General features: G+C 44.7%; 2 protein-coding genes across 2 annotated transcripts; both read left to right on the top strand.

Annotated features, from left to right (window-relative positions):
• Positions 1 to 7,350: 7,350 nt before the first annotated feature.
• Positions 7,351 to 75,276, top strand: col5a1 (procollagen, type V, alpha 1). The gene is made up of 66 exons (XM_084572765.1): positions 7,351 to 7,748; positions 22,166 to 22,333; positions 27,988 to 28,201; positions 28,554 to 28,716; positions 39,174 to 39,302; positions 40,030 to 40,128; positions 40,610 to 41,023; positions 41,477 to 42,019; positions 42,116 to 42,169; positions 43,567 to 43,608; positions 44,043 to 44,105; positions 44,214 to 44,288; positions 45,883 to 45,975; positions 46,297 to 46,353; positions 46,488 to 46,541; positions 46,698 to 46,751; positions 46,874 to 46,927; positions 47,015 to 47,068; positions 47,158 to 47,211; positions 47,633 to 47,677; positions 48,380 to 48,433; positions 48,922 to 48,966; positions 49,721 to 49,774; positions 49,864 to 49,908; positions 51,278 to 51,331; positions 52,463 to 52,507; positions 52,666 to 52,719; positions 53,250 to 53,294; positions 53,639 to 53,692; positions 55,323 to 55,430; positions 56,675 to 56,728; positions 57,057 to 57,110; positions 57,871 to 57,915; positions 58,118 to 58,171; positions 58,246 to 58,290; positions 58,395 to 58,448; positions 58,537 to 58,590; positions 58,686 to 58,739; positions 59,316 to 59,423; positions 59,526 to 59,615; positions 60,091 to 60,144; positions 60,305 to 60,412; positions 60,503 to 60,610; positions 61,651 to 61,704; positions 61,805 to 61,858; positions 61,947 to 62,054; positions 62,146 to 62,199; positions 62,285 to 62,392; positions 64,056 to 64,109; positions 64,200 to 64,307; positions 64,429 to 64,482; positions 64,592 to 64,645; positions 64,747 to 64,800; positions 64,931 to 64,984; positions 65,084 to 65,191; positions 65,317 to 65,370; positions 65,482 to 65,535; positions 65,686 to 65,793; positions 65,981 to 66,034; positions 66,121 to 66,156; positions 66,260 to 66,313; positions 66,418 to 66,685; positions 68,099 to 68,211; positions 69,760 to 69,828; positions 72,492 to 72,725; positions 72,883 to 75,276. Exons 1-66 carry the CDS (start codon positions 7,649 to 7,651, stop codon positions 73,027 to 73,029), a joined length of 6,024 nt encoding a protein of 2,007 aa, XP_084428891.1. The 5' UTR covers positions 7,351 to 7,648; the 3' UTR covers positions 73,030 to 75,276.
• Positions 75,277 to 126,918: 51,642 nt separating this feature from the next.
• olfm1b (olfactomedin 1b) lies at positions 126,919 to 140,902 on the top strand. The gene is made up of 6 exons (XM_084572523.1): positions 126,919 to 127,286; positions 128,414 to 128,563; positions 129,250 to 129,405; positions 131,393 to 131,612; positions 135,122 to 135,228; positions 139,205 to 140,902. Exons 1-6 carry the CDS (start codon positions 127,137 to 127,139, stop codon positions 139,877 to 139,879), a joined length of 1,458 nt encoding a protein of 485 aa, XP_084428649.1. The 5' UTR covers positions 126,919 to 127,136; the 3' UTR covers positions 139,880 to 140,902.
• Positions 140,903 to 144,179: the final 3,277 nt, after the last annotated feature.

A 144,179-nucleotide genomic window follows, 5' to 3' on the forward strand; every position in this document is an offset into this window, starting at 1 on the left:
GGAGAAGGAGACATGGTTAGTTAATTCCTCAGATGACAGGCGACAAGTTCGGCGCTTTTACACCCGCTGCTTTGGTCGAAAGGTTTTTATTTAAGGGAGGTTTCTTTACACGAGTGTGAATCCAAATCTGAGCAGAAAATGTGGGACACGGCGGTTCACGACAAGTGCCTCTGTAGTTGCGTTACACTGCCGTTTGTTATTCGGTAGAAACTTTGCACGTTATGCCGACGATGGCACGTTTTACATTCATGATGCAAGGCGGCTGAATGTGATTAACGTGCACATCAAAGCAAGCCTAATTTGTCCAGCTCTTCCCTTCAAACTTCAGAAGAAAGCACGTATAGACTTGTCGTTTGGCAGCTCTCTCGCCCCGCTTGTTTAAAGTCGTCAGGGTCTCCGCGAATCAGTGCTCGGGGCTCTATTCAGAAAGGATTCGGGATTTTGGCTTTTGCTGAACCATAAACATTAAACAAAACCTAGTGGAAAGTGAAACATCCTCTGCATATATAAGTAAAAAAATGTAAAGCTTAGTTCGAGGATATATTGACATTTTTGATTTTTAATCTGCAGTCTCTTTACCATGAAGTTATGTGCAATCTGAGCTCTGCTCCTGAGGAGGATCGTCTGCAGCGGAATGAGTTTCCACGTCAGATTCAGTCGGCAGATCACCCAGATTTCTGTCTTTTAAAAAGTACTCGATGGCCTTCCTCTCCCAAGAGTACTTACTTTTGTAAAGGCGTGTGCACACGGGAAGAGACTCGCGGCGACGTGGCGGCAAGAGGGCGTGGAATTTTAACGCCAGTTGTAGTGAAATGGGCAGGTGCCCGATTGAACTAATCTCAACTCTGAGACGATGCAACTGAGGCACCGACCAGTGGGAGTGACTGATGCAGCTGATCAACATGCGGGGGAAACGCTGTCCACGACTTAGGACCCAACTCTCCCAGCTGATAGACCTGATGTAACAGCGAAATGAATAAATATAAACTTCAGATATTCATTAATCATTCACTCAGACGTTCCAAGAAAGTTCCCTATCCGAGCGTCAAACATTGCTTGGAACAGAAATAATTATGAGTCTCTCCTTGAGAGAATACAGCTGCCAATAATATAATTTTTTTATTTTTTTATTTCTCTATCTGTGGCTTTCAGCCCGAGGCCTTTTGATCCTCACTGATCACATAAATCTTTAAAATCTTTGCCAATATATACACTTTAATATTTCTAATAAAAGACAAATTCTTCTAGACAGCTGGGCCTTGTAGCGCTTAGCGAACGTCACTCAAACTCAGGCATTTGCAGGGGGAACTATATTCAGCCCCAGATTTCACATGCTAATGAGCTTTCGCAGCGGCAGAACGGTGCGAGAATGCGGCGCGAGACCAGTTTTAAAACAACCACGGCCGTCACGTTCATTGTGCGGCCCAGCAATGTGGGCCATTGTTGCGTTTTAAAGGGCGGGCCTACCTCCGTTCGTTTCCTGGTTTTTAAAAACGCCCGCTCAGCTGTTTGCAAACAAGCGGCGATGTAGCTCTGGTGTGCCCTCTCATCCCTTCACGCAGGATTCGCTGACGTGGAGGGAGAGAGTGTTAGTTTGGAAGCCCGTTTACTAAAGACACTACCTTAGCACTGAGAAATTACTGGCTTAGCTCAGAATCGGCATGTTCTCTAACACTTTCGAAGAGTGTAAGCAGATGTTCCGCATTTCTTGAATAGCACAAGCTGGATTGCGCTCAGTATTAACAGGAAGGTTGCAGCCTTTCTGAGCTCAAGCATCACGGAGAACACAAGAGTTTGCCACATGGCAGCTAAACTCCATGTTGCCTCACAGATGAAGATGCTCCCGGAGCTTGTCTGTTTCACACTCCTTGGCATCCTGAGGCAGGTCGTACAAGGCCGCACATGCACCAGCGTCTTATCGTGCTTAATTCACCTAATGCCCTCTGATTGATTTATACTTGGCATCGCTAATTTTTGGCTTGCTCCTTTTATAAGAGGAAATCTCTACATGGAAATATTTTCCAGTACATTCTGTCAAAGGACGTGAGCAGCAGCTGGAAGTCTGAGCAGACAGGTGAGAATGACTCATTAAAACCGGTGTTTTTCTCCTCTGATGACAGACCGTTTTGTCATCATCATGTACGCTTAAGATTTATTTTTTCTCTTCTAGACTTCTAGATTCGCCCCTCCTCAGTGTGCTTGGGGAGGTTTGCCATGATAAAAATCTGGCGCGGGAACGAGTCATACATTGAGGAATGGAAAATATGGTCTCCTGCCATACTGCACCGAGCCAAACAGGCTTTAACTATGATAACAACAAGTGTGTGTATCTGTCCGGGAAACCAAAGGGGTCATTTTCTGTAAATAAACCTAGGGCGGTCTTCAAGTTAACTCATAAGTGATTTTTTTGCATAACTTTTTCTGAAACGTCAACTAAATAATGCAACACTGCAAACTGAGAACACATCTTTGAGTTGACCTGGAGACAAGCATTTGTGTTGCAGATTTAAAACGGCTAATTATAATTTGATTGTGACTTGAAAATGAAAAACTGATGTCTGAGTCACACTATTATTTCTGCTTGTACACTTGTCAGCCTTCTTAATCTCTGGGCTTGTATTTGCAAAACATTTAACTTCTCGATACGGAGTAAAACTTCTTACAGTCTGTAAAAAATCTAAGTTTGCAGCTGCCAGGAGCTCCTCTGTATCAGGATCCACCGCTTATCTGGTTTCCTGGCATGCCGTATTTGAATTTCCCCTTCTCTCTTGCTCCCATAGAAACTATGATTAAAGAGAAACCACAGAATCAACTCCGTTCTGTAATTCGTCTCCATCACAACACCGACGAGCAATGTTTTGATGCAGGGTCGGTGAGAAATTGCTGGTTTGCGACTGCAATGATTGAAAAGCTCTGAAGGGCAGGTTTGAATATGTGTAATTTAGCGTGTACAAAGTTTACAAGTCCTTGACGAATTAAATGCTGCGGTTTACAGGGAACTTGAAGAAGACGTGCAGATGCAAGCGTCTTTCACAGCTCATAAAAATTATACTCCTGAAACCCTCCATGTACTTTTAGATATCACCGTGAAGAAACACATTCATTTAAACAGTTGCAACAAATAAGAAGGCAAAAACTTTTTTCCCATTTAAATTATATAGTAAAACAGGATATTAGCAATGTTGAAAGTTATTAACTGCTGTTTGTAACTATTTGACAGATAGTTATACAGACAATGATCACTGGTTTACTTTTATACTGAAGTAAACTTGCGAGCATGATGATTTTTTTAGTTTAACAATTTTTTTGGTGTGGTTTCATTATGGCAAATATAAAAATATTTTCTGGGCTTCCATTTCACTGAGTTACGACAGTAACAGACTAATAAATAGGATTGAAGCTGGGGTCAGGCCTTGTAACAAAGAACTTGAACTTAAAGGACCCGTGTGTGTAATTGTGTGCCACCTAGTGGCGAGTTTGTATATTGCAACCAATTGAATGTCCCTCGTCAATCCGCCATTCATCAATATTTCTTGGGCATCTTTGGCAGCGCCTGATGACATTACACATGTCCACAAGAACACCAGTACAGACAAGAACCCATATTTGTTAACACCCATGTGCATAGGAGAACATAAGATTACTGACATGTCAAAACGGAAACTGCAGAGCCATTTTTTTTTCCATTCTGGGCTGCTGTAGAAACATGGTGGACACAGTGGAAGAGTACCTGCTCCATATATAGATATAAGGGATCATTGGTTGGGTTTATGCTACCCAGAGTCTGCACCATTGCCTACATGAGCAGCTTATGCCCGTGGAAGCCTTTATGTTTGACAGCTGAAATACATAGACTACATTTCTAGAAGTTGTGATTCAGTCAATGCCAACCTCCTAAGAGGAAGTACAGATAACAAGCAACATCCTGCAGCTAAGAATTTAAAGTACTGTGTAGAGTTTGAAGAACTTTGCTCTTTCCTAAGTTAACTTATGCTTATATTATCATAATATATATATCAAGCTACCTCTACTGTACTACTTTGAGTGGGTCATACATTAGCAAACTAGCTTGATCAGTTGGTTCAGCTTGCTATGCAACACTCCCAGCTGACACTCAATGTATTAATCTCAGTGTATGAACGGGTTTTGATTCATTAAAACTTAACTCTTCAGTACACTGAACGGCACAACTAGGCTAAGTTCTAACTTACGAACAGCAGGTGGTCTCTGCATATAGTATGTGTTTACTGGGGTAACTGTCAAGCAAGAGTTTGGAATTTCTCGTCTGGTTTCCGTAGTGGCCTCACCAACTCTGAATGTTGCTTTAACAGCGGAGGAGCATAAAAAAGATGGACAGTGAAAGGCTCCCTCATGTTTTTATGTCCAATCTGACAACAAATGAAGTGGAAAATACAAAAAAAAGAAGAAACGAACAGAAACACTTGAGCACTAAATCCAAACTTCCTGTGTATCTTATCTCCTGTCTCAAAGGGACTTACTTAGTAAAAACGGAAAGCCGGGTTTAAATGTAGCATAACCATCAGCACTCCAGCTTCAGATAAATCAACATGTTCTTGGTTAGGAGACAAATTAAGAGACCAAGTGAAGGCCTCGTACAGGAGTAATTTGTGAGCTTTGAGAATAGTATGGTGCAGACATAAAGCCACCCTAAATACAGGGCTCGGGCCATAATTTGACCCATACATCTGACCACGTAACTGTTATATGGCTAAGTGGTCAGTAGCTGGTGTGCTCTTGATGCTTCAACCCCCGTTGAAGACAAATTACATATAACTAAATAAAAAATGTCACATGTGGTATGAGAGGTTATTTGAGGTAAAACAGAAAATATTACAGTCTGTACACTAATGACATCTGAAAGAGAATTCCAGGTGTGCACTCTTTCTTACGGTCCGCAAAGGAAGTCCCTGTCTGAGTATTAGATAACACACATGCACATATGGACCATTTTACAGTTGTTGAACCTCCAAACTTGACATCTTTCAAATCTTCTATCCTTCAGGTATTAAAGCTGCTTCTCTTTACAACTGCACAGTCTGCAACATTGACGCCTACATGTCCATGTGCAGTCTATGCATCCACGCTCAGACTCATCCTTTACAATGCGACATGGTGTCAGCTGTAGCCACAACTTCGTCGCTGTTTGTTCACCGTGTTTAAAACCAACTTTTACTGGGCAATTAATAGAGCGGCCCCCCACTGGAGCAGCCATGTGACAGCTTATAAAAGACAGCTGCCATTTTTTGGGAAATCCTGCGACGACGGCGGCAAAAGATGGAGTCTGAAGCTCCCAGTAGATCAATGAAATGACATGACACTGATCATTATAACCACCTTCCTAATATTGTGTAGGTCTCCCTTGTGCCTCCAAAACAGTCGTGGCTCATCAGAGAATGGACATGGGCCTGCTGATGGCGTCCTGTGGTGTTGTTTATGGGTTGAGGTGAGGGGATCTGTGGATCAGTCTTGTTCCAGTGCATCCCACGTATACTCGATTGGTTTGGGATCTAGGGAATTTGGAGGCCAGGTCAACACCTTGTTCTGCTCTTGAGTTGTTCCTAAACCATTTTTGTGCCTGTGTCAGGCTGCATCCTGCTGGGGATGGCTGCTGCCATCAAGGAGTGTCATTGCTATGGGGTGGGGGTGTCTGGCCCGGTCTAGGTGGGTGGTACATGTCTAAGTGACATACACATGAATGAATGAATGCCAGGTCCAAAAGTTTCAGAACATTGTATTGACAATAGATGGTCAATGTTATTTACTTCTTCTGTCAGTGGTTTTAATGTTGTGGCTGATCGGATACTGTTTCAATTTATTCATGAAGTATTGTTATGGAAATCACCAAGATGTGAAGCTATTCTGAAACTTTATTGTGCTCATTTAAAGCCAAAAACTTTCTTCCAAAGTGCCTCTAATGGCCGCGTTGATGCACGATACAACTCCAGGCCCACTTACAGTGCTAAACTTTATTTTATTTTTTATTTTTTTCACAGAACTTTTAATTGCATCTCACAGTCATATGGGTGCAACAAAAAAATATATGAACTAACCTTGAGCCGACTATCAAAGTCAGGAATGTACTTTTTTGTGGTAATTTGAAAAAAAATGAGCAACCTTACTTGTGGGTTATGAGTTGTGCGCGCGCAATATAATTAAGATAATTGAGGTCGTAAAACAGATTATGACACTGTAAGCCCCCTCAGTACAAAGAATATGCTGAGTAACAGGCAGTGATCCTTTAAAGTGTGCATTACAAAGGAGGAAATTCAGAGGCAGATTACTCCAATAGACTTAAACTTTAATGTAGTTTGTAGTTAACTTAAAACACAACAGAAATAAACACTCATTTAATATTTGAAATTAAATGAACAGGCATAAAATTAGCGCTTGTGTTGACTGGGCCACGTTTGATCACTTAAACCCAGAGAGCGCAAATGTCACAGGTCTTGCCTTAGAAGAAAGTGCACATTCTCTAAACTAATTTGAAGTATGGACAAATTACACTGAACAGCCATAACATTATGACCACTTTCCTAATATTGTGTAGGTCTCCCTTTGTGCCTCCAAAACGGTTGTGACTCGTCAGAGAATGGACATGGGCCATTCTGAGGGTGTCCTGTGGTGTCTGCCAACAGAATGTGGTTGGTGGGGGGCACTTTGGGTCCTATGGGTTGAGGGGAGGGGCCAATTTACACAGTTTAATGAGCAGATAGCAGTTACAGGTCTATTATTTGAAAATGAACGGGCATAAAATGACCTCTTGTGTTGACTGAGCCACATTTCATCATTTGAGCCCGGAGTGCCCAGAGGTAACAGGTCTTGTCTTAGATGAAAGTGCACATTCTCTGAACTAATTTGCAATTAATCAAACACTAAAAAAAAATTGTCAGCAGATGTCTAATGTATGTTCACTATCTGCCATTAAATGGATAAATTAGTAGTGTGGTGCAGCACAGTCCTTGACTATTAGATCCAGCTTTGAGAATAAATAAAAAAAAACTTTTTCAGATTAAATTCCTTGTCTTTGTTCACGATTTGCCTCAAAAGCAGTTTGCTTTTCCCGCTCTGACCCTCTCCTCTGGAAATAGCGGACATGTAAAAGAATTCCGAGCGCAAGAATTGTAGGCGTGAAACTTTCCCCTCAACTTTTCCTCTCCCACCCCCGGCCAATAACAGGGCCGGCTCTAATGTGTGCGCTCCTCTGATTTGCCTGAGTCTCCTGTCCGCGGAGTGAGTGACAGCCCGGGGGGGTGGAAGAGTCTTTTCTTTTTTTTCTTTTTTTTTGTGCCTTGCCCCGTTGACTTGAAGGGGCTCTACGTGACGACTGGAAGAGGGGGCAACACTTGAGCTCGGAGGCGCAGTGGTGCAGGACAGTTCAGAAGCGCAGAGAGGAGAGGAGCAGTGCGGGAGAGACGGCGCCCATCCGTCAACCAGCTGGAGGAACCCCGCACTAACAAACTTATGGCTGCTTGAGAAATAACGATACACCCCCCCTCCCCCTTTTTTCTCTTTCTCTGGGACTTTTGGCTTTTTAGTTTTTCTTTGTTTTGCCCTGACCACAAGTTGTTGCGCGTCTAATTAGTTGCTCCAAGTTGAAATCCACTTGCCGTGGACGTCTCTGGCGGTCATGGATACGCATATAAGATGGAAAGTTAAATGGAGGATAAGGGACGCCCTAATCACTTTAGCGGTGATTCTGCTTTTTGTCACGTCGCAAGCAAGTTCAGGTAAGATGCGGCTGCGTGGATTTGTGGATAAACTGTGCAGGAGCGCAGCGCTGAAAAGTTTTCCCCCTCTTTGGTGCTTAGTGGATCACTGATGTCCGCCCCTCCTCTTTTATTGGTAATATATTCAGCTTGGTCTGAATACGGAGAACTTCTTGTCAGAGTGTTAAAAAGTACTTTTGAAAGTTTGTTTTGAGAAAGATTGCTAAAGAAAAAGGTCACTTATTCCATATGTGATGTGCGTATGGATGAACTGCAGTGAAGGTTTCTATATCTGCTAAATATTCTGCATTTATTTGCAGCCTTAATAACTTTGCATGAGAAGGAGTACAAAAAAAGTCCTCAGGAGTCCCTTTTTGAAAGTTTAAATACAGTTTTTCTTTTTTTTCCTCGAAGGGATGAGAAGGATGAGCATAATTTTCATAAGAGGGAGTGGCTGTAAGCTCCTCTGAAGTGGTAGGGTGGAGCCGCCTTAAGGACTCCAAAGGGCCCTGTCCTAAGGCTCAAATCGAACACACAGCCTATTTCGCTAATTGCATTCTGCAAATTCCCCTCATGCTTCTCGGCAACAGTCTGAAAATGTGAACGCGAAAGTCTCCCCGCTCGCTCTGCTTCTTAAACATCAGCTAAGGTTCGGGGGACACAGCAGTGACTGCACAGTGCCACCGTGTTGTCCCAGGGTGTTAAGAGGTCATGCAGCGGGGCTTGGGTCTGGCCCATATGTATTATTAGCGCTTTAAGATTGCCCGACATGGGTGGTGGTCTTCTGTCTGCTGTGGGGCTGTGACACGGGGCTTTGAGGTGAACAGGTGGCTTCTTCTGTCTTCTCGGGACACTTGGGACGCCTGCTCTTGGTGTGAATTTGTTGTGGTGCCTGATCAGTTTAAAGCCTACAACAGAAAGTGGGGTATAATTATTTAAAAAAAGCAGAAGAAGTTGTTTTTTAGAAGGCTCTTATATATGTGTACTTGTTTATGTTGCCTATAAATGCTGGTGGTTAAGTGAACACAGCTTAGGTCACTGTAATAGAAGCTGCATTCAGATCTGGGTCATTTCTGTTGATAGAGGTGGAGTCGAGTTTTCTTTTTTTCCTTTTTTTTTGCTTGGGTCTGAAGTCATTTTGATGCTGCGGGCTGGATTTAATCATCGCTCTCAAAACTGACAGAGAGGAACCACAGTCTTGTAAGGGATCCTCAAGGGTACTGGGACACTTCCTGAAACTTGACACTTGACACATGCCAAATGGGAAATACTTTCTGATTGAGCGCTAGCAGCGACATGCCAAGATTTGTGTAAACTAATTACCTTGTTTGTGAAATCAAGATTATTGTATTAAATTCTGTTTTTGCTATACAACGGCAGTGTTCTATGAATTAGAGGGGAACAAAATCAAAAATGCTCCCATGTATCTTCCCTATCAGGCAGACAAATGGCAATTACAGGCAATTAGAGAGTTTGTCGGCAGTAAAGGATTCATCTTGACCTGAACCTCGCGACCTCTTAGCCTTAGGGTGGACCTGAATGGAAAGTCAACTGAACACTTGTAGAGGCCTGCCCAGACACACCGTCACTGGTAATCTGGGACGTGTCAGCCCTATATGCTTGCACAACAATGCAGGTGTAACTGCACCTGGAAGACACATCATTAATAAACATAAAAAAAAAAAAAAAATCATCTTGATATTTTGCATTCATTCCATATCTGTGACATATTTGCGAATAAAACATCATTTTATATTTTTACACTGTAATTAAAGAGCAATTGAGAAAATACATGTACTGTAGTGATTGATGAATTAATGTAACATTCATATTTTGCAGCTAATCATTTAGATATGAATACTGTTCAGGTATTGTGCACTGAGTCCAGTACCTGCCTTACAAATGCCCTATTAAAATCAGAAAACCTACGTACAAACAGTATTAATACATGATTATGATAGCTGAACAGCTAAACAGTTTATGTATGCGATGTAAAATCAGTTTAGTTAGTGCTGAAATGTGCCACCACATGGGGGCAACACAACAAGCTGAAGACATAAGACTAGATTAGTAATAATTCATGTTTGTTGCCGGTTAACACAATGGCATACACATCCAGGTCTTTAGCTTGCTACCTGTGCTAACTAGCTAGTTGCTAACTGTATGACAGTTGGTGTATGGTACCTGCATCAACCAGATTGAACAGGTAGCTCAATCTGCTTGAAAGTTGATGGGAATAATCACAGTATAAAGAAGTTAGGGGAAAGTTGCTAACATGCATTGTTGCTAAGCTAACTTGCTGCAAGTCTCTTCCCATTTTGCAGCAGTTTGTTGTTATAAAAATATAGACTAGTGCAGTTTTAGGTTCTGTCCTGAATTTTAATACTAAAAAGTATAAGGCCAAATGTAGCTTAGCTGCTTAGCCTGCTAAACCAATAGCTTATTTGCCTATGATGTTGTCATGGAATAGCATTTTAGCTAACAAACTTAACGCTGCAGAAACACTGAAGTATACCAACAGGTTTTCAGGATTCTCTTCATATATCAGTTGAATATAAAGTATAGTACAAGCAACATCCGTTGAAATCTTTTTGCATACCCCCAAATTGTTTCACAAAAACCTGAGGTCGCCAGTGAGCAGCACATTAAATGTAAGGTGAGCTTTATTAGTAAGTCAGCCCCAGTCCACACATCTCTGGGGGAGTCGTCTCGTCTTTGGCGTTCATGAGGAAACCACACTTTAAAGCTGTGTGAGAAGTGGTAATAACAGAAGGCCCACAAGACATAAAGGTCAAGAATGAGAAGAGAGGTCAGAGTTGAAAGGTGAAGGTCAGGACTTTCAGATTGCCACCGCTGTCAGGTTTACAGTTTCACTGCCTGAAGAAAGGAATTCTTTCTGTTGTAGCTCCATTGGTCTTCTTTCCAGTCAACTCTTGGAGGGTGGGGAAAGAGAAAGACAAAGACTGTGTGTGCTATTTATGGAAAGAAGCTCTGGTTTGAACTCTTTTCCACATCAACTTTTACTCTGAGATGCATCATTTTAAGTCAGAATGCAGAACATTTCGCTCATTTCTAATTGTTTCAATCTGTGTTTCTGTAGAGCTGCAATTAACTCTTTTACCCAGAGTTAGAAAATCACTTTGGATTCTTTCGACTGGTTTGTTATCATTAATCACTCAAAGGTTTTATTGGACGGCCTTTGCCAGTAACAAACATTTACATTCACACAGGGGCAGAGCCTACTTGTACTCAAGTGTTTTAGTCATCAAAAATACTAAAATAACATTCTTTGAATACCTTTCGCAAATGAAAACAAGGATGGATTTTAGCCAAAGCCACCGATGGTGCTATGTGGCCGCGCTGAAAGGCCTAGCCGATATCAAGAAATGTATTCACGATTTAGGAATTACGCTACACATTAGGATTGTTGTTTGTTTAATCCTCATGTACGTTTTAAAGGGATAAACAGAAGAAGGCCGTGCTGTTTCGCTAAGCGCCTTCCCATCTGGATTTGATAAGTTCCATTGTGCTGTCTGCTAAGCCCTCCAGAAAGCCAGAAAAAATGTCTTCCAGATGTTTTCTTCCCATTCTTGGTGGAACAGGGGACCATGAAAAAAAAAATAAAAAAAAAGAAACGGCTGTATTTTTTTTTCCAAGAGAAAATACACCATTTCTTGCTGGTTTTAGAGAAACTTTCTAATCGAATAACATCTGCAGTCTTATGGCAGTTAGCGAAAGCAATAGCTGTTAGCCCTGCGTTTCAGCCAGGTTTACACCATAGACATCCAGGGTCATTAAAAGGTTCTTTTTTTGTTTAAGCAAGCCGACTTCATGACAGGGTTAAAGGTCGAATACAGCTGGTCCACAGCTGTTTTGCATTCGCAGTCTCTTTATGCCTGGACAGCACTTCTTCAAAGGGAATTTATATGGATAAGTCAATTTTGCTGTGTATAAAAGTCTTCACGGGGCCAATTAGAAAGGCTCATAGAAGTGATTGAATCCATACAGAACTGATCACACTGCATAACTTCCTGTGTGTGCTATTTGTGAATTTTACAAGATGCTAACAGCTGGTTGCCCTGAAGGATGCTATAGAACTAATGTCCGTTAATTTACAAGACTGCATGCAAGGGCAAAGATGCACTCAAATGTTTGTTTTTCATTTAGAAAAGTGGGTTTTAATGAGATACGCAAATGCAGCTCTGTGCAATCTGCAGAAACAGATCACCACTCGCTCCCCTTTGTAACGATTTTCCCCCGATGCAGGTAAAACAAATTTTTGCACGGGCTGTTTCTTGTTCACCTTCATGTGGCAACCCCCGAGGGCACGTCCAGCTCAATCAGATAAGTGTGGATGAGAAAAAGTGGCTTCTTGTGTGTGCCTATTGCCGTGGCGCTGGGGAAGGAATCCGAGTTAGCTGGGCTGTGGAGAGAGGCAGTGACCCTGCAAGTGCATGTGCCACTTCAGCCCGTAAATGCAGGCTTTGTGGAAAGGACTCTGTAAATCAGCCCTAATGCCTGATAATAACACGGAAGATAAAACAAAATATGCGGGACAAGTTTTTGACCCGGTGTCAGAGTTAAGGAGACTCTTTGTGCTGCACAAATAGCGCATTATTTGCCATATCCTGGACGGTATATCGTCTATCCCTTTCCAGACTAATTAAGGGTCAAATAATTGTTTTCAACTGCTCAATGGTGCTCTGTGCTCGTAACACAGTGTGCTTGATTTGAAGCCAGTTGCAGATTTTCTCTAAAGGTGATTCCAGCCCAGACCCTAGTGTCTGCTAAAAAAGGACAAAGATTTCTCTTCCACACTTAACAGCTGAAGGGAGACAATATGTTCTTTACTCCCCTAGAGACAAAAGAGAGCAAAATAGAGACTTTGAAATGTCAGCACGAACACATCAGTGATGTCAAAGTTGGATGTGCTACCCCGTGATGCAACTCCCACTCCTGTATTTGATATTTTCTTTTTTTTAGCAGTGTGATTTGTTGCAGCGTGTAGTGCACGGCAGAGTGAAAAAGTCTGGTCCAGGCTCACGAGCCGAGTGTTCACTTCAGCTGGGAAACAGTGCTTTTCTCTGTAATGGGGTATTATAATCATTGAGCATGGAAAGCAATGTATGACTCATCCTTTCCAACCCCAATCCCCCTTCCCCAGCCCGAGCTCAGCCACAGCCTGGGCAGCAGAAATACTGAGTGTAAGCATATTTTTTTTTTCCCCTACTAGTGGAAATACAATGGTTTCTGGTCACTCCAGAAACTTTACTGTAGTCAGATGTGTTCTATTTTCAATTTATTAGGTGACGCAATTAGTAAGAGTTGGAATGGAAAGGGCACGTTAAAGTCAAGTTGTTTTTTTTTTGCTTAATCCGCAGCAGTTTGTAATTAGAGTCGAGCTTTAATTAATTGGGTGTTGTTGCAACAATGCACCAAGTCCTTAGGTTCACCACAATCACTAGCATGTTCTGGGGCAAGCAGAAGGAGACATGGCGGACAAATGAAGAAACCGCTAAATGCCAGCAGAAGTAAGCAATGCGCTGTCCTAGAAAGTTAATTCATTGTCAATAATGTAATTTGTCTGGAACGTTGACACAAGGAGGAAACACTGTTCATTATTGTGTCTTCCAAGTGACAAAATGTTCATGCTGAATATTTAAGCTGTGTAGCAACGTTTCTTCTGCAGTATCCATGCTTGCAATAGAGTATGGAACCAATAAAAGCGAGACACCTTATGCTTGGAGATCAGACAATGTTAGAAATCAGCTGCAGCTGCTCAAACCAATCACCAAGCAGCTAACCTTTTGAAATACCTGGAAGTGGGGATATCTCTATGTTGCAACCCTCGATCCGAGTCATAACTTTAATGAGGGCCCATCAGAGACTAGAAACTGCAAAAACAAAGGTGTATTCTGATAATTTAACAAAAATCACCGGCAATAAAAGTACCAACTCCCTCTGGTCTTTTTGGCCATGGCCATCATCCACACCTTCAAAGGTGTGGCTGATTAAAGGTAGCTAAGCCCATGACCCCGCAAAAGACACTTGCACTGCTACCACAACACCAGATGGCCGTTTATGCACTCATAGTTTAGGCAACAGTTGTGATCTTGGGTACATATCTGTAAATTCAACTATTTCTTAAATCCCGAGACACTAGCACGCAACAAAAACCAAGATATTTGCTAAAACTAAGCCAAAAGACTTGTTGTTTTATAGCCCTGACCACACGAGGGACTTAGGATGCAGGCCGTGACCTTATTTGGTTTGCAGGGAAACATAATTCAAGAAGTCGCTAGGGTTCGTAAAAAAAAGCATGGAAGTGAAGATAGCTCGTAATTCTGTACGGTGGATTCGACTGGCCATCTACAAAATTTATCTCACCGGGGGATTATCTCACCGGGGGACTCAAAGTTCAGCAGCTGATTTGGATGATTTATAGCAGATGACTCAGGTTCCCCCCGTGGCTGAACTTATATTCACCCGTTCAGCGTCTGCACACCCACAGGGATGATGTTGCTCAAGTATGACACTGGTTGAAGTGTCAGTAGGAGATGAATTGATGGTTGACTTGGCTGTCGCTGTTATATGGCGCTGCAGGCTTTCCTTACCCCGGGTTTCGGTTACCGTGTGTGTTTTCACCGGTACAAGAACAATGATTGATAATATAAACATTACTATAGCTGGCTTTTCTTCTCCACCCTCTCGCTCTGATTTCCTTCATTGACGAGATTGCTTGTGCAGCTTGAAGCGACGCGGCTTTTGATGACATCCTCCTTCTCATACTGTCACTCGTCTAATGTCTCTTCTGGTGTATTTATTACCAGCTTTATGCTTTAAGCTGCACACAAACTAAGCTTGTAAATCATTTCACGAACGTTGCACCTGTGAGTGCATACTGTATATTTTACTGACTGTGTGCACTGGGGGAAAATATTTCTGGTTCATTGAGTTCACTAATGATTCCGAAACTCTTCTTTTGTGAGAAATCACTGCACGTTGGATTGATTCCCATCATTAGCCGAGAGGCACAGCACCTCAGTGAAGTGCCGGATAATATTCTCCTAAGCTTTCGATAGGCCTTGCTCGTTGGTGTCAGCGAGTGGATGGTCCTTAATAATGAGAAAAGCTTCATTATTGTGCAGGATTTTGGATTCTCCTATCAGTGTGTTGGTGGTGGGATAATGGTTATGTGCGGAGCTGTGTGAGAGGAAATGGTTCTGTAATGTCGGTGCTGCAGGCCCCTCCTTTATCATAAATTTCTCAGCAGTCGGCCATTAAAACCGTATCTGCTGTGGGAGAGACAGAATGAGGGAACGGCTTCATCGCTGGAAAAGATAAAATAGGCAGTGGGAAATAGGGCTGCCTCTTAATGGAGATTAAAAAATAAAACTGAATGAAGCTGGTGAGGAAGAAGAAAAACGCTGCGAAGTAGAAGAGATAAAAAAAGATAAGCGTGATCACACATGTGCCTCCAAAATTACTGTCCCTCTACGTTGTCGGTGTAAAGTGAGCATTCGGAGGTGCGCCGTGGAATCTCGACTCAGTTTTTCCATCTTAGTCTGTGGCGGACATTGATTTATCTTCACTGCTGCAAGCTGCAGCGTGGAGACAGTGAAGTAAACCATCTGGTATTCCCGCTGTTAAAGCAATAAGGGTCCAGCTGAAGCGGTGAGCCTCAGAGTACACAAGAGAAGCTATGGTCAGGAAAAACTCTCCCCTGTCTGGATCGTTTTTCAGGTGTGTGTGGTTGTGTCTGTGGTCGCAAGGGTTTTTTTCTCCTGGTGCTTGTCGTTTCTTGTCTGTCTTGACCCAGGGGGAATTGACGCATTCGGTGTATAAACAATAAGATCAAGTTCTAGTCAGTTCCTTCTCTGCTGGTCACTGTCTTCAGAACGTCTGGATGGAGGCTGGGCGATGCAGCGGAACACAGATAATAGCATGTAAAGCCATTTACAGACTATATACAGGTGTGAATAGGCCTCAGTTGGTCTATGTTGCTATATAGCCTACCTTCATTTGACTGGTATTAATATGTATTTAAACAATGCAGCTGACAACACGATGATTGCTGTTGCAAATGCTGTTAGCATAGCACATAGTACAGCCATGTAATGTTTGCGGTAAGCGTGGTTTATACCTCTGCGGGACATAGACAGCGTAACTTACGCACGTAGCCTAGCATAGCGTAGTTTGGCGCTAGTCGGTGCTGTGTCTTTTAGCGAAATTGTACCGAAATTTACGTCGTACAAATGTATGTTTGTATCTCTGAACCTCCTCAGTTAACCTTCCCTCCATGTGTTCCTTCTTTTTTGATCCAAAACAATCAATTTGCAGTACTGAGTTAGAAGTATACAAGTGTTTTTAAATTGATAAACTGAAGTTAGCTAACATTAGCTCACATTTGCTCATGCTAAGAGTAGTGGTAACACACTTAAAGTCAATCTCTTTTAACTGAAACTTAGGATATTCTCAGAAAGGCCTGATTGTATATGAATATTAGTATTTTAAAATCCCTTATTATTAGCGTCACCAAAAACATATTATTACTACAATTATATTTTTGGTCATGTCACTAAGCCTTTGGTAGAATTTTCCAGCCGTTTTCTTACTCAACTGTAACATTTACTTTTGCATGTGATATTCCCATTCATCTTTGTGCATGTGTCAGCATTATAAATTGTATTTGAGCCCCATCGCAGAGAAGTGTGCAGAGAAGCCGCGATTGCCAAGACGCCTGTCTGGCCGTGGTTAAGTAGTCATAGGGTTTAATTAAGCTGAGGTGCGGAGGTATGCGCGACTGCCCGCCACGCTGCGTGCTTATTAGCATCCCCTTCACGTTCGTGCTTGCATTAGTTTACTCACGTGTCTGCAGTAATGTCTATTCTTGCGGGGCAAGTAATGAGCTCGATCCGGCGTAAGCATAATGCCGGCGGTATGATTCTTATGTCACATGAAACCCAGAAGGATCAACGGAAGGTCAGAGCTGACGTGGGTGTCCAAAAGAAAGGCCACCTCTGCAAAGTTGATAAAGTGGAAAAGATCAGAGGCGCTTATTAATGCAAATACCGTGTGTTTAATCGATATTTGCATTGATTACCCCTCATGTCAGGACTGAAGCAGTTTCCATGAGCAATCGTCCAGATTTTTTACACTGTAAAACAACTCTCTGTAAATTTTTACTTAACATCTGCTAGTGTGGCCACAATAGCAAGTTTGAGATAATGCCAAATGAAGTGTAACAGTATGTTCTATCTTGCTAACATTAGCTAAGATTACCCAGCATGAGGCACTGGTCACACTAGACAAATATAAGGCTTTCATAAGCCCCTGAGTGTTTTGAATTGCATTTTATTGCCTGCAAATTCCACTCTTAATTTATAAGAGCAGGAATGTCTTACTTCCTCTTTCAAACGTTACGTAGTCTCGCTTTAAGTAATTAAAGTCGGCGCCTTAATTGCGACCTGCTGCACTCACAGTGAGGCTCCAGCTTCACAACAGTTGGCTCTAAGTTTTATAACAAAATCAGGTAAAAAAAAACAAAAAAAAACCTCCCTGTCTGTGATGCGCTCTAGGAGGGGGAAGTCTCTCATTGGGCATTCTTGTTTTTGGCTGCGCTGGTTTCCAAGTGAGGCTGGGTCCTCTTTATGGCTGCTAATTACTCCTTGTCCTCAGCGCCAGGTCAAGCATGTGCCTGGAGAGTCAGGCCTCACTTCGGGAAGGGCTGGAGGAGGAGGATAGGGGGCAGCGAAAGAGGGAAGAATGTTAATCCACCCCCACCGCCCCCCAATGAAAAAGTCCTAATTCACTGGTCCGGCACCCTTCCTCCTGTCAAATGAAATGGTGCCGTCTCGAGTGTTGTTACGGAGCATGTGTGTGCATGTATGTGTGCATCTGTGGAAATAAAGGGTAGATGGATATTTAGGGGAATGGGATCCACCACAGTCTTGGCGCCTTGCCGAGAGCAGGATTATGAATCAGGCACTCGAGCTACTGTTCACATAAAGAGAGAAAAAAGGCAGAAGGAACGAGCAGTTGGGTGGAGAGGGGGGAGACAGCGGTTCGTTGTAGCGTAATGCATCGCCACACCTTTTTAAAATAACTCACTCTCAAACTGTACTTTCGTGAATTCATTATCCTTTGCAGTGCTGCAACCTCATCCAAGCCGCGTCTGACAGACAAGACAGACCCATAAAAGGCTCAAACACAAAGTAATTGCCCCTCTTTTAGCACATTGCATCAAAGATGCTTGATTTCGCTGTGTAATTTACAATTTTTGTGGCTCAGAAAAAAAGGTCTGCAGGAGTAATGGCGAACACCGCATCCATTTAAAAGTTTATCCTCTAAACACTGGAGCTTCACTGCAAGAAACAAATTATGTGCAAGCTGTACTTTGCAGCTCAGGCGAGATGAATCAGTCCTGTGTGAATCCTGTTAGTCGTTAACTGCGTTTGCTCTTTAGGAACTCATGTGTCATGCGACGCAGTCTTAAATTATGCTGCAGGGTGCTGATGGAAGCAAATGCGTGGATGCGAAGAGAGAAAAAAATGTTTGTATTTACACAAGAAGAAGTTTCCAAATGATGTACTGCATTGCTTACTTGTCCCACTTCCATTAAAGCAGCAGCAGCAGCAGCAGCAGCAGCAGAAAGAGGCCAGACTGCCCACGAGCAAATGTACACAAGACCGTGTCGTGTAAACATTTTTTTGTGTATCTGCGGACAACCTGCCTCTTTAATGTGAAGGGCTGTGGTCAGTTATTTTTAGCATCCGCTGCGAGAAGGTGTTGGTCTCTCGAGGGAACTGCCATGCTTAAGTGGGTAAACATCTCAGCCTAACAAGATGGGATTGAGGCCCATACCTGCGGCTTAGGATGTGGTCAGAGCTGCTTCCGCTGGAAGGTCGAGCGCCGGTGACAGGAATCCATGAATGAAGGTGTTTGAGGATGTGTTTGGATGTGTGAGGTGGCGATGTTTGCACTTCGAACTCTCTGAAGTGCTTTGAGAAGAAAAAGCCTTTTATGCCTCTGTGCGCCGTGGGAATCATTTTTTAAAAAAGACATTTTCTGTTTCTCAGGTTGGGTTTTTGATAGGTGTTGTAGTAGGATATGCACACATACTCCTGTATTCTTGCAGGCACTTTTTGGCCCTCCCCACCTGGCTCACCTCCAGGCGACCTATCCCTTGTGGTTGCTTTTAGATCCGAGTGGATCTAAAACCTCAGATGGATTTCATATGTGGATAAAAGAAAACAGGAAGTGAGAAAGTTTGATAACGGACACACAGGTGGATATAAAAAGTGGCTAGCGGCTATGGAATGCGCGCTCCCCTGGCGACAGCTGTTTCCTTCCCGAAAAGCCTCTGATGATCTCTCCTGGGATTTCGATTGTGTCAGTGTGGATTAGCGCTCCTCGGCGGGGGTCAGTTAGCATCGACTGGATGCTCCTTACAAACCTCCCCCTCTTTTTTTTTTCCTTCCACTGTGGCACCGGGCTCGATGTTATTATGGTGTTGTTATGGTCATTTTGACAGCCGCATTGTTGTGATGCATTGTGAGCACAGAGGCTGTTGCAGCCCGAAGGTACTTGGATGAATCATTTATCAATACATGTGCACTCTTGTGATCTATAAGCTAATAATGTGGCTGCGGCTTGTTGGAAACATCTAATAAACAGAAGTAGTTTGCCTTCGGCTGCTGCTGCTGCTGCTGCTGTTTATGATGAGATACATGCAAAAATAGAGACCTTGCAAAGAAGAATAATGCACAAAGGTTGTCATGATGGCTTTGAAATGCTCTATGTGAGCGCTATAACGAGGTAGATATTGTTATTATCTATACGTGTGAGGTGAAGTATCTGCAGCAGTGTGTCCAAATAAGGAAATATGAGCACTGTGTGTGGTAGGAAGACACTGCATGGAGATGTATGAGGCTGAGATGGAAAAAGGGAGGCCCTTGCAGGAGGGTGGTTGTAACGGTCCGAGAGTCGAAGACGCCGCGCCACCGAGCGAACCTCCCGATCAGACTGTAATGTTGCCACTACGGCTTCAACCTGAGCCACAGTTAAGCTCCCATCATTTAGTCGGCGGTCGGTCACCGCGTTAACTGCAGGACACTTATTTCCATGCCTTTTATGGGCCGCCTCCGCTCGGGCCGCCGGTGATCGATTGATCCATCTCCCAAGGAGTAATGTGCTGTTGGATGTTGGCAGGTTAGAGAGAGTTACAGTCGCATCAGGGCAGACTGCCGGGGCTTTTTTACAGGGAACATTTGCGGCCGTCTGAGGAAAAAGGGGCAACAAAAAAAACAAAAAAACAACTGTGAGATTTTGCCCTTTGGTTAACCGTTAAATGAAAATGCGCCGTTTATTTTAGTGTTTCGCTTCGGTGGCTGGGTGCTTTTCATAGGGACTGAATGGATAAAGGAGGGTTTGGCTGGATTTGCGATAAAGAAGTGTGTCTGATATGCAGCAGACGCGACATTGATGCAGCCCACTTAGAAAACCTTGAACGTAGTATGCAGAAACTAATCGATTACTTCTCGTTCTGCACGTTCCAGAAAAATTAGAGGTTCACGCCAACCACATATCAAGAAGCGGCCAGTTCTTGAACTCTACGTTGCAGGCTCAAAGAAGTCACAATGCAGCAGAATATTTTGTTGCACTGGTGGAAAACAATTCGATTTGGTCTTTCCCGCCCGTGCATGTCATCTCTCATGACCTCTCAATTACGGCCCGACAAGTGATGACGGTGTAGAACATAGATGTGGGTTAATGAAGAAGTCCATTTCCCATCGGTTGACAGCGTGACACACGATTACTCTGCTGTAGAGCTCTGAGAGTCTTTTTCATTAAAGGCACCTCTGTCATCATGGTGAATGATGGACGCTTTCTGGCTGGCGGCGGGTGGTTGGGGGTGGGGGGTGGGTTCTGTCTCTCCCTTCATTGTGAGCCGATGACGGACGGAGCCCCTTCGCCTCCTTAGAGCCTCTGTCATCCTGCGATGTGGACTGACAGGGATACGCGTGCAGTTATCTTTTCCGAATGCTTAAAATTTACACGGTGTGGGCTCAGAAACATGAGGGCAGGGCGCTAATAGACTAAGTAATAGATGTTCATTCAGATGTGCCGCCACTGCCTAATATAACCCCCCCACCCCCACCCAAAGGCAATACGTCCCGAGTAAATTACCTCATCAGGCGTATTAGATGTTGGAGAGGTTATTTTGGTTCATATCATGTTTCATTTGTCGAGCCGCCTTAAGTCTGGTGTCTGAGGCAAAAATCTCGGCTTTCTTTAAAAAGATATTAGGAAACTGTAGGCAACATGCAGTCGGTTTAGTTTTCTTTGCAGACGGCACAGCTGTAGAGGAACACGTGCGGCCAAAGGGTTCTCAAATGGAAACCTCTGTTTAAGAATGTCGATTTTTCTTTTTTCTTTTTTTTTTTTTAATTGATCTGTGCCGCACGTGAGTCACTCGTAATGACATCCAGCTGGAGGTGGTTGCAGGCAGGCCTCGCTATTTCGATCTGCCCCTTTCCACCTTTCATGGCAGCCCTTTCGCTGTTAGATGGATGGGGCTACTGAAAGGTTTTTTTTTGTTGTTTTTTTTTTTTTTTCAACGCTGTGTGTGTGGTCTTTAAAGGCTGAACCAGGGACTGTTTCACCTGTGTGTGGGTGTGGGTGTGGGTGTGCGTGCATTACGCCTCCATTATTCACATGACAGCACGAAAAAATGCGTCCGGCAGGAACACCACAGCGCGCTCGCTTTTGTTTCATTCCTTAGCTGCCATAAAATCGTCTGTTTAGTTCCTCACTTTATTGTTTGCCCTCCTTTAAAACACCCCGACAGCCCGCAATCCTTAGCCGTTTATGTGACTGTCCCTATAGACATGACCTAGCGTCCTTTTCTGTGCTGATCTCTGCTAAATGGGTCGCTTCTTGTGTGTGCGTTCTTCTGGCTGCAGGAACAGCTGTTTGTCCTGGGTGGTTTTGGCATGTGGCGGTGCGGTCCAGGGTCAAACCCCGTGTCACATTGTTCTGACCCAGTGTACTTCTGTGGTGGCCTGGTTACAGCCGGGAAGACCGGACTGAGAGTGTGCTAATTGCACGGTTGTGGTCTAAGGGAGGCGGCGGTAGATTCTGCATTGCAGGGGGATGGATGGAAGGATGGCTTTTGGTGCAACTGTAACCCGTGATCATGGTGATCTATAAACGGGCACATCTCAGTTTAGCGCCTAAGTGGATCCTCTCTGAACCACAACAGTGGTGAATAACTGGTGCTTTTTGAGTCAGCAAAGACACAGCGCTAAAAGAATTTGTGATAATTAATCCAGATGTTTTGGTCCGTTTGCAAAAAAGCCAGTATCAATATTTGTGATGATGCACAACTGCAATCTAACATCCCTTTTTTCTTCCTGTGTCTCTTCTTGTCTCCGCAGCGGAACCAGCAGACCTCTTGAAGATTTTAGATTTTCACAGTTTACCCGAGGGTGTTACAAGAACAACGGGTTTCTGCTCACATAGGCGGTCGACACAAGGACCCGATGTGGCTTACAGAGTATCCAAAGACGCCCAGCTCAGCGCCCCCACCAAACAGCTGTACCCAGGTGAGTGCTTGACACGGACCAATACCAACCATCTATCTTCTCCCTTTTGATTCCTAACTTTAGACGCCGAGCAGGCGAGCTCAAACGCCGTATAAATCCCCCGAAAAATGTAGCGTCTGCGGTGACTCGCAGCCCTGCCACCTGGTTGGCTGTTTGACCTTTCACCCCGGCTCACAATAAACTGCATACATGATGCTTTAACATGGCTGGAGAGCAGTTTATATTTGCTCCCACCCAGCCGGCTCCTTTCTTGCCCTCCAGGTTGCAGTTTTATCTGCTCCTGTAACTCGATTATTTATGTCAACTTCACGATTTAAGGCTCTTCTGTAAACGTGTTTTCTAAAGGATGTGTGTACGTCTTTTACTCTGAGCCCCACTTAGATAATAATGCATGCGACTTGAAAGCACTCAGCAGATGCATGTGATCCAGCCCTGTAATAGCTGATGTTGTAGGAGGAGCTGGACGATGAATAAAAAAAGAAAAATCTGTGAAAATGGGGCTGGGAAGTCTGGGGTTCCACTTTAGCCGTGTTCTATTGTGCTGACGTGGCTTTGAGTTACAGCTACAGTACAGTGCGCTGCTTCAGTAGTACTTTCCTCTCTCTCTCTCTCCTCCCTCTGTTTTCCCTCAAGCGCCCTCGGTTTTCCCTCTATCATTTCACCGCGACTGCTGCCGCCCCGCAGTGTTTTTCTTTTGTTTGTGTTTCATCTAACTTCTGTCCGCCCGGGCCACGCTAAACTTCTTTCCTTTCTGTGCACGTACTTTGTTTTCAACGGTGTAGAAATTCGAAGCCGTAATTCGGTGACCCAGACGACCAGTTTCTGAAATTATCGCAATCGTTGCTTTTCCTGCTGCGGTCCAGTTTATAGAGAAGAGAGAGATATAATAACCCTTCCTGTGATCTACGCTTCCACAATGCTTAGATTGGATGACGGCCCCCGTACACGGTCCTCTCGGATGTTACGCTGGCCTTAGCGGACCTTTGATCCGTGGCATGGCTCTTCTTTGGGGTTTAAAAGTAGAGCCACAGGGCTCTTGTGGCCTGCAAGCCCTTACATGCTCGCCAATCAAACAAATACCGTTCACTTTGATGCTTTATGACAGCGTAGCCTCATGTGAGTCTACTGTTTAGACGCACATGCTATAATTACACACATGCTGCTCCGGATCATCCAAAATAACAGTCCACATTAAACAAACCAACTGGAGGAGCTGGTAACAGGCACCGCATAGTCTTAAGGTGCAAGCAGAGTAACTGGCCGCGTGAGGCTTTAAAGCAGCGTCTGTGTGCCTTGACGCTACGGGAACGTACAGCTAATATATTCCAGAAGGCCGCTAAACTTGTGAGATCATTTTATCCGCTTCTTATTTTCCCCCCTTTAACTAAGTTTGCTACTGAGTTATGGCTCTGGCCCGAAGCCCGGAGGCGCAATTTGCCCGAATTATCAGCCTCCAAAAGGTGAAAAAGACGCTCGCGTTCGGAAAACAACGCCATGTAAACACACTCATTTTGTTATGACTGTAATGTTGGTAATAAAGACCACAGTAGCTCTGATTGAGCACACTCTGGCCCGTGACCTCGTAACCACAGACTGTCTGTGATGATGTGTCGGAAAGGAGCGAGTGCAGACATGCACTCATTAGGCAAACATGTGGAAGGGATGATTCATTTGAAACTACAGAGGCACTGAACACAGAAGAGAGCTTTCTTACCTTTATGACACGAATTATAAGTGAAGAAACAGGCCAATGAAACTGTCGGCTCTTTTTTTTATTTTTACGTCACGCGCACTTTTAATGGTCTGTCCTCTTGTCGTGACTCTCTCTCTGCAGCCAGACAAGACTATGAGCCTCTACGGTATATTTAAGTCCAAGTCAACAACAGCGAAGTAAGAGAAAAGAAAAAAAAAAGAAGAATGATACTGCAGCTCTTACTTTCTCTTTCAGTGGGGTTAGCTGTAACTTGGCGTGTGCACTTGTGGTCTTAAGTGTTGTGGCCTAGATGGCACTGGCCGTTAACTTCTGCTTCTGCAGCAGCACACAGTGAAATTCAAATGGCCAAGCTGAGATCACACAATCTGTAAAAGCAATAGTAGTTCTGTTGTTTGCTAAAATAGCTCAGAGGTGACATATTGTATTTAGTATCTTGAAAAAAGCCCCATGCCTCATGCATAATTGAATTCTAGCAGAAAAAATATTGTAATAATTGTCATTAATACCCGTTAGAGAAAGACTTTGCAAATGCCCAACATGATTATCTCTGTTACAAAAGATCATTAAGCAGTGATTGAAACTGGTATTCAGCATGGCTCGGCTCAGCATTCATTATTGGTGTGGTCTTTATAGCTGATATGATGTCATTTGTTTACTCTCCATGTGTCTGTGGTATATTCTAAATCATAGACTGTATATAAATATGGACAATGCGTCCCAACTTCCTTGCATTGGCCATATTTATATACAGTCTATGATTTAGAGTAGACCACAGAGACATGGAGAGTAAACAAATGGCCAGTGCAAGGAAGTGGGGACGCATTGTCCATATTTCCCTGGGGATATGGACAGCGCCATCTTGCGAGTGTCACATCCTGTTTCTATAGCGTCAAATAACTGACGAAAACGAAACCTATCCAACAAATTGACACTACCTCAAATGACAGAAGCCATTCTTGAAAAAAAAAATATTTAGTGTTTTAGTTTGGCCCAAGTCCCATCCACTAACATGGAGGAGGTGGAGCTTATGACCTATACCGCAGCCAGCCACCAGGGGGAGCTCTACTTGCTTTGGCTTTGGCTAAATTAATTAATTAAGTGATTTTTAACTCTTATTTCCATCTTATGGGATCTTCACTTATCACATGCATGCCCCGACTTTATGTGCTAACTGGCTGTAGCCTTTGCACTTTGTTCAAATGCAGATTTTTGGTCCTATCGAGGCGAGGCAACGTCATAGCCAGCCTTTGTTTCAGCTAGTTCTTTAATGCAGATTTGGTGCGTCACTTCATTTGCTAACCTCCAGTTGCGAGCTATCTGGGCCACAAATATATATTCCTGTGTCTGACCTTTCCATTAGAGCCACTTATGCTCTCACACTTGTTGTCTCTGCTGCTATATGCAGTCCCACTGGAATGCAGCTTGCCTCATACAGATGGAGGGATTTAGACAGCGATGACTGAATGACCAATTACAGGACGCGGGACTTTCTACCCCATTTACCTGCCTGTACGCCCACTGACAGACGGCAGAGAGCGTCCGCCAAAGTGCTCGCATAACTCCCGCCCCTGCCCTGACTTTTGAGCTCTTCTTTGGGTTTGTGCATGAAGGAGAACAACTGAGGTGTAAATGTTAAATACCAATAGTGTGAAGTCAGTCAGAGGCAAGCCATGTTCTCTTTAACTTGTAAATACAAGACCTCAGACGTGGGCAGAGGCAAATAAAAAGCAACTTTATTTAGTCTGTACACTGATTGACTGGCTTTTTCTGTCTGCCCCAGACCATTTTTTCTGGCTTCGCCCCGGTGGTGATGCCACTGTATACTCCCAGGATGTCTGGCATCAAAGTCATCCCATTCCCATCATGTGTCGACACACACATGAAACACACTCGCAGACTGAATGAGGAATGAGGTATCTCTCATCTGCTGGTCTGAAGTAGCAGGTTCAGAGATGCATTCCAGAGCAACCAGAGCTCTTCTGAACGACCCCTCCTCGCTTCCCAATATGCTGCGAGGTCCTGATGAGAAAGTGAGGAGGATCTTTTTATTTTAATGCAGGTTGTCTTACGGCATTGGGTCCTAGTAGTGATGGCGGATAGAACTGCTCTTTTGAGACTCCTTGCTTTGTTAATGCTGCTTAAAACTCAGGGGCTGCTAATTCTTTCAGTCCTTCCACCCTGTTTCTCCCTAATGCCCTGGTTTCCCTTCCACCCCTCAGCTGACCCTTCACCTCCACACAAGCAGCCTGTCCTGAGCCAGCGCTGAGTCATTGTCTCTGTGACAGACTTGGCTCATGTGCAGACGGGTGCAGCAGTAAACTGTCCTTCGTTGTGTCTCATCATTTCCCTAGTGGCACTTACTTTCATGTTATTCAGCTCGCCTGATTTATTTATTTTTTTTTTTACACATCTTCCTCACAAAACCCTTCCATACAGTAAGAGGAGGCTCTGTCTCTCCTGCCGACCGTCCTTGCGCAGCATCTGTCGGTTGAAGCTTCTCATATAATGCCGAGCAGAATTCCTGAGGAACTGCCAAGGACATGTGCTCACCGCATGATGTGATGTGAGGCCTGGCATTAATGAAGGAATGATAGAAAAAGGCAGGAAGACAAGACAGGAAGGCAAAGAGACGTCCAGATGCTGAGTGGGTGAAAGAGGCAACACGGAATAAAGCAAATGGGCGAGAGTGGCAAACTTGCTCTTAATCTTTTCCAAGGTTTCCACGCGACATTCCCTCTGAGACCTTCTTCTTCTTCTTCACAGCCTCTGATTGGCTGCCACACTTTCCCCAGTTTAACGTTTTCCAGCCTGTCTCCTATTATCCTGCAAACTGTGGCAGGGTACGGGGGCTTTGATGGCTGCATGAGGAGCTACAATACCACTGCAGCCGCAAACCCTGCTTCTCTTTTCCGGCCGTCTGGAAATGTCTGCTCTGCACACACTGAGGAGCAAGGGACTGCTGCTGGAATTCGAGCGGTTTCTTTGCTTATGTTAAACATAATCCAGATTTGGTTTCTCATAACAACAGTGGCTTTAATAGAGTCGAATCACCTCAGTTTTTATTTTCCAAGCTCAGAGATCAAAAAGCTCCGTTTGCCTCAAGTGTAGCCTTCGCGAGCGACCGTCTCCTCGTGCGGCCTGAAAGCCGGCCCTCTTTCTGGGGTCCTGAGAACACCCCAGCGAGGGAATGTGTCTGGCAGATGTGTTCTGCGCTCAAGTAAAATGGAGGAAACGGCTGAGGCCTCGCAGTGGAACCGTGCAGATGGAGGCTAGCACTTTTAATTTTTAATAATGTTCATGTGCTTACATACCAACACAGTGTTGGTATTTCCATCCCAGTACGAACGTGTCTTTGATTATTTTTCCTATGAAAATTTTTGCACTCTCCCCCAAACCTTCGATGGAGAGTCTCAGTGTCTGCTAGATCCATCAGCTGTGGGAGAGGAGAGAAGAGGAGGGGAGGACTTTGAAGGATAGTTTGACAAAGTCTCCCAGGATCACATGCTTTTGTCATTATGCTTCTCATCCTGCGCTGCATTGGAAATCAGCCACTTTGTACTCTTCCTTCTAACAACCCCCCCCCCCTCCCCCCAACCAGGCTTTAGTCTGCCAGTCATCCCTCTCAGATTAATCGTCTTCTGTTACGTTTTGGGCACAAATCACCTGTGTTTCCTTTCGCTGCTCCAAGCCCATATTCACAATTCCTCCAATCGAAATGATCTCTGTCTATTTTTCTAACCTTTCTTTCCATTGGAGGTAACAGTATAAACATAATACTCCCTCTTGACACCAAAGATCACAGTCAGTCTCGTAAAATAACGATACCATTGCAACATCCTGAACACATTCCTCTTGAGATGATGAAGTGTTGCTTTTTATAACTCTCCTTTGTAACTTCTCTCTCTCCCCGTCCAACCCGCCATCCGACCCGTCCTGCCAGGTGATGCCTTCCCTGAGGACTTTTCCATCTTGGCCACGGTGAAGCCTAATAAGGGCAGCCAGTCCTTCCTGTTGTCTGTGTACAATGAACAGGGCATCCAGCAGCTCGGCCTGGAAGTGGGACGCTCTCCTGTGTTCCTGTACGAGGACCAGACGGGCAAACCCAGTCCGGAGGACTACCCTCTCTTCAGAGGAGTCAACCTTGCTGATGGAAAGTAGGTGCACTCGCCGTCACTCTTCCCTCTTACCAGGTGCATGTTATAGGCTTTGACAGTGGTTTATTTTCATGTTAGTGGTTTAGCAGCACCTGAGCCAGCTGTCTCTTTTGCAAAAATTGTACTTTGAATCCTCACTGTCCTTAAACCGTCTTCCTTTTCCCTGCAGTCAGTGTAGAATTCTATTTTTATCACCGAATACGAGGCTCCGTTTCACTTTAGGAAACAGAAAGGGATATATTTGAATTTGAACGAGGCCAACACAAAAAGGGGCCCTTAGCCTGTTAGCGCTTTGTGACTGGGCGGCGTGTAACCCAGTAAGTGTGTGAATTAACTTTACCTCCCATTCCAGGTGGCATCGAGTGGCCATCAGTGTGCACAAGCAGACCATCACTCTCATTCTGGACTGTAAAAAGAAGACCACCCAGAAGCTGCTCCGAAGCCCCCACCCCATCATCGATACCAAAGGAATTATAGTGTTTGGAACTAGAATACTTGATGAAGAAGTCTTTGAGGTAGGAGTCTGCAGCTTATTATTATCTCTGCTTTTTTACATTGTGTAATGTAGCAGATTAATGCTATTTGTTATGCCTGTATGCTTGCATTCGTGTTAGATTCACACAAGTTTTCCATTTGACTGTGCACAGTTTGGCGCACTGGTAACCGGTTAACTCGACATGCACCAAAGTGGAACGGGTAAACGGATTTATAGGTTGGACAGCATTTTTAGCATCTGCACAAACAGCAACATACCAGCGGCTTTTTTTTAATAGGCGAATTCAGGCCAGCTTGATTTTGATTTAAAGTCCTTAAGAAAATTAGATAAGGGCTAATTCGATTCTTCTTCTAACTACAGCGCAGAGACATGTGGCTGCGGTGCCAATGACGGCCGTTCCTGTTATGCTTGACGTCGAGGGGAGGGAGTGGGGAGGGGGGGTGGTTGTGGTCGTGGCCACACCGCCTGTAGATGTGGCGGCTTGTGGAGCCATCCGATCCCCTGACCTCTGCCACCCACTCAGACGCAGGCACACGGTCGCAAATCAAATTTAATTTGAGGAGTCCGATATTCCGCAGTATCCGCAAAACCTGCATCTGCTGTTGCTGTTTTAAAATTTTTTGCATTTATCACTTGAAGTCACACTGTTACGTCTCTCTTTGTGGTTTTGGTTCTCTGAAGCATGAAGGGGACACATTTTCTGTATCTTTCAACGCGCCGTTACACGTCTTAAATCGTGCTTTCTCCTCTTTTTACGATTCTGAAAGCTCTGTGGCCGGATATCAAAGATTTATGCTAGCGACAGGAAGCCCTTAGGGCTGTATAATACTTGGAGAAATCTGATATGGCTCAAACACTCCTCGCTTTTACCTGGTGTGAAGAATCCATTTGGCTAGTTCCTATAACAGGCTTTTGTGTGGATATTTGCGTCTCTTAAACGTGACCCCTGTGAGCGACGCGCACACACACACACAAACAACCAAAACACACAAGGGATAGTGTTGTCTTTGTCCCTCCAGAGTTGTGCTTGTTTAAAGGGGGATTAGTCGACGAGGCTGAGGCCCTCAATAATAATTAGTAACAGAGGCTGAGTGATGTGACTGATGCCGAGCCAGCTGGCCTTTACCCTCACTGCTGCTCTGAGAGAAGAGGTCTAAGAAGGAAATATGACATCACCCCCCCCCCCCCCCCCCCCCTCCTCCTCCTCTTCCTCTTTCTCCTCGTCCTCCTCCAAAGTCCCTAAAGTTAGTTCTGCCAAGCCATAGGCGAGATGGATATATGACGGGATATAAAAGGTCTTTCCGTTATTCCGAACCATGAACTTATCAAAGGGTTGCAATAAAATCCAGGCTTCTATAGAAAGAATATATTCTCTCACATGCACTAAACCATTTTTTTTTTTTTACCTTTAGGAGTTAGGGGAAAATGTGGGACAACTTTGTTATTATATTGCACAGACTATGTTTACTTTTCAAATGAAGCTGCGGTCTGTTTAATGAGGCACATATACAGATGCTTTTGTTCTGTGTGTGTGTGTGGGTGTGTGTGTGTGTGCGCGCACATTGGATATTATTTACGCTAAACCCACTCCCGTTGCCAAACAACATGACAGCATCCGTCCCGTATCATGAGATTGGAGGCGATACGGGGGGGGGGGGGCCACTTAAATCGCGAGCCGCTATCGGAGCAGCAGTAACACCCCGGTGGTTACCGTGGGAACGGGCAGGATATTTCGCGGGAGATGTTTAAAGCCCACCCCAAACCCCTGCTGTGCGTCTGCCAGTTGGGAGACGGGACAGGCTCCAGCGAAAATGGAAAATATGCCACATAGTTTCCAAATTATGCTCGGGCTGCGCCGCTCTCCTCCCCTTGCTCCCGTTTCCCCTTTGTAGCTCAGTCTGATCCTGTGTTGACTTTAGCCCGGTAGCCAGTTAGCACCAAGAGGTGGTCAGCGTGAAAACATTATAATGATAATAATAATAATAAAAAAAAAAGGTTAGATTTCATTGGCAGGCCATTTAAACTTCAGCTGACTCGAGAGCCTGAGATTTCCCGTCGGCCCCTTCGGATAAACGCCATGTTTTGTAGATTTCCATGCAGACAGTAATCAGCAAGAGCACACAATCAATGATTTAGAGGTCGCGGACTCAACACATACTTAAATCCAAAGGCTTTAAATCACACCGGTGATTTACAGTGAAGCCTTTTCTTTACATACTGCAGTCAAAAGAAAAGTGGTACTTATACGCTAAGGTGGTTTGTGGTTTGGTTTCTTACAAGGTTAATGTGGTCACAGAGAGACTGTCAACCCTCTATAAGCACCATAATGTTATTTTTTTGCCGCTTGCACAAAAGTGCAATGTTTGCACTCGCACCAGTAAAGATTGTGAAGGCGATTAAAGTCATGTAATTAGGTGTTTATGTAAGCAGACAGACAGGTATCCTTCTTTTTTTTTTTTTAAGATTAAATAGTAATTACTATTTATAATGGCTGTGCATGTTTAAGTCTGTCATTAAGCGCCATTATCTTTAGCCATTAGCGATCTTTAGCTGTGATGTTTGTCTTCACCACTGTCAAGCCTTGGCAATCCCTTTATGCAAAAAAAGAAAGAAAAAAAGTGTCCCCTGATTTGCCGCGCTCGCCGCTGCTTCCGAGTGAGTTTGCCAAGAAAAACCCGGAGATAATTTAATGCCCCATCCCTCGGTTCTAAGGGGCGCTCAGTAAAATAAATGCCCGCGGTTGGTCTGAGGCAGCACAAGCGGTGCAGATGAGCCGCTTGGCCTCACTCGGAGGTAATCCGCAGGGGACGGCGGGTGAATCCAAGCGGCGGTGCGAACACAGCACTTCTTGTCCGGCCTCCATTGTCTCCCCTCGTCCCGTATGAACGATGATGTTTTTTTTTTTTTTTTTATCACGTAGAGGCTGCTTCGGCCTGTTTGAGAGCTAGAGGAGACGAGGTTTCAGTGTCAAGAAAACAAGACGCAGTGTTCAGCTCGGAGAGGAGGGGGAGGGGTATTGGTGGGGGGAAGGGGGGGGTTAGCCTGAGCGCTAGGTTCGGACGGGGGAGCCAAAAAGTTTGGGTCATACTCTGGAAAGAATGAGGAGCTCTCTCTCCCCACTGATGTCAGTGTTGGAACGGCAGCCGCACCGCATGACATCATCCAGAGGTTTCCGTAGTATCTGCTGATAGGCCGTCTCACGACGAGGGTGTGAAAGTGAGCGAGGGGGGGTGTTGGTGCATCTGCATGGGTGGGCGATAAGTTTAAGGGGGTGCAGTTAGCAAACAGTGACGCAAAGAAGGCCGAGGTTCAGACGATAAAGGATTAGAGATGGAATGAGTGGAGGAGTTGGAGGCAGTGTAATAAGTGAGCAGTGCAGAGAGCTGGAACGAAGCACGTTGCGGGGCTCCCATGCCGCAACCAGAGACAGGAAGGACTAGTAAAAACACCCAGCACACGAGCCCGGCGCTCGTAATGAGCTATTACATTTTGATGGGCCGATGAGCAGTACACATCCTGTTTCCTCATCTTCGCCGCGAAGCTTTGATTCATTTTTCCAGACATTTTATTTACAGTTGTTTGAGTCAACCAAGGTTAAGATTGTACCAGCGACAGACTTTCCAAATTCGCAATACAATTCAAACCCATTTTCGTCTCGGTTTTCATGGTTTCTGGTTTTTGACTGCCAGTTCTCGACTTGGCTTGCGCTTTATTTTTCTTAATGGTCGGTCGTTTGCGAGGCCGTGGCTCAGATTTTTCGTTGTTAAAAAAACCCTGCTGGGTGTCAGAAAGCAGTAACAGTCCGTTCAGTGTTTAATGCGCGGATAATGACTTCTCTTCTGTGTGGAGCCCCCATTAGAGGAGACCTGGAAATTTGATGCCCCGCTTAGGCCTTCATGGCTGCTCTGCTGCAACAATACGAGGGGGTATTAAAGCTCTGTTTCCACACACACACACAACAAAATAAAAACGAATCTAAATGGTCCTCCGAAAGCTGCAAAGCTGCAAGTTGCTGAGAATGCACTGAGATTAAACAAAGCAATAAGCAAACGGAAGCTGTTCATCGCAGCCCCTGCGCATACATGCATAAAACCATACAATGCAACACAATTCGAGGCATGTCGATGCCATGAATGTGTGGCGAATTGCGTTCACGGCAGATTCACCAGCTTGTGTCATGCATCCGTGCTGCTCGTGTGTTTTGAAACTCTGCAGACTTTTTTGTTTCCGTCCCATTGTTTTCACTGGTGTGTGCGGGCTGCAGGCCACTGTCTTCAGCCTTTGGACCTTCCAGAAACACTGTGCACGTTTAATCTTTTTGACTTTTGCTAAGTTCATTTGGCAGTTTAGACCGTATAGTCTATTGGGATTGCATGTTAGTTGTCAGATTAATACCATTTATAAACACTTGTCGTATGCGGTTCGATTCTCAGGAACTGTTGAAACTGTTTTTGCTTGGCAACCGCAAATTAAACAACATTTTTTCATATTATTTAGGACTGAACAGTGCTGACAGACTTATTCCGAGCTTTAATAGCAACTTAACAGCAGTCAGACACTTAAATACCTCACAAAATTGGCCAGTTGAAAGGAAGGCAGTCTAAACCAACATGAAACATCTCATTGTGTCTGTGTTTGGTTCTCTCCAGCCCACCGTCCAAAGACATGCTTGCTAGGTTGATTGGTGATCCTAAATTGGCCGTAATTGTGAGTGTGAATGGTTGTCTGTCTCTGTGTTAGCCCTGCGATAGACTGGAGACCTGTCCAGGGTGTAGCCCGCCTCTCGCCTCAATGACAACACTGCTAAACGCTACAGTTAAAATGTTAAAACTAATACAACGAGTGTATTTTTGCCGTCAAGTTGCAGTTTTCCCACCAATAAACTTGATTGAAGCCACGTATCGTGCACCTATTCAAACGTTAAACGTGAACTGCGAGATTGATTATTGGAGATTTTCACTAATTTTCACTAATTTTCACTAAACCCACTCATGGATTGTTTTTTTCCACATTTGTCCCCTTTTATCTCGTCCAAGATATACAGTATGTCACGCTTCGCCGACGGCGCACACTGCTTTTATACATTTTCAGACTAGACTTCAGCCGCCCCGGGGAAGATGGAGTTTCCACCATGGATAATTAAGAGAATTTCCTTAACTCATGTCAGATGTTTGTCTTTCGCCCCCTTATTCTCTATGTTATTCCTTTACTGTGTCAGCAAGCCCCGAAGTGTGCCCTCAGCACTTTTTTTTTTTTTTTTTTTTTTAAATGGAGATTTAAGAAAACGGCCAATCCAAACACGTGGAATCTACGTCTGCTAGGTGAGGGGAGACGCTCTGGTTTCCACTGTCCCAAAAGAACAGGAAATGGGAATATGGCTGCCCACAGCCCTGAGAGACGAGGGATTAAAATCCTACACAGTGTAGGGAGTGTTGTGGGGGGATGGGGAAAACGGCGGAGAAGGCCTAAAACAAGACAATCGATGAAGGTTAAGAGAGTTAAGGTGCTGTGCGGTGGGTGAGCGGGGTGGCAGACCGGTCTGTTGCTCTTGGCGGCGGCTCTGAGCGCTGAGCAGTCTGGAGGGGAAAGTGTAGGTGGGTGAAAATGAAGCTGATGTTCACTGGTCTGAACGGAATTTCTCAGCGAGGACGGCGACTTTGTTTGTGTGCCCATGTGCTGATTTATTGCCCCCCTGCGCGGCGGGCTTGGTTTTTGCGGTTAGGCTGGAGAAAGCCCAGGCGCTGGGACCTGCGAGTGTGCCGGTGTGGGCAGTGGGACCGGGGTCCGGCTCAGGCCTCATGGGGGGGGTGACTGTGTAAACATGTTGTGAAAGTAGCTCGCCTCAAAATGCAGCAGGGGCTCGGACCTCCCAGAGTCTTATCCTGCTCCGCGGGGGCCCTCCTACCGTTTTTTTTTTTCCCCCTGCGCTGACATCCGAGCTGAGAAATTATCAAAAAACTCACTTTTTCCTTCCTCCAGCCGCCGTCCGTGACTTCTGCGGGGCGTGCAGATTTAAACAGAGCCGTTATCAGGTGTCGCTGGGGATTTGGGGACGTAACGAGCGTTGGTTTGCGCTGTTTATTTCACGGTGTGCCGCTCCGAGCTCAGGAAAAGTGCAAATTTCATGGGACGCTGCATCCACCCCCGCCTTAAACTGATCAGCGGGAGGTTGCCTGACATCACCTCAAGACCTTGGCCTAATCAAAATAAGCCTCTTGTTGGTCTCTTTTCACCTCATGCTCCAAGTATGTGTGTCTGAGTTAGAGAGAGAGAGAGAGAGAGAAAGAAAGGAAGAGGGGCTCAGCTTTTAGCCCCCCATTTGGCAGTTTACCCCCTTCAACCCCCCCTCATTGTCTTGTGATGATTCGAAACGGCACCGTCATTGCTTTTCCTGCCATGAACGATATCTTTTTAATTCAGAGGAGGCACCACAATGAACTCGGTCCACCCTGCATGATTGTGGGTCAGATTCAGATGAAGACAGATGTTTGGCTCGGTGCTCGCCAGGAGCACTCTCCTGCCCCCATCTGGACGCATCCAGAAAATCCAGCAGGGATTAAAGTGAGGGGGTGAAACAGGGTGAGGCCGAAAGGAACGGAGGCCTGCGAGACGATTTGACGCTTTGTTCGATGCAGAAACAAAAGGGCCGTTGACGTTCCGGTCCCATAGTCTCATCCCGAGCGCTCACCTGTGGATTCGCGCGCATGTTTTGCGCGATTGTCTCGAACAAAGAAGCGTGTCAGCCGGGGATGGCCATTGCTCACAGCCACAGGCGATGGCTTTTCCACCAGAGCGCAGCGTGAGGGGAGCATTGGCCAGGAGCAGAGTCATATTTCAGCAGAGTCCGGGGAGATGCTGACAGCGGCAGCCCTGTTATTGTCTGAAAATTCTGCCTTAAGCACCACTCTGATGTGCCACATGATGCTCCAGAGTGAAAAAATGTCACCGTCCCTTCTCTAACAGGGAAGCTGATTACATGTGTTTTATGGTTCCCTCAGAGATTTGGGTGTGATGCTATAATTCCAAGGTTTGTCAACCACTCTGTTCTGTGTTTGGGTGTGGGAACGGTTGCGCCTGTGTGCCTGCATGTAATGCTATATATTATTCCTCTCATATTTGCCATATCCTGGTCGCCCCTCTCGATCACGTCTGAGCTCCCCAAAGATGGGAATCTTGAGGTGGCGCGTAAGGTATAATTTCCTGTTTTTGTGGCGCTAACCAATCGGCTTTATTGCAGTATACGCGTGGAACCCCTGACTCAACGGTGCAGCCCCCCCGTTGAGAGCAATAGAGTAAATACCTCATGTTGATTCAGCACAGGAATACGAAGTGAGAAGTTTAGCATTCAGCCGGAGTACAGTATAGGAATATTTACCGCTCCGCTACATCTGTAAAGCAGCAGCTTATGTAACATTTGGCCCCGCAGTGTTGTCGAGTGACGCGTGGTGAAAAGTGCAGCTCTGTCACAAAGAAAGGAAATTAAAACCGGCTTTAGGGGCTGTTACGGCGGATCAGGACTTTGAGAATGGTTTTATTGTAAAGGTGTGCGGCTTTTATTTGCGTTTTTGTGTACGTGTCTTGGATTGGATTATGTGGTTTCCCCCCGTATTTGTCTACGGTATATGCACCTATCAGCCACAACACTGTGACCACTGACAGGAGAAGTGAATGACATTGATCATCTTGTGACAATACAGTGTTCCGCTGGGAAACTTCTGGACCTTCTGGCATTGATGCGTGTGGATGTTATTTAGACATGTAGCACCCACCTAGACCAGACCAGACCAGGCACCCCCACCCCATAGCAGTGACGATCACAACACAGGCGCACACACAAAAACGGTTTAAGAACAACTCAAAAAACGTGAAAAACAGCACAAGGTGTTGACCTGGCCTCCAAATTCACCAGATCCCAAACTGATCAAGTATCTGTGGGATGATCCACAGAGGCCCCTCCCCCTCCACCCATGGGACCCAAAGGCCCCCATTAACAACATTCTGCTGCCAGACGCCACAGGACACCCTCAGAAGGCCCATGTCCATTCTCTGATGAGTCCCAACTGTTTTGAAGGCACAAGGGAGACCTACACAATATTAGGATAATGGTCATAATGTTATGCCTGATCGGTGCATGTGATCAGAATCAGATAGAAAATTGCTATTTCCACATCTAAATGTTTGATTGAACTTGTGGCGAGAAATGAAAAGATTGAAAGTTGCAGAAATTGGTCTGCAGCCTGCAAAAAAAAAAATCTATATATTTTAATAATTCATCTCAAACCCATATTTCACAACAGAAAGTCTGCACTGCAAACTGACATTGAGGCTGATAGATGTCAGTCCTTCCCAGGCATGGAGGGTTTAATTATGGGCGAGATAGTTCCGGTGTTTGGCCAGCGCTGACGACTGGAAGAGTTTATTCTGTTGTGCAGTTTTGTTGCGTTAAAGTGTAGATTTGGCGTCAAAGAAAAAGAAAAAAAAAGTGTTTGTTTCTAACTTTTTCCTCGGTTATCCATCTGTAGTTGGTTTTGGGCTGTTGCTCAGTTTCTGGCTTGCCTTTTTATAGTGCAGAATTCTTAACACGGGATAAAAATCCGGCTTAGCTGGAACTGATCGCGCCTCTTCTTCGCATGCGTTCGGGTTGCGGGGGTTAGCATCATCAGGTTGCAGCCGTCGCCCTTTGTGGCGGCACGCTTTTTCTTCCGAGGTACGCCCACGCCTCTATTCTCCCTCTGCGTACGCGTCACACGTCGTTAAACACATTCCGCCGTGATGCTCTCCGTGCTGCGTGGATGTTCTCATTAGGGCCTCGATCAGGTGTGCGATTAATTATCCCATCTTGGCAAACTTAGCGTCGCGCCGCTGGCGGTCATAATCTACCCTGACATTCCTCCGGCTGCTATGGGAGATGGAGAAAAGGAAAGCGGAGAAGATGCGAATGGAGTAGAAGGCGCAAGAATGGCATGTGAATGGGGAAGCAGTTTGCAGTGTGCTTCAGACGGCGGGGCTGTTTTGTTGTGCAGGGGGCTTATTTCTTATTGAGTGTGACCTCATTTCAAACACTGAATTCCCATCATCCCCTCTCAGCGCAGCTGTGACACGAGGTATTTTGCTAGAATGAGGGAGGGGGGGCGCGTCAAACTGATACCAACTCCGGTCTCCTCGCAGATTTAAACAAATAGCTCAGAGGTGGATGCTTAAAAAACAAAAAGAAAAAAGTTTCCTGGGAGCTTGGGAGTTCATAGCTGGGAGTTAATGGCTACTCCGGTCCTTCTGTTCTAGAGGAAGGGATTTGTTTTCCTGCATCCACCATAAACCCCACACAAGCCAAGGACGGAGCAGGAAACATCATCTTGTGAAGTATTTTGCAAGGGTTATTAAGGGGTCCGAGACAGGGAGTTGTGTGTGGTATGTTGGGAGTGATGCTCCTCAGCGAACAGTCACTGGGTGAACCACAGACGCAATCCATTTCTGTTTGTCAGAAAAAATAAGGCCATCCACGGAGAATTTCGGCTAGAAAGACACGCTGAGGGATTTCAGGCTCTTGGCAGTTGGACTTAATTAAAAACACTTCATCCTCCGCTGCGGGTCCTTTCCCATAGTTGCGTCGCTTCACGGTTCTCCTGCCCCCGTGAACATATATTTGTTTCAGCCATGCTGACACTGCGCTTGATGGATGTGGAATGACATCACCGGGTTTGGAAGTGTAATCAGGACGTGTTTGGAGAGATACAAGACGGCGTTTTGGTGCCATATGCATTCTTCTCAGAAACATGTGGCAAACACACCCAGCTCCCTATGTAGCCCGGGGATCCTTCTGAGCCTCTGCTTTTTTCTCTCCCTCTTGTTCTCTCCTGCTCTTTTTCTATCAATCTCCTCTGTTCTGTCTCTTTTGTGAGCTTTCTCCCCTTTCTTACATTTTTCTTTCCGGGCCGCTGTCCCACCCCCTCGCCTCGCCTCGGCACATATACATACGTACAGGTCTTTAAATCAGTCGTGCAGGTCTGTTCCTGTTCTCCATGTTGCACATTCAAACCATTCGTCTTACACAGTCAGCTCAAAGGCAAAAATCACTCATGTCTCATGCAGATATCGGGGCCGGGCTTCCATGTTATTCTCAAAACCATTAATCTTTTTTAGAGGCGCGCCGTGTGTGTGTGTTTGTGTTGTTCGCGTTCTGGTGCTCAGCTCTGATGCAAAACGGAACTCTTGGACCGCGGACAAAGTTCCTCATCATTTAGTCACCCTCAGATTCCCCCTGTCTTGACCTAGTTTCACGGCCTGCCTGTTCTGCAGCAGTACCACATGTGCAGATGTAGACGCTTTCTTTCTTTTTTTTTTCCTTTTTTTTCTTTTTTTTTTTTACAGTATCAGGCCGCCAGTTGTTTCGCTCATCTATTTGCACGCACGATTTTTATCCGTGTCCAGTGAATCTCAACGCTTCCTGTTTCTTTTTGTTTTGTTTTCTTTTTCCAGGGAGACATCCAGCAGCTAATGATTGTAGCAGACCATCGCGCAGCCTATGACTACTGTGAGCACTACAGCGCCGATTGTGAAGTGCCCATGCCTGACCAGCCGCAGAACCAGGACCCCAACACAGACGATGTGAGGAACATCACTTTTCTCCTCTTCAGATTGAAGTTCTTGATCATTCTAATGTTTTACTTGTAGACCAGAGCTCGATGTGCATACTACTAGAGCTACAGTGACCTGTTAGATAACAGTAGAAACCAGCAGGACAACCACTTTGTGGTCTTCTGGCAGACCTTACTCAAGGAAGTTCATTTCCCTGAATCCATAATTGTCCCAAATACTCAAATCAGAACTCAGTTCTGCTGAAAAGGGCCTCTTGGCTTATTCAAGAGAACTGCAGTCTGCCAGAGGAAAGTGCTGACTGGGAAGAACAGCGTTATCAGGCTATGCAGTTAGTTAATAATGTGCAGGAATGATGTGGTGCCTGCCTAAGCCTGCGTCCCTGCACTGTGCTGTTTCTCTGTAACAAACACCAATAAACTAGAAGATGAACAGGAAACTCCTCCTCTTGACCCGTTGCTTTGCCTGCAAGATACACAAAAAACATGTTTTTTTTTGTGTAAAGATGGATGAAATGCTACAGTCATTTGCAGCAAGTTAGAACAGGGAGGTTCAGCATCAGGCTTCCACCAGTAGAAAGCATTCCTGAGTGCTTCTGATCGATGGCCAGCCTGTCGCACATACGTCAGCCAGCCAGAGGCAACAGAGTCGTGGATCGTATTCAAGAGTCACGTTGTTAGTAGTTGATCATTATTGTTTCTCTCATGCTCAGTGTTCGTCTAATGTTTTTCTCTTTTAGCTGGACAAGAACTACTATTATGAGTACCCTTACTATGATGATGAGGACGGCAAGGCTTACGAGTTACCTCCTGATACTGATACCACCACCAGCACCAAGGTAGACCAACAAGCGTTTTTTCACTAACAAGACCACGCCTCTTGATATTCAAAGAAGTTTATTTGACCGGGTTAAAGAAGAGGATAGATGGAACAGAAGGGTCGAGGGGATGGGATGAGAGGGTTTGAGGGGAACGGAAAGAGAATGGAGTAGCGACTGATGGTGATCCTCGGAAGACTGGACGTAGGAACAGATAGGGATAGAGATTCAGGGTGGGGGCATATCTCTGGAGGCGTCGGCTCCTTGACCCCCCTGGTTCCTGCGAAGAGATTGTAAAGGAGAAGAGAGAACAGAGAGGGTTGGGGTGGAGGGGTTTGAGAACTGAGTCAAACGGGCGAGGAGAGGTTAGGTGCGCCTATATAGGCAGGTGCGGGTAATTGGGTGTTTGAGGCGTGGTCCTGTTCCTGAACCTCAGTTACCCCCCCCAACAAACATACTTATACGTGCCGCAGAGTTATCAATAACAATATCTTCTGCACAGATCACAGATGGAGACGATGTGGTGACCACACTCGAGGACGTTTTGAGCGGCGGTTCCACAGGCGCCGGCGGCAAAGTCTTGACCTCCATCTCCACGTCCTCCGGCTCATCCAGCAGCTCTTCGGCGAGCTCCGCAGGCACTGCCACCGGAGGAGGAGACGCCTACGGAGAGGAGAGCAGCCCTTACGACAGCTACGACGGCTACGGTACCTACGACAGCTACTACGACGAGTCCACGGCTGCGCCCGATGGCGACAGCTCTCGGCGCGTCACCGTCACCAGCATTGGCACCGGGGGCGAGCTGGACCTGGGAGCAGGGGGGAACATTGACTTAGGGACCGGGTCTGTAATCGAAAGGAAGGTCATCACCGGTGATGGAGGAACGTCGATAACAATCACCAGCAATAAAACATCAGTAGGTTGACAGTAATCACGTCAGTTAATTGTTGTTTGTCTGAACTGCAAATTTAATGGATGTATTGATGAGCTGCCATGTGTCATACTCTTACGATTTCCTTGTGGGTACTTGTTTTGATAATCATTAAAGTAATTTATCAAGATCCAGTATAATGGGGGTGAAGGAACATTTAAAGACATGTACTTTAGAAAATTTTAGACTTTCTGTAAAGATAAACAATCAGTTAATTCAGATACGACCTGAGGGTAGACCCAAGGTTCGTCGGAGACATTTTACATCTCTCGGAACACCTTGGGATATCCCAAGAGAAGCTGGAATGCAATGCTAGGTACAGGGGACATCTCCTCTTTCCAACATCACCCAACTTTGGATCACTGTTCCACATAATTGCCCACACGTGCAAGGTCAATATTGTCTCTTAGTAACTACAGAATACCTTGGCTTCCATAGGTCGGAAGTTCCTACGATGACTACACTGATGCATACGATTATGGGGTGGACAGTGACTACACCACTGGTGGAGGCGGTGGCAGCAGCAGCAGCAGTACCGTTCAAGTTGGTGGAGGCGGTGGCAGCAGCAGCAGCAGTACCGTTCAAGTTGGTGGTGGAGGTGGCAGCAGCAGCAGCTCTACCGTCACCCTCGGGGGCGGGTCTGCCGGAAGAGGAGGAGGTGGTTCCGTCTCCGTTGGCGGAGGTTCCGTCTCCGTTGGCGGAGGTTCCGTCTCCGTTGGCGGAGGTTCTGTCTCAGCGGGAGGATCCTCCACCTCTAGGGGCGGATCGGCAAGCGCTGGCACCGGAGGCGGCGGCTCCATAGCCACTGGGACAGGCCTGGGCGTGGACGGCCTGGATGACTACACAGATCTGGATGGGTTCAAGGAGGAGTCCATCACCGACTACGGTGACTTGGAAGGCTACGACGCCTACACTGACCTGGATTACACCGACAAAGATGGCAAAGTGCTGCCTGCCGAGACCGACGAATATTACGGCCAGGTGAAAAACAATAAAAAGATATGCCAAAGATGAGGAGAATGCCATGATAAGGGTGACAAAGCTGACTTTCTTTGTGTCTGTGTGTTTGATTTGTAGGCCGGAGCTCTTGGTGAGAAAGGACAGAAGGGAGAGCCTGCTATTATTGAGCCTGTGAGTGTCACTTTTTGAACGACATACTTGAGCAGCAGATGTAGCCTGTACATGTGCACATGGGCTAATGTGGCTACATACGTGTGATGCATCTAAAAACAATACATTCGAACGAGAACGCCGTGTCCAGCCACGCTCATTGGGGTCCGCCAGACCTTTCTCACAGCATCCTCAGGGCGACGCCTCGCTCCTGGCTGTTGGTCAGGACTACAGCATAAACATTTGGAGAACGGCCATGCAGGGATTGTCAATAATCTCCAAACAGAGTGCGGGTAGTGTGTAAACACACAGAGGGAGATGGAGGGAGGGAAGGAACAGGCATCAAGAAATACTTCCCATGCCAAAAAAAATAAAAACGATGCTTTGCCTAATCACAAACAGCTGGAACACAACCAACCCAAATTCAGAGGATCATGCGTACATTGTAAAAAATGAGGATGGCTCCTTTTGCATGTTTGCCAAGGTATATATGGGGCACAGAAGGAATTTACATCTCTAATACAACTACAGCTGTTTCACTTCAAACAAACGTCACTGAGCTCCACTAAGTATACATGCCTCTGTGACTGAGTGTCTTCGTGTTTACACATGAGAGCAGAAAGCGCGGCGTGTTAGTGAGTCAACTTCCTCGAACGACCCTTTGTGTAAGCACGTTCGGGGCGCACATTCCCAACCAGTTCGAGGAAGCATCACCACCCAGCGCGCAGAGATCTGGGACGCCAACACGCGATCGCAGCAAAGATCCAGCACATAAAGATAGTAGCACTGCATAAACCTTGGGGGGAGTGTCAAAGATCAAATGCAGTCATTTTAATATGGGTGGGTTTCTGTCGTCATAAATCAGGAAGCCAAAATTATTAGACAAATACTATCTGTGCTGCTGCAGAGCTGCTGCCGTTCAAGCCGCAGCTCAAGTTTCATGCTTTCAAATATACAGTAAACAGTGTTGTTACATGCACACTCAGAGAAGAAGAAACAAAATCCAAGATGCTATCACAGAATGTATTTCAAAGCACGTATGCGTGCATAAACCGGTTTTATATTGCACGCTAAATTGAAGAGCTCATGCGCCAAAGCGAACAAATTAACTATCCCTATGATCTGATCCTTGTTCAAGTTAGAGGACCACCTCGGGGTGTCTTCGCCTTTGTTTGCAGCCGTCCCCCCCGTCCTGTTCTCCTCCGATTAATTGCGAGCACACCCGCAATGACAGACAGGAATGTACATTAAGTTAGCCAAGATGGAAGCTGGATAGGCAGGTGTGTCGGGACATGTTTTCATGCAAATCAATCTTCTTGTTGTTTTTTTTGTTTTTTTCGGATTAGCGCACATCGTCAAGTCATGTCGTCGTGCGCAGACGTGCGATTGTTGATGATTTTGTCTCATGTGTGTTTCAGGGGATGTTGGTGGAGGGTCCACCCGGGCCTGAAGGGCCAACAGTAAGTCAATTTGTCTCCAGTTTTATCAATCTCTTCCTCTATTTTTATATCTCACACTTTATCCTCTATGCCTCATAGTCACTGGATTATAAGAAAAGATTATAAAGTCTTTTGCCACCCATTCTTTTTTTTCCAAACTATATTTTAAATGCTACAAAAAGCCCCGGCTCCTGATTCCTAATGCACAAAGAGCGACTCGAACAGTCCCACCGAAGAGATGCGGACTTGCTCCGAGTTTGTCACGACACCCCGCACATGGAGTCGTAGACAAATAACATTCGCCTCACAAAAGGATTTACAACTCCGCAAGCTGTCCCATATGACTACATACATTCCTTTCCCTTATGTGCGGCCACTTGAGGAAGATGAAGGCGAGGCATTTGCTTTGTAGTGTGTTTATGTGGAAGTCAAATAAGTTCTTCTGTTTAAAATAGGGTCTCCCTGGACCCCCAGGTGCTTCTGGCTCACCAGGCAGTCCTGGAGATTCAGGAGAGAGGGTGAGTAGAGACTTTAAAACGTCCCGCTCCTTTGGACATTCTCAGAGCTCAAGACAAATTAATTATTACGTATGTACTCATCTGTGTGTTATTTTTATTTTTTTTAAGGGTCTTCCCGGTCGTCCTGGTCTTCCTGGTGCTGATGGTCTGCCAGGACCCCCTGGAACTGTCCTGATGCTGCCTGTAAGTAAATTATAGTTCTTAGGAAATGGAGGGGGAAAAAACTACAAGTTTTCAGGGTCTTTTTCATGTTTTTAGCGCTAAAACGTTTTCCATGGCTTTGTATTTTTGTTTAGCTTTACTCAGTGCCAAGTATGATGCATCTTTCTCTTTTTAATCAATAACCCGAACACGTGTTTGACACTGTGTACTGGAATAAAGGGGATTTCCTATGAAACAATCTTCAATGGACCAATCCCCGACAAGCATTTTGTGATTTAAATCTGTGCTTTAGCATCCCCTCGTGGCACGCCAAGTAACGTCCGCGTCACCTGCCTGTACCGCTCTCCCCCTCGTTTGTTCTACCGCCACCATCTCAAATGCACATTTCACAAGAATTCCTACATATTTTCAACTTATTCCGCACGCTCTAGCCAGAATTTAAGCTATCAAGTGCCTTTCCAGGAAGTCGTCTGGCTTCAAACAGGAAGCAAAGCAATGCGGCGGCTTATTTCTGTAGCTTCAGCTGCGTCCAATGATGCAGCCATCCCGGGCGACTTCCTGGGACGTCTACCTTCCCTCACTTTCTCTTCGCCGTACTTGGAAGATGTCTGACGCCACTGCTGTTGGACCTGATTCGTTGTACAGATGTGAAGTTGCGGTTTTTCAGGGGTCCGCGAAGCTGTCTGGCCGCGCCATGTGGCGAGCCCCGTCGGGACAGTAACTCAAGTTGTCCTGGTGTATCCACTGGCGGAATTCCATTCGAAATCTGACGCTTGAGCTCCAAGCCTAATGAGAAACATGCATTGTTGTTTCACCCTTGTTTTGCCAGAGGACTTTTTGGCCCGCCGTTTTGAAATTGTGGAATCAGCATGACGGGGTTAGGTGGCAAATCCTGACGCTGGTTATGAAACATCTTCTCTTCGGTTTCCGTGGACTGCCAGCTCGTTGTTCCCATCCACTTTTTTTTTTCCTCGTCTCTGTTCCTTGTTAATCAACAATTTCATGCGGCAGAACATTTTGTTCAGGGTTCGTCAAACTCAGCATAAAATTAGGCAGAGTTTTCACAGTCGTGGGGAAAGGGTGTGTGGTGGTATGTGAGATACAGTGGATCTGACACAGCCCTGGCGTTCTGTATCAACTGTTTGTATTTTGCCTCTTGGTAACAGTGATTTGGAAATCATGCACAATATATCGTCTGCAGCCTAACTGAGAGAGATAACCGTGACATAACCGTAATCCAGCCCTAGATGTCTGCCCCAAATGAACCTGACATGCACCAGTCGTCTGGATATCCACCTGCGGTGCAATGCTAGCGTGTGGCCACCAGATGGCGGTAGAATTCGAACCTCATGGAAAGCAAGCGGCTACTCTTGGTGCTGGTTTGACAGCTGCTTGGCCCAGCATCCGTAGCGCAATTTTTAAAAATATAAACACTGTACTGAAGAAAAAGTGAAGTTTGAGTTATAGATGTGAATTTTACAATCTAAAAGATTTATTTCTTTGCTGCATGCCAATGTTCTGCACACATTTCTCTCGGTTTTCATTTTTGTGTTTGTTTTTTTCGTCTTTGCTGGAGTGAAGTCTCACCACCGCTCATGTGTCATTCCCTCTACAGTTCAGATTCAGCTCTGGAGGGGACTCTGGACAAAAGGGACCTGCTGTATCAGCACAGGAGGCCCAGATGCAAGCCATCATGCAGCAGGCTAGGGTAACTGTCCGCACCTCAGCATACACCTGCAGCAGTGACTCTTATACATTTTGTTCTGTCTCCACTCTTCTAATAGAATCTAACGGAATATTTTCCTTTCATTTTTTTGCATTTTCCTCTGTTGCTCGAACCTTTCTCTTTGCATACGTCTCATACATTGTTGTTGTTGCCCATTACCATTTTATCTGCGCCCCTGTAATTCACATACGCATTCACTGGCAATGAATCATAAATTCAGCCTGACATTCAGTCCTGTTTTTATTTCCATCTTTAGTTTTATCCTTCTTTAATTATTTCTAACGCTTTCCCTTCTGTGTTCAGCTGGCTATGCGAGGCCCGACTGGCCCAATGGGTTTGACTGGCAGACCTGGACCCCTGGTACGTATTTCAAAACTACCTGACAGCAAACCCGGACAGCAGACTCAAAATCTGCAGACATTTCATGTAAAAATAAAAAAAATAAAAAAATAATAAAACTGGATCAAGGTTGATGTACAGTCTTTACTTCCCAGGGTCCTCCTGGTGCAACAGGACTGAAGGGAGAGTCTGGAGATTCGGGACCTCAGGTACCATATATCAAAATGCTGTTTCTGATCAGTTAAATCTAATGTCAAGGATTTGTGGTCGTGCTACTAAATTAGCAGAGACACATGCAACTTTTCTTCTTCCTGGTTGTATCAAAGATTGACTAAAAAGAAATTTTAAAACACTTTTTGTTTTAGGGACCACGTGGACCTTTGGGATCCCCCGGGCCGTCCGGAAAGCCTGGCAGAAGGGTGAGTTGTCAGCAGCAGATACTATGGTTAAACTTGACTGAAGTGTCTGTGAAGGAAACGCTTTCAGCTTACTGATCCTCTCGAGCTTCACTTGGACGCTAAACTGTTTGTTGTTCTTACAGGGACGGGCCGGAGCCGACGGTGCCAGGGGCATGCCGGGGCAGACTGGACCCAAGGTATCATGTCTTCATAATGTATTCATAACGACCAATATTTTCATCGTGCTTGTTGTTGAGGCGCTGAACTTTTTGTTTGTTCTTCAGGGAGACAGAGGATTTGACGGTCTTGCTGGACTTCCTGGTGAAAAAGGCCACAGAGTGAGCACTTTGATGATTCCATATCAAATAAAAAGTGCGTTAGTTTCTGTGTGAACCGGTGTTAGTCACACTAATGTTTGTTTTCATAGGGTGAATCCGGTCCATCTGGACCTCCTGGCTCTCCTGGAGAGGATGGAGAGAGGGTAAGAAACACAATTTCACACCTGCCACTCTGTTCCGTTGCAACCGCCAAAGAATTATAGATGTGATGTCTCCCGTCCAGACGCTGTACTTGTTATGCTGCTGCAGAGCTCTTCCTCCTATCATATTCACCTTTTTGTCACCATCTTTAATTCTGCTTCCACGCTCTCTCTCCCCGCTTCGCCCTCTCTCGTTAATATTCCTTTTTATTTCCGCACACCTTTATCTAAGGTTTCTAATCCTCCACGCCTTTCTCATTACCCACAGCTGATGCAACCTGATCCCTCTTCCCTTGCTTTTTTCTTTGTACCGTCACATTATCTCTCAATCTCCTCAACGCGCACACACACACATCCTCGCTTCCTCCTCCCATTATCATTCACTGTCTGTTCCACGGCCTGACCCGCTCTGTCTCCTTCCCAGGGAGATGATGGAGAGATCGGACCCAGGGGACTTCCTGGTGAACCAGTGAGTGATCGCATGTATTACCATTCAGTCTTACACGGAGAGATTGCATCATAGAGCTGAGAGCTCAGGGCCCGCTGTCATCGCGTTATTGTGTTAGCGAACAATCATGCGCCCTGACGATATCGTATATCATCTGCAGGCCTGCGCTCCTTCTCCATATCCACGTTAATTGAGAATTGCTAGCTCTATACTGCTGCCTGCGCGGCGTATGTTGATCAGGCCGTTGCCTCATCTGTGCAAGGGAAAGTCAGGCAGCTCACATCAAGCTTGTTATAATAGCCTCCCACTCACAGGCAGGATATTCCCCACAGAGGAGGGGGAGAAGGCAGCGAAGGAGACGCCATCAGAAAGCCCTTGACATCTCCTGTTATGATTTATTTTGTCCACCAGGGTGTGCTACGTTGGTTTGAATTGCCAGGACAATAGTTAGGCAACTGTGTCTGAGAGGCACGGCACAAAAAAACTAAGAGCTCTGCTTGATAGCTGTGGGGAGTGAAAGTGTAGCGAAGTAAAAAGAAGACGGTTTCCCTCCCGGCCTGAGTCTGCACAATGTCCTCAAGGACATTTTGGGAAGTGAGGTTATATCCAGAAGTATGATTTTGAAACTCGATTTAGCGGAGCATGTTTAATAATTCATCCGTCCTTTCACCGGCGTGTTATCACTCTGAATCTCATTTCCTTTCTTTCTTTTTTTTTTTGTAGGGGCCCCGTGGTTTGCTGGGACCAAAAGGACCTCAGGGACCCCCCGGACCACCTGTGAGTCCCCTCTCATCTTATTTCATATCCACGCGGTTGCTGTAGATTTACCGTTTAGAGAGCAGAATCTTTTTTAAACCTTCTCGCAGGCAACAAGAGCAAAAGACACTGCAGACAACAGCCGCGAGGAAACGCTAGACTCGATAAATCTCGGGATATACAAGAAGTAGCGCATGTTATTGAGTTTATCCTCAGTGTTCCAGACAAATGTCTACGCTGGGGCGCAGCTTTGACCTTTAGCTGTTTTATTTTAACGTGCACAGCGCAAAGTAATACTGATATCCCGGGACAGGATGTAGAAACCTCAAACACTAAATCACAGAGTGTACGTGAAACTTGGCGGCCTATAAACCTATTTTTTTGTTTCTCTTCAGCTAAAATTTCCATTTAATACGTAGAAAGGGACTCCTAAATTGCAGTTTGTATGAGTTTTTGTGCAGACTTCCACTTATTTGTGCTAATTGTTCCATCCATCTCATCTGCTATAGGGCGTTACTGGAATGGACGGCCACCCTGGACCCAAAGGAAACATCGTAAGTGCTGTCGGAGTTGATAATTATGCAGAAACACATGAAAAATAAGCTAAAAACTATATCCAACAAAGGTTCAAAAAAGGCAACTGGACTTGTAGAGTTTTAGAGAAGACGTTTCACCACTCATCCGAGTAGCTTCTTCAGTTCTAGGGGACTGGTGTGAAGTCTGAGGTTTAAATAGGAACTCCTCCTGAAAAAACTTGCTTGTAAAAGCTTGCTTGCTTCTAAAAACTATAGTTTTATTTCACCCTCAAACCCATGGTATGGCCTCGAACTCACACAATCAGTGCAACCAGAGGATACGACACAATGAAGGATAGTCCGCCTGTGTTTAGATCTATCTGAGACGTCCACCGTGGCCATTTGTACATTTTCCGGCTCGATTTCTGGTGGCGCCCGGGCGGAGCGGCTTGTCTGTTCTGTTGGGAACGTTCCAATGAGGTAGAGATGGAGGATCAACCGCTTTCCCAGACTCTCCCGGACTAAGGCAACATAATTGATTGCCAGTTATCTCGGAGGGAAGGTGTTTTCTGTTCGTGGTTCATCAGTTTCTTTCATTAGGAAACTAGACGTGCGGATGCATGTATGTGTGAGTGTCCAAAAATCACAGCCTGTTTTGGTGTAAGAAGGCAATAATGCACTGCTGGACTTATTTTAACTTATATGTGCTCAGCCAGGTCAGCATTTCACCATAATTTAACAATATAAATATAAATATGAAGTATTTATAATGAGGTTTCTAAAATTTCCTTAGGGACCTCAAGGAGAACCAGGACCTCCCGGACAGCAGGGCAACCCAGGTGCCCAGGTGAGCTGATGAACAGTTTACCCGACATCCAATTTTTCTCTCATCCGTCAAATAAAAATGTTCTGAGCATTTCTGAATCCCCTCCACAGGGACTCCCAGGGCCCCAAGGAGCCATCGGACCTCCGGGAGACAAGGTAACGCATCGCATGATTGCCGAATGTAACGGTCACATTTTCTGAAATGCAACCTGATCAAATGCTAATACGCACGAGCCGAGAATCTGGGAGATTCAGCGAAACTGTCTCATTCGTTTGCATGAGCACAAAGCCCTGTTGGCGTCTCATTCACTTGCAAATGCTCATCGCGCTATTATGCAAACGCATCCCCGACGCGGGACCAAATATCGCCTGCTAGACAGCACACACAGATTTTAATCCTGATACAGTTTAATCCAATTTGAGGTAAATCGCATTTACCTGCATGGAATATGCGGAAGGTATTCTGTGTGTTACTGAACAGTTAGAATAATGGTATGGTATATTCTGAAAGAAATGAAGTATAACGGAACAGAATCATTATCTCAGGATAAAGTCGGGGCATCAGTTAACCTTTGACATTAAGCCACAACAGCCTCCGAATGTAGAGAAATTACATGTTTTAGTGAAACTAAGCAGATATTTAGATAAATAAAGAGCTAATGAGAGAAACAAGGAACATCTGTAGACGTATTTACGGATTCTTCATTAGCCGTCTTTAGCCCTGTCCGCACGGTACTAGTCCAGCGCCATCTCTGTGATTTAGTTTTTAGTTAGTTTTGTTCGATTTGCACCTTTTCCCTGGCTCTTGCCACCGAAGAATTAAGAAGAATGTGCTACAAATCCAAGCTTGGACAGACGTTAGGGTGCAAAGCCGAGATGTCGATGACCCGTCCCCCTGTTCAGACGGACGAAATCATTAAATCAACAATAACGTGTTCATCTGCAAAGGCGGGGCCGATTTAAATGCTGCCAGGCGGTTCGTAATTTCTTCCCCCGGGATCGGTAGCCTCATCACATCATCATCAATTGCAATTTGCAAAGTAACTAAAGCCGCCAAAAAGTGAAAAATGTCCTCTGACACTCTAAGTTTGCTTGTCCCGTGCGAATGCGCCACACCAAGCGCAGGAGGGGTCATGTCTAAATCAGAAGACGTCCCCTGGTAAAACTAATCCAGTGCGAATAGGGCTTATATTAACCAAAGATTGGGTGTAGACCTTCACCGTCACTAGATGATAAAGTCTACGGACCTTCATGATTCCCTATAGCTCTCTAGTGACGCCACGAGGTTGACATTTGTATGTTTTAGTGTGATGTTTGGTTGGATCACCACAAAATCTGGTTCATGTCCCCCTTGGGATGAACCATAATGATTGCTCCAAGTGTTTATTCACAACCACTGTTGATGTAACAAAGCATGCTAACCCTCTAAGCTTAAATCTGTGGCCATTGACGCCTGAAACCTTTGCTTGCCATGTGCTGTCTTACTTTGGGAGGCCATATTTACCCCTGTTCTTTTTCTGTCCAGGGCCCAACTGGAAAGCCAGGCTTGCCAGGAATGCCAGGAGCTGACGGTCCACCGGTGAGTTAATACGCCACACAACTAATAGAAATATATGCAAAGTGGAACAGCTTCTCTTTCTTTCTTTCTTTCTTTCTTTCGTTTTCTTTCTCCCTCTCAGTCTGTTGAAGGCATAATTAGTGCATTAATTTGCTAATTGGTTCTTGTGGAAGAATATCTTCAAAGCATCAAATTGCGATTTTTAAAAAAAAAACACTTAACACGTACAAAACACATTGAGATAATTATTTGCCTGGAACATATGTACGCTACGACTACGCTGCACAGCTGTGCAGCCGAGGAACAACACTCTCACACGCAGACGCGCACACACATATAAATATATATATATAAATATAGATATAAATATATGCAAACATTCTCCTTCACATCTCTGCACGGAAAACACCTGCGCCGGTGGCAGATGTTTCTCGGGAGGCAGCAGGTGGCACCTGAGAGAGATGAGGGGCCGTGAGATTTAAATATCTGCGGGGTTAGGAAAAAGACTCGGGGAGATAAAGGGAAAGAGAGAGGGAGAGATGGTGAAAGAGAGGAAAGACCACCACGCATGCACAATACTCCCAGGTCCTTTAATGGTTTTCCTTTCATAGTAGAAATGGCTTTCACCCATTTACACACTCTTGCTTTTTTTTTTTTTTTTTTTTTTTTTTAAATCATCCATTTGTTGGGTAAATGTTCACCCACAATGTTCCCGGTCTTAGTGCTCCCTCCCCTTGCCCCCTAAAAATCCATCTGAAGGGTTTGAAAAGCTCCTCTGGGATTGCAATCAATTCCCTTCACGTCTTTTTGTGACTGGACATCAATGTGTGTATTCCACATGTGCGACTTTTGTATTGCGTGTGTGTTCACGTGCGTGTACAGTATGGTCGTATTGTAAAGTCCCAAAACAGCAGTCTTGGCTTTTAGAGCCCAGTAATAGCTGATGGGGCCTCTGTAATGCCGTGCATTAAGGATAAAAAATCCCAAATGAGATTCGGCTTTAAAGGCCCTTTTTATATAATCATTTTACAGTTTGATTCCTCCTCCGGTCGTTTTACAACCTAATCCCTCAGTTATGGGGGGTGTTGTAGTATTTATGGTGGTAATTATGCTGAAATGATATGCAATAATATTACTCTTAATAATTCACAGGGTCACCCTGGAAAGGAGGGTCCTTCCGGAGATAAAGGACACATGGTGAGTTTTTATTTCCTCTATTTCTCTTGTTCTTTCTTTGTGTTGATTTGCAGATTCTCGAGTCGTCGTTTAGAGACATTTGCATGAAATCTGTTGCGTTCATGTAGATAATATTAGCTGTGTGCTTCACTCCACTCATCCTGTATCTGTCTCTCTAGGGCCCTGCTGGCCCTCAAGGACCCATTGGTTATCCTGGACCCCGAGGTGTGAAGGTGAGTTGATATTCAACTGTAAATCAACTAGTACCATTAGTACCATTACGTTAGCGTTTTCAACATTTGTTCAACCAACCAATCAGTAAAAAGCTAAATAATCTGCATCTGAGTATTAAAGTCGCCTTCTCAGATCTCGCCACCTCGTTCCGTCAAAGGCCGAGGTTAGTCACAGGCGCTGATAGCAGCTCGAGGCGCCCGGCCCCTCTCTTGTTCGGAAGTCATTAGCGGCTGATAAAGCCGGGGACAAAAAGAAATCCCATCAAATAAATCTTGGCGAGAGGGTGTGACCAGTCCAATCATTAAAGCTCCCACTGAGAACGGGGGATCACACAAGTGGCTCGACTTCCCCCTGCTCCCGGGGAAGGTGTGAGGGTTTCCTAAACCGTACACACGTCGAGAAGTGTCCTCTCAGTCAGATGACTTTATGAAATCTATTTTGGAAAAAATGCTCGGCAGTTCAACCCCCCCTCCTGAGTCCAATATGCCCCCTATTGGCCTGTAACTCCCGTCTCTTCTTGCACCAACAGGGAGCCGACGGTGTCCGCGGCCTGAAGGGAACCAAGGGCGAAAAGGTAAGAGACGATAGAAAGACATTACAGTATTTATATGGATTACACCGAGCATTAACAGGCATGTAATGGTGATTAAAGCGATAACGGCTGCGGGTTGTTGCAAATGGAAATCTCAATTAAATCCTTTAAAACGCGCCTGAACTTCGCTGGTACCGAAGGCCATCAAGAGTTTCTATGGCAACAAGGGATCTCGCCAAGACTGTGTGAATATATATGTGTGTGTGCTTGTTTTGTTTTTTTTTGTTTTTTTTTGTGAATGCACACACACAGAACGATTTCAGCATCCGTATTGCAGCGGTCTCTTTCATTACACACTCAACACCTCTCTCTGTTTTCTTGTTAAGGGAGAAGATGGCTTCCCCGGCTTCAAGGGAGATATGGGTATCAAGGGCGACAGGGTAAGACATGTTTGCTTTTTTTTTTTTTTTTTTTTTTTAACTCTGTGTCAGTCACATCTTGACTGCTTTATGAATTATTCAAATAAATCATACTGTCCAGAGAGGTACGACTTCTCCACAGTTTTGTTGGGGGTGACCTTCGCCCGCAACCACCTCTGTCATGTTAGCCCCCTTATTTCCAAAGCCTCTGCTGTGGAATTGTGGGTAATGAGCAAACATAAGGTTGTGTTCCAGTCGCCAGCTGTTGCCCGCGTCCCTCAACGTGAGCAGTTTGCAATTTCCTCTGCATCCCCTCGGCCGCTTCCCAGTTGGTCCCTGACCTCGAGAACTTTAGGAGAATGATAAAAGTTTGACAGGTGTAGCCCGCGCTTCCTCCTTCTCAAAAGTGCATGAGGGATTTGGCGCTGTCAAATCGTAGGAAAAAATGCCTTCCACAGTGAGAAACAGAACTCACGCCAGCCTGCACTTCAAACGTCCAATCCCTGACCAGGCTCGTCTCTAGCCCGAGTGCAGAAAGGAAGAAGGAATCAATGGCACTTTAAACCTCCTCGAACCCGCGAGAGAGAGAGACGCGAGGCTTCCTCTGGAGAAGCGGCAGATCCAGATGAAAGCAGAGATTCGAGGAGGGCCTCGCGTGCACGGACCAGAATCTAAATTACTAAATCTTAAGCCAAAAAAAAATAAAAAAATAAAAAGTGTGTGCTCAATTTAAAGTGTTCCCTTTGATGAGCTCGCAAGCGTGAGTCAAGTACAGTTTGCGTGATGCCCCTTTTATGTGTGCTCGAGTGTGGGTGCTTGCTTTGCAACCCCGCGCAAGCCTTTAACTAGATACCTCTCACACCCGCCCCGGCCTCGGAAGCAGCCACTGGTTGTCAGAGCGAGTTTGTACTCTGTCATTTAGCGCGTGTCCTGCTACAAGGGGAGCACACTTACAGAGAGGAGCAATAATAGGATCGCTAACTGCTTTAAAGCGGCTGCGGCAAGGGAACATAGCCTAACTGGGTTCTTTAAGCAACTTTACGCTCACGGCAGCTTTACAACAGTGACTACCTGAACTATACGGACGGACGCGTTTACTCAGCAAGAAAAATATGTTATTTTATTCATCATGTGATCCAAATTAATAAAAAATGATCGGAAATGTGAAAGAAATTAATAATTTCATACAACATTGATTGTTTCTGTCTCAATGACGGGAGAGAATAAGAAAGACGCAGATGGAGGATAAAGGTTTTCAAGGTTTTTTGATTGCTCTAGAGATTTTGACCGCTAGTGGCAGCGCAGAGCAACAGTCTGACGAGCCAAAGCAATGAGACATTCGGCCTAAAAGTCGTGTTGTTTCTCCGATTGCGGCAGTAATGCACAGAGAAAAACGAGAACGCCAAGAAGGAAAATGCATTCGGCACACTGGCTAATTCTCAAACATGAACACGGCCTAGAAACGCAGAAATTAATCAGAAGCTTTGCTAGGAAAAATCCACACGGTGCCTAAAGCTTGTCAAAGGCCCTAATTTACCAGATTATTACAAGCAAATGTGACATTAGGAGGTTCGGGAAATTTGGCATTTTTGAGAATCAGCCCATCAGATCCAGTGCTGACCGTTGATCCAGTGTCTCCTCTACTTTGCAGGGAGAGCTTGGACCAGCTGGACCCAGAGGAGAAGACGGTCCCGAGGGGCCCAAGGGTCGCTCAGGGCTTCCTGGAGACGCTGGCCCTCTTGGTCCCACGGGTGAGAAGGTGAGCACCTTTGTTTTCACTCCTAAGGTATACCGAAATCCCACGTACAAACAGAACAGAATGAAAAACTAGCTTATCTTCAGACGTGTTTGATCTAGGATGATAACTCTGCGGGGTTTAACAAGCGAAACAGTTTTTCCAATCGCGTTTATTGCTGCAGCTCTTTAACCAGCTGAGAGCATAAACGGATTCAGATACTTATTATCCTTTGCTGTCAAACTGCCTAAGCTGTTGCTTACAATGCTTCAGCTAACTCACACTTCTCCTGCCAAATTATAGTGCGCCTTTTTTGGTGTTTTCGAAGCCTCCTAATTATCTTTCACCGGCGGTTTAAGAATAGTCTCGAGCAGATGCGGAGTGTCACGAGACTGCTAACATAATCGCGCGCCGCCCGATTTGGCAAGTTGTTAGCCAACGAGCATGAGAGAAACTTTTGTTCCGCCATGCGGGGTTGGTTGTTTATAAAAGTTTTCTTCTGGCGGTGAAGTGTTTGTTCTGAGTCGGAGTGGTGCTATTGATTAGCACCATTATTTTTGCACTTCAAAAGCAGATATTGGTCTGTGTCTGGCTCACATGTTAGGTAACAGCTTAGTCAGTTTCATGTTTAATTAAATCCTGCAGAACCTTTCCATGTCCAAGCACAGATCTAATAAATATTGGTGTGGTGCATGTTTTTGATTGATTAAGACTTCTTCTTCTTCTAATAGTTTACATTGGCAGGAATACAGATGTAGCACATTTTGGGGGACTGATTCTGATTCTTATTGTTTTTGCACGTAGGCTGGGAGTGTTCCTATGAGGAGATGAGCATAGTATAGAAATTCTGCAGTTCATTTTAGAGCCTTGTGTGGGCATCTCCAAGCACACCTGCTATTTTGGTTCATGTAGTGTAGGTGCAGCAGCAGCAGCAGCAAAAAAAAAAAAAGTGCAAGAAATACTGGAAAAGTTGAATAAAAAAAATAGAAAGTGTTGCTATTTAATCAATGCACAATGTCAAGGTTTCATTTATAGACAGAGAAAAGGGATGGATGTAGCCTCCTGGACTGGAAAGCTAATGCTAAGTGTTTTCAACCTGCATTCTTTCTAATGGCCAGCAGGGGGCAAATCCTCCAGCTGCAAAAAGTCAGATTGCAATGAAGTCTACTTCTGTCTTGATTTATTACCTCTTCAGATTTTCCTCATGGGTTTGTGGATTCAATTATGAGTTTAAAATCTTTCTCCAAACCGATATTTCTCTTTTACAGGGCAAACTTGGAGTTCCTGGATTGCCAGGATACCCAGGAAGACAAGGACCAAAGGCAAGTGAACACATACTGCTTAACAGTAAAAAAAAAAAAAAAACCTTTAACTTTATCTGGATGAAATGTCGCTATATTTGAAAGAGAATAACAAATCAATCAAAAAGTCTGACGTCTGAACGTGCTCGAAGATTTCTGATCAAAGAGCGGGGGATATAAATATGCTATTCGGTGTCATTTGCTAATATGATTAAATGCGGCTTTTATTTATGAGCGCACGAGCTCCTGTTGTATTTAATAAGCTTAGCGTATCTCAGGGAATGAATAAGTGATATTGTGTTTTAGGTTTGTCTCACAAATGATTAATTGCTCTCGTTCTCGCACGCAGGGATCTCAAGGTTTCCAAGGTTTCCCCGGTGCCAACGGAGAGAAAGGAACTCGGGTAAGTCGTTATTCTGCTCGTTCCTGCAGTAGTTGGTTTCAGACGCTGAAACCCAGCTCCAGATTCACCAACCCGAGGCGAAGGAGCAAAGACTTCTACCAAGGACGGCAGCAACACAGTTGTATTCCCTCTTCGTTGCTGCTTACCCCTACTCATGTTGCACCACCAGAAGCTTTTGTTCATCGCTTTTGGGGTGCTTAAGCAATGCTTCATTTTCTTTTGTTTAAGGGACGGCCCATTAGCTCGCCTGCAAGAGTAATGGTTTGCCACCACGAGGGGGGGCAGGGCGCATAAAGCTTTTCATCTTCACAAAACATTTGTGAAGTTTAACGAGACCAGGCTCCCAGACAGAAAGAGATAATAGCGCTATTAAAGCAGTTTCACAACACTTATTTGAAACTTAAAAGCCGCGCAAACAACGTAATTGTTGTCTCTCATTAAAGTTGAATGTAGCCGCTGTAATTGTGGCGTTGCCGTAAAGCGATTATATTTTGTAATACTGTATATTAAAGTGTAATTTTATGAGGAAGCAATGGCTCATATATGACTCATGATAAATGGTAATGGTAATTCTGACACAGGTGACTCCTAATTGATGATAAAAGACAATCTCCTATCTTCTAACCGGCCCGATTCTTTTGAGACCCGCCTGCAAATGTCACTGTCTGCTGCCATTAGGCTAATTCTTCTGGAGGACGCAGCCTCTTAATGGCGTGAGTGGCGCTCCTTTGATCATGGCGTGTGTTCTTTGTGTCTGCAGGGAACAGCAGGAAAGCCGGGCCCACGCGGACAGCGAGGACCAACGGTTAGTCTTACTCAGCAGACTCGTGCTTATATACAGATGGCGAGCTTGGCACCCGAGCAGAAGTGGAGGGTTCTGCCTTGGCACGCTTGAAGGAAATCCAAACCGAGACAATAATTAGGCTCAACACTTTCAGGTCATTAGTGTCTCTCAGGAGCCTTTTTATGATTTGAATCCCCCATTTTGTTTTTATTTCTCTCTCAAGGGGCCTCGAGGAGAGAGGGGACCAAGAGGACCAACAGGAAAAGCTGGACCAAAGGTGCGTAACATATTTCGCTGCCACTGTCTTGCATGCGTTACGGTACGAGCTAAACGTTGGTTCTGTCCCTTCAGGGTAACTCAGGAAACGACGGCCCACCAGGACCTCCCGGTGAGAGGGTATGTACGATTACACCGTCATCAAGAGAAACTTTATTCTCATTATATATATTTAAGATTCAATCAAAGATGATTATTGACTAAGAGTCACGTGTTTCTTTCAGGGTTTGCCAGGGCCTCAGGGACCAACAGGTTTCCCAGGACCAAAGGGCCCTCCTGTGAGTCCAGACTTTCTTCTTGGTATTATACCCTTTTCTTTGATTGTTTTTATCGTAAATCTATTTGATTTTTTGTGAATTTCCCCAGGGACCTGCCGGTAAAGATGGACTGCCTGGACATCCTGGACAGAGAGGAGAGACTGTGAGTAAACAAGTTTGGTATTATTACTGTTTTCCACTGAGTCAGTTCTATGACAATTTAATGAGTTTTGCTTTTTTTTTTTTGGTAATACACAGGGATTCCAAGGCAAGACAGGCCCTCCCGGTCCTCCAGGTGTGGTTGGACCTCAGGTGAGTCGCCGTGATGTCTCTCTCGCACGTATTAACAGCGATTGTTTCGCTTGCACAACACATCTCTTTGTGCAAGTCTCCATTATGTGCAAAAAAAATAATATTCCAGCGCTCTTAAAGTGATGCTATCCATTTATATGTACAAAAGACAACAGAACCCCCATAAGTGATCATTAGGAACACTTTCTCAGCATGCCTTCAGTCCAGCAGAAATTGATTTATCCTCTTACCTATATCTCAAGAGCCATTAGTTAAGTGTTGTTTATCCTCTTTCATATTAGCAGCGGGCTCTTCATCCATTATGCATAAACATTTAACAGACTTTCCCTCCCAGCCACTCTGCCGCTGCCAGCTGAGAACATTCATGATAACGGAGCTGTATGTGGCTTTAATGACTAGTAAGCCTCCCACGCAGCAAATGCTGAGCTTCTCCTCACCGCGATTTGTAATAGATGGAGAAACATGAAAAAAAATATATACATATTTCCGCATTTCAGTTGCTGATTTTGTGTCCTCTGCTTTCTTTATACTGTGGTTTATCTATCTGTGATTTTATTTAATTTTTTAAAATCGTAGGGACCAACAGGTGAGACTGGACCCATGGGAGATCGAGGCCACCCTGGACCCCCAGGCCCACCCGGTGAGCAGGGTCTACCTGGAGCTGCAGGAAAAGAAGGAGCAAAGGTGAAACTTGAACCTCAGCTTAATATATTTTTCTCAGCGCTCCACAAGCTGGCATAGATGTAATAACACCGCACACGTGACGTTGTGCTTTTTCCCCCGTAGGGTGACCCTGGACCTGGAGGCCCAGCCGGTAAGGACGGCCCTCCCGGACCAAGAGGTTTCCCTGGCGAGAGAGGTCTGCCCGGCCCGGTGGTTAGTATCGCATCTTGCTGTGTATAATACCTACAGATAAATTCAATATCCCTCACAGCTTCGTTATTGCAATAGTTCTGTGCTATTATATTGCAGTACGAAGGTGGTGAACCTTAATAATCAGAGATGGTATCAGATGGGTATTCCGGAGAGGAATAGTTTCATTTTAACTTGATAAAGTCGTGTCCTTGTGGTTATGCAATGCAATTTTCTTACAGCAGGCTTGTTAGAAAGAAATCGTTTTAGGATTCAGAAATGACACCGGCTTCTTTGTAATGTTAAACGTGCTTGCAGAAGTTTCGGAGAAAATTCTCCTCCCCATCTGCTCTCAGCCTCCGCTTCGGAGACTGTGGGAGGTTTCGCCATCTCACGCTGAGCCTGTTTGAAGATAGGGCGTCCAGTGTAAGGGAGGATGTGTGCCTCCCCGGCAGATGTGTTTGTTTTCTGAGGCTTTTCGTTTTATTTTGTTCTGCAGGGGGCTCACGGCCTGAAAGGGAATGAGGGTCCTCACGGCCCACCTGGCCCTGCTGTGAGTACCATTTACCGCATCCACATCCTCAATTTGTCCTCATAGTGAAGTTTCCACCCTTGGTTGTTCCGTGCTCGTACATAATATAATGACACGCACATAATAGAGGTCTGACATATTTGATAAGGTTGCATTAACTAACTAATTCACGGTGCTGTAGGGTTCTCCCGGTGAGCGTGGTCCTGCTGGCCCAGCTGGACCTACAGGTCTCCCCGGACGTTCAGGCCCACAAGGACCTCCTGGCCCCGCTGGAGAGAAAGGTGGACCGGTAAGAACAGCAGAAATCACCGTGCCCTACAAATTGGCTGCTATTTTTCCCCAGCTGACAACATGTTTTTGTACTGTATTGCATTTTCAGGGAGAGAAAGGACCTCAAGGCCCGGCCGGAAGAGATGGCATTCAGGGACCTGTGGGTCTGCCAGGACCAGGAGGACCTCCGGGACCACCTGGAGAGGACGGAGACAAGGTGAACTTTCCATTACTTGATCCCCCATCCAAGTGAAGAAATGCAATTTAGTAAAGGTGCACTGAAGTGATTTGATGTTTCTCACACACACCACTATGTGCATTCAGAGTTCTCACCTTACGCTCGACACAAAAACTTTGCAGCTGAGTGCTCAGCCAGATATCCTCCGTTGCCTCTTTCTCTGTGACCTTAAATGCTCTTAGGGGAATTTGTCTGACAGAGTTTGCATCGATTAACAGATCTTTAAATGGCAAAGCGGCCTTGTTGCTGCTTTGTACCGCTCTCTGCACAAACAGGCAGAGGAGAGGGAGGAGTTTCCTGGCAGCGACAGAATGTGTGAAAGTGACCCTTTAGTATTCACGAGCGAGAGCGACCACTCATCCCCTCCAAAAACATTTGCAGGAAGATCAGCTACAGAGATTCTCAGAGGATAATCTCTTATCCTTTGAAGAACGCCTCGGTTCTTAACCGGCCTTACAATAGTCCCCGCGGTGTCGACGGACACGGAGAATACAGAGGGTATTTGCCATGCAGATAAAGAGGATCTTGCAAGCTAATGTTGACACACATTCACACACTTTCTCATTATGAGTCCTGTCCGCGGGGGAATGGACAACTCCGGGGCTGATGTTTAAGAGGCTAATGGTGCCTCACGAAGAGCGTCGTCTCAAAAGCAGAAACACTTTCTCAGAGCATGCCGAAGTTTCGAAAGAAGGGGGCAAGCTCCTTCATTGAAGATTTTAGTAGTTTTTCTATTCTGGCAGCAGGCACTGCCAGTGACTCAGCCATCACGATAAGCCCCCTTCAAATGTGAAGTCTTTTTTGTCACCATTTGTCACAGAAGGAGAGATGTAACGGAAATATCTGTAGGCACATCTGAAAAAAAATAAGTCTTCTCAAAAGGTTGGATACAGCTGTTTAGCGTTCTTTGATATGTCATCTTCTGTTTCGGGGAATGTTTGATATTATTTAACATTTATTCATCCCCCACCCCCATGTGTGTGGTAACGCTTTCACGCCGTGATGATTTCATTTCACAGGGAGAGCTTGGAGAGCCAGGCCAGAAAGGAAGCAAGGGCGACAAAGGAGAGCATGTAAGCCGTTTGTCCCTTCGCAGCATTAAAGAAAAGTCACTATTCGTTCGTCATTTCTACTTCCTAGCTACTAGCTCGTTTTGACATGTTTCTCTTGTAGGGTCCACCCGGTCCAACTGGCCCTCAAGGACCCGTCGGAGCTCCAGGTCCTGCTGTAAGTGTCCTTCTTCGGTCGTGGTTTCAGATCATGTAACATCTACCTGTCGGTGCGTTGCACCTCATCATCTGTTTGCACTGTGCAGGGTGCAGATGGTGAGCCTGGTCCCAGAGGTCAGCAGGGTATGTTTGGCCAGAAGGGAGACGACGGATCAAGAGGATTCCCCGGACCTCCAGGCCCAGTTGGGCTGCAGGTGCGGCCTACGACTAGTTGAATGATATAAATTACGAAATGTGTATGGGAGTAATGAAGCAGCGTGATTAAATCCTTTGCAAACTCTTCAGGGCTTGCCTGGTCCACCTGGTGAGAAAGGTGAAACTGGAGATGTTGGCCAAATGGTAAGAGTTCAGTTTATACCCATTTGTGTTATTATTTAGTAGGGGATAGGCAATTAAAATGCTTTTTTTCCCCCCATGTCTATAGGGTCCACCTGGGCCCCCTGGTCCCAGAGGCCCATCCGGACCCCCAGGAGCTGACGGCCCTCAGGGACCACCTGGTGGAGTTGGAAACCCTGGTGCTGTTGGAGAAAAGGTAACCATTCATGGCTTTTATGTAGCTTACACAGATGTGGGTGGAGTGGTGCTTCATCGTTTTCAGAGGAAATTCTGTGCACATAATTACACAGAAGTGGTGCATTCATTGTCTCCCAGAACATTATCTCATGTGAATACGGTGTTTTTTTTTTTTTTGTGTGTGCTTGTGTTCCGTGACCCACCTTCCAGAGAGGAGAAGCCAGCCTTGCAGCACTTTTGAAAAAAGGCAGATTCAGCGTTTCAGTGCTCTTTGGTAAAGACTGGGAACGATCTCTCTTTACAAGGCTTTTGCAGCCATTAATATTTCACACGCCTATTTATATGATACCCTTTTAAATGGGCCATGATCATTTTGTCCTGCCACACAGAGTGACAGATGCACACCAAATCTAATGGACAGGCTGCACATCCCCTGACAGTGTTGCTGGGTGGAGGGAGTGATGAATAAACAGTCAAAGGCATCACGCTGGAATTCTAAGAGGACGGATGCATTATTAAAGACGGCTCTCATAAAATCAGCCGCGGCCCTCGTTTGTCGCTGCCATTTCATTATGAAAAGGCCTGCTTTGGCAGCTTTCCGCCAGAGTGCTGCGCTCTGCACTTTCGCTGTCCGTCCGTGGTGATGGCGTGATTTGCTTTATCTGATTCAGTCAATAGAATCACCTTTTGGTCCTTCATAATGTCCCCGAGGATAGCCTGTCCTCATCCCGTGCAAACAAACACAATACTCTTTGGGCTAATCGCGCTTCAGCTGATGTGGCATTTTATTAGCCAGCCCGGGGAGCTGGCAGGCAGCCCGGGCATTTTCTGTAAACACAACCCTCATATATCTGTGACGAGCAGCTGTCTTTCATGCCCCGTGCCTTTCCTGTTCTCAGCATTTTTTTTACCAGCAGCCCTTTGTTGGACGTAAAGATCTGTGCGGGGCTCCTCGAATGCAACGTTGCATAAAGACCAGCGCGCGCTGCTAATACAGAAGGATCAGTCGTGCTTTTAAACGGGCATACCAACTGCTTAGAGTGAATTTCTTGACAGCAGCAAGAGCAGTTTTGGAAAACGGCCAAGGCACTAATTTAGAATATCGGTTGATGTTCACAATGCGGAGCTGTTGTTCGTGCTAGAGGGAGCCTTGGATGTGCTTATCATAACACATCACTGCACAGCTTGTTGTTGGCTCCGCAGAACTGTGCTATCGATCGGCTCCTTGTCTCCCAAACATGACACGGGGGTGAATATTTTTCTTGCGTAACAGGTGCAGCCTCCCGCATCTGCATTAAACCCCCCAGAGAGGCAAGAGAGGACTGTACGCTTATGTGACAGTGAATAACGATAGAGCCTGGCATATAGGTGAGTCAACAGGGCAACTATCCAATAAGGCAAGAGGACGAGGACAAGATATATGGGCAGGGTCTAGGGAGAACAGTGAGGTCAGCGCCCTCCTTGCTCCAGCCGCCCAATCTGCCCGCGTTGATGGATTGAAATCTCTTGTGTCATCTTTTTCTATTCCCATTTGGGTGACAAGGGCGCCGGGACACCGAGGGCTGCTGTAAATGATGGGAATTTTAGAACCATGTTGGATCAACAAATCACCTTACTGTTAATGCATGTGTCTCTCTCTCACCCACTAATACCTCTCCCCGCCTTTTTTTTTCCCCCATCAGGGAGACGCTGGTGAAACAGGAGAGCCCGGACTACAGGGAGAAAACGGTCCACCAGTGAGTTATCTGATTCCATTTTCTTCAATTTTATATCAAAAAATTAACTACAAATGATCTGATCTGCAAATATCCTGCACGTTATTCTAGGGTCCAAGAGGAGAGCGTGGAGAAAAGGGAGAGTCTGGTCCTGCTGGTGCTGCTGGACCTCCTGGCCCTAAAGGTCCTCCTGGAGATGACGGCCCCAAAGGCAGCCCGGTAAGTTCTATTCCACCTTCAGCAAATGCATTTTATAGTAAAAGTCGATGCACAAGGACGATGGCAGTGACAGCAAATATGCCACGTCAGAAAATTTTATGCAGCTTTTATTGAATTTCAGGGTCCAAGTGGTTTCCCCGGTGACCCAGGACCTCCCGGAGAGCCCGGTCCAGCTGTAAGTATGGCACCAGTCATCATCTGTGCATGGACTCCGCAAACTTTGGACTTTATACTGTTTTTAATGTGGAGCATCGTAACTGAGGTTCTGTTCTATTCTAATTCAGGGCTTAGATGGTCCACCTGGCGACAAGGGAGATGACGGAGAGGCCGGTCAAGCTGTGAGTGTTTGTGTTCATTCCACAAAATGCTGTGTGTCGTTAATGACAAATGATAGTAGCTATTTAAATCCTAAATTGTTTTCCTTTTTATGTTAAACTAGGGCTCACCTGGACCCACTGGAGAATCTGGTCCCTCTGGACCACCAGGAAAGAGAGTAAGTACCATCCTGCGCTCTTACCTTCTTGCGCTTGCAGAGGGTTATCCGCGTCAAAATCCTAACATGTCCCGTCTTTTGTATACCACAACATTAATCTTTGTCTTCTATATTTTTTTTTTCTAAACAGGGGCCTCCGGGAGCAGCTGGACCTGAAGGAAGACAAGGAGAGAAGGGAGCCAAGGTAACTTATCTTCACTTCTAATGTTTTATTTGATGGTACGAAGAAAATGAGAAAAAAATAAATCTAACAGTCTGTGCTAACCCTGTTTTTGCGTCAAAGGGAGAGTCTGGCCTAGAAGGTCCCCAAGGAAAGACGGGTCCTGTTGGCCCTCAGGGATCACCTGGCAAGCCCGGTTCTGAAGGTCTCAGGGGGATACCTGGTGCAGTTGTAAGTAGGGTGTTTCTCACCAACACATGTCTTCATCACATCCATATCTTGACATTGTAGTATCGTTAAAAGCATATAGCTAAGGGTGTAGACCTGTCAGCAGTGTAATTGGTATTTCTTTGCAGGGAGAGCAAGGTCTACCTGGTTCTCCAGGCCCTGATGGACCTCCTGGACCTATGGTGAGTAGAAAGGACTTCTTGCCTTTGAATTAAAGTATCTTACATAAATGATTGATCTCATCTGATCTTAATAACCGTTATCTCTTCTCCAATGTGACATTTCTCTCATAGGGTCCTCCTGGTTTACCTGGTTTGAAAGGAGATTCTGGTGTAAAGGGAGAAAAGGTAAGTAATTCCAGCACCTTCCCAGCTGACTGAAATATATGATCTACTAGAACTAATCGTTAGAGGGTGTGCCAGATCGATATAAGTAATGTTTGTGATGGTGTATTTTTGATCGTTGTATTGATAATGTACTTTGTTCTCTGTCCTCAGGGTCATCCAGGTCTTATTGGTCTTATTGGACCCCCAGGTGAACAAGGAGAAAAGGGTGACAGAGGTCTTCCTGGTCCTCCAGGATCATCTGGTCCCAAGGGAGACAATGTAAGTGGACTGGAGTCACCAGCCTCCAGGATGCTCTCACACACACTCATAATTCTGCATAAAAAAAAGCAGGCCGGCTGTATTTGTACCATAATTAGTCCATACTGGTGTTAAAATACCTTGTTCTAGTCAAGACTTTTGCCTCAGGATTAAATAAGTCTTCCTCTGTTATCTCTTTTTCCTTCAGGGTATTGCTGGTCCTTCAGGTCCACTTGGTCCCCTTGGCCCACCCGGATTACCTGTAAGACTACACTAATCACGTGTCGTACGACCTCAAGTGTAACGAGTGAACCGGTATTGATTTCTCTATCATCTTTGTGTCTTTAGGGTCCTCCAGGTCCCAAAGGAGCTAAAGGGTCATCGGTAAGTGAATACTTAGAGCTGCCTTCTATAAGAAACGACAGCAAGTATTTATCGTGACCCCCCTGTAACGATATTAAGCATTTGTTTTATTTGTCCTGCTCAGGGTCAAACTGGACCAAAGGGAGAGAGTGGTGTACCAGGACCTCCTGGCGCTCCTGTAAGTAAATGCCATGATTCATATATTCATGAACGTTTTTATTAACCACATCCTCATTACTAACTGGCACTCGCCTCTTCGCCTTTCCTCCCTTTCCACAACAGGGCCCTCCCGGAGACGTCATCCACCCGCTCCCCATCCACGCTCCCATCAAGGGCAGGACGCGCAGGAACATCGACGCCAGCCAGATGGTGGACGACGCAGCCATGGACGCCAACTACAAGGACTACGACGACGGCATGGAGGAAATCTTTGGCTCGCTCAACTCCCTCAAGCTGGAGATCGAGCAGATGAAGCACCCACTGGGCACACAGGCCAACCCTGCTCGTACCTGCAAGGACCTGCAGCTCTGCCACCCCGATTTCCCCGATGGTTTGTAACATATTTAGTAAAAAAAGAGAGCTTCTGTTAAATCCATCCTCTCACACAGACTTAGAAGATCTGATCTTCTCTTAATGTGTGCTCTTCACTCTTCTGTATATTGAGCTATGTTGGGCGACTGATTCCCCCTTATGGTAATCAACGAAGTCCCCTGAAACTTTCCTCGGCTCCAGTTTGCAATTCTCCGCGTTATCAAAAATTCTATATGCAAAAAGGATTAAGTGGATATTTGGGAAGATTATCAGCAGATTAGTTGATAATGAAGATAATCATTAGTTGCCGCCGTGGAGTCAAATATCATTACACGCTGTATTTTGGATACATCTGCAGATAATCCATCCGCTGCATGACACTTGCCATTGCTAGTTAATTAGCTAAAGTACTTTAGGTTATCTGAGCATCAGTGATGGGTTAGAGCACAAGCAGCAATAATTATTTTAATATTTTCTTGTGGATCTCTCAAACTGGGATGCATGGTTTCCCTAACACTAGAATTTGACTTTAAAATAAAATTAAAATATATTAACCTGAGGGTATTACTAATAGTGAATTTACTAGAAAGTACAAACAATCATGAATCGGTTGTAAATTATGTTTTACAAGTTTGTTTGCCTTAAGCGGTACAAAACGAAATCATTTTTAGTGAGACTGCTGGTAACACTGCACAGATCCACAGTGGAGACCAAGAGACGTGAAATTTGTGTATGGTACTGAAGCATATGTCATGTTAGTGACACGCCAAATGTTAGTGTTAGACACGCCAAATCGATCGGTTGACCCCCGTGGCCCCTTTTTCTTTGTGCACGAGATGAGAAGTGGTGTAAGTAAGCAAAGCAACAAAGGTCAGAGGTCAAGGTCTAATCTGCACATTCAGATTAGATCATGACCATCTAGAGGGCGGCCTGTGGTGTGGTGGCTCACAGCAAGAAGGTTCTGGTTCTTCGAATCCTCCCACTGTCCAAAGACATGCTGGTTAGGTTAGTTGGTGATTCTAAATTGGTGTGAGCGTGAATGGTTGTCTGTCTCTCTGTGTTAGGCCTGCGATAGACTAGCCACCTGTCCAGGGCTGGGAAGCGACCCTCCATAGGATCTAGGATATCTAGAAATATCATCATCTTCTTCCTAGCCTCTTCCTGACAGTAGTTCTCCTGGTTTCCCCTTCTGAATGATGAATACAGACTGCAACCACCTATTGGAGTTATATGCTTTCAGAACCCATGTTTCGTCTTTGTTCTAGGCGAGTTGAACGTCATCTCGTTCAGCCTTAGTTGCCGGTAGCCGTTGGATGTCTGTTTGGTCACGCCATTTAAACGTCGCCTTAACCCGAAACGAGCGCAGCATTGGCATGAAATTATGAATGACACGCTAAAATTGCACCCTCTCTCCCCCTCTTCATCCGTTCAGGTGAGTACTGGATCGATCCAAACCAGGGCTGCTCTCGGGACTCCTTCAAGGTCTACTGCAACTTCACAGCGGGAGGAGAAAGCTGCATCTACCCAGATAAGAAGTCTGAAGGGGTAAGTCTGGCCACACATACATGCAACACCCACAGTCAGCAGAAAAGCTTGAAGTGTAAAAAAAAACCACAAATATTTTTACTATTTTCAGCTTCCAGCTTGTGATTTGATTGACAGAGGAGTAATGTAAGCAAAATACTTCAGACAAGTGAAATATTTTCCCCCTAACATCTGGGACTAACTGCTGTGCGTAGTGTATAAATAACATCTCAATACGGCGCCGTGTGCAACAGTGACTTCTGTTGTACCTCGTCGTGTACTCGTATAATTAGCCTCTGTGAGATTGCGTGATGTGCTGCTACCGAGAAGACGTGGGAGATGATTCATCGGCTTCTTCCCACATTTCCCACGAGGGTCCAAGTTATTTTACAAACATGCAAAAATCTCAGTTTAGTTCTGACAGGCGGTAGCTGCAAAGAGACATGTCTCAAACTCACTCATCCGCGTATTGTGCTCCGTGCCATTTTCGGATAGACTGACATTAAGGACTTTATCACCCATAAAGGCCTTCGGCAGGTGACAGGCGCGTCGTGAAGATTTTTGGTTCGTCGAGCGCGTGGAGGGAGGGGAGTGTGGAAGTCGGGGTGAGACGCTGCGAACGCCGCCTTTGACAAGCGGAGGGCTGTGTAATAGCACCGCGCTACAGCCATTTTAATGATCCCACTCACCAAGCCTCAGAGGAGCAGGAGTTTGCTTAAGCTCAGAATAATGAAGCAGACTTTTTATAGCGCGCCGGTGATGGGCTCTTCTCGTTTGTGTCAGGGGTGAAGAGAAAAGCCTGTGCTGTCAGACTTTGCACTGTGACACACACAAAGAAAAATCACTCCCTTGTGTGTTTGGCACAGTTACGAGAAGAGTGCATACTTAATAGTGTCCACACACTAAAGAATCCCAAAGCCAGCCGCTGGAATCTAGAAAGTCAAAGCAAGGATATTGTTTCCTTTCTTCTCGCTGTGAAAACAAGTGAAGGTCACCTCCGATTCAGCATGTGTCTAATGTATGCCGTCCCCCAGCGATAAGCGCTCTCCAGCCCATCATTCATTAACGCATTAAGCCGCTGATGACAGTTCCGTATCAAACCCTTCTCTCTAATTATTGCGAAATTCATCATTGTCATGGCGGGGACCATTAGAGCGCTGCCCCGTCGGTCAATTCGCGGCTTTTGATGGCGTAACGACGTTAGCGAGCCGCGGCTGCACAGCGCAGCGGGGGGGATCGAGGCCGCGGCGCAGGAGCTCCTCGCGGGCGATCGTTTCTTAATTAATCAGTGTGCGCTCATGAATTTTTCAGGAGCAATTAGCCGCCGGCTACAGTTTGTACTGTACAAAATGGCGTTGTGGTTTACAAAAAACAAAGTTGGTTTTATGTTGATCTCACTGAATGCCGTTTCAGGTCCGGAAGACTCCTGAGAGGACGAACAGAAGATGAGAAAAAAAAAAAAAAAAACTGAGAGTGGGATGTGGGATTTCTGTCTGATCTGTTTTCTTTCTGTAACACTGCTGTTTTTTCCTCCTCCTCCTCTGCCTCTTTGTTGATCCATGCCCCTAGGCTAGGCTCACATCCTGGGTTAAGGAGATTCCTGGTTCCTGGTTCAGTGAATTCAAACGTGGTAAACTGGTAAGCCAGACTCCCGACTTAAGTCCCTTTCCCTTCCCTGAATGCCTCTTATATTTTACAGAGCAAAATGGCAAAATGGCCCAAAGACTCACCGGGCACATGGTATAGTCACTACAAGAGAGGTTCCCTGGTAAGTGGCCTTGCCTGCGGTCACAGAATCCGGGCTGAGGCCTGGACTCTGTGTGCCTGAGGCTCTGCATGGTTCTGGTTCTGCTGTATAATGTATGTATAGACATTGGCACCTTGCTGGTTGGTTTTTAACTTATTGGGGGGTGGGGGCATGATTCAGCACAAGCTGCACTCACCGTCCAACATCATGAGGGATGCTCTTGCAAGGAAATGGAGGAGAGGTTTGTGCACCACACGGGGAACATACACATTTGGCATATGGTGGATTTTAACATAAAGAAAAGTGGAGGTGTGGATATTCCCGACTTTATTATCCACTCTCCCATACCTCTGCTACATTAAGAGAGCATCTCTTAAGAGTGACTGCGTGCCTCGACACTGCCGTGACTCAGGAAGCATCCGCAGATAGAGCGTTTAATAGTGTGGACAAAACATCTCAGAGGCTTGTTTGCCTCAACAAGCTCATCTGTCCCCCTACAAATTGCCTCTCCGCTGTTTCCATTCGGCTACACTTACATTCCCAGCGTCTCCCTTAAAACACTACTTAGATCCAGCGGAGTAGCTCCGAGTCAGACAGGCCAGGCACTCAGTCACCACCCAGGGGCTTCTGGGTACTCAGTCAGTGTTGACTTGCGACTGTGATGATGAAGAGGTAATGTTACTCTGGCGATGTCGGGCTGGATCCACACGCTGCTGGAATGGAGGGGGATAAGGAGTGGCGGGGTAAAAGACATAAAAGCATGGGACTACCCGGCCACTCAGAGGATGAGCCACAGTGCTGACACTCAGAGACGATAAGTACAGGGCAAAAGTTTATCAATCATTGCCACCAACCTGGAAATGCTGATTAGATCTCTGTTATTGTCAAAATTGAGTGTCAGTACTGTTTTTTTGTTATATGCATGTGTGTGCAAGCTCTGGCTTTTGTGCAAGAAAGAGTAAGTCGAGAAAGAACATGTAAGGACTCTGCTCTGGCTGCATGGCATGGATGCTGCATGCGCTCTACCTTCCTTCAGTAAGTCCCCTTTGTCTGAAAGACGAAGCGACCGCGTGGATCTAATGGGTTCCTGATGGTTGGTATGCACATGGACGACTGCAGACATTAAAAATGAACCGTGTCTGTTATTTCATCAGCTGGGATTACAGAGCCCTGCAATCAGCTTAATGAGCTCAGTTTTCACCAAGACTAGTTAGAAAAAAGCCGGATTCGAGGTTAATTATAGGTTAACAGGCAGTTAACATATCATTACCGCAACAATTTTACTATAATTTGCTCGCATTGGTTATATTTTTTTTATCATAATTGCACAAATGACACATTATTTGTTTAGTTATATTTATCGTATTTATTCAATTACTTTGAACATCAGTTTTTCCTCCGTTAACGCTCCAGCTGCACCAGTTCTCTTCATCTTAACATTTAGACATATTTGCACGTTATGCAGGAATGAGACTGGCAACATTTAAAAATTTTTGTGTCACCAAGTTTCATAAAAGATCAAAACCAACAACAACCACGGATGCATTCATAAGTTTTAGATGTCTAAGACACTGACTGCATATAAAGACGGACAAATCCTCCGATTCCCGAAGAGGAATGTGGTGCCTCTGGTGGCCGCCATCTTGGCTCTGCCTGAGTCCTGCTAATTCAGAAATTGTCAAAGACATGAGGGGACACCTCGACAGACAGCACACAAACCGTGAGGGCATTCCCCTGCCACTCAAAGCGTCCACACCCTTAATTATCCATAACTTTAATACTCTTTGATATCATTTAAAAAGGTTCCATGAATGGAAACCAGAAGCCTGCCTCAAGTGATCATTTGCGGAACTGCAGTTTCTCTCCATTCTGGCTTCATTCATCAGCCCTGGTTGCTGTTGGGCTGCAGTCTGATATAGTCCCAATATGGTGTTAAATTCAGTAGTGCACTGAATATGTACAGATCCACAGATGAAAATAGACCAATAAATCTACATTTTGTTGTCTTAGGGTTTTTTTTGTTTTTGGAACTTTTGCCAAAGTCTCATTTGAGCTGTTAGGGTTAGAGTTAGGAAACTAAATGTTTTCTTGTTTTTCAGTAGGAACGAACGGGCTCGAGTACCAAAAACAGGACATTTAAAAATACTGAGGTGTTGTTGGTTTAGTTCCTTTCATGGGATTGGTTGACAGGTGATAAACACCAGCCTCCTGCTTTAATGATTATGTCAATATACCGTTATATATTATTGGCAAAAGGAGGTTCTTTGAGTTTCCTTTGAGCCCTCCACAGAGCACGCTAGTTTATTAACTCCTCGGATGACACCTCCTATTGACACTGTTGTCAATAAGAAAACATGTCCCAGAAATCCCAACATGACAATAAGACAGGAATACAAATGAGACCAAATTAATTCATAATGACTCCCAGGTGACGTGACAGTGTGACAGATAATCTTGTCAGTGTGCTCTTTCTTTACACTCTCCCCTTATTCTTTTTTGTTGTTGTTGTTGTTGTTTTTTAAAGCTCAACTTCATCTTTGCTCTTTTCCTGCAGCTTTCCTACGTGGATGCGGAGGGCAACCCCATCGGTGTGGTCCAGATGACTTTCCTGCGGTTGCTGAGCGCTGCAGCCAGGCAGAACATGACATACAACTGCTACCAGTCAGTGGCCTGGCACGACCAGGACCGGGACAACTACGACAAGGCCATCCGCTTCCTGGGCTCCAACGACGAGGAGATGTCTTACGATAACAACCCCTACATCCGCGCCGTGGTCGATGGCTGTGCGGTAAGTCAAAGGAATGTGTGTGTGTGTGTCTCCGGGTGTTTTTTTTTCTTCGATGACTACTTTCCGTTTCTGTTCTGTCTGTAAGAGCCCTGCAAAAGAAAAGCCCCGATGGTTTTTAAATTCTCCCTCCCGCTGTGTCTCCCCTCTCTTTCGACAGCTGAAAAGGGGCTATGAAAAGACAGTACTTGAGATCAACACACCAAAGGTGGAACAGGTGCCGTTTGTGGACATCATGTTCAACGACTTTGGCGGCTCCACGCAGAAGTTTGGATTCGAAGTGGGGCCCGTCTGTTTCGTCGGCTAAGACTTTTCACTGAGCAAATGGAGAATTTTTTTTTTTTTAAAAAAGCATATTTTTTGTTTTCTCAGAAAAAAGAAACAATTGAAAAAGAACAGGACAATTCTATTTGTAAAAAAGTAACTTTTTTTTTCCATAAAGCAACAAGTATGAGTAAAATCAAGTTGAGAATACAGTGAAATTCTGTAGGAATAGAGGAAAATAACCTTGAAACCTCAGTGTGCCTTCTCCATCACATGCAAGTTTTGAAACTGGATGTCAGATCCTGCCTCCTACTCAGTACACGCTCACTCACTCGCAGTCACATACAACCTAGCCCCGCGCCACCACACTCGATTTCGACTTCCCAAAGAACGAAGGCGACCCTGAGAGCTGCAGCCGTTCCAGACGGCCGCGGCGTTTGCCATGGACTCCATCTGATTTGGCTCTTTCCTCTTCTTCAGTTTTGATCTCCTGTTTTCCCTCATCTCCCTGCTTTCCCACTTTTTGATGTTTTGGTTTGCCCATTCACCACAGGAGCTTCGTTTGTGCATAATTGTCTCCCCATTATCTTGGAATGGGACTTATACATATATATATATAAATATATATAAAATAATTTTTATGTTTGTAAGTACATTCTGTATATTTTTTCCCGGTAATGTTTATTGCTTCTGGCTTCAAAACATGCATGTGACTTTATTAATTTTGAGGTAGGAGACCATGGATACGGGGACAGCATCTAAATTTCAGAGAGACATCGAAAGAGAGGAAATTGGACTTGGAAATTGAAAGAAAAAAATTGGGAAGTCCTGTCTTTTTGCAGATGTGGAGCACACCTTGTTGTAATTTAAGAACAAAATGGAAATAAAAAGACGAAAACCAGCTCTGTGATATTATGTGACAGTTGATTTGCGAACAGAAAAAAAAAGTACATTCCTCCTTTTTTTTTTTTTTTTTGTTGTGCCCTCTGAACAGAACGCCTACTTTGGTGGCAACAATATCATTAACTTAATAAACAGCTTCTGTATGTTTTCCTGAAACACTCGTCTGTCTAACTATGCAGTGGGAGATGATGTCACATTTGAATGAAAACACAAAGAAATCAAAACCTAGGTGCTATTATTTTCTCTCTTCTGTGGTGCTATGTATTTTTCTAGTTTGTGTTGTTTGAATGAAAAAAAATAAGAATTTGTGGCGATGATACTCCATCACCAGCAGCCCCCGCTTAACTCACCCCGTCAGGTGGATCTTTGCTGCATCTGTTTTTTGTTTTTTTTTTAATTAATTTTTAAATCTTTTATGTTCAGTGGTGGTATTTTGCATGCCATTTCCCTACATATCCACTCACAGATGAGTGCAGCATGGCGCTGTATGTTATCTCCTGCTTCGGCGGACCGCGCAGATAAGAAATGTGTCCAAAATGTTGGAATGACGAGAGAAAACTATGGTTGGCTTTTGCGCGCCGTTGCTTTATATTTTGTTTTTTTCTTGGATCGTCTGTGCTGCATCGTAGTGATGGAGCTGAAAAGTGGACATGTTGCGAACAGGCCAAAGGGAAAACGGTCCAAAGGTTATGTTTGGTGTACAACACCCTTCCACCAAAGATTTTCACGTGTATTTTTTAGCTTTAAAGTAACGTGGCTTGAAATCCTTTTTCTAAACATGGGAAACGACTTTTAACACAGCAGTGGAAGTTGCCGGCTCAGCCAGATGAAAAAGTTTTCTCACGCGGCTTCAAAAAAAAAAAAAATAAATAAAATGCTATTTTTGCTCTTATTGTAATAATGCTCTGTGTTCAAACTATGCACTCTCTATGCTTATGACCACTAGTATCTACCACAGAATTTTACGGCTCTTCATACATAGGTTTGTTTTGTTTCCTTTTTAAGTAAAAAAAAAAAAAAAAAAAAAAAAAAAAAGAAATCTTCAAATATGTGACTTGAACCGTTTCTGTTAACTCAATATGCTTGTAGATCCTTGGCTTTTATTTTTCATTGTGATGCAGTACACCCAAATTTAACACTCTCTGCTCTCAGTAATAATAATAATTATAATAATAATAATAAAATAAGAACAAATTTTTGTAAATTTCCAGAACCAGCAGTGATGCTGCCATTGTTTTTTTGTTTTTTTGTCTTTATTTTATTTTGTAGATTTTCCGTTTGTCTTGTCTTGTTTGTTTGTTTCCACAGTCTTGTCAAACCTGTGTAAGGAATAAAAGAGGATAGAAGATATATTGGTTTTTATGTCAATAAATCCAAGTTTACTGTGGCCATCCACTCTTGTATGTCTTTTGAAGCATTAAAACCTATCTGTATGCATGAAATTGTAAAGTTTTTTCTCTTGTTATGATTATGTAGAGCGGCATGATCTGAGTCCACGTTTGATTCGCCAGGATGCGCGAGGAAAAAGACAAAGAGATATAAGAAAAAAAGAAAAAAAAAAAAAAGGTCATGTCCACAATTGTGAGGTGGAGAGAACATGATGAACTTGTAACTCTACCAAAGCCTATGTTCGTTTGTAGTATATTTATTGTATTATTTAAAATAAAAATAATAAATGTTAAATGATACCATAGTGTAAGTGTAAGAGCCCCCCTCTTTACGTTCACAAAGGGAAAAAAAAAGGTTATTAATCCACCACTTGCTGCTGGAAGTGGCTCCTTTTAATGGAGCCGCATTGGCCACAGTCGTTTAAATAGTCGTGTTTTCTTCTTTAGAGCTTGTGGGCTGCCTGTGTGTGCGTGAGCGAGAGAGAGAGAAATGATTGGATGTCTGTTAAAGCTGCATAACAGGTAAGGCTGCTATTGATTGCCGCTACAACATGTTTTAATAGTATCAAACAACTCTAGCTCCACAGATACTCCGCAGAGGGAGATCTCAGGCTGCATCTCGCGATCAGAGCTGCATTCATCCGCGGATTATTCCCAGTTGACGCCTCCCAACAAAGACTGGCTTCCTGGCTAGGCATTTTAATGTATGTACTTCTATCACTCCAAGCTCATATCTCCACACTGCCTGCAGCTTGTTAAGAGAAGCAGAAAAATAACTAATAATATGTATTTCACGCAGGCCTTCCTCAGTGATCATTATAATAAAAGATGTGTTTTAACCCTTGGTTTACACACACACACACACACACACACAAACACACACACAGCACTAATTTCAATGATGTGTGAAGCTTTGATCAAATCTGCGGTGCTGAAGATGACTTGCAGCATAATCTCATTAGGAAGAAACCCTCGCAGTGTGCATTAAGGCGAGCACAGCGGCAAAAGAAAATAAATAAAAACTTGTTCTGCATGATCAATATTTTATGCAGTGTTTGCAGGACGGATCCGGGTTGATCAGAATGCATGGATTCGACTGAGGCGGCATCCTGGGTGAGTAAAGGGGAAACCAAAAGTTAATTCCTCATCCGAGCCCAGAAATACTTACAGAGGCAGGAGTGATAAGTGGGGCACCGAGGCAGAAAACAGGAAGGGATTTAGCTCCCTACGGTCATGGCAACAGGTGATATGTCAAAAAGACTACAGAGGCACCGGAGTGCAATAAGCTTGTGAAACATTTTGGATTCGGGCTGTGGGGAGATTTAGGATGGATGAAGAGATCGGTTTCGGGGAAATGCAAATGTGCTCGTAGGGATGCAAAGGAAATTTGCAGTGGGGGAGATTGGAGCAGCTCTGGGATGATCAGATCCTGTAGTATACTGTTAAAAAAAATTTCGTTTAAAATCCAAAGTACTTTGTTTTGCAGAACAGGAGAAAGGTATTATTTTCTGATATAGCTGGTGAATGGAGTTTTAACTACTTTGAATACAGCGCTTCCGAACTCGGGTTGAACCAGTCCAAAAAATATCGGTTATGTTTGGAGCAAGGCTAGCCGTTTCCTCCTGTTTCTAGTCACTGTGCTAAGCTAATTAATTAGCTGATCTCTGACTCCTGTCATCTAGAACAAGTGTGTCCAGATTAAAGGACCTGAATGCAAAATACAAGAGGCACATTTAAAGCTGTGTATAGGCAAATAAACCTATTAAGGAAGGCCCTGAAGAGACAAAGGTAGGAAAAAAAGGGGGGACACACGGGGAGAGACTATACAAGCAGTGTGGTGCCAAGAGACCACGGGATGTTAATTAAATTCAGCTTGTTGTAATGATTACAGGGTGATCCCAGATGGAGCGGCAGCACTGGTGGTATTTTTTCTTCAAATAAAGAGCGTCAAAACCAAAAAGAGCTAGCCCTGTCCATATGCTTGTAAATATACAACAGTGTTACCTGGGTAATCAGAGCGTGGAACATCCACTTACAACCGTCTGCCACAAATCGATGGGTGACAAGTGAATTGCTTTTCATGTGGATATGGTTTAACAGTCCAAAAATGCAATGGTGCTGAAAATGCTGGATGACAACGACATGAAGAACATGCACAAAGCCCTCAGCTGGCACACAGAGAGGGAAACACTAGGAAAAGAAAGTAAATGAGCCAAAGGTAAAACAAATAGAGTTGTGACGTTTATGAACGAACCGAATCTATTGACCGACTCTTTAAAACCAATGATGGGAGCCGATTCGCAGTTGCGAGCCACTTCTCTTTTGCTGCGATTGCCTTAGTACGCAGGACTCTCAAGAAAGGGGAGGACACACTTAGAGAACCACCCAAAAAGTGTAAGATTTGGCAGACTGTTGCTCTTGGTGGTGGTACAGTGGTGAGCATAGCTTAATTTCAAGCAGTATCCCGGGTTCGTTTCCTGGTCAACGCGAATGTTTTGACCAAACTTCCCACTGGATAAATAAAACATCTACCTATCTAGAACCAATATTTCAGAATAATTCAAATTCATCCCGCCAGTTGAATATATATTGGTCAGGTGTCTAAGTTTGAATGATTCTGATCCACATCATACCCTGTCATTCTAATTATCCCCCGGATAAAATTAGTTACCCCCCCAAGCTAGCATCTGAAAAATGAATAAATATGAAAATGAACGGCTCTTTTAAAAGGAAAAGATCCACAAGATCTGGCTCCTTTTAAAGAGCCGTAAATCCCATCTCTAGAAACAAATCATGGCTGACTGAGACTAGATCCATACAAGTACCTTTTCATTTCAAAACATATACGTTTTGCTATCTTTACACCCAAGTCCACTCTATGATACAAGGTTATCATGTTTTGTTTTTTTTATTTAAAATCATATTATATTGTAAATTTGGAGGTCCTGTCCAACAGACTTTAACTGGAAGTGTTTGAATTCATATCCTAAAATACCTTAAAACAAATGACCAATTCTCTGACTGACTGACTGACTGAAGTGCAGAAAGTTTGATTTGATACGATTTTCCGCCGAGACTGGCGACCTGTCCAGGGTGTACCCCGCCTCCCGGCCAAAGACAGCTGGGATAGCCTCCCCCCACAACCCTTTACCGGACAAGTGGTTACAGACGGTGAATGAATGAATAAAGGAATGAATGAACAGTTCTCCACCAATAATGTGGACTTTAGCGTGAAGTGTCTCATAGGCTTGAAAAGTGGCTGCTCTAGTTTGAAGTGTTGGCTCTATTTATTTATTTTTTGGCATCATTTATTTTTGATTGATGGCAGCGAAAAGAGGGGCATGAAATTAGGGGACGGCATCCGGATCAAACCAGCGCCGCTGCAATGGCCTCAGTTCACGGGGCACGCGCTCAACCAGGTGAGCTTTGCGAAACAAACATCGGTCAAACGGAGACAGAGCAGCAAACAGAGAGATTTAAAGCACTATTAAAAATAAAGTCAGCTGTAAACTAAAAACTAACCTGGCTGGTGAATGAAGAATTGTGAGGCCTGGGAGAAACTGTCAGTGGCAGCCAAAACTAAAGAGCCGGGTTGTGAACAGTGTTTGGTGTGCTATGGATTTATTGACATTCTGTATTTACTTGTTCGTTCAGCAGCAAAGAGCGTCTCTGTCTGGGATTACAGGCCATTTCAGAGGCAGCCCAGAGGACCAGGACACCAGTCAGACTCCAAACACTGAGCAAACGTGTTTCTTGATGTCACTATTGTCACTGCAAACTGTTCCCAGCTGCTGTTATTTGCTTCCTCCATCTGTCCGCTGCACCGATCAACGGTTAAACTGAAAATTCTTTCCTCAATGACTGATAACCCTTTCAATAAAACCCCTAAAAGTTAAACATACATTCACATCTTTAATACCAAACGCTTATAATAAAACATTTTTAAAGTGTGTGTTAATGTGTGGTCTGGGCTGGTCGTAGAGGAGCTGAAGGGTCAAGTGGCAGACGTTAAAAAGGAAATTTGGGACGGAGCCTCTGTGTTAATGTGTAATTGCTTTGAGCCTGTGGATCTTCGGCTAAGGGAGCCCATTCACAGCCACCACTGACCTACTTACATACGAATCAGATAGCGGAGAGAGAATGAGATAGTGTTACAACACAGGCACCGACATATTGGAATATTAATAACAGGCTTTTCTGCTCTAATAGACTTTGAGATTGAGGAGCTGTCTGTAGTTCAAGTTGCTGGGTTTTCTAATGTGATTAGGGCCGGCCACCCGAGCGTCACACATGGCGGCGTCTCTCAAATGTCACCGCCGCGTTTATGCAGTCTGAGCCTCGTAATTTTTTTTTACAGTGAAGATCAAAAACAAAGTGAGCTTTTGTCTCCATTCAGACAACCTCATAGAAAAGATGGGTGATCACAGCTTCAACTCTACTTGATTGGGTGGACCGAAAAGCAAAAGGATGAACTTATGAAGCTGGTCCTCATTTTTCTGGTTTCTCATTTTTATGAGTGTGGAAGAACCGAAGAACTCACAGTGGCATCAGGATACGCCACAATGAGAAAGGACAGAATGAAAACCTCAAAAACATGCCAACCCTTACGGGCGGTTTAGGCTTTTGCGCCAATTTGACGTCGTAGCTACGGTGACAGCCCAGACCTTAAACAGACCCTAGTGCTGTAGCCTGATGTGCACCTCCCCAGAAATGTAACTACATTTTCGAATTGATTGTTTTGGATCAGTAAAGATGAAACATCTGGAGGAAACATTAACTGACTAGGTTCGGATACAAACATTTGCATGACTCCGATGAAATTTCGGCGAAAGTTTCAGTTGTCGTTGTTGAAAGTGAAGCAGGAAGTAGGAACAAAAATGAACCCGACTGACAAAAAAGACACGGTGCCAGCTAGCGTTTGGGTGGCGTTGTTACAGAGCGAGCCAGACTGACAGCGCACAAGTATAAATGTCTCACACCTGCGTAGGCTACGTACGTAGGCTACGTACGTTACGCCATCCAAGTCCAACGAGCTATGAGCAGTCTTCGGTGAGTTGTAATATCTTAGCAGTCTGTATGTGTTGGATCGACTCTACCCACCCTCTCACAGCTGCAGGTCTGTAGCAGTGTTGCCAGTGTTATCCAGAGCCTATGCGATATAAAAGAGCAAATATACGATAGTTTGCCATTTGACTGACAATGAATAAAGCAGTTGTTTCATTCAAGTGGCCAAGCCTCTGTGTTTATTCCTTAGGTTATTGCAGTTCCATGGACACAGAATAGCTTTGATTTTAAATGCACTGTCCTAGTGTGTGATATGTCAAGTTGTTTTAGTGCGTACGACAGTTTGGGTCAAAATACGGTAATTTTAAAGCGTCAGTACGATATTTGTTCATTTCCCTTCGGGCAACACTGGTCTGCAGCCATTAGCAGATTTGATACTAAAGACAGTGAACATCTACTACAACCTCAGACTAAGGTCGCACCCGTAACTTTTGCAAGGTTTACTTCTTTTTATCGCTTGTGTGCTGCTGTCCTTTAACCTGTCTGGTGCAAATTTCCCCACTATGGGATAACTAAATGCTTATATATCTTATTGTATCTCATCTTGTGTTTGGCTCTTATTTTCAATGTCTCCTTCCTTGCGTGTCCACGGTGGTTCGACTTCTGCGGTCTCATTTCATACGCTGCCCTCAAATTGAACTCACGACCTGGTGATTACAACACGGAAGGCTGATCTTCATGTCGCAATTCAGATGCTATCGGCAAATGACCGCGAGAGAGGTTCATTTGGACTCTTCTGGTGAAGAACCATTGACTTCCATTGTTTAAATCAACATGGTTAATCAATCTCTGACCTTGCTACATGTGCTTAGATGCTAACACGCAGTTCAATTCAGAATTTGATCATGCAACCACTGTCTACATATACAGAAGGCCAGTTATTATAAAAATTAGTCACAACAATTCCAGTGACTGGTGATGTTATCAACCCCACATGTCAGGAGTGGGGCAGCACAGTGGTGTGATGGTTAGCACTGATGGCTCACAGCAAGAAGGTTCTGGGTCAAAATCCATCGGCCTACCACCATCCCACCATCCAAAGACATGCTCGTTAGGTTCATTGGTGATTCTAAATTGGCCGTAGGTGTGAGAATGGTTGTCTATCTCTGTGTGTTAGGCCTGAGATAGACTGGCGACCTGTCCGTGTACCCCGCCTCTCGCCCACTGACAGCTTGGATAAGCTCCAGCCCCCCTGCGACCCTTCAGAGGACAAGCGGTTACAGAAAATGACTGAATGAATGTCAGGAGTGGAGTAGAGCGTGGGAGATTATTTCTGAAACAATGTTAAAACCTGGATATGAATGGATATGAATGACCTTAAGTGGACTGGATTCAATACTGAGTCCTATTTATGAGTCTAAGTCAAAGCCTCCATTAGGAAGGAAGTCTATTTTTGAAAAACACCAAGGACGTGAGCTCAGTGTTGTCAGTGGCAGCGACAGCCCTGCAGTGCACAGCCCAAATTATACAGTTATGTCGTTTTTTCGACCTTCACAGCTCTGATACTTTGAAGCGGTATTCCTTCCTCCCTGATCCTTCCTGGAGCTGTGCCAGGACCCCGACTCTGGAGTCAACGCTTGCATACAGGCATCAGGCCTGGCCAGGGACATGGGAGTATTGTTAACTGTTCCGCCAAGGCAGGATAGAATACGAGGACACAAATCGTCAGGTATTAAAAAACTGCCACTGTCAGAAGGGTTGTATTTAATTTGTGTCAGTGCTCACTCGTTAATAGCGAGCGTTTGGAGTGTGCCGCACACATTTAAGAGCTGCTGCTGCTGCTACTCTGCTTTCATTCAATTTTAACTAGCAGAGGACGCGTAACAAATCTAATCTCTATAGTCTAATTACAAGATAAATATCACAGGATGAAGCTGTGCTTTGTGTTGAAGACAGAGGTAAAGTTTTAGGTGTAAAAAGGATTAGAGAGGATATAAAGTCAATGATAAGAGCAGATGGGAGTAGGAAAAAAAATAAATAAAAAAAACAGAAGACAAAAAAGGAAAGCAGCGATGGGGAAACGAGGGAGATGTTTGATGTGTAAATACGCCACACACAGCCGGTGATGTTTTCCCCGCAGAAATGCAGGTAAATAACACATGAGTTAGGTTCAGATTTAGAATAATATTCAAATAAGTGTCAGCAGATATCATTAGCATGCCGGGAGTGGATTAGTCTCGTCGTCGCCGTCCCGCACTTCTCCTTTGTTCCTCTCAGCTATTGTCAGCGGGGGTAAGAACATCTGGGATGTCGTTAAATTTGGTTTTCTCAGAAGATGGGAGATTCTCAGGGGCGAAAAAGGCTCAGATGTCTCCGGAAAAAAAGTATGAAATTAGAAATATTAAAATCTGCCGCATTAACATACCTAAGCAGCACATTCTTTTAATACCGTGTGTCGGTGTAGGCTGGTGAGAACCTGAAAAGTGAGACTGCTTTAAGGAAGAATTCTTGGCATTAAAGTGGTGAAGCGATGAATCCGGTGCCAAAAAGGAATAGATAACAATATGACTTTGAACCTTCTCTCAGCAGGAGAAGCTTTGTCCCGCTCATGTAAAACTTAGCACTTGATTTAATTAGATCATCTTGTTTCGCGGCCAGAAGGAAGAGCATATGGTCCTGCACTTTTTTTCCCCCCTCTTCACTCACATACAGTAGCTCTGTTCTATTTTCGGGATCCCGGAGTATGGGCTTTGAAGCTGCGGGTTTCTCCTCCACTGTTTGGTGGTCCCCCGTAGAGAGACAGGGTCAAAGAGACCTGTGTGGTACGGGACCCAAACAGAAGCCAAGGACGGGCCCAAATTAAAAGCATTAATTACTTTTCCTAGACACAGTGTGAGCGCGTCTTTTTCCCTTGATGTCATTCAAAAGAGACAAGCAAGGACAGAGTAAATTATTCACTCAACTTGATTCTACTGTTCAGTTTCTGCACCAAATGTGCTGCCATTCTTGGTATCTTAAAACACCTTCATTGCCGATAACACATTCTGTCAGACCCGTCAAGTTTAGATTCAGCCGTTTCTCCGATCGGTGCACAAGTTCAAATGACATCCTCTTTTTTTCCAGACTGAGACAGGACACAACTCAAATGTAAAATAACTAAAAACACTACACGAACATGTCGTTTTCAGTTCTAATTGAAATCATTCCAGCTGAAGAAATTAGGTCAACATGCTGTTTACTGTACACGTGCCGACACATTTAACAGGAACAGCTGTGTGACATGCGCAAAAGTGATGACTACGTCAGGCATTCAGCTTCTTCTGAGGCCACCCTGCACGTGTGCTATTTATTTGTCCTGCAATGGTGAATTCTTTAAGAGTTTATTTTTAAACTCTCTGCAGAGGAGCAGATCAGATCCGAAGAAGGCATTTGTTTTTTTTGGGGGGGGGGGGATGTACTGTCTTGCAGTAAATCAAGCTGGGTGGTTTACACAGTGCAGTTTTTCTTCTGAGAGGTTCATGAAAAGGTGGCAAGGTGCTGCTCTGCAACAGATTCTGTCTAATGCAGGTGCAAGGTTTTGAGTTTTGAGGTAGGACCCAATCACAGGACACAGAGGGAGGAAGAACTAGGAAACAAAATGACTGAGAAACTCCCAAAATTGGGACCAAAGTGCACTGCAGGTAAAATAATAAAAAATAACATCAAAAGAACAAGGAAAGACTAAAATCAAGACAAGAACTAAGGAACAAGAGAAAGCACGAGGAACCAAACAGTAAGATAAACAAGGGAGCTCAGAGAACCTGACAATGGACAAAGAGAAAGCCAGGGTTATATATATATATATATATATATATATATACTGCATGGGTGATTATCTTTCAGCTGGCTACAAGTTATTTAACCCCAGCTGATGCAATGAGTAGCTTCTCATTTCTTAAACAACCATGACTAAAGACACATCCTGTGGTTGTGGAAAAGATGTTAGTCTGTTTGAGAAGGGTCAAATCTTTGGCATGCATCAAGCAGAGAAAACATCTAAGGAGATTGTAGAAACTACTAAAACTGGGTCCAACACATTTTTAAAAACTGGAAGGATAGTGGAGAACCATCGTCTTCCAGGAAGAAATGTGATAGGAAAAAAACTCTGATCATGATCTGTGATCTTAAACGTTTGGTGAAATCAAATCAAAGAAAAACAACAGTAGAACTCAAGGCTATGTTTAATAGTGGAAGTAAGAGTATTTCCACATGTATCACGAGAAGGGAACTCAAAGGATTGGGACTGAACAGCTGTGTAGCCTTAAGAAAACCACTAATCAGTGAGGCTAGCCGATAAAAAAGGCTTCAATTTGCTAGGGAGCATAAAGATTGGACTCTTGAGCAATGGAAGAAGGTCATGTGGTCTGATGAGTCCAGATTTACCCTGTTCCAGAGTGACTGTATTTATACAGTCTATGGTTAACATACGTAAAGTACTTCTGAACTCTGTTGAGTATGAAATGTGTTGTAATATAGCAGGAGAGGAAGTCTTCTCAACTTAATCCACAACAACTGGGTTCATTTAACTGAAGAACATTACCACATGAATTCTGGTTTGACTTGTGGTTCATCACGTCACCTGATCTTTACTCCACGTGGGATAAACATGCTCAGATCGAACGTATTCATTCCGACCGAAGAGAAACGATCAGATCAAGCGTTGGTTAGTAGGCGCTAATGTTTTCCTTTTGGACGGAATATCATAAGAACTACACCAACCCTCCTGAGTCTATTCTGACATGAGCCGCTTTTGTTCTGTTTGGACTATAATTGTGAATAATTAGTGTAATATTTGTGAACATGAGAAGAAGATTGTAACTTAAGTCAGCTCTATGCAGTAAAAACTACAGGAAACCAACCACCTAAAGCCACTGGGTACCAACAAATGTTTATTTATTTGGGCAGAAGCCAGCACAAAATGTTTGCACATATATAACTTCAGTGGAAATGGTTTGGGGTTGGAGTCAGAGGAGGAGACACGTCTCCTCTGGCTTGACATTTGGAGAAAGTAAGGAGGGAGAAAAAAAAACTTTATATACTGAATAAACTGAAGAGGTCTTACGAGGTCGATGAACACAGAAAGCAATATAGTTTGCTCTCGGATTCAATCAGACTTTTATTTGTGGCTGTGTTGGCCATGAGCAAACAATTCCTCCTAATATTTTCTTTTTTGTTGTTGTGTTTTTGTTTTTTTTCCCGCAGGTGAGAAAGAGATGGAGAGTTGTTAATGGGTACGGGAGTAGTGAAAAGCAGACGGTGTCAGCATCGTGCAGTTTTGTTTAACATGCAGGTGCACACCGAGCTCCGTGGTGGGTGCTAGACAACTTGGCCGAGGGTTGTAGACACTGTAGTCATTATCTCTCTTATGGGTTCATTTACCGTGATGATCTGGATTTAATTGGCAAAGATACTTCCATTAGCTTAAGAAGAATGTGCATCACTAAGAGGCCATTTTACAAGATGTTCGCAATATGCATTCATAGCTTGCTCACGGGGTAGGACCGAGAGACCGCATTTTAGCTGTTTCCGACAATGCGAGGAAAGATATCATTAAGAATAGGCCAGCTTGATTCAGTCATCATTTTTTTATTTTTTTCTTCTCTCTCTCGGGTGGGAGACCACATCTCTCAGCTCTCCTTCAGCATATGTCTAACACATTGAAATGAATCAGTTGATAAAATGATTTCAGTGTCTGTGCACTCAACTGAATATTTCATGACGCCGGCAAAAGCTATCAGCAGCTATCTCACATTCATCTCCCGTGCTTTTACTTGCTATCAATCCATTTGCAGAATGACAAAACAGAAGCCGGGCTAGGTGGTTTGCAGATGCAAATCTGGCCACTAAAACATATGTACGCATTTGCATAGGAGTCCTGTACATACTGCAGACATACACTGATTGTAGTGCAGACTTTATATACTGATCAACCACAACATTAAAACCACTGACAGGAGAAGTGACATGTACCACCTACCTAGACAAGACCAGGCACCTCTACACCATAGCAATGACACTCCTTGATGGCAGCAGCCATCCCCAGCAGGATGCAGCCTGACACAGGCACACACACAAAAACGGTTTTGCAACAACTTTAAAAAAAAAAAAAAAAAAAAAAAAAAAAATCACAAGGTGTTGACCTGGCCTCCAAATTCACTAGATCCCAAACTGATCAAGCATCAGTCGGATGCACCGGAACTAGCCTGATCCGACACCACAGGACACCCTCAGAAGGCCCATGTCCATTCTCTGATCAATCACAACTGTTTTGTAGGCATAAAGGGGATCTACACAATATTAGGAAGGTGGTCATAATGTTATGCCTGCTCTGTGTATATCATTCCTAACAAACAGAAGCCCTCCTTTGTAGCGCTTTTCAGACAGAGACTAATAGCCTCTGAAATAACATTTGAATGGCTCCTTGGACTAGCCTTGACCATTGAGAGTGCCTGTGATATATCAGCCTGTGCCATACCAGTGGCCATTTAGATGATTTGTATTCCCAGTTCATGCATACAGGGTTTGCCATTGCATGTGTGTCTGGCGGTCCTCTCAGTCCAAAGTCACCTGAAGGTATTATTTTAGCTCCACTTCTTTTATTTTTGTTTATTAAAATTATATGGGACCTCTTCAACTAGCTTTAAAGCTATTACAGTCTTAAAATGCCAAAGAATCAAGATGCCCAAATTTGATTTGGTATTGACTGGAGTCACCTGGACTCACACAGCGTCACTGCATCCTGCCAAAAAAAATAATAGCAGTTTAAAAAAAGGGAAGATTGAATTACAAAAGTGTGAATGTACCACCTGAGGTCACAGCACATGGAGGTAATTCATCACTGTCATTTCGACATCAACACCTTTCCAGCGGGTCAAAAAGCATCCCCTGATTAAACATCAACAGGAGACAGTGATGCCAAGACGACTCAAACCAGTGAAGCATCTTTGGCCTGCAGGAGGATCAGTCTGCAGAGGAAGACAGATCTCCAACCTGCCCTGCAAAATACTTAATTATAATGAGGTTATTCTGCTCACAGCACTTTCTTGTTGAGTTCCTGAGTGATTGCTCGGTACAAAAATATAAAATTCCACATCCTGTGAGTGATTTCTTTGTTCCCTTGTTTTTCTTTTTACCTGCAGTCAGTGATAACCTTGTAATATGGCGCAGTTCAATACGGTAATGTTAAAAAAAATTGACCATTATAATCCTTATAGTATTAGCAGTTCTCACAAGATCTGTTTGCTATTGGTATTCATGTATTTCGTTGCGAGGTTTGAATAATGATTAAAAAAAAAAAAAAAGAGATCATATACATGTGAAATATACAAGACGGTTACCTAGACAACCTGAACCTGGAAAAGTCAACGACTGACCAACTACAAAGATTGTTTTATATGCAGATGGAGCTTTAGGTTCTATGAAATTACTGTCTCTGGTGGTTAGGTAGAAAACCTAGGAAGTAAATCCTCAAATAGTTTCAGGTGTCCCAGATCCAAAATAAAAAGAAGAATTATTGTCTAAAACACTGGTTGATGTCAAGGACAAACACAGGCGACCCTTGACATGGCTTATCCTTGTCGAGGAAATACCTCATAGATGTGTCAACAACGTATGTGTAATTGCTGTCACTGCCACAAGTAGGTGACAAACGTTTTGGGCTGCACCTTTTAAGTACTATACTTAAAGATGAATTCAGAAACTTTTGTTGGAGCGAAAACGACTCTACTTCAAATAAAGCTTTGTTGACATCAATAAACAGTACACCATGTATCACTATGTCTTAATGAAATATGGTTCTTGACGTTATTGCTGGCCTGATTAAAATAATCCCTTTTAGCCAGTGCTTCTATTTTCTCTGCACTGGCTTGATTAGTATGTTGTTTTCGGGGGTTGTACATCATTTCTTTCAATAGAGACTTATTAAAATGGGAAATGGGAAAAGAAGTTCTTTGAGGGAGCAAGCTTGGTAATTAACTACAACACCTCGTTAGCTCTGACACTTTTGGGGAAATAAGATCCCACAGGTTACAACTACTGTCATCCTCTGTTGTGATGCAGCGTTGTCGTGCTAATGTTCTCTGTTCAAGGTGGCTTTCTGTTGGACAGTGGTGACATTTTTTCAGTCAGTATTCAAACTGAAACACTGTGGTGATCATGATTCTCATCCACTGACATGTCAAAATGTGGTGAATGTGGCTAAAAATAGTAAACCCGTTTAAAAAAATAAAAACAACTCATTATTCTGAAGTGAAATACTTCGACATTCAGCCTCTGTTCTGGTGCTTCATGCATTGGAACGACATTAGTGAGACTGGACCGACTGGATTGCAGCCTGTCAAGCTTGTGCTACTTTCTGTCCAGAGCCAGACAGATTGATGGGGAGAATAATTCATCTAATGGTATTAAGTTGACACAGCTCACCGCTGTCATCACTCGTCTGCTTTGGTACCAGCCGCAGACCGTATTGCCAGCTCTCACTATTTGCACATTCACATTTGTAAGGCTTTCTTTTTGAGGACATAATGCATTCCCTTAGAGATAAAAATAATATATGGACAGAACAAGGCCTTCTTGCCATCACTGCTCTCTATTTGAGTAGAAAGTGAGAACAATGCACCACTACTGCATTTAGGTGCCCCCAGTGCTCCAAATCAGATGTCAGCAAGGTGAATTTAGTGGTAGGAAATCAAGTAATAGACAGTGCTCAGATCATATGTAAATAAATATTATCAGATGCTCCCATCTGTAGTAGAGATTAGTTCATGCAAATTTATCATCATTACTTGTTAAAATTTCATGTTCCATGATCTCTTGAAGCCATATTGTTGCTAGTAGCTTCCTGGTTCTATGCCCGTTTACCCTCACCCTAACCATCAAAGATGAATGACTACCCCAAAAACCTTATTCTTACCTTAATTCTAAAACAAAATCATAACCATTAGGGCTGATAGAAAGTAAGGGCCCAGCGTAAATTACCCAACTTTCCCAAAATGTTTCCACTCTAATGGTGTAATACTCAAACTGGGACATAAAAAACAAACATGCTTACTAAGGTTACTTTTGAGAAGTTTCCATAGACTTAGTCTAACCCCAAAGACAATGACTGAACAGAAAGACTGTTTGCACCAAATTGCACTAGTCGTCCCCACTTAACCAGTGATCAGTCAGGTACGTGTCCCCAAAATTACCATAAGTCAGACACACACACACACACTCTCCAACACCCTCGCAGTCAAGAACTAATTTTCTCCAATAAAGTCAAGGAGGGAAATCTTCTCCATGTCTAAAAACTGGTTTTCCTCTTCCTCTAACTCTGAACTTCAGTGTCTATTATGCTCAACATGTTTCCTAACATGTTCCAAAGAAAAGAATAAACAGTACATTTCTACTTGTTGTGTCTCAAAAGCACAACTCTGATCACCCTTGATACAGTCAAACTGGTTTGGTTCAAGGGCTGACTTCACATTACCTTTGCCTGCGCAAGGTGTCATTAAGCGTTAGCTAAACTGACAGCTGGATAAGAAAATGCCAAGCACACCGCGTTAGAAGTACAACAAAGATATTTCATCATCAAAACCCCGCTGGATCAAATAATACTTGGGTGATACATCTTTAATAGGGCCAAGGCAGGCATCGGGAAGCATTAACTTTTTAAGGAATAATCCACCCCCAGGTATTCTTACGTTGTTAGTTATCATCAATCTGTGACACTCCTGTGATGAGCGTTTGGAGGGTGCTTCTTTACCTGAACCACCTTCAACTTCTATTTTAGTTTGTGAGTTTCTCTTTCCCTGAAAAGCTTTCAACAAACTCAAGAGAAGAAGGAGCTTTAATTCAAAGGAATTTAAATATAGCAAGCTCTGCAATTAGTAGATGTAAATTGGTGTAAGTCTATTGCTGCTTGCATGCCCTGCCATTTACAATACTTTGTGTCTTGAATAGGTATTGCAGTTACGGTTGGTTGCTACTTATGAAGAAATAGCACATTTCCAACTTCTTCTCTGTTGATTAGATCCCTAAACCGCTTCAAACAAGTTATTTCCTTCACTCCATTTCTAAGGCTGCTCAAGCAGTTCTGCAAAAGAAAGTAATTTCTGCCACCTGGATCCAGACTTTCAATCTTTTGGCCAATACCCAAAGCTTATGATGATAGGTGAGAGTTGGAAAGTAGACAGTATCCTCCTTCAGACTTGGCTCCTTCTTCAACACAACATTCTGGTGTTGTACCTGAATTACTGCTAATGCATCAGCCTCGCACGCTTTCATAAAAAGGCCCTCGGTTCACAGTTTTCCCTCAGACTCGGAAGTGCTAGCTCATCCCACACATTTCACAAAGTGTCCCACTGCGCTGTGGAGGTCACAGGTCCACAAAGCCAGAAGAACCACATCATTTGCAGAAAGCAGAGATGCAATGCATACGACAGCAGACATTTTATACCCACTTTATACTTTGAGAATCGGTACAAAATTCAGAGTAGTTGACAAGGCACAAACCTTGTGGATTCAAACATGAACTGAAAACAAATTGCCTTCTTGTCAAGAATGCAGAAACAAATGTGGAGTGGTGTTGTGGAACAATCATGAGCTCTGACAACCTTTCTCAAGATTTATTTTTTATGACCACCATTATAGGTTTTATCATGCAGCAAATCTGGGGACAGAACTGAGTGTTTTCAGCTTAGAAAAAAATACACACAGTGCTGAAACGGGGATGAATGGTGGATCACTTTTTACCTAATGGATTCATTTGGCCTTGTTGTCCAGAATATGTTCTTATATGAGACCATATTATCTAAATAAAGTTATCCACAGGAATTAGACAAATGTGGCATGAAACAACAACGTGGGCCCGGATACACAAGGCACATAGTCAACAGCTGTTTTTATAAGGGACAATATGGCGAAGGCAGAAGCACACATGCTGTTCAGCATGATGTATTACATTCATCAAGGCAACAGTATGTTGTGACATCCTGCTTAATGCATTTTCAGAAGTGACATGAGCCGATGACTTGCAGCAGGTAAGACGCACCTGCAATAGACAGTCCCATTGCACTGTGGTTAATAAATGCTGGGTTTAGAATATTTACATGTATTAAAAGGTGATAAGAACCTGTGATATAACGGATTGTAAATTCATAGCCCAGATGCTTTGGATTGGGCTCTCTACAGTCAGACTCTTTGAAGCACTGTTAAGCATTAGATGAACAGCAATTCATATTTTAATTCCACTTTTAGTTCAGTCTCTTGTGCTTACAGTAAATCGTCATGCCTACTAATCCTGCTTTGTAAATTACAAATATTTCTCTCAGTTTCTTTTACTCTTGCTCACATACATATTTACAACTTGTGAATAAATGTATTCCATAAACAACAAGTTAAGAAAGATTTCTCCTGCTTTCCTTTTCCATTTGGGTTCTGGGTTTTTACTCTGTTACAAATACACACAAATAAACACAAAATTTGAATCCCCTAGACCTTATTTGATTGTAACTTCTTAAATAAAAAGGTGATAAGTCTTGTGAGCATATGCCTTTCCTTAACTAATTAAAATGCCAAACAACAAAAAATTAGGAATTAAGTCAGCCATTCCTTTGTTGTGAAGCGGCAGGCTGTCACCAAAATCCAGATTGTTGTTGTCACTATCCGTTTCAGACAGTTTTCAGAGAAGGGTGCAACCGTGCCTGTCTGACATGTAGACGCTACTGAGTGCCAACACAGGTGTGCGGTTGGCAACTATTCTCACGCAAAAACAGCTCTGACAGCTCAAAACTCAGTGTGATGTCTCCCTAACAGACACGATTATGCAGCATTTTTATAGCAATGCAACATGTAGATACCCTTTAAGTGAGCTGCATGAGGTCATGAGGTAGTTTTATTGTATATACAGTGTGAAATTTAAGTTTCTAGAGCAAGTAAAATGTGATGCATGACCTCTGAGGAACAAACAGAAAGCACATGTGAATACTAAATATATTATAGCCCAGTTTGGAGGGAAAAAAATGGGGACAAATTGTTAACCTGGAAAAGAAAAGCAACTCAATTTCACTACTCCCAAATTGCAGGATTCAACCTGTGTCAGAATTATAAGTGGTGTGAATATGTATTGTATCTTGGCATCATTCACAGCTGTCAGACCTCCTCTGTACCTTGTGCCCATCTTCAGCGGGGGGGATTTTGTATCAGCTTTGATGAGAGAAAAAAACCCTGCAGCAGTCGGGGGGCATCATTATGGGAGTCATGTCTCCTGCAGAAGCTAGTAGCTACAGCCTTCAGTTCAGTGCAGCTGCTGACAGCATGGAATTAAACCCAGTTTGAGCTCAGAGAGAGAAGGCCATGACCATGAGAATTTTTTTTATGGCTTGCTCTCATACATCTCAGTGGTCCATCATGGGGTCTGTCCTCTGCAAGGCATCCTGCACCGCATTTACTATCAAAAGGAGAGTCAGAGCTGCAAGAATTGTGGAGGAACTGCATCTTCTGTAAAAAATAAATAAAGTAATTGAGAATATGTGTTGCCTTTTTGAATGTGTGGGCAGGATTAGAAGTACGTCTGGGGACTGATGTTACAGCCTGTCATGTGAGGACATTTTGGCTTAGAAGGACCATTTTTGTTGTTCCAAGGATCATCCAAAATAGATCATGCCCAATTTTTATATAATGCAATAAATGAAAGTGAGTAGATTTTGTTTGGACAACACTTTATTTTCATGGGAGTGTCAAATAAAACAAAGCACATTAAACCACAACTTGTTTACACACTTGTATGAATTCAAACAAGATATAATATAATCATTAGGTGCAAATCCATATTAGACCTTCTTCTGACTACAGCGTCGAGAGAGGTATTGATTGTCAAAGAATTCTTACAAATGCAGGAAAAAAATAATAAAAATCAATGCATGTGGGTGAAATATACTATAGTCAGTATTTTTGAAAAAAACATGAAAACAGAAACAAACCCTTAGTGAGTAATTACATTCCATTTCTGTGGTGTTAAACAGAACCACAGTTTGGTTTACACTGTATGTAAGTGAATATCATGGCTGTAAAATGTGCAACTGCATGCCTGTATGTGAAACAGCTTGCGTACAATGTGTCTCGGAATACAAACTTGGACGAAAAAGATGAGTGTCACAGGTGATTCATTCACGACTCCACAAGGTCTTTGACTCTGGAAATAGGATGTCTGGATGTCATTCAGCCATCTGTCTTTGTTGACTCATTTTATTTCTGCCATACATCCACTTTCCCTTCCTTCTCTTTCTCTAATTCTCTTTTTCTCCTCAATGATGGCCACAGTGCCTGATGCAATGTGCTGGCATGCACACATTAACGCCAAAGTCAATGGGAAGATGAAGGGGTGTGGGAGGGGGGGTGAAATGATTTGCACAGGTCTCAGGGAATTAGTTGCACGGCAGTCAGATACCCTGGGGTTACATAGGAAAGAAAATTGGATCTTGAGGGAATGTGAGTGGGCCGTGTGATGTCATTTATTACCGGAGATCTTGGGGAGAGGTGGGGTATCACTCGTTACACAGAGCAGTGCACACAGTCGAGCTGCTGCACAACATGATGACAGGCTGCAGGAGCCATAAAGTCTAACAGGGTCTTGCACATGCATGTAATTGGCAGTAACTAACTGAGCACAGGCGTGATTTACAGCCAGTAACTATGAATCTGCTCTGAAGAGGAACTTGTAAAAGCCAAGACCCTCTTCATATTCTTGTCAGTATCTGTATTATCTCAGCATTTGTCTGTGTGACCTCTTTTAGTTTGTGTTATTTATCATCTCATATATCCCCCGTGAGAACAGCAGCACTTGGCAAGAAAATGCTAGTGGCTGCGCGGCGGCCATTTTCTGCTGTAAATAAAAGACAAATCTGTGTATTTTCTTTGACACAGAAATAGCTTTTGTGCTGTGGACCACATGGCTCTCTCAGTCAGTGCATTATTAATGATGTTATGCTATAACACTGCGAGTGTCCAAACCGGATGGGCCAGGGAACAAAATGAAAAAATACTGTTTGGCACCAACATGCTCATGCAGCCAGGCTTTATGATATTAATACTGATATCATTGTGATAATTATTTAACAGCTGAACAGCTGTTTGAGTTCCCCCTGAGCATTATTCATTTCTTTGTTTCATGGTTGAATAAAATGCATCTCACAAAAAGGAAATGGAAGCAAATAGAGAACAAAAATATTCGAGTTTGGAAGTTATCATTCTGACACACTCCTTAGTTTCAAATTGGACCTGTACAGCTCGGTGCCAGTATCATTGTCATTTCAATTGGGCTCATTTAGGCATAAACTGGCCTCAGAGAGAGAACGAGGCTGGGGAACAAGGAATTAGCTCAAAGCCAAGTTGCAAAGCATTCAGCACCTGATTCTCAGCTAGGACAGATGGCAGAGTTGCAGCACGATGGCACAAACATGCACAAAGACAGAGAGGAAGAGGGAGCGGCAGAACACCACACACACACACACAACCGTGTCTCAGTGTCCCCTTAGGCGCGTGGCCAAGACATTCAATGTTTCATAAGGATTAAAGTCTCTCTACGAAACCTGTGACTGAACATGAGACATTGGCTTATGAGGCATTGCCAAAACAGCTGCCGGGGGATAGTCACGGTACCGGCAGTGAGTCACAGTTCCTGTCCACAGGCCGTTTATTTTGTCATGATATGAGGTTGTGAAAGAGATTTTCAATTCAGCGACCATCGCGTTTTTGCACATCATGTTCCAAATCCTCCCCCACCCAAACGTCACCGGCGCCTGAGCTGTTGAACTTCCGGCGCAGCTGACGTCCCAGAGCTGGTTACTGTATTTTCAAGATCAGAATGGCTTTCAGAACATGGCAGAGTTTGTGCAGAGGTATTAACTGTACCCTGCTTTGGCCGCCCGGTTTCTCAGGGGCAGCATTAATCCATCAATACTTAGATCTGTTTCCCTACTCTTGCATGATCCAAGATGATGAGCTGAGCTAATAAAAGCATGGGCAGGCAGACGCTGGTGATAACACATTATCCTCACCATCTAATCCCCCTTCTAATTAGAGATGCAGCCTTTAGACAAAGCAAAAACAACAAAACAAAATGGAAAGAGACAGTGCCAGACACCCACTGGTGTTTGCTTGATGGGTATGAACTCAATTATCCGGCTACACTGGTGGAATTGTATGTTTAAGAGCAATAGTTGTGCATGCTACACATGACGTTAGCATTTACTGTTTTTCCAAAGTAGTTTAAGATATTCTACTCCCATTCTGTCATTTGCTTCCAGCCATTTGACAGCAGTTTAGTATCTCATGATGTTACAACTGCAGCATAAAGTGGAGAAAGGGTTTGAGGTTCACAGAAATAATGGGTTGATCAATAAATAAATGTACTAGTTGAAATATGGGAGGGAAACACACAAAAGAATAAGCAGCCCTGAGAGCACAGTGTGGTCTATCAGCAAAGACAATTCAGGTCTCCCCAGCCAAGTCTTTTATCCACACCTTTTCAGGTGTGAGTAATTAAGAAAATTAAGGGCCTCTCTGCACCACCCAATCACTCTCACACTGCCGCCGCAAGGGCAGAGGAGGTGCAGAAGAGTGTAACACCTCCCCCTTCAAAAGGGTTCCTGCAAGAGCACTAAAAATAGCAAAGCCCTTCCGCAGTCTTGTCCCATCTTTGATCCTTCAGACATAAGATAAAGAGGGGAGGGGAGGCAGGAGGAAAACAAGTGTGGAGTGTATCAGCCACAGATCAAGAAGGTCACCTACGGAAAGTTACTCCAATCACCTAACGGAGCAGCAGGTGGCCAAGCACAAAGTAGCTTACGCTCCCACAACATCACGCAATCTTTTAGATATATATCAACCTTATTTCCACCTTAGCGATGGTGCTAATAGCCAGAACACACTGGCTTTGACCAGCACATTTCTGTCGTTGTCGTATTCACAAACGAATGACTTTATGGTGCTCACGAGCCGCATCATTAAGGGTTTACAAAAATGAAAAGTTTATAAAATAAATGTCATAATCTAAATCTAGGGAAAAGGGTTTTTTTTAAAAAAAAAAAAAGCACCAAAAGGGTGAATTGCCACGCAGGCCTCCTCTGTCATGCCTGTTATCCACACCTCCTCAGGTGCAGACAATTAGGAAAATGAAGCCCATGCACCAAACAAAGGCTCTTTCACCAAGGGCATAAAATTTATTTTCTTATCTCTACGTGTCATCTTGGGAAACATCATCAGTTTCTGCCCAAGTCCAGTTCAATGTTTGCATGTTTACAGCCCAAATACACCGATCAGGCATAACATTATGACCACCTTCCTAATATTGTGTAGGTCTCCCTTGTGCCTCCAAAACAGTTGTGACTCATCAGAGAATGGACACGGACCTTCTGAGGGTGTCCTGTGGTGTCTTGGAACAGAATGTTATCAGTGGGGGGTTCTTTGAGGGGAGGGGCCTCTGTGGATCATCCCACAGATACTTTATCAGTTTGGGATCTAGTGAATTCGGAGGCCAGGTCAACACCTTGTGCTGTTTTTTTTTTTTTTTAGTTGTTCCTAAACCGTTTTTGTGTGTGCCTGTGTCAGGGGACGGCTGCTGCCATCAAGGAGTGTCATTGCTATGGGGTGGGGGTGTCTGGTCTGGTCTAGGTGGGTGTCACATGTCTAAGTATCATCCATGCGAATGTCAGGTCTAATAGTTTCCCAGCAGAACATTGTATTGTCACAAGATAATCAATGTTTTTTTATGTCTCCTGTCAATGATCATAATGTTATGTCTGATCAGTGTATTTGAACGTGTGGTCTTAGTACAGCCAGGTATCCTGAAATGCATTTCAAGGGCATCATCGAGTATGCTGCCGTTCCAGTTCTTGAATGAAAGTCCTCCAGAGTCTGTACTGTTGAGCTTGTCAAGTCTCAACAACTATGTAGCCTGAAGAGCACGTAGTGTCAAATGCTCCAAGACTCTTTTACTGCTTGGTTTGCCTGTCCTAGCGATGCACTCCTGGCTCTCATGCGTGGAATCTTCTCATAACACACTTGACTATTTACTACTTTTAACAACTGCGTTTCAGTAGACATAGACGGTGGCCCAAGCAAACCCATGATTACTAACCAAGTACATCTCCCACATAGGATGGAGCAAAAAAAAAAAAAACAGGTACCTGGATTATAGTGGTAACTATGAGCACTCATGAGCTTGTGGATACAACATAGGAAGTTGTGCACAAAATGCTTGGCGCTCAAATGGCAACATGAGCCATAAGTTGTGAGAGCGCGGCGGCAACTGTTGGCCTATGAGGCTAACAGTTTAGCAAGCAGATGACGGGTATATTAAAGTGGGAAACGCAAAGACTTAATGAAATAGCGAGGCCGTTGGGGCATCTTATAACATTACGTTAAGAAAACTCAATATGACTAAATTAAAATACATTAACTCACCATCCGCCTCTGCCATTTGCGAAAATGTAAGCAAACGCGTCACAACTCGTGAACTCTGACCTTAAATTTACAGTTACAAGGCCGGAACTGATTGATTTTTCTTGTAAACACGGATAACACGACGCCAAGTAAACTCAGCAATAAGCGATATGGTCCTTTCAGAAACACAAACCTGCCCGTCACTTTCATTATCATTTCATAAGCCCGTTAACGAGGGCAGGGCTGTTTTTGTTTTCACTCTCCACCGTCTCTCTCTTGGTGTCATCACCGCCTCTCTTATGAGTTTGGCATGGAGGTGGCCTCATGTGCATTTCTGTGTGCGTCTATCACATTCTGAGAAAGAAGGAAGTGGAAAAGGTAGAGTGATGCTCCCGGTGACACCATCTACTCTTGTCACTCATCTCTGCTTCTCATTATCTCCGCGCAGTCACTCCACAAACCCACCCCCCCATCACGCTCTCTGTGGCTCTTCTATTTTGTCTTCCAGTGAACATTTATTGCTCTGCTGAATTTAAATCCCCCTCTCTTTCCGCCTGGGCTGCATATCCTCCGCTTCCCTCCGACTCTTTGTTTACCTTCCCTATCTGTAGTATTTTACGCCAACCACCAATTTTCTCTCTCCGCTCTTTTATATTCCATCTCTCACGGTGATTTTCTGCTGCTTCTCATCTTCTCTCTGTGTGTGTATGGGTGAACATCATGATTGTAATATCCTCAGTAATCTAAAGAAGATTTTTCTACGTCCCAGCTGGCCCCTGGATGTTCATGATTAGAAATCAAGATATCAAAGAAAAGAAACATAGCACGAGTACAAAGTCAAGTTAATTCAGATTTTTTTTTTTACTAACCGTAATGCAGTTTCTATCACTCGAGCTGAGAAGACGGATTGTGTACAAACCGGCACACTGCTGAGTTACGATAAATCACAGTTTTGTGACCTGGAAACGGATGGCAGCAACATTTCAAAAAGAAGCTCCTCTGTGAATTTCAAAAGTTAACTCGCCCAAGCTGCTGATGTTGTGAAGATACTTTGCTGAGCCCAGAGAATAAACTGGAGGTGGTAGATGGCCTAGTGTAGTGGAGGCTTTTTTGAGGTGTTACTTTCTCTCTCCCTGAGCATGCATCCTATCTTTCTCTCTCCACAGGATAAATTGCAGCACATTTACTTCTGGACAAACCCCTCTCAAGCCCTGGCCGGCACCCAGTGTCGAGACTTATAAAAGTTTTAGAGAGCTATAAAGAGAGTGATCTCTAATTGGCTCAGCACACTTTGCAGGAAAATCTCTCACAGTGACTTTTTGGACAGGAACGGGAAACTCACAGATCAGAGATGTCTAAAGGTAAAAGTATGACAGGTGAAAAAGGGGGCTCTCAAAGCCGCATCCGATAAACAAGAATCGGTATCATCGCCGTTCGTCTCTAGCTCTTGTTTACTATTTTTGGTCGTTGATGCTGAGAAAGCCAGACAGGCCCAGAGGGTGGTGATGACAGACCGATCATCCTTTACTGATGCGCAGCAATCCAGTTCTATCACCTGCAGGTATAGCGGTTCAATAATGCACACACACTGGTCTGAAAAGAGTGAGCCGCCGTGTTTTTTTATGCAAGGAGTGTCCTCCCCATTTCAAAGTTATATCTCCCCCACGCAGCATTCTGTGTGAACTGCGCCTCCGAGTAACGTCACATGCCTGTATTAGCAAGCTGAGAGCAGCATTAGCAGACAATGGAGCTTAATGAAGGCAGCGTATGTTCCTGTGGGGAAACGTAGCTTCCCAGACTACTTGGCTGAAAGCTGCATCATCTACAGCAGAGTAAAGAGGGAAATCTCAAGTTACCCCGAGGCGTGGAGGAGCTTGTCCATTCTCACTCAAGGCAAAAACTCATCTTCTCTCTCCTCTCGTTCACTCAACAAATGCCCCATTGTGTGGCTAAAGAAAAGATTTTTTTTCCCTCTCCCTGTCGGTGTGTCTTTAGTTATGATGGCGTTTTCAGCGTGGGGGATGGATGAATGGAAGGAATATGAAAGAAATATACAGTCTGTTTGCCCATTTCCTAAACCAGTCTATTGAACGGCAATTGCCCAACCAGAGCCTAGCAACGGTAAGTGGGCACAGCAGGCCTGTCGAGCGTTTGGATTTCCTGACATGATGAAGAGGTGTACAATCAGCATCCAAAGAGTTTGGAGGGATGTGTCATTTTTATTTATTTATTTTTTGAATGCATAAAAACGCAGTCGCAAGAAAGAAAACAACCTGCCTGTTTTTTCATGCATTGGACAGACATTGATTTATCAAAGAAGAACAGAATAGGAACAGAATTTTTTTAGCTATGATGAATTTAACAGTGTTACAGATATAGTAATGTACTGCATTCAAGAAATTATACATTCAAATAATCAATTTGGAACAAAAACTGTTAATTTAACCTAATTTACAGAAACCAAGATGAGTAAGTGAAATCTCTGAAGCTGCTACCTTTACATGCTCCAGTTTCAGATGCAAATGTAGCAATCAAGCATTATTTGCATTAAAATTTACAGTGGCACATTTCATAGGCACACTGCTTAATTTGGAGGGGTGGCAGGTTATGCTAACAAGCTACACTGAGGACTAGCACCATAAAGAATAAAGTTAACAGGTTCACAACAGTGGCTACACTGGTTCTGAGGAGAGGACTAATACACACTATATTTGCTAGCACTTGTTAGCAAGTGTAGGTAGTGTAACGTTTGTTAATCTCACTAGTTGATCCAAAGATGCTATAAAATAAAGAAACGGTACAAGCTGTGCTAGTGGTTGATATGTAGCACATCTCGCCAGTTGTGTATTGGTAAGTTGTTGGTTTATCTGCGCTAATGTGAATGATGCATTAATTGGCTAACTGGCTAACTGTGACTCTAAAATTAGCTAATTCCAAATGTTAGTTGGCCTTAGCTTAAAGTAGTATCATAGTTTGACCAGTGGTGGGCCCTCAGGACCAGCAAAACCTTTTTTGTTGGCCTAAATTTTATCAAAATTGCCAACATACATTTAATATTTTCCCATTGGGTGAAGTAAACATCACCACCAGCTGCAACCGCAGGAACTAAACTATGGTGATGTAGATCAATTAATCTTATTAAATTATTCCCAACAGACAATTCTTTTCATTTTATGGCTCGTCTGTCTCTCAAGCTGCGGTGCCTTTGGTTGTGTAACTTTGCATTCGAGCTTTTATCCAATCATATTTCAGCCATCACTTGTTGCCGGAGTCAAAGAAATCTGCCTGGGCCTTCACAATTAAAACTGCAGGCGGGTGAAGCTTGAAACACATTGTAATGACGCTGTTCCTTTAACCGATCACATTTCAAGTTCGTATTCTTAGGCTTTCTCTGTGGCCTACGGTAGCATCAGCGTTTTCGTGCCCTCTGATTGATTGGAGGGTCAGAAGGCCACACCGTTTAAGCGAAGCTAGCGGTTTGTGTTCATCTGCCGCGAGCTGCACACACAAACTAATGTTTTGATAGCTGTTTGTTTAACTCATAATGGCGGAAGGAGGAGAGGCAGCTCATTTGGTTGCAGATCTTCTTAGAAAGCAATTTTCACGGCGGACTTTCCAGGAGAAGCTGGATATTGTGAGGAAAGGCCTCCTGGAGCTAGCTAGCCTGACCCAGCCAGGGAAACTTTCGGGACAGCAACTATGAGCACCACCCTCGGTTGACAGGCTCCGAGGAGAACTCTAAATAGTTTAAGTTCTGGTGAGTAAAATGAATTAAATTTTTTGTGTATATTTTTGCCATTTTATTGGGACAACATTGCTGCTTCTGCTGGATTTGATGTATGTGGCACTGGTGCGCCGCTGCAACAAAGCGGCGAGTGAGAAGAGACTTTCTGAATTGTTTTAAGTAAGTGAGTTGCCTAATGGCATTGATCTTGCTATATGAGACACCCGTCTATGATGCATCCTGTTTTATTGCGTATGTTGTTGATGGTTCCTGTAGCAGTGGTGTCATAACGATCGTATTTTGAATGAGGTTGGAGGTCACTGAAGGCCTAGGTGGAAAATGTGCAGCCAACCACTGAGTTTGACTAATGTTTATGCAATACTACTCTGGTTTTGAACAAAATAACATAAGATCTGGGGAATAAATAACATTAATACATAAATTAATCTAGTTCAAGAACAGAAATTTGTGGGTTGGTGAGACAGGTCCAAAACAAAGCTAATTTTCTCCAGATGTGTTCATCTGAAAAAGTAATTACAGTGTCAGATTGTTTGGGCGATATGTGGTTTGTAAAACCTTGGTCCATTATTTAGTTTGGAGACGCCCGGGGTGAAAGAAGGTTTCATTTCTCCCGTTGGAGTGAACAGACTAAGGACCTGCTGCTAATCTCCTGAAGATGTGTGTGAAATATTCGCCGGCTTTTTGCTCATAACACGTTGCTCCACAATTGCGGGTTTTACATCATGTATGCTGCCGTCACGCGCATATTTAAAACACCGGAGGGTATTTGTCGTTGAAATGAGTCAGGCGCTGAGATTGGATTTGAGTCATGCAACGCTTCCATGAGCTCAGAGTGAAATTTGAGCCGGACAAAATGGTCAATCAGCAGCTGAGAAGGCCGCGTTTAGTCAACCTCTGTCTGAAGTCGGGCGAGATGACTGAACGCCGGGCTGTAAATCAGCTGTGAATTTTTATCGCGCTAGAACAGAAGTAGAAAGGCGAGCAGAAATGTTGCTGACACTGCATGCGATGGGTGTTAACATTAGCACTAACTGTACACTAATGAATAATTCAGAATGAAATTAGATCTTAAAAGAAAAAATGCACATAAATTCGTATCGTAGAAGTCTTATCCTGCAAAGTTTGAGAGGAAACGTTTTTTTTTTCTCATAAACAAATAAGCGGAGCAACACTCTCACTGTGTAAAGATTCATAAAAGCTGCTAATGATGACCAGTGTGATGCAAATTACTCATTCATAACCGCCGCCTGGCTTTGCCTGGAATAGATTTAGGGTGGGGTGGGGGGGACTCAGAACTAATGATGTTTTGATGGATTCTCTGTTCTGCGATAGAGCTCAAATTCATTTGCAAACACAATATCTTTTCTTCCACCATTGCTGCGAAATCAAACACAGAAAAGGATCCCGTCAAAGCCTGTGGATGTTTGCTCAAATTACATTAGAAATTCTGCTCCAAAATGAGCAGGCTACAGCGGTGACCAACCTGCTCATCATCGCACTGACGATTTGCCTCCCCTGCCAGTTGGATGGAGCTGAAGACGACGAGGTGTCAGACTCATTCAGAGAAGCATTGCTGCGGTTTTAATATTGAATGCACTGGGCTTCAAGTGGCTGGCTTGTGTGCAAGCATCACGACCGTGCAATCAAAATCAATTCCGCCTTGTTCTCATACGCATCAAATGCACAATTGCGAGGCGAAGGAAGTAATGTTTTAGCGAGATAAAGTAGGAACCGTTTACTCGGTGTCCAGTCGGAGCAAAGCTTACTACAACCATCTATCTGGTCCCTGCCAGCTGCACGTCAGCTCACGACTACATGATGTGGATCTGTCAGCGCAAATCAAACTCAGACGAGCACTCTGTTCACCGACAGCACTGATATATGGAGATGTCACGTCGAGACCCACGACTTCCTCCTGTAAAATAAGGAAAATATGTCTTGTCAGAAGGCAGCTCCGCGGGGTTATGCTGATTTACTCCGCAAACCGGTGCAGGCCTCCCGAAATAATAGAGGCAGCGACTTTATGGAGTAATCGTAACTGCTGGATGCCTTCGAGCCCGAGGAGCGTGTGTGTGCTGTGCATGCGGCGTTAATGCTGAATTAAGATCCCTGTTTACAGGTTTAACAATCCATACTCGCCCGTGGGATGAGGAACTCATTTAACACGAGCTGACTCACCTTTTGTGTTAATAATTTTAATCGGCAAACGGAGTAAAACTGTCAGATAAATGTAAAGTTAAAGAGCTAACTTTCCACCGCAGGTCTCTCTTTAAATTCAAATTACTGCTGTAAATCTCCATAGCCGTTTTGATTAATAGATATTTTTTCAGTGCCTATATTACTTCATCAATAATTTTCACGGGATTGCCTGCACAATGTAGAAAGGGCACGAAGTTTATTTGCGGGTGAAAAATAAATCACTTACAGGCCCGCTGATGCTAATACATTTTGTAGCTTGCAACAGTGTTGAACAGAAAGCGCCAGTTTGCTAGCTAGTGACTTTGCACTATCTGTGGCAGCCGAGACCGATGTCAGTACTGGAACACTGGCATCTCTCTCTCTCTCTCTCTCTCTCGCTCTCTTGACCTCACTGGTTGTGTGATATTTTTGCATGCGGGGTTGTCAACTATCAAGATGGATCGCCGCTGCTGCGCAGGTGTAAGTGGATCGTGCACCTGTCTCTGGGTCGGACATTGATTTCTTAACCCTGCAGGGCCCGGTGCTTAAGGAGGAGGAGCTGAGAGACAGAGCTCCTATCGATTTTCCCCTCAAACTGATCATGAATCTTTGGACACATGCAATAAACCTTAATATGTGGCGCTGAGTGATGGACCAGCCAGCAGGGGCTCGGGCGCTCCCTCCAAACGGACCACATTCAGCCCAGATACAGCCCTCGCCGAAGGCTCGGAAGTGTAGTAGAGCCGCACCGCTGTTCATTTGAAATCGATGAAATGATGTGTTGACATTTAGCTTGATTGGTGTGACGATTTATAGACAGGCCAGTTCTAATGAGTGATGAGGCAACGCTAAGGCTGCGAGGAAATCTTTACTCTAGAAATTTTGTTTTACGAGACGTCGCCTCCACTGGAACGCAGCGCAAAGACTGCAGGCCTCCGGCACATACGTACTGTGTCTGTCTACCAGCAGGTGGCAGTAGTCTGCATTCGTCATGCAAAAGGGCAAACCGGAGGAGCTACTATTAGCTGGGAGGCTAGAAGAGGAGGAAGAGCAAAGGGCCGTCGTACAGAGCTGGACTCCCCTGATTTAAAGCTGATCTGTTGGTTTACAGTTTATTTATTCTAGATCAGGGGTGTCAAACTCATTTTAGTTCAGGGGCCACATACAGCCCAGTTTGATGTCAAGGGGGCCGGACCAATAACACAATAGCATATTTACTTATAAATAACGAAAACTCCAAATGTTTCCCTTTGTTTTAGTGCAAAGACGTTTCTTACGAAAAAGAAATGCAATTTCTGTTTAGCTCTAGGTCTCAGTGTTGTGTTATGTCCACAACTCTTACTAAATCTGTGTGAACCCTAGGAATAGCAGTTACTTTTATTGGAAAAATTGCAGTTAATGTCTTCTATGTAATTTTTGCAACTTGCAAATTTATCCCGTGGGCCAGATTAGACCCTCTGGTGGGCCGGTTTTGGCCCCCGGGCCTTATGTTTGACACATATGTTCTAGATGATCATGCTGTGAAAATGGTTGTGTATTTGAATGTCTAGATGAGATGAAAACCTCTGGTGCGCTAGGCTGAACAGCTAATCGGAGCGATTTCTGTCACCCGACTTGTTCCACTGCCGGTTCAACATCAGAGGAAAAATCACCGACCAGGTGTGGTCCGACTAGTGTCAACGCTGCAGGAGACACTGCCAGCACTAGGGCCACAGATGATCCAACACAGACCAACGGCAGCCAACCGTTGGCTCGGTGTGTTGTCGCCTTTATTCTCAATCTAGGATTACAATTGTTATTTTACGACTTCCAGTCACCAATTCCAAATGCCTCTTTCCATCAGTTGAACCTGCACTTAAACCATTCAAATAAAAGGTCCACACTCATGTTTCACTTACAAACTACACGTGTCCATGTGCAAGACATCGTTCCACACCAATGATGTCAAGCTTTTCCTACCTGCAGCTGCAATATTTGTACCGTCTGTTACGGCCCATAGTATTGCTGTGCGTTTCTGTCTGTGTGTTTAATCTGCTTCAGCTGGACAACTGCTACTTCCTAGTTCCTCAATGATCCGCCTTCCATCTCCACACCTGTTTAAAAGCCTCATTATACTGACATTCAAGGCAGCTGTGTGTAGAGATAGACGAACAGCGTGCCCCACGGTCAGTTAGAGAAAACTGCAGTTAGTTGTCTGTTTAGAATCGAGCTGTTGACTTATTTTTGTTTTGTTTAAAAGATTCGGGTTATCATGCTGTCTCGTTTTGGAGCAGGGGCTAGATTTGAGTTCTGTTTTGATTTCATATTACTGCGCACACTTAGAAGAATTGTGCCCAGTGAGGTTTTAGGAGTGCTACTCCCACCTGTTTCCTGTTTAGGATGAGCATTTACGTGAGTAACTGTGGTTTGTTTTTGAGAGATTGGTTGTATTTAAACTCCAGGGCTTAACTTTAAACTTGTTATCATTTGAATTTGTTGAGTAGCATGCATCGCCCACTTCTGTTCCTCCTTGTTGATGTGTTTTATTTTCTGAATCTTTGAACATTTAACAGTAACCAACCGACTGAACCTGTTTCACACCTGGTTCATTTACGTTACACGCCTTCACCCCTCGCGAGCTGGGTCGTAACGACGTCCTATCTGTAACGATTGCTCCTACAGAATACCGCAGAGGACTGAGACTGTCGACGTTACGTAATAAAATCCATAGAACCTCGCACATCTTGGCATCTGTTTCATGATTAGATCTGGAGAGCATTCATAAAACAGAGGCACGCCGTCAGGCAGCTATTTGTTACTGAGGTTGTTTTGTCCCCCTGGATGACATTTACTGGGCTTTAATGGCTTCTACACATAAAACCCAGAGGACTGCAACGCCCGGGGAGGGGGGTTTGGGTCAACAAAGCAAACAGTTAAACAGCATCATTATAATCCATAGAGCCGGGCAGACTTGTTTTAGTTTTAATGTATGCAGGGCATGTCTGTTTGAGCGAGGCACAAAGGCAATAAACAAGGAAAAGGGAAATGTATTTAGTTGGTGAAGCTGCTGGGTTTGTAGCTATTGTGCAAGGCTATAATCCAGATGCGTTGATATATGCACAGATTCCATTTATGTACAGTACATTTAAAGTAACGCGATAATAATGGGGTCATTTTACCCCACATTTATCACATTTTCAATACAATATCTTTTTTTTTTTTTATCCTTGCAAAATTTTCATCCGGTTAATTCATCCTGTCCTCCTCCTCCTCCAGTTTAAACGGTGTTCCTAAACAGCCACCTCTTTCATATCTGGGGATTACGCCAGATACTGCTCGATTTCATGCTTTTCAGTGATGCTCTTTGACCGGCTGCAGAAGTTGCCCAAGGCTCTCAAAGCAGAAATATTACAAGTGTAATGAATATTGAGAAAAAAGAAAGAAAGAAAGAAAAGCAGTGTGGGGTTTTTAACAAGTGCTTATACACGGTGTATTAGGATGATGAATTTGCCTGCCCTGGGAACCCTCCAGATACAACACAAAGAGATGAAAACTGTGTCACACACGGAGACAGTGAGAAGAGGGAAAGCGAGAGGTGTGCGTACATCTAAAACGAGGGGAAATACCAGGGTTGCTGCACGGCGCCTGGACTTGATTAAAGACGCACCGTCAGGATGCCTGGGCAAAATATTAGGAGCGCCTTTAAATACGCCGCAATCCATTATAACGGCCCCCGAAAACAGAGGTGCATGAAGGTTGTGCAGGTGTTTCCTCTTGCAGGTACGACTGACATTTGTCACAAACAGCCAGCAGACAGGAACAAAGGCGTGCAGATAAAAGCCAAAAGCTCCTCTGGATGTTAGAATGATTATCCTCATACAGCAGACCAGGGATGCTCACCGCTTTATGATTCATGGGCCGTCTTGATTTTCACACAGAGGTTTTTTTTTTTTCTTCTCTTTCTTCTGTTTCTATGGCACCCCAGTGCTCAAGCCAATGGAACTTGCAGCCACCACTTTGAAGTTGTAACACTCACACTGTGTTGTCTCAGAGTAGCAAATACATCACTATAATCCAAATACTCCCTTTGATGGGCTCTGAAATAGTGTTTAACTCGACTCCACGGCGCTACCGCCAGTGCCAGTGAGCCGCGTTCGAATCGCTAATAAACTGAGAGGGCAGTTTTTTTTTTTTTTTTTTTTTTGTTTCTTTTTGTACTCGAGAACAAATCTCACATATTCAAACTCATAAATCACTGCGGGCGGCTTGGCTCCGTTTCCCCGGGCCCCGACTTTGAATACTAAGTCACTTCCCTCGTCCGCCCTCCCCGCCGCTCACTTTCTTGTGCGCGCCGTTCGACCAATTCCCGCTCATGATGTGTAATTGGAACAAATTATTTATGAAACGGTGACACAGTATCAGACTTGCAAATCCAATTTCCAGACAATGTGAAGTGAGATGCAATTTGGTGAGAGACATCGACCAAATCATTGCCATTGTGCGCTGATGATGGAGGCTCTGGGAAAGATTGCGCACTGATACTGTTGGGGAAATAAAAGGTCACAAATGAACTCGTAACAGGCTGTTTTGATTAAGAAATAAAAGACTACTATGCCTCTTTTCGGGCAAATAAGGTGCAAGCAAAGAAACAACATACAATGGCACATGAATAGCTTTTATCAAGGCTAGCATATTAGTGAATGGCTGCTCATTTAGACATCCAGCAGATACTGAGTAACATTTATTTTACCAAGTCCAATATGAAGGAAATACACCGATCAGGTATAACATTATGACCACCTTCCTAACATTGTGTAAGTCCCCCTTGTTCTGTGGCTCTGTGTATCATCCCACAGATACTTGATCAGTTTGGGATCTAGTGAATTTGGAGGCCGGGTCAACACCTGTTCTTCATGTTTTTCATGAGTTGTTCCTAAAGTGTTTTTGTGTGTGTGCCTGTGTCAGGGTGCATCCTGCTGGGGATGGCTGCTGCCATCAAGGAGTAGGGGGTGCCTGGTCTGGTCTAGGTGGGAGCTACACATCTAAGTAGCATCCACACCAATGAAAGCCAGGTCCAAAACTTTCCCAGCAGAACACTGAATTGTCACAGGATGATCAATGTCATTCACTTCTCCCGTTTGTGGTTTTAATGTTGTGGCTGATCGGTGTATTTGACTGTTCGGCTGTTAATCGCTCCCCTGCGCTCACCAGCTAGCCGCCAGCTTTCTCCGTCGTCGGATCGGTTGCTGCTGCAGAGGCACAAGTTGCCGTCTTTTACATCAGTTATGCAAAAATGATCTGCAGAGAGCTGTGGGCAGCGACAGAGAGGCTGAGAGATAATTGGCCGCTCCAAGCAACACCTTTCAAAATTTTGGCAATAGCAGCCTTTTTTTTTCTTTTTTCTAAGGAAACCGTGTTACTCACGTATCAATACTTTGTCTGATACGCGCTCGATAAGGCCCGGGCTGTTGCGTAGGAAGGTGGGAGAAAGCTTTAACAGTTTTTCTTAGCTGTGATGATACTGAGGCACTAGCTGAATCCTAGAATCAGATCGATCACACGGGTACTGACCAGTCTGTTTTGTCCTAACCCTCTAGGTGCAGCACAGGGTAAGAAGGCAGGGTGGGGGTGGGGGGGGGGGGTTAGGAGGTTTAAGAGCATACGCCTTTGAAAGTGATCCTTTGCTCTTCCTGCTGAATCCCTTCCCTTGTCACACCTATACAGTGTGTTCCTGCCACCTTTGATCGCATCTTCCTGTGAAACGAGTATTTTGTAAAAGTTGCCAAAGCCCGACGACATCTGCAGCACTTGTAAGGGGAAAGAAAAGAGTTTGCTTCACACTTTTTAAGACAACAACACTCTAACGGAAGCATTCTGTACACAACTGCAGTGGCGAGGATTTAAATAAACGCTACGGCGCACTGTGCTGACCTTCAAGGCAAGCACACTGAGGAAAACCCGGAGCCTACTGATGCTGTTATTTGAGGACACGCAGAAGGTGAGGCATTGCTGCGAGCTTATGCGGCGCAATTAAGACGTTCACAAATATGGCAGCCCAGTAGGGCGTAAAGCGCGTTGCCGGGACGCGGCTCCTTCCTCTTAACTACTGATCTAGCAACTGGCGGCCTCGTCCTGTAATTAGCGCCGACACGGATACGAGAACCACGCAGAGGGGCCGTGTGTGATGAGCAAACAAAGGATGGTGCTGTACGGCAGAAATATTCAAGAACGACTGTGAGCTCTCCTCCTCGTCCTCCTGCTCCACTCTGCTCTGCTCTCTTCAGTCTTGCTTTACTCATCCATCAGTCCGGGCTCCTGCTGCATTTCTCTGACTGCTTTTTTATTTTTTTTTCCTGTTTATCCATGATGGCTTCCAGTCTGCTCAGCCTCACCCCGTCTCCCATTGTCTGTCAATGCCTGTGTGCTGCATCATTCTGCCCTGACCTACATAACCTCTGGTCATCAATTTTGTATACAGTTGATGCATTATGATGCATGCATCTCTATGACAGCGAGATGCCCCCCCAGGGATGTGAGCGGTGCCATGTCAGGCGCACACACATATACACACACAAAAGCATAAATCAGAGCTGTAGCAGTCGTTCGCTGACGTTAGCCCCCCCAGCAAAAACACAAACAGCACTGCAGCCTATTCAGAGGCAGAGAAACACGGGGAAAGGCAGCACAGGCTGAGTGGGGAAGACAATCTCTCAGCGCAGACGCGAGACGTGGCGAATAAAGCAATAAATGGAACGGATAATTAAAAGATGAACGGGGACATTCACAAACCTTGTCTTTAATAAAGGGTTGGAACTGAATGGAAAACAAATAGGCTAATACGGACATGATGAAACCTTCAAGAGCCGCACAGTCAGTCATCTGTGAAGACGGCGCGGCTGCTATCCGTTTATCAGACTGGAAACGGCAAAGAAAAGAGCATCCCCAGCAAGCATGTCACACAGCAGACAAGTGTGGATCATTTTGGAACGGCTGCGTTCACGGCAGAGGGTGCACGCGTGGGCTGCATAACGGTCGTCAATTTAGGATGTTGTGCTGTTGCTGTAAATGCCCGCATTAGTCAAATCACAGCGCTTAGTCAGTGAATCAGAGGCAGGGCCCGAGGGTTGGCCTGTAGGCTTCTTATACAACCGGCGGGGGGGGGGGCGAGAGTTGCCTGTGTTTATCGAAGCGAAACTATGTGGGTTTCAGTCTACACCTACAGAGACAATCAACATGTGCAAATGACAGATTGAGAGGTAAATTGCTGTCTGTGCTGCATTGCATAAGTGCACCACGCAAATCTGAATTCATGAAACGACGGAATATTTTATCACAGCTTGCTAAGTAGCTAATAGGTGCTTGTGCAGCGTTTGAAGGATGTGACCCGGTGATCTCATTACCAACAGAACCCACGAAAAAGGGAAATAAAGGAGCAGTTTTTTTTTCCAACAGGCTACAGGTAGCTAGGGTAGTATCACATATGATATGATGAGCTAATTTCTGATTTAAATTCATTTGTTTTGATGTTTGAAAAGGTCAAGACTGCAGCAACACGTGCAGGATATGGAACAACCTTTATAACAGCATTTTATACAATGTATGAAGTCAAAACAAAGAGTTTGAAACCTTAAAAGAAAACATAAAATCATATACGTGCACATATACATCAATCAAGCATAACATTATGACCAGCTGCCTAATATTCTGATTCATCAGAGAATGGACATTGGCCTTCTGAGGGTGTCCTGTGGTGTCAGAATATTGTTAGTGGGGGGCCTTTGAGGGGCGGGGCCTCTGTAGATCATCCCACAGATACTTGATCAGTTAGGGATCTGGTGAATTTGGAGGCCAGGTCAACACCTTGTGCTGTTCTTCATGGGTTTTGAGTTGTTCCTAAACCATTTTTTGTGTGTGTACCTGTGTCAGTCAAGGCTGCTGCCATCAAGGAGTGTCATTGCTATGGGGTGGGGGTGCCTGGTCTGGTCTAGGTGGGTGCTACATGTCTAAGTAACATCCACACCAATGAATGCCAGGTCCAAAAGGTTCCCAGCAGAACACTGAATTGTCACAAGATGGTAAATGTTATTCACTTCTCCTGTCAGTGGTTTTACTGTTGTGGCTGATCGATGCACATATGAGCTAATGGGGCACCTGCAAAATGGGTTTTGGCATCTGGTCATGTGCCACATGACCAATCGATCACATACATGCACATATGACGATCGGAATACATGGCAAAGAAGAAGAAAGAACGTTCAGCAAAGGTCAGTGCTTAAAGTCAAGGTTGTTTTGACACCTCCCTGGCTGGATGCTTAGCAACAGCAAAACATATACCGGAATATATAGGGGGTCCTTCACTGGTAAGTCACTTTAAATGGTAACCATTATCACCGAAGGAGCAATTAATAACTAGGCAGCACGAGTGAGACATTACTCATCCCACTCCCTCCAGATTCCTTAAAACCACTCCAAATAACTGCGGTCCTCCAACGCCCACATGTTGTAAATTTAACATGTGTAAAAATAGAAAACAAGACATTGTGGCTTAACGAGCAGGCAAAACCATCCGGCAAAAAGTAGTTCAGCCTCCGTGCTTAGCGTTCGCAGATTGGCAGGTCAGCTAAGGGTGCGCAGCTTTTATTATTGCTTGTCCCATTGCTCCTGGTAGAGAATAACCGCCCCCCCTTGCTTGCCGCTCTCCTTTGCGCTAACATAATAACAACTTTTGAGGGGATAACAAACCCGCTGACAAAATATCCAAGTGATGAAATGTTACTGGAATTAGCAACTGAAAATGTCAGCAGACAGAAGAGGGGAAAAAAAACACTTACAAGGCTGTGAATACCACAAAAAGGGGCCAATCATTTGGATTTTTCTTGCAAATACAATAAGGCAGCATGAGCTCTCGTGCCAACTTATTAAACTGTTAAATCTGACGTTAAATGGAAGACTGGTACCATACTGAATCAGCTTCCTAAGCCCAAATGTAACCTGTGACCGAAAAAAGCAGTTAAGGGGAATTTTTTACAACCTGGACCTTATTTCTGGCATAAAATACGACCGTTTACTCACCCATATAACTTTGGTGTCATTTGAAGTCGTTTGGACGATATTTAGATCCAGTGGAGTGCCACGTATATCCATATAGTGGGAGTGACTGGGGCACCGAAACGCAGCCCCTAAATTACGCATTATCTGCCGCGAAACTCGTTCATTTCGCCAATATTTTGTTATGATACGCTAGTTTTATTCCCCGTTGAGTCTAGAGTTACCCGTTATCATCATCCGAGGTCTGTAGATTGACCTACTAACCTCTGACCTGGATGATGTCATCTCTGAGCGCCGTGCCCAGAAGCAGCACGGCTCATTCACTCTGCGACGGTCGGCTCATTTACCTGTAATTTGGTACTGCTATTGTTCGTTTCTGCGGATTTCCAAATTGTCCGAACAAAATGACCATTTGGACGAAGTTCAGCTTCCACGGGCTTCCTTTACGCAACCTGGACTTACTCAAGCGCTGGCTAGTTGCGCTGAAAATGGAACTGAATACTCGAGTGGAAGCACTGACAGGTCAATCTACAGACCCCGGATGATGATAATGGGTAACTCCGGACTCAACGGGGAATAGCACTAGCGTATCATAACAAAATATTGGTGAAATGAACGAGTTTTGTGGCAGATAATGCGTTATTAAGAGGCTGCGTTTCGGTGCCCCAATCACTCACACTATATGGGAGTACACATTATATGAGTGAGTAAACGATCGTATTATATACCACAAATAAGGTCCAGGTTGTAAAAAATGGTAATTCCCCCATGTTAGCTTGTTAGCCTGGCATGCTAACATGATCTGTTTCCTCGTGTGCTTTTGGTTTTGGAAAAACCAAAAACCATCTCCACACAGACCTCATCCAACTATGGGGAAAAGTCTGGCAGACCTTCTGTGACTAGTTATTGCACCTTGCCTTCACATAAACGTTTTATGGTGGAGTTCACAGACTGGTCAACTGCAAAATTTTTCACCTCTGTGAATATTTGCCCATCCAAGAAGAAAAAAAGCTCCACTTCCTTGATTAATGAGTTTAGTTCAAGGAGGTTAGATTTTACCAGCCTAATTCATCTTCCGAGTTTCCAATCGTCCCATAAACCTGTAATGATTGTTGGATGCGGTGATTGGAGGGGCCCTGTAATGTGTTTGACTTCATCCCGACATCAATGAAACCGCTCTTGAACGGCTCTGGCAGCCTGTCTGGTAGCATTATCATCTTGCAAAATGGGGAACGCCGTGAGGGGAGGATATTTACCTCACCGCGCGCGGCTAATGCTGTAAACACGGCCTAATGTACCTCAGCTGCTGCACGATCATGTAGCGCCATCATTGTGTCTAATGCTCCGCGATTCATAGCTGTCTGGATCGCCCCGGCAATGAAACATTTAACATCTGGCGACTGACGCATCGGAGGCCTTATTATTTTGTATGGTTTGGTTTCTCGAGCACAAATGTGTAATGAAAGTGAGTGAAAAACAGTTTTCAATTGCAAGGTATATGCCAGGTTTTATGTGTTTGTGGTCTTTCTAAATGGAAGTCATGCAATAGATGCCAATCGTATGAAACTTGTGCAATTTATTGCTTCCTGAGAGTGTTTGCTCTATTCAAATGTAACCTTTAAAGTGATAAATGTTGGATATTTAAAAACAAAAACTGGCAAACACCTACTTGTCATTGCTCTAGATAGACAGATAGATTGTCTTTCTTCCCTAAACTTGCTTCTTTTCCACCCCCTCTCTTTTATTTCTCACTCTCTGTGCACCACACCGGTGCTTTTTTCTTTATTCTCCAGAGGTCTGAAGGCTGAATGCTGATAGAGTGATTATCCAGTGCATTAATACGGACTCAAGAGCAACGCACAGGGGGCTGTTAAATCATACTTTTATGGAGGTCTCCCTATCAGCGCTGAACTGATCAAGGTCGCGGACCTATCGTGACCGGGTCTCCGGCACACTAAATGAAGGTAGCATTACCGAGACACAAGAGGAGCATGAGACACATCTTTAATAGTTATCCGTGGCATCACCCTGCAGAGAGCGAAGGGAGAGAAAGTGATGAAAGCGGGAAGTAATGGCTGCTCGCCTAAGAGGAAAGACACAAATTCTATTAGGGCCTAAATTTAAGCTGAAGCTCTTGCCTCTTGCTCCCTCTCTTTCACACACACATGTGCACGCTCGCAAAACCAAACTGTGGACAAGAAAAGAATCAACGGATGAAAGAACCGGGCCTCTCTCAAAGCGAGGACACATATAGGAAGGTGAATCAATTTGGCAGAAGAAATTCGCATGACGATGAAGAATCTTTTTCCACTAATTCCGCATTTCGCAAAAGCCACCGCGCGACTTAATCTCCAATGCACCTGCGATGAAGACATTTCCCATACATCTGCATGCAAACAAGACAATTTGTCAATTTGCATTCTCAGCTCAACGGGCAGGAAATAAATCCCGAGGAGAAATACCATACGAGCAGCCCCATTAAAATCAGCATCCCTGCTCGGCTTGGCTCGGCTCTGCTCTGCTTGAACAAATTCCTTCCATATCACAGTAGTGCTCCATCATTTATTATTTCCTGTGTCGACATCAGTAGCTTTGATTGTTTTCCGTGCATTACTTGCTCAACACTCACCGAAATTCAAATCACATGAAATTTGCCCGGAGCGAAGAAGATTCGTCCAGCGTGTAACACTCTTCCTGAGAATACTTAATGAAAGCATTAGCTTGCAACACCTCCCTTCTAATGAACAGTCGTTGCGTTACTTGAATTTATCTGAGCTGCAAATGCAGAGGAGAATGGTCATTTTAAAGCCTAAACCAACCGTCAAGACAGTCTGTACTTCTACATTACTGCAGAGGGGCTACTGAAAATTTCCAGACAGCCTTTATTTGGTTGTAATGAGGCTAGGGCAACTTTAATTTAATTTACTTTTCTTAAAGGGGAACTACTGCTTTTTACAACCTGGACCTTATTTCTGGCATAAAATATGGTAGTTTACTCACCCATATAACTTTTGTGTAATTTGTATTCCTTCGGGAGATAATTCGATCAGCATATATCCATGTACAGGGAGTGGGTGGGGCACCGAAACGCAGCCTCTAAATAACGCATTATCTGCCGCGAAACTCGTTCATTCCGCCAATATTTTGTTATCGTACGCTAATGCTATTCCCTGTTGAGTCCGGAGTTAGCTGTTATCATCATTCGGGGTCTGTAGATTGACCTACAGACCCCTGATGATGTCTTCTTCGGTGCCCCAGTCACTCTCACTACATGGATATATGCTGATCTAATTGTCTACCGAAGGAATACAAATTACACAAAAGTTATATGGGTGAGTAAACGACCGTATTTTATGCCAGAAATAAGGTCCAGGTTGTAATTCCCCTTTAATGTTTGCAGAAGATATCAGTAAAAGCGATTGGGATATCATAAGCACAGCATTTCAGAAGTTATTCAGAAATCAAATTACTGCATGCCACATCTGTTCTGTTCTACTCACATCCTCCAGAATTCTGTAAGGTGAAGCCAAATAATAAAAAATATCAACTTCTGCTCCAGTCCCAAAGAATCCTGGCTGGGCACTTGCCACACAACTGTCTTTATAGCCTGTACTTCCTTCCAAAAGTCTTTCCCTGCTTTAGATGCATTGGTCAAGTGTGGTGTAGTGTCCCCAGGCAGGCAGTGGATCCTCTGTTACTCCTTTAAACCCCGGGTTCTATGTCTTATAGGCTACACTCTCAAAAAGCTGTCACTATTGGGTTTATTCGCCCGGTCCTGGGGATTGTTTTTCCTGTCCTTCGCTCAGCGTGAGCACCCCTTTGGTGTGCATCTACAACGCGTAACATCTACTGTATGTGACTTCCGTTCTGTTTTCTTCAATCAAACAGTCGACATCAGAAGAGAGGAAGAGGAAGAATTCCAGCAGTGTTGGACCGGCCGCATCCGCTGCACATTTTCTGGGACACCGCAAGAGCTAAGATGTGCCAGTCTCAAGTTGTCGGGGGGAGGTGGACGAAGCTCCTGGCGCTTCAGGCTGTCTGGAGCTGTCCGTGGTCCTGAAAGTGCTGAAACACTTTTGCTCGGCTGCTGAGAAAAGCAAACAAAAATGTAATAAGAAGAGACAGCGGGACGGCGGCGATATCTGTACGGCCGCTGCTCATGTTTCAGTACCCGAAACATCTGCTCTCCATCGGAGTGGCACAGAACTGTTCTGTGGAGCTGATGTTTTGCAAGAGAGAAATTTTAATTAGGGAGGCGAAAGTGGAGGTGCCTTACGAGAAAATGTACAGTTTGCCTTGTGGTTAAGATGACACTCAATGCATTCTCTCTCTGCTCAGAGATTTCCTTTTTGTATCAGTGCTTATTCCCCTGATACTTCACCTCTTAGCACCTGGTTGGAAGAAGAAACTAGTAATCTTGGCTTCAGAATACCCAAGCATGTCAGGGTGCCAGTTATGGTTCAGCTACTAGCGAGGAGGCCGTGGAAGCGCCACCGGTAAAATAATTCACTGTCACAGTAGGACGGTGCAGTCCTTCACCTCCTCAGTCCACCAACAGACCGTGATCTTCTCTTGGCCCTCATGCTGACCCGTCTCTGTGGCAGATAAGGAACTGGCTGCATCTGCATTTATATTGTACCCCACAAGCATCTAACTCCAGCGAGAGGGCTTCGGGGAGACATCTGTTATTGCACATCTTTTGGTTAAGTGCTTTTTGAAAGGGGTCAGGTGACCGAGACCTCTCGTGCCCTCTTTGGCACCCGAGTGGGATTTCTCTCTGGTGTTGCATCCTCCGGGTAAGGCCTCCCGTTTGCACACATTGCCCAGATTTCTCCCCAGGTTTTCGTTTACTCATCTTAGTTATGGCTACAGCTAAGGCGGTACAGTTTGTCTCACGTGCGTTGCCGGTCTTGTCGTCTTGTAACTGTCATAGAAGACAGACAGGAGCACGTCCGTCTTGCTTTCCCTTGTGACACGGCGAGAAGTGCACAGTTAGACTTTTCTTTGTCGAACATTCTTCAGTCGCAAGTTTTATCTTACTTTACATTCTCATTCCTCTTTTAAATGTATATTTTCTTACATTTTTCCATAAAAAAATGGTTATATTTTCATAGTTATATATTGATTTAGAGGACTGTGTCTTTACTCTGCTAATCAAATCGTGTTTTTGCTTTTCTGTGCTATCTCTCTCTTACTGTTCAGCTTCTAGTTTTGGATCTGGTTCTGCTTGATAGTCTGGATTCCCTGTGGCAGAGAGGGCTTGTTTCATTTCTTTATCCTTGTCTCTGGTCCTCCTTTGAACTTAGCCTCATGTTTCTCCATCTTGACTGCCGCAGAAGCCTCTAAAGGATCCTGAATCTGGCGTCCATGTCCATTCCTTTTGGGGCCTCTTTGACAATCTTTGCAAAAGCAGCACGATAAAAATAAGCCACTGCATATTTTAATTAGAGGACGGTTTCTCTTCTTGCACACTTCTTGCCTTGAAAATTAAAAGGCAGTGGAACACAAAGGCACTGCGCCACTCCGCCAACAAAACGAGGGTCTGCTGTGCTTAGTGGCACCATCAGTGGCTTCATGCTTTTCAGGCAACCTTCAGTGTTGGCCAGCGTGCCAGCGAGATGTGTCTCCTGCTGTCCAGTGTGTGGGCTGTGTTCCACCACGCAGGGAAGGGCTCATGCCGACAAACAAATGTTCTTCTTTATGTCTGGAGCACTCCACTTTCACCGCTAAGAGACTGTCCTGTAATAAGATAAGATGAGATAATAGATCAGGATAAGATCACACGCATTTTGTGCATGCATGCATGTGCACAATTTACAACCTGTGACCTGGGAAAGCGTCGCAGAAAAGCTGCATGCGGAGCAAGCGCTGTGATTTCTAACTCAAATTCAGAGTCCTACTTTTTAAATACGAATCAGGCGAGGCGCCTCGCTTAAACCTCTTCTCAGTTTGACCTTGTGTTATTTCTTTCAGACGAACAGACGAGTCGGAATCTGCTAATAGGCGAGAAAAAAAAAACATGACACACCGGAGAGATGCGACCTTGCCCTGATGCCATTTCCAAGGTGATTTGTGCATCTTGGCGCCAAAAGAAGAAGAAGAAGATTCATTTTAGTTGCAGACCACAGAGCTATTAACGTATAATGTAGCTCAGACAGCGGGAGGAAGGGCAGCGACAGAACGGCTCCAGAACCACACGACCACCCTGTAATTAAGAGGCTATTGTCGACACTCACAATAGGAGCAAGCACCGGACTGCCCACGCGGAAACGTGGCGATTGAGTCTCGAGGTAGCGCTTCACGCTTGCACACACCAGTTCTGCCGCTGCCAGTGCTAGAAAGTGGAATTAAATAACCCCCTCGCGACTGAAAATCCAGGCCCCGGCACGCCCACGCTTATTCTGCCAGATGAAACTTTTGCTCATACAGGTGAAGCAAGGTTAACAGGGAGGGTCAGGGAGATGTCAATCAACCATGGAAAGAAGAAGGTTAGAAATCAGCTGTGTGGGTCTGATGAGCACAGCCTTTAGTCCTGTTAATAAGGTGGAAGTCATGCATTCGCTCACTTTCAAGCACTAGTCTGTTTAGTTGAGGGCTTTTTATTTTTAACTAATTGACTGTACTGTTCTACTTCACTGTGCTTTAGTTCAATTTAGTTCAAAATTAAAGGGTTATCTTATCTTTTAAATTTGTTAACATGACAAAGTCGCATCGGATGGTGCATAAAAAACACAACAACAGAGCTGGAATTGAACAGAACGGCCAATTTAGAATCACAGATGACCCTAACCAGCATGTCTTTGGACGGTGGGAGGAAGCTGGAGTACCCGGAGAGAACCCATGCAGACACAGGGAGAACATGCAATCTCAGAACACAGAAAGGCCCCAGTCGGCCCATGGATCTGAACCCAGAACCTTCTTGCTGTGAGGCATCAGTGCTAACCACCACACCACTGTGACGCCCCACATTTCTTTAGTTTAGTTCAGCTGAGGTGGGTTGGCCGCTCAGGGCTTGGTCCTTGGTCAATATTTTAAAGATGCGATTAACGTCTACAAAATGAATCATTCATCAGTATAAAAGCTAGTTTTAATTACCCTCAACAGAACCTGCTACGGCAGCCGTGCGCCTATAAAGCCCCACTGAAGGCTAAGCTCCGCCACATCTTAAATACCCTCATATCACCCCGATAGAACTCTCCGCTCTCAGATTGCGGGCTTACTCGTGCTTCCCCGGAGTTTCACAAAGTGGAACGGGGCAGGCAGAGCCGTCGGCTATCAGGCTCCTCTCATGTGGAACTTCGCTCCCAGTTCGGGTTCAGGAGGCAGATGCGCTCTCTCTGCTTTTAAGGTTAGGCTTAAAACTTTCCATTAAGATACAGCTCATGGCTGGGGCAGGCTCGGGTGACCCCGAACCCTCCGAGCATCGATCTGATCACGGCGCCTCATATATTCATGCGCCGTGCCAGAGGCTCGCGTGTAATAGAACAGCTTTTGTCGCCGATATAGTTTTCTGCTTTCTGTGCTCCTGTTCACTCTTAGAAGACAGACACTGTAGCCACAACCAATACTCTGTCTGTTCTTTTTATTTATTACCAAACTACCATGTATCATGCATCACCTAGTACCATATACTTTTGTTTCCATCAAGTTCATATGCTGCTAGTACACTTTATCCAGAGCATCTCCTCCTCTCCTTCCTTCAGTCCTACCTCCCTGTTTTTGTCATCTCTCTACTCTTGCTGCCCTCAAGCAGATGGGATTGCTCTTCGGGGGTTTTGGGCTTCAGGCTCTGGGTTCTGTAAAGCATCTTGCAACTATTCATTCATTCATTCATTCATCTTCTGTAACCGCTTGTTCCTGTGAAGGGTCGCAGGGGGTGGCTGGAGCCTATCCCGGCCATCAGCGGGCGAAAGGCGGGGTACAGGTCACCAGTCCATCGCAGGGCTCTTGCAACTATGTGGATTGTTATTGATGCTACACAAATCAAATTGAATTGAACTGAATTTAACAAATGCATGGGCTACATCTGGAGTTTGTTCTCCCTGTGTCTGCGTGGGTTCTCTCCGGGTCCTCTGGCTTCCTCCCACCGTCAAAAGACATGCTCCAAAGGTTAACTGGTGATTCTAAATTAGCCGTAGGTGTGCATGTGAATGGTTGTCTGTCTCTCTGTGTTAGCCCTGTGATAGACTGGAGACCTGTCCAGGGTGTACCCCGCCTTCTGCCCTATGAGAGCTGGGATAGGCTCCCACCAGGCGACCCCCCAGAGGTCAAGCAGTTACAGAAAACAAATGAATGAATTTTATGCATGTGGCATTTTCAACTCTTCTTAGCTCAGTGACTTGAAACTAATTATTCAAACTCTGTTCAGACCAAGCTCTGAAAATAACAAAAGCTAATGTACCATAAGGAGAGGGGTTCAGTTTCTGAGGATATCATTTTAGCATTTTATTTTGGAGAATTATATGTTTTTAAAACTAATATGAATCAGTTATTGTTGCTCATCTCAGATTTTCCATGCTCTGGCAGCAGGGAGGCTTTTTGTTCTCTCTCTTCTTGTGTTCCTGCCAATTTGAATCTCCCTCTCCCCGCGATGCAACTTCCGCTTTCAGCACCACGAACAGCGCCGTCAGTCTCATTTTTTCCGTCGAGAGCTTATACGGCAGCTTGAGGCGGGGAGGTAAACTTTTGCCAATATCGGAGTGAAGGTTTATAGCCGTCCATGCGAGAGTGTTTTGCGCGCCTTTAGCCCGATGCTCGCCGTCGGTCCGTCGCAGCGATAAACAAGTGCGGCCACGACCGGAGGGGAGAGGCACCGAAGATAGAGGCTCCCCCGATATGAAATGAATATGCACGGAGACGATTCCGCGAAACAGATTTGTCGCTTTCTGCTGCCGGGCTGCTGAGGGATCAGGTAGTGATACTAACACCAACACTGATAATAAAGAAGCGAGCGGCTTGCAGCGCGCAAAGAGAGCCGAGAGGAAAGGACTGGCTGTGCGGGGGGACGCAAAGGGACTCGATCTGCATGTGAGACCGCTGGTCCACACACACCGGAGGCGAGAGATGCAGCCTGCGAGCAAGCTCCTGACTCTGATTCTCCTCATCTTCATGGGCACAGAACTCACCCAAGTAGGTTTTTGCTTTAAACGCCATTTTCCACCTCCTGTGTTTTAAATAAAAAAAGCTAGAACCCGGGGGTTAATTGGCTCCAGATCCGCTGAGAGATTACCCCCGGTTACCTCGCATAAAGAGCCCCGGTGAATTAGCCCTCCACCCCGCTTAAACAGATTAACGGGTGGGATTACATGATGTTGAATACATTGTGCTTGACGGGCGCGGATAGATCCAGCAGAGCCCTCCATTCAGCGTCTCCGCCGCCGGGGCTGACAAACGGGCCAAATATAGAGAAAAGATTGCACGATCGGTCAATTTCCTCATCAGCAAATGGTCCTATTAATCAGCTGCAGCGCTGCTCTAGAGCAATACGTTGCCTGCAGCTTTCCCCTTTAGAAAGAAGAGGAAAGAAAGAAAGAAAGAAAGAAAGGGGCCATTATTGGATGCTGCTGCTCTTTAGTGGTGTAAATCCACAATCAGAGGCAGTGGATGTGTTTTGAGCATGCTCAATGACCGCACAGTGAGTGGAAAGCATCCAAGAATCAGCTCAGAAGTAGAAACAAATTAGTAAAATGCATATGTGATTGCTTCCTGGAACTACTTTCTGCTATATTTAAATTCCATTTGCAGCAGTGTGCACAGTAGTTGCTGTTGCATTAAACTGATGCCTTTTATAAATGATGACAAACATTAGGGCATCATGGTGATGAGGGAGAGAGGGAGAGAGGGGGAGAGAGAGAGAGAGAGAGAGATGGAGTGGGTTTATTTACTGCCAGGCCCTGCCACCACCGGTCTGAAGGATTTGATGATTTAATTGCCCTTCCTCAAGCACAAAGTCATATTTCACGGGCTTCACCGTAGTGTGAATCCAATTGTGGTTTGTAATTGGAAACAAAGGAGGGGTGGTAGTGGTGGTGGGGGAATCAAATGTGGCGCTGAGGTGCTATCTATAAATTAATATCCGTTCCCAAGTGTATCTGTGATATACTCCCAAGTGACAAACTCAATAAAATGTGTTGGAAGTAGGTTGCTGCAAACCCTGCCGGCCCTGACAACCAATGTGTTAGAACAATATTGGCGTAATATAGCCTTGACAGAAATATGCCAGCAATTGATTTCCACAAATTTATGAGACATGTCAGCGCGGCCGGGAACGGAACGCTTTTTATTCAGAGAGCAGCAGCCTGGTTTTGACATTCATTTGGAATTTGTCGTCTGATCAAAGCCGTAACCTTACACAAAGTTATTACTGCTGTGAGTTTCTTTTTCTTTTTTTTCCTTTTTTTTAATGTCGAGGGAGCGAGTTCTAGCGGGCGGCACATAATCTGAACTCCGGACAGAGAGTACAGTGCGGCGCAGCTGCAGAGTGCACAGAAATGTGCTGACACAATTTAACAATGAGGCTATTTGCACAGATTGATGGAAGCCATCAGTCAGAGTTGGGAGGAGGAGGAGGGGGTGGTGGGGAGTGGAAAAAAAGGTTTCATTTGGAGTTTCATGACAGTCGGTTCGAGTCCTGCGTGTGCAGGTCAAAGCCCATGTTACAGAGACAGTGATTCTCTGATGGCCTGAGAGTGTGTGTCATCTGCTTGAAGGTAAGTCGATATTAGTCCACAGGCTCGCCTGTCTGCTGCCTTCCAGGAGAACGGCAAGACAAGGCACACTGACAGCATCTATTTATATGGCCTCTGCTATAGAAACCTACAGTACACTTCACTGTAAGGAAACCGAGGCCTCTGCACATCTCAGGTGGAAGGCAGATAAAGAGATGAGTGTATCCAGACACTGAAAGGAAGAGAGACTTTTGCTGCCAGATCAGGAAAACCGGCCTCGACCTCTGACACCGAACAATGATGGCTGCATTTACTGCCTCCAAGCCCGTTCTAGGCAGCTCGTTTCTCAACATCTGGCCAAGGGAGCGGAGGGAGAAGCCTGATTAGTGGCGCCTTCTCTCTCTTTAATTCCGCCCGCATTCATTCACCTCTATCCCCCTCCGCTGAGGGGATTTATTCAGCGACTGCCTGGCGTTCGCACGGAGAAGAATAGTAAGCAGCCAGGAGAGGCATCTGTTCTGCACCTAGCGGGCTCCCGCACGGCAGCAGGCCCCACGTCCTGAAGCGTCTCACCGGCACCCGACAAAGCAGATGGCGGTGCTGCAGTCGGCCCTTTGACACCAACGCAACCTACAAACCACAGCGAAGAAAATTACCATAAGACACCTGCGCCTCTTTAGCTGCTTTCAGATTTGTATTTTTAAACTAATGTTTGGACTTTTTTTTGGAAAATAGCAGAAACGGCTGCTTTGCCAGCACGTCCCGCGACGCTCGAGTCTAAACTGAAACGTTCTGAAAACAATCTGGGTTTTATGTGAGAAGCTGAGATGGAGTTGAGCTGAATTGCAATATGCGTGCTGTGATTGGCGGCTAAGGTTGGAGCTATTTATTATTCAGTAAGGCTGGCTGAGCGATGGTAGCAAAGGAGGTGGTGGGGGTGGGGGGGTGGAGAAGAGAAAGTGAGCAGAAGAAGAGTAGGTGGAGGTACGGTGCATTTTAGTGGCAAAGCACTCGCTGGCTGGAAATGGGATTTTTCGCTGCTTTATGAGCACTTAGTGCGCCGGCTACTCAGTGTGGTGGTGTGGTTATCCCACTGTGTACACACAATCTAAAAAAATGAAGCACGACGCAGTGGCGCGGCGCTGGTCTGCTTTGAAGGTTAAATATTCAGATGTTTGTTTGCAGTTTCTGTAGCTTAAGTGTCTTATGTTGAATTATATTCCGAAATATGTTCACTTGTTTGGTGAAGTACAAATTCACCTAACCCCTAAATCACTATAAGGTAAACAGGGAACTGGCTGTATAATTTAAGCATCTCTCTGACACACTCTTAAATATATATGCCTGTTATATTTAATTCCTGTGTGCAAGTGCTTCTACTGTCTGCACATTTGAGATCTTGCAGACAGTTTACTTAGTGTAATTCCAATAAAACACTACTTAATTTGCAAGTCTCTATAAATCCCTCTTGACAAAATGTCTAACTGACTGGCTGAAAGTTGACCGACCTACTGATTCCGCCACTTGTGCCGTCGCTCAAGATTAAAAGCCGAATCCTAAACTTTTGATCGCTTAGATCACCTGTTGAGGAGTCGAGAGGGGTCCCCGCTTATGAAGCTCAGAGACTTAACTCCATCCGTTCGAAAGCTATGCCATTAGGGACCCCTGCTGTGCTCTGCTGAACTGCACCGCATCACACAAGCCCCGGCCGGAGAGGACAGCGGCGCGCGGCAGCGAGCTGACCCCTGCCAGTGCTCCACTGTAATCTGCGAAGCCGGCGTCACCGTGAGCTGTCGCCTCGAGGGTCGTAAACGAGCGGAGGCGGTGAAAGGGAGAGAGAGAGAGAGAGAGAAAGAGGCCAGAGAGGAAGAGAGAGCGAAGACAGGAGAGGCACAGGAAGACAAACTGGTGCTTCCATCTTTCAGATAACCAGGAAAACGCATTATGGAGCTGACGGAAATAGCTGTGGGCTCAGAGCCTCTCGTGCTATTCTGGGGACATCATGTATCATGCAGTACTACCATTTAGCCCATAGGCTGGAGCATTAGCCTACATGTCTGATGATGGTGACTTAGACTCTGGACAAATTCATTATTAATCCTGTCTTAACATTAATATGATTAAGTCTACTTAGTAAGAAATCATCCTAACGCAAAAACATGAACTATACATCGATCAGCCATAACATTATGACCACTGACAGGAGACCTAAATAACATTGACCATCTTGTGACAGTTCTACGTTCTGCTGGGAAACTTTTGGACCTGGCATTCAGTCATGTGGATGTTACTAAGACATGTAGCACCCACCTAGACCAGACCAGGCACCCCCACCCCATAGCAATGACACTCCTTGATGGCAGCAGCCTTGACTGACACAGGCACGTACGCACAAAAACGGTTTAGGAACAACTAAAAAAGAAAAAACATGAAGAACAGCACAAGGTGTTGACCTGGCCTCCAAATTCACTAGATCCCAAACTGATCAAGTATCTGTGGGATGATCCACAGAGGCCCCTCCCCTCAACCCATAGGACCCAAAGGCCCCCCCACTAACACCATTCTGTTGCCAGACACCACAGGACACCCTCAAAAGGCCCATGTCCATTCTCTGATGAGCCACAACTGTTTTGGAGGCACAAGGGAGACCTACACAATATTAAGAAGGCGGTCATAATGTTACGCCTGATCGGTGTATACAGTGCATTTAAATGAAAAAATAAAAAATAAAAAATGACGGGTGTTTTTTGAAATAGTGAGATCAGCCTCCTACTTGCATTTCAGACGTTCCCTTTTTGATTCCAGCAACGCCAAAATCAGCTGCACGATGGCGCCAGAGACTCACAAATTAAGAGCTCAGCTTCTTTATCTCCTCTTTCTTTCTTTTTTTTTTTTCCTGAACTGAGTGTCAAAACAATACTACATATCCGAGCCCTTCCAACCTCTCAGCCACACCAATGCGACATCCAGGCCTGTGCGTATTTTGACGTGTGTGTCTGCAAAGTGCAAATGCATTGCAGTGATTGTTTTTGGGGTTTCTTTTATGATGGCATTTTTTGCATGATCAGAGGAGATTCGCTTCTTTGCCAAAGAGTCTTGTCTCTCTCCGGGGCAGAAAGTAACGTGTGCTATAAATAATCTCTTACAGTGGCATTGTCGCTCGACCTCAGCCGCGCTGTTCATTGTCTCGGACAGTCAGTGTCATTGTCGCGCGGCTACGGGCAACTCAGGCGCATTCCCAGATATTACCGTGAACGGAGCCCAACCTGGCTGACATCATTGCGTCTGGCGATATAGATAGATCCGTAGTACCTCCTCCTTTCTCCTCACATCCATTTGGAGCCGCCTGCGTGTGTAGTCAGTGGCACTTAATCACAGAGCGCACCAAGGAAGGAGGCGGACCGTCGGGCGTGAACGAAATAGTAAGGGTGTACCGGAGAGGCGTCAGTGAGCGGGACAACGCGGAAAGAGGAGCTATCCGGGGGACGCTTTCCAGCAGCCGCTCTCGGTTTTTACCCGCTTTTTTACCCCTCGCTGGATCAGGTGTTGCAGTTTTACCCCCGTCCCTCGCCCTGGTTTCGCTCTCCCGCACCGCGTCCGACTCGTTCGCCGCCAGCGCTTCCTTTGGAGATGTCCAAAAAACGACCAGCCGAGCCGGAGTCCCGGGTGGAACATCATCAAGCAGCTCTGGGCAACATGACTCGCCTCCCCGGTTTCTCCCCGGAGTCTGTAGAATGAAGACGGCTTGAGTGAAAGTCCGGAGCAGAGCGCGAAGATGTCGGTGCCTTTGCTGAAGATCGGCGTCGTGCTGAGCACCATGGCGATGATTACCAACTGGATGTCGCAGACCCTCCCCTCTCTGGTGGGGCTCAATACCACCAAGCTCACGGCGGCGCAGGGAGGGTACCCAGACCGGAGCACAGGAGTAAGTTAAGCACATATTTCCTGCGGCTGGTTGCAATTGCAATTCAATTAGAATCCAAAGATAGGCAACGTGTGCGCTCTTGAGTGCGTTTGGTTCGCAGTTTAGAGCAGAAATTCTTGCCATCACCGTGCGCCTGCAAAAGTAAAAGACTTGGACGGGCATCATAGATTCTTGCTGTTGGGTTTTATGTTGCTCCAGCTGCCACTGTGCCGCTGCATCTGTCTGCACCAAGTGGAAAGTTGACAGTTTTTTTTTCCGATATAAATAAGAGATCCTCGATGGAAAATTAGAGGATTAACACGAGAAATGTGAAAGCAGTCTTGTATTGTACATCTGGAGCAGCGGGAGCCTTCATTCTTGCTTTCACGGTGTGTGTGTGAGTGTGAATGAGAGAGGTGCTCAAAGCCGGGGTAGAGTCAAGGGTAGGCTCCTGGCACACTCGGCTCTCTTTCCGTGCCGTGGGTAATGATGTAAGCTCGAAGCTGCTGGAAATCAGAGCAGTGGATTTGAGAAGCAATAAGTCAAATCGGTGGATTCACAGATCAGATAGTATATCACTCATTTATGCTGCTTTTTAGATGATCTTTAAATATGCAAGCCTGGCTTTTAGGCTTGTCATTTTAGACCAGCGTATCTTGGACTGAGTGGGTCTTACAGAGAGGACAGGTGCTCTGTGATCTTGTCAGCACATCTTTTGTTAGAAACCCGTAGCTGACTGACAGTCCCAACTGCTCCTTTTGGATCCGGTGAAGCCCCTCCTTCCCACTAATTGAAACAATCATCAGGTCTGTCTGGCTTGCTTTATTTAATCGCTGATGCAGTGATGGACATCTTCTCTCTTTCAGTCTTATCTCGTCTCCAATTCCTTGTCTTCACACATTACACTCGCACACACCGAGCGGCTTCCATTGACTGCTGTTCTCCCTTTGTGTGGATTTGATAGTGTGATAGTACAGCATGGGTGGAGCCTGACTGTTCTGTGGCGTCCCGGAGGTGATAAATACTCCACAGCTTTAGCAGCACAAAATGGCAAACAGCAAAGTGTCCGCAGACGGGCGCAGCGATGAAATGTCACGGTATTCTTCCAACATCCTTTTTTTTTTTCTCCTAATCTCTTTTGTATTCAGGTGTTGCCAGCAAATCCAGAGGAGTCGTGGCAGGTGTACAGTTCAGCCCAGGATAGCGAGGGAAGGTGTGTCTGCACTGTGGTGGCGCCCCAGCAGTCCATGTGCTCACGGGATGCCCGCACCAAACAACTGAGGCAGCTGTTGGAGAAGGTAATTATCAGTTAAACTCCTCGGCAACACTCCGGCAATCAAAAAAAGTCTTGCCTTCGCTCCTTTTACCCCTTTCCCCCAGTCAAAGACATGTGCACGCACACGTAGTCTTACCTGTGTTTGTGGTCTTCCAATCACTCCACTGCCTGTTGGACAAGAATAGAAATCACGCTCTAATGAGCTCCCTGGAAACCCAAGGCATCACGGGAGGCAGCCATACACTCACTCTCTGCTTAAACCCAAAGCAACATGATGCAATCCAGCTCAATGGTCGTGGACTGGGAGCGAAGGCAACACAATTATGTTAAGCTCCGTTTTATTCAAAGACAGAGACGTTCTAAAATAATGCAGATTAGCTCCCTGATTCACATGAGCAGCCAGGACACAGAGGCATCGACAGATCTTTGCCTGAATAAATAGAAGGCGAGCCAAGTTTCCGGAGTTTCTGGACCAAAACAGTCTTGCAGAAAACAAATGTCTTAACAGTATGCATTTTACACTTGCACCATGTGTCTGAGGCCCCTGACTAGTTGGCCCGATGTCAGAGTTTGTGAATCACCGCGAGAACAACGCCAAGCCAACAGCAACATATTGAAAGTCTGCTGCGTTTTCTCTGCGTCTCATGCTCTAATTGCACCGTGTGAGATTTTATTTAATCACCGAACGTCTCCCTTGCGGCACGCCAGGTCCAGAACATGACCCAGTCCATCCAGGTGCTGGACCAGCGCACCCAGAGGGACCTGCAGTACGTAGAGAAGATGGAGGTTCAGCTCCGCGGCCTGGAGACCAAGTTCAGGCAGGTGGAGGAGAATCACAAGCAGAACATCGCCAAGCAATACAAGGTACGGAGACGGTCCTCGAGCCATTGACCCCCACTGCCATCCCTTCATAGCTGCTCCGTAGCTCATTATAAACAACCTTACCCATTGTGTCTTTCCACCGCGGAGACGTTTCAGAATCGCCATACTGCATACCAAGAAATCCATAATGCATGCATAATTAAAGAGGTCAAATAAAAGGATACATAAACTCAGCTGCGATGATTCATATCCCTATTTCACACCAGCTCACTCAAGGAAACCATGCAGAATGATTGAATCCTAAATCAGATTTAATCAGATATTCTTTAACTCATGGTGAAATGTTGCATGAGCTCAGTGTCCCATGTACGGTGAGCACATGGGACACACTTCCTTGATAACATGCAACAGACTCTAAACCCTCAAAGACAGTTATTTGAGGGGTTTACTGTCCAAAATTAAAATGAAGCCATTTTGGATTTTTGCAAGCAGGGCTGTTTGAATTTTGGGATACAGTGACCAAATTATATCTGTTTTAAATGAAAATTCTGAGCTGCAGCTACAGTTGGTATTAATTAGTATGCTAATTATGAGTTAATTGTATAGAACATTTCAAGAAACAGAGAAGAGAAGCAGTGTGGCACTGTCCTACTGTGAACCAAAAGGAGTTTTGGGCTTTTATTAATGATAATTAATTAACCAACCAGCTAACAAAATAGTTTCCATTCATATTTCTGTTGTCAAGTAATTGTTTGAACTCAATATTGGACGAAAGTTTGGAAGTAAAGTTGCATCAGAGGAAGTTTTTTTGTAATTTTGCTGCATACTCAATTTGGATAAAACCAAAAAATGAATTGCACGCTCCATACTCCATACTCAGCCCTGGTTGCTCACGCAAAGTGCAAGCATATTCCTACTGCTAGCAAAAGCCGCTTCAGTGTCCATACCATCTCAACTTGCGCTGATACATTTGCGTGCTTTGATGTCATTTAATGCATGCTCAAAAGACAAACCTCATGCCGCCAGCGCCACATCCAGTGCACGTACGCAATTTTATTCCTGTGAAGTGCTTATACTAAAGTGTGCGTGCGTCTGTTCGTTTGTTTGTTTGTTTGTTTGTGTGTCTGCTAGCTAGGTTAGCGAGCTCTAGCCAACAGTTGTCAACAGTTTGTCGTTTTCTTGCTTGCAGGGCTAACTTTAAGACATGTAAAGAGAGCCACAGGGAAGAAGAGGCAGGTCAATTCCAGATTCCCCTGAACTGGGCCACAGTACTGAGAGCATTTGGGCGTCAAACAGTTAATTTACCTTTTAGCACCATTAAGACTAAGAGACCCCCACCCTTCTCCCAAACCAACCCACCACTGATCTCTTCCTGCATGTTACTGCTGCTGTCAAAGTTTTCCATCTAAAAGCTTTTTTCAAACGTAAATACATTTATTATTCTTATTATTCTTATTAATTGCTGTTATTCGTTTTATTTTTCTTTGGCTTTTGTCTATGCATATTTGGTTACTCAACAAATCTATACGTAAAACTATAGACGTAAAAATTCGAGACACTTTGTTGTGTGTGACATGTAAAAGCATGTAACCCTTAATACGATGTTGCATTTTAAACGATGATGACCAATAAAGAGCTTTCCCAATTGTTGTCGGTGTACCGAGGGCTTGCTTTTTAACGGCTGGTCACTGCCAGGGGCGGGGGAGGGGGAGGACGGAGCCACCTGCTCTGCTCGTCAAGCGGGGTGGAGAATATTTTCCTGGGGTTTGTTTGCTCAGACACACACCTGCACAGACAAAAACACAGCAGCTGCTCACACGCTCAACACTGAACACCGGACACGAACGGGAGCTGGGGGAGGAGGGGGTCGGGGGGGAGGAGGCGTCATATGAGTGAAGAGTCAGGATAGAGTTAGAGTAGCCAGGCTCAGACAGGTGTTTTGATTTTCTTTTTCTTTTTTCTTTTATGGACAGCGGGTCTTCCTTTTGTCGCGCATGACACTCAACCGAGCTTATTCTAATCCTTTCAGGCCATAAAAGCGAAAATGGAGGAGCTTAGACCGTTGATACCAGTGTTGGAGGAGTACAAAGCCGATGCCAAATTGGTATTGCAGTTTAAGGAGGAGGTCCAGAATCTGACGTCAGTTCTAAGCGAACTTCAGGAGGAGATGGGGGCCTATGACTACGAGGAGCTCCACAACAGAGTGTCAAATCTTGAGGAGAGACTCCGAGCATGCATGCAAAAATTAGGTAGGCACAGAAAGTTGTTGGCACACACTCTTGCTTCAAACACGTGCACGCACCAAAACACTCCCACTGGCTCGCAGGACGCTGCGGCCGGGTCGGACACGGATCCCCAGGCACACGATACGCAGAACATGACAGGAACATGATGTGTGGCTGCGATGCCACTACCACTCAAATGCACATTTCACAGTCCTCATGATGATATTTCACGGTTCCGTTTTGCTGTTTTGTGTATGCCCGCCTTCAAACTGACACAAACACACATGCTCTGCAGTTACATCCCAGTAGATCCTGCAACTTCTATACATTATTTGTGCAAAGAAACAAGAAAATTGCACAAAAAAACAATGCTTTAATGAGAGAAAAGCAAAGCAAAAATTAATTTGTGATACAAAAAAAAAATTTTTGAGTTGAAGTTGCTTAAATTCTGGGTATGTGTTGCTTTTCTTGCTTAATTTTAGACTTCTAAATGAATACATATTACAGCATCCCGCAAATTAGACAAACACAGACCTATGGCTAGGATACAGACAAAGAGAGCTGCACAACCGATGCCTCTCAGAGTTCTCATCACAGTCTTATCTTTGCTTTTAGCCCCTGTCTCAGTCTCTTCACACCTCTGTCACAGCCCACGGTGCTAATAGATGCACACCCACACTGCAGTGACTAAGATATATTACAAGAGCAGAGACACTTACACGCGGCACATCACGGGTATATTGTGTCCCTGTTTTGAATTATTCACAGAGCAAAATGACGGAAAGAAAAAAAAAACAAAAAAAAAAGGGTTTTTTTGGTTACAATGCCCACTGTTCTTTTTGGAAAGCTAGTCCACCAACTGTGATTGTAGTTTAATTCAGCATGAAGACAAACAGCTAATCTCGGCGCACCAGTTGCTTCTTCTGTTTATCTCTTTTTTTTTTTACTAGGCCACCTCTGCTCCTGCTATCCCGCTGGCCTGGAGCAGGAGTCTTTTCCGCGTTTTCGCTCCCAGTTCAATGCGCATGCCGCTCCTCGCATCTGCGGTCAGGCTGCTAAAGATAGGAGAGCAATGCACCTGCGGGAGTTACTTAACGCGTGTGTGTGTGTGTGTGTGTGTGTGTGTGTGCAAGATCAGATGAGATAAAGGCGAGGTCACCCGGCGAGAGACTGGCTCAGGCAGAACAGAGGGTGGCTATTCCTTTCAACTTCACACGGTTGCGGAGGCACCCGTGCATGGTGCAACACAAACACACTCCAGTACGCTCCTGTTACTGAGATTAAACTTGCGAAGGTCACCGGCCGCATTTGCATCGGAGGAACAACAACGGCGGGCGGAGCAGAGAGAGTGGGCCGGAGAAATTTTCAGCGCTGAGTAATAGAGATAGAGAGACAGGGGAAGCTGATAGGAGTGTCGCACGGGGAAGGAGAAAGAGTGATGAAGTGAAAGCGAGCGGGGAAAGTGAAAGAGAGTAACTAGGGTCCCCACAGAGCTGTCCTTCAAGCTGTTTGGTGCCGGAGAGACTAACAGCCCAGCGGCTGCTGGGACACAATGGCCATCGATCAAGAGGACATGCCAGCTTGCTGGGCAATAATCAAATAAATAAATCACCCTGTGTTGTGCCCCAGCAATGTGGAGGCACGGGGCTTCAGGCAAATCCAGCCCCGGCGCACTGGAAATCTGACGAATGGAGCAGGAAGGTCACTGCAGCACATAAACCCGCCGCCTTTTCGGTTTTCTCCTTCCATTTCATCTGCGCAGAACAGAATTAGAATAATTCTCTCATTACAAGGAGCCTCACCCTCCCTGTTTGCCTTAATTTTCCATCTCCCTCGCCTTAAGTAAAGAGTAATTGGCTTATTACAGCTTGGATGTTATTTTTATAGTTTTTGCCATAATTCCTAAAGGTAATAACGACATTGCGCTCATCAAGTTAAACGCTAGCATCTGGGAGCGTGGGGACATCTCAGGAAAGGAGTCCGACAAGGGAAGGAATACGAGCAGTCAAACAACGGGCTCTATTATAGCCCCGAAAGATTTGATAAGGTATTTCTCTATAGCATTCATGAATAATTAAGCCGGTAACATATTAATAAGATGAGTTTAATTCCCAGAAACCACCAAGTTTCATCAGAGTCTGATTTAATTCTTACTTACTCCTAATTGGTGTATGTGACATCATCTTCTATCCAGCTGAGCTCTCCCTGCTTACCAGTGAGAAGAGAAGGAATATACATATTTCAAATGTGAAATAACCAAAACACAACTTTGAAAATAGTGTGCTCATGTAGGAGCCTCCTGGAGCGAGTGCCTTATCTACATCCTGACGCTTCAGGCTGACATCAGCTCCAGTTCCCATTATTCCATTTGCTCTGCCCTGTACTCCAATCCAGGCAAATTCAGGCCAAAAGAGGATTAGACCCCGTGTGCATCTCCAGAGCCGACAGCCTGGCCTATAGTGGCGGTGCGATCTAAAGATGGAGGCCCTGATTGGAGAAAAGAAATAAATAAATCAATGGCCCAGCGTGTTATTGTGTGTTTCTAATCCCACCGAGGATTACGTAAGGGACTCAACCCCCCCACTAGAAATAGTAGATGCTGCTCATGTGACCACGTGTTTGTCTCTCGGGCCACCGCCGAGGTGCGATGCCCACACACATTCTTCTCGCAGGCACGACATATGCTGCACATGGAGACGCGCAAACGCTCCGACGCAAACAAACAAACACAAGTTTCTTTATGTAAGTGAAAGAAATATGTGAAAGTGAGACAGGTAATCGTTACTCTGAGACGTCTTTTGTTTGCAGTCATGCGGTCGTGATTTAACTAAGAGCGTGAGAGATGAGGGCTGCAAGAAAAGGGGTTAATGAATGCAACGCTCCACGGAGAAAGATGCTAATGAAGACCCTCAAACGAGCCTTCGTCACAGTCCTACTCCTTAAATTAGCTTATCAGAACGCCTCATTACATTCACATGATGGATTGAACTCGTCAACATCACCTAATTGACCTTTGTGAAATAACGTCTGGGAAAAAAAAGACGACGACGGGACGATTGGATGCAGGCCTCGTAAACGGTGAAACCGCGTCTCTCGTTTCTCTCATCAGAAGGAGAGCATTAGTCCGACCGGCTTTCAGTCAGGAAGGAATCAGAGCCCGGTGTTAGTTTTGTCAAATTCACATTAACACCTCAATCAACACTAATTAACACTGCAGCAGCTCACAAGTAGCGCGGAGGAGCCCGACGCACAGAGGCGCTCCCTTTCCTATCCTCTCTTCCTCTCGCTTTCTCACACGTCCACGCAGAGAGAGTAAAACCGGCATTAGCATGTGTGAACTGAATAATGAGCACCTCTTGTTCAGTTCATCACGGAGCGAAGAGAGAGAGAGAGAGAAGAGAGGCAGAAACATGGCAACAAAACTGGGCGTGAGCTCAATCGTATTTCAGGCAAATTCATTTAAGACTTACAGTGAAACCGAAGTGGTGTCTGGTGCCTCTAGACGTTCCCATGTCACTTCTCTACCCCTGCAGCGTGCGGCAAACTGACGGGCATCAGCGATCCCATCACCATCAAGACGTCCGGATCCAGGTTTGGCTCCTGGATGACTGACCCTCTGGCGCCCGAGGGAGATACTCGGGTATGTACCACTGCACACAGTCACACCAGCATGGATGATCCATTATTTAGTATCAATCCTCAGGCAAACTTTTCCAACAAACCAAAGTGTGTGAGAACTAGAACTTCTGGTCTTATTTTTTGGATCCGAAAGTCAGAATTGTAGAAGATTGCTTGTCATAAAGTGTTAGCGTTATCCTTAAAAGGGAATTACCGTTTTTTTTTTATAACCTGGACCTTATTTCTGGCATAAAATAAGATCGTTTACTCACCCATATAACTTTGGTGTCATTTGGAGTCATTCAGAAGATATTTAGATCCAGCGTAGTGCCGCGTATATCCATATAATGGGAGTGACTGGGGCACCGAAATGCAGCCTCTAAATAACACGTTATCTGCTGTGAAACTCGCTCATTTCACCAATATTTTGTTATGATATGCTAGTGCCATTCCCCGTTAGCTAATGCTATTCCCCCGTTTGGTGTCAACAAATGACACCAAAGTTATATGGGTGAGTAAATGATCGTATTTTATGCGGTCCAGGTTGTAAAAATCTGTAATTCCTCTTTAAAGGGCCTCTTTGACGTGTGCTTGTTGGAGTTTATCCATAGTCAGTGGTTGGTGGTCGGCACGCTCCACGTTTGGAGAACGAAGCCAACTGTTGAACCGCTGTGGACGAGGTCGACTGCAAACTTTATCTCGGCCCTGCCTAAAAATCTATATCGCTTTTAAGTGTAGGCTATATTTATAATAATATCTTTACCTTGCAGTCAGACGGCTTTATTTTTCCAACTGGGAACTGAATCCGTCATATTGATCTTTAAAAAGCCTCCAAACTCCATTGACCAAAGCAGTAATTTTACTCACAGAACATGGGATATGGCTATACTATGGATAAGTACCTCATAAAACCCCACTTCAAAGCAATCAAACTATCACTTTAAAGCTTCTGCGATGGAGTGTTTTAATATTAAGAGTAGATCAACTGAGAAATGAGATGGCGCACTTAAAAGTCATTTCCTGTGTCTGGGTCACGAGGGTTTTACCTTTATGCTCCAAGAAAGTGTTTTTCAATCCAAACATGAACGCAGGTCCTTTCGCTCCATCAAATTAAATACAGGGCCAATTTTTCAGTAGCTGACTTTCTGGAGGTATACTTGCATTTTTCTTTTTTTTTTCTTGGCCCAGGAGAAAATTGAGGTTGTTCAAGACCTGTCTGAGTCTCATCAGTGCACTAGTGTGATCTGAGAGCAAGATATGAAAGAAAGCTGCGATATATATACATTAGTTCTGGATCTACGTCGGTATTAAAACGCCAACAAACAATTTTCAAGTTAGCTATTAATCGTAGCTAGCGTCATGCTTCATACTAGCGTCATAGGGCTAAGGGAACTAGCTGCTGTCCTTTTCGTATTGCCTCTTTAGCTACTCAATCCTAGTTACCAGTAAACTCTATCTTTGACTGGAGGCTTTTCAGACCGGGGTCCAAAACCAAAAAGGGCAGAAGCAGCGACTCATAAGACAGAAAGAGTACCCAAATTTCATGCTATTAGCGCAGCTTGTAATGCGTCGTCTTTCGTGTTCGAGCTTCTTTGAGTATGAGTAACCTGAAAGCAGCTGCTCTTGGCGATAATCTCGCGGAAAATTCTCGAATCATCTGAGGCTGCATTTCTCCCCGCCCCCCCCAAAAAAACTCTGTGAAGCTCTTTGAAGGCATTGCTTTTGTGTTGTAGCTTCAATGTTCCAACCATGACAGGCATGGCAGGCCTTTCGTTTTAAGCGAAAGAAAGAAAGAAATTCGTCTAGCAAATACACGGCGGAAAGAACTAGTTGACATGTCCGCCACATCGACACTGATGTGTAGCTTCGTAAGTTGCAGTGATTGGTTGGTCAACAGAAAATGCATCTGAAGCAATTCTGATCCATTAAGGGGCACTTTACACGGAAACGATTGGAGGTGAAAAGCGCAAAACATTTTATCGGATGTCCTATATCGTTTAGATGGTGACGGCGTTTTTGGGGGTTGAAAACGCAAAAAAGTGAAACCACCCTCCAGAGTGGAAATCTTAAAAACGCTCCACCCTCGCGTCACCGTGCAAAGGGTGAATAACGCAAAACTGCGTTTCTCGTCGAATAGAAATGACGTGACAAGCATGCGACAGGACCGGAAAAACAAGTAAACAACATGTCGAGCTCCGCGATGGAGGTTCAACAGGCCCTAGCCGCAATAATTTGTATCCAAGTGGTTGTTTTGGTTAATGTATTTCGTGCGCTAAGCGTGGAAAAGTAGAAGAAAAGTAAATACCTCTACGCAGGCACTCTTGGGAGTGTTGCCACCTAGCCATCTGGCGGTATACTGCATCTATGTGTATGAAATTTCACACACTTTTGCGTTTCCGTTTGAACACAGATTTGTTTCAGAAACGCTCGTCTAAATGCGGAGTTAAAAGTGAAAACGAAACGCCACTTTTGCGCTTTTGGTTCAGATAGTTTCCGTGTAAAGGTAGCCTAAGTCGGTGATTCACCAGTTCCATCTTCTCTAATATCAACATTTTTGGAGTTTCTTCTATGATAGCAATGTGATTATTACAGGGTTTTTAATGGCTGGTGAAACAAATATAGTAATCTCCGTATGGCAATATGGTCTATTGAATTATTAATTAGTTTCAACCTATCACAGTTTGATAAGCACACATTGGGATCAGGACCTTCATTCAGGGAACGAGTACCTCAGGATCAGCAGTTCTAATAGTTTGCCTGAATCTAAAGTTGGAGCTGAACTTGCTCATACTTAAGGCCAACTCTCCCAGTGAACTTTGGTGACAGTCTGTGTTAACTGGTCATTGTTATTTCAGAAGGCGATCGCGTCTGCTCTGCCTTTACGCAGCAGGGCTTCTGTTGGCTCAATAAACGGGCCTGCAGTCATTACTAACACATTAAAATAAAACGGCATGGATAAATCTAAACAGCTTTAACAGGGAGCGGCCCAGCGGACGAGGTATGGGAGGGAGGGAGGGAGCTGGAAATAAAGAAAGTTTATTTGTCTGCTAAGCTCGAACATGCTCTTTCCGCTCCGGCTTTATGGGGCACATTAATAACAGACAGCACTCTCAATGTCACATAGGAGCAAAGAGAGGAATCAGCAGTATTCAGGACATCAGCTGCGTAAAATGTACAGTTACAGTTCCTCCTTCTGAAGGCTAACTGTTTTGACAACGTGGCCTGCATAATCTCGGGTATTTTAAAAACTTCTCATCGGCAGTGGCGAAGCTTTCTGCTGACTAAAGTTATATTTAGCATACTGTAAGGCAACTTTTTTTTTAGTTGAAACTAATATATTTTGAACAGAACACATGAAAGATGTGCTGCGTTGTCAGAGAGCCGAAACGGAAGCCTGAGCGTAATTGACGGGAGCAGACAGGCCTGCTCCACTTCTTTTTATCTCTTGCCTTCTTATTTTTTTATTTATTTTTTTGTCCCTGTGAGACCTGTTTCCTTGATGTGAATCATTTTTTAAGTCAATCACAGCAGCACATGGGTACCAGGTAGGAGAAGGGCTTCAGGTGAATCAGTCCCACTGTGTCTGAGGAAGTATTTGAGCCTCCAGTGGCTGCGGAATGAGAGCTCTCTGCCCATCGCCACGGGGGCCAGCAGGAAGCTGGGTCAAAGCAGCTGAGACAGGCCTTTTATCTGGAATGATGGGCATTATCCCTGCGGGGCCGGGCGCATGCCACCCCGCTGCTGTTATCCTGACTGTTTGTATTCAGAAGCGCCAGGATCTCGGCTTCGCCTGCTCCTTGAACAAGTCTCAGCGCTAACTTAATTGGGTTGCTTGTTGACAGTGTGATTTGATTTATTCTGTGTGTGATCTGCATGCGAGATTCTGATATTCACAAAGGCACCCTGACGAATGATGATGACAGGGATTTCTAGCTCCGACTGAAGTAGTGCTCTTTGCGATTCTAATTGCTCCCTCTGTTTCATGTCACGACGCCCAGGTCTGGTACATGGACGGTTACCACAACAACCGCTTCGTGAGGGAGTACAGGTCCATGCAGGACTTCATGACGTCGGACAACTTCACGTCCCACCGGCTGCCCCACCCGTGGTCGGGAACGGGTCAGGTGGTCTACAACGGCTCGATCTACTTCAACAAATTCCAGAGCCACGTCATCATCAAGTTCGACTTCCGCACCTCCTCCATCAGCAAGTCCCGGCAGCTCGACTACGCCGGCTTCAACAACGCGTACCACTACGCCTGGGGAGGCCATTCTGACATTGACCTGATGGTGGACGAGGGGGGCCTGTGGGCTGTCTACGCCACCAACCAGAACGCTGGCAATATTGTGATCAGCAAGCTGAACCCCAACACCCTGCAGATCATCAAGAGCTGGACCACCAACCACCCCAAAAGGAGCGCCGGCGAGTCTTTCATGATCTGCGGCACACTCTACGTCACCAACGGCTACTCGGGAGGCACCAAGGTCTACTACGCCTACTCCACCAACTCCTCTACGTACGAGTACATCGACATTGCCTTCCAGAATAAGTACTCGCACATCTCCATGCTGGACTACAACCCGCGTGACCGCGCCCTCTACGCTTGGAACAATGGCCACCAGGTGCTCTACAACGTCACGCTGTTCCACGTCATCCGCTCGGAGGAACTGTAACCGTGGAGGTGGATTTAAAACATAAAATATCTGTCTGTGTAGAAAAATCTCACTATATACAAAAATATATCTGCGAAAAGAAAGACTCTATGGCAAGACTATTCTATTTATAATATCAAAGAAACTACCGAGAGACTGCATCAGCGGTGAATGCAAAAAGTGGACTGAATGTGCATTAAAAAAAAAAAAATCTCAGATTGAAGGGTTTCATTCCAAAATATAAACGATTTATTAAAGCAAAAAAATATATATATATGAAATGCTATATCGGTTAAGGTCCAAGATGATTGTCAGAAAAACAAAACTGTTTTTGTAAATACAGGTTGAAATACGACTTTAATATTATTTTAATAGCTGTCGTCATTTTGTTAGAGGCTATTTAATTTTGGAATGAAACTCTTTGATTGTTTGCCGTGTAGAAAATGATTGTAAAAGTAGAGCATATATCAGATTTAAAGAAAACAAAAAAAGAGTAACAGATGCCAAAAAGAAAAAAAAAAAGAATCATCACGCCTTTTTTTTATATAATGGAATATCAACATAAGCTCATTCCTTGAGGCTCCGGTTCTTCTGCAAAAAAAAAAAAAAAAAAAATCCTCCCGGCTGAACATTTCTTTGGGTCAACGGGGATCCCGAATGGAAGACTGTTGTTAATAAACTCTTGGATCCCCGGGTCTCATGGACAAAAGTCTAAGAGGAGGAGGAGGAGGAGGTCAGTCTAGTCAGAAGACTTGCTAGCCTAATGGGTGCGGTCTGTCATATCAATATCGTTTTTATCAAGTACAGTAGCAAATCAAAAGTCCGTAGAGAACAACAATAACGACATCCACTAAAAGACCTGAAGGCACTGACTGTTGACAGCGCTGTTGTTTGACATGATTTTTCCTGTGTTGGTGACTATGTGTGAAAAAGGCTTTCTTTGCATGAGTGTTTTCTATCACTCCGGTCTGCTCTTCTGAATGTCTTTTGCTGTAGTATAGTCTATATATATATATCAAAAAAATAAAAATGGGGGGAGGTAGATGGATAGGGTAGTGTGTGTGTGGGAGGGGAGGGAACAATGCGGAATACCTTTGGGATTTGAGGATCTGCGACGATATTTACTTTCTTTTCGTGCTCCTTTCCGTTTAGCTCCCGTTTTGTTTATTTCAATTTCTTTGCGATCTTTTTATTTATTTCATTTTTTTTTTTTTTTTTTAAATGTTCTTGTATCACTGTAACTGTTGGCACCGTTTTCTGCCTCTGTATTTGTTTATTTGGACCGCGTGGGAGGAATCTATCGAGCTCACGTCTATCCGAAGAAAAAGAAGAAACAAAAAAAAAAAAACAAGAATGTATCAAGTATTGTATCCCGATCGGAGCCTGGTCTTCCTATCTTCGATTCACATCATGCGCCTGCAGTAGGGAGAGGTTTTTGTTAGAGGATAATCCTGTTTCATGTCATGTATCCCCCCCTCCACCCCACCCACTGCTAGCGAAGGATAATGCTGTTTAAATGTATACCCTTGCCGAGGACAAAAGCTTTTCACTCTTTTTGCGCTTTGCTGGACATGTGTTGTATCTGAGATGAGATAGTTAATGATTCGTGTCAATAAAACAGAGAAATCTGACGCTCGGATTTGCTGCCTTTAAAAAAAAAAAAAGCTGGGAGCTTCCATGTGACGGCACACTTAGCGCACGGCCATTCATATGGGAATCACTTTTTTACGCTAGGGCTAATGCTCTTAGTTCCCCGCCTTGTGGGTTAGCCTTCGTTAAGCTTGAACAGAGCAATCACTGTTGATTGTGAGAAAAGAGCATTTACAGACCACGTCATGTCGTCATAAGTGTTAAATATGTGCATTCTTCCTCTTACAAATTCAATATATTCAAGAGTTTTGGCTGCTATACCCAGACTTGTAGCTCACAGTGGCTAATGTTGGCAAACGTTACCTAGGCTGTCAATTAAGCTTGATTTATACTTCTGCAACGGATCTTTGCAGAACCTACATTGTGGCCTGTTCGAGTGGCCTACACAGCTCAGAGCATTTATACTCATTTGCACTTGTGTGTCTGCATCGTTCTTTAATTAGGCCGCTAATTCCCTATTAGACGGTGTCTAATAGTCTCAGTTTCTTTGTGTACTTCAAACAACAACTTTGCGAGAAGTGAGAAATTTGTTCTTGATCTTGAGGTGAGCAAGAACAAAGTTGGCTCTGGCCAGGTCAGTCCTGAACTGCGGCTAAGATCTTTACCCAGCAGAAATTAGCAGAAATTACGAATATTAGCATCTGGGAGCTCACCCACACCAATTTCTGACCAATCACTGAATAGTTGCCAGACACCACATGAGAAAAAAAGTTCTGCCTGGTTGATGTGTCGAGAACGAGCCTCGAGAACGAGCCTCGAGAACTCCCGAACAAGGAGCTGACGCCATTTTGTTCTCGCAGTCCTAGGAGCGAGAACAAATTTCTCGCTTCTCGCGGAGTATGTAACAGGCTTTAGAGAAAAGACGCCAGATTCGATGGTGCTCACGGCCACTAAACTGACTAGGAGGAGGGTGAATTTTCTATGCTTGTGCAGGCACTGGCCCAGTCCAGACGTCCTGGAGGATCTGATCCCAAGTGGCCAGCTTTAAATTGCTAAATAATTAAGAACTCCAAACAAGAATTAGGGAATGGAATTGAATATGAGTAGGCTATCTTTATGTAAAATGGCACTGGCATGTGGTTAATAAGCCATGTGATCTTGTTGAATCAATGCAAATGAGCCATGTGGAGTTATGACCGGTGTCTTAATTCACCTTTGTTTACTGAGATTTTTCCTTTCACCGCCACCAGTAGCACAGTAGTGACATTATTGTGTGTGTCTATGGACTAAAAATCTGAGCTTTGTGCAGGTCTCAGAAATGACTCATCATCAAGGTGGAGGTAGAGAGACTCTTTGGATCATATCCCCGTGTTGGCACACACATAAAAACAAACCCATTGGAGATGGCAGCTGTTTGCTCAATACTTTGCTGCACCCCAAATGACATTGGTGTTTGTTTGCATACAGAGCGTGTAACTTACGATCAGATCTCGAGGGGTAGCTCGAGACGCATGAATGGGCGATGTTAATACCAGGTCTGAACGGCGCAGCTGAGAGACATGGATTAGAAATACACTTTGGACAAGCTGCTGCGGTCTGCGCTGCTGCCATATCTAATTACACTGCCAAGGAGGTGCACGTCGGGCTACGAGGTTAGCTAGAAAAGATGCACAAGTGACCCCTGCCCACTGTATAATACATCATGCAGGTCATTAGATTCTCCAATTCACGCTTTGCATTTATCGTTGCAGCATTTACAACCGACCACTCGGTGAAGTAAGGCTTTATTAGTTGCTAAATATTTCTTCCTTCTCAACTCAAATAACCCCTCTCTGTGTTTTCATCCCTTGACATTTCTTAAATCTCTAAGCTGGGGACATCTTCTTTCCAAACCGCAACTGCCCACTTTTTCTGTTCGTGCAACAATTTTCTCTCCTTCTTTGATCTCCACTCACTTACCCTCACTCGCTACCATCCTTCTTTTCTCCCTCATCCGTCAGCCAGTCTATCTTTCCCGCTCTTTGTTGCCCCCCCACACACACACACACTTGCCTCCCAGTCCTCTGATGTTTCAATCGATGAATAAATGATTGCTTCTATTTTCACTCCGAGTGCTTGGCCAACACAGGCTGCTTTGTTCCCCAGAAAGAGTTAGGTTTGGGAGACAGGCAGAAGAAGAAGGAGAAAAACGCACAGAGAGAAACATGTTCAGCGGAAGGTCTCGCAGCGTTTGACACGATGAGCTGTCACTCAGGAGATGAATATATTTACATCTTTAAGCAGTGATTGGCGCATCAAGAGACACAGCCGACACTCCTCTCTAGTCCCAGTTACCCACCCCCAACATCAGCACATAAGCCTGTGAACCTGACAGTTGCATTTCATTACATCATTTTGCACACTGTGTCTCTCTTTCCATTACTGCGCCCGTGTCTTGTTTACGCCAGACTCGGAAAGAAGTGCATTAGGCTAATTACCTTGTGCACACTTTGCCCTGTAAGTGCCACGACCACTGCAGCAGCACTTCTGGGAGTAAAGGACGGACACAGTGAGAGGTTTGACCTTGCCCGGACCAGCTGTAAGGTGCATCTTTCCCCTAAGGACAAAACCACTTATCAGCGATAGAGAGCGAGTGTGTACGTGCCAACAAGAGGCTTGGCGAAAATGTTGCCTAGCTCTGCAATAACTTTATTTTGCAGCACAAAAGTCTGACAGGTTTATTGTGACTTTT

Source organism: Chelon labrosus, assembly GCF_963514085.1.
Source record: "Chelon labrosus genome assembly, chromosome: 22".
Lineage (NCBI taxonomy): Eukaryota > Metazoa > Chordata > Actinopteri > Mugiliformes > Mugilidae > Chelon > Chelon labrosus.

Coding starts and splice junctions, on each gene's coding strand:
- col5a1 (XM_084572765.1), top strand. CDS start 7,649: ATGGATACGCATATAAGATGGAAAGTTAAATGGAGGATAAGGGACGCC. Junction 46,752..46,873: donor CCGGAAAGCCTGGCAGAAGG/GTGAGTTGTCAG, acceptor TTGTTCTTACAG/GGACGGGCCGGAGCCGACGG. Junction 65,794..65,980: donor CTGGTCCCAAGGGAGACAAT/GTAAGTGGACTG, acceptor TTTTTCCTTCAG/GGTATTGCTGGTCCTTCAGG.
- olfm1b (XM_084572523.1), top strand. CDS start 127,137: ATGTCGGTGCCTTTGCTGAAGATCGGCGTCGTGCTGAGCACCATGGCG. Junction 128,564..129,249: donor TGAGGCAGCTGTTGGAGAAG/GTAATTATCAGT, acceptor GCGGCACGCCAG/GTCCAGAACATGACCCAGTC. Junction 135,229..139,204: donor CGCCCGAGGGAGATACTCGG/GTATGTACCACT, acceptor CACGACGCCCAG/GTCTGGTACATGGACGGTTA.